This window comes from Lithobates pipiens, unplaced genomic scaffold, assembly GCF_037356315.1.
Source record: "Lithobates pipiens isolate NorthernLeopardFrog02 unplaced genomic scaffold, aLitPip1_a1.2 Scaffold_28, whole genome shotgun sequence".
NCBI classification, from domain to species: domain Eukaryota; kingdom Metazoa; phylum Chordata; class Amphibia; order Anura; family Ranidae; genus Lithobates; species Lithobates pipiens.
This window is the reverse complement of record NW_027507789.1, coordinates 221,894,820-222,038,998: the sequence shown is the minus strand read 5'-3', so window position 1 is coordinate 222,038,998 and position 144,179 is coordinate 221,894,820. Positions and strand designations below refer to the sequence as shown.

Genomic DNA, 144,179 nt, shown 5'->3' with positions numbered 1-144,179 from the left:
TAATAGTAATAATTATTATTTTAAAAAATATGTTTTTTTTTAAATTATTTATTTATACATATATATCATATATATATATATATATCATATATATATATATATATATATATATTATTATTATTATTAATAAAAAAAACATATTTTTTAAAATAACAATAATTATCATTATTACTAATGTTATTATTTATAAAAATAATAAATATTATTATTTTTTATTTATATATAATTTATATTATTAAATATAATATGTATTATTTGAACCCATTAAATATTATTATATAATATATATATATAAAATCTCACAAAAGTCAGTACACCCCTCACATATTTGTAAATCTTTTCTTCTATCTTTTCATGTGACAACACTGAAGAAATGACACTTGTCTACAATGTAAAGTAGTGAGTGTACAGCTTGTATAACAGTGTAAATTTCCTGTCCCCTCAAAATAACTCAACACACAGCCATTAATGTCTAAACCGCTGGCAACAAAAGTCAGTACACCCCCTAAGTGAAAATGTCCAAATTGGTGCCAAAGTGTCGATATTTTGTGTGGCCGCCATTATTTTCCAGCACTGCCTTCACCCTCTTGGGCATGGAGGTCAGCAGAGCTTCACAGGTCACCACTGGAGTCCTCTTCCCCTCCCCCATGATGACATCACAGAGCTGGTGGATGTTGGAGACCTTGCGCTCCTCCACCTTCCATTTTGAGGATCCCCCACAGATGATCAATAGGGTTTAGGTCTGGAGACATGCTTGGCCAGTCCATCACCTTTACCCTCAGCTTCTTTAGCAAGGCAGTGGTGGTGTTGGAGGTGTGTTTGGGGTGGTTATCATGTTGGAATACTGCCCTGCGGTCCAGTCTCTGAAGGGAGGGGATCATGCTCTGCTTCAGTATGTCACAGTACATGTTGGCATTTATGGTCCCCTCAATGATCTGTAGCCCCCCAGTGGCGGCAGCACTCATGCAGCCCCAGACCATGACACCCCCACCACCATGCCTGACTGTAGACAAGACACACTTGTCTTTGTCCTCCTCACCTGGTTGCCCCCACACACGCTTGTCACCATCTGACACCAAATACGCTTCTCTTGGTCTCATCAGACCACAGGACGTGGTTCCCGTAATCCATCTCCTTAGTCTGCTTGTCTTCAGCAAACTGTTTGTGGTCTTTCTTGTGCATCATCTGTAGAAGAGGCTTCCTTCTGGGATGACAGCCATGCAGACCAATTTGATGCAGTGTGCAGCGTATGGTCTGAGCACTGACAGGCTGACCCCCCCACCCCTACAACCTCTGCAGCAATGCTGGCAGCACTCATACGTCTATTTCCCAAATACAACCTCTGGATATGACGCTGATCACGCGACCTCAACTTCTTTGGTGGACCATGGTGAGGCCTGTTCTGAGTGGAACCCGTCCTGTTATACCGCTGTATGGTCTTGGCCACCGTGCTGCAGATCAGTTTCAGGGACTTGGCAATCTTCTTATATCCTAGGCCATCATTATGTAGAGCAACAATTCTTATCTTCAGATCCTCAGAGAGTTCTTTGCCATGAGGTGCCATGTTGAACTTCCAGTGACCAGTATGAGAGAGTGAGAGCGATAACACCAAATTTAACACACCTGCTCCCCATTCACACCTGAGACCTTGTAACACTAACTAGTCACATGACACCGGGGGAGGGAAAATGGCTAATTGGGCCCAATTTGGACATTTTCACTTAGGGTGTACTGACTTTTGTGAGATATTGCACATACATTTATTCTTTTAGTGAGAACGGGTCCTCGAGTGAATCCGATCCCTAAGGCCCAATTTACACCTCAGCATTTTGGAAGCTCCAAAATGTTGGAGGAGATAAAATCAATGATTCTCTATGGAGACGGTTCACATCTCCATTCCAAGTCGCCTGAAGCTCAAAACATTTCTGGAGAGTTTTTTGTAGAACAAATCGGGCAGATTTGAGGGTTTTGGGCACGGCAGGAGGTAAAAATTGTTCTAGAAGGGGGAAGTGTACTATGGTGGGGGGATATGTGTTGAGAGGGTAATATGGGGGGGGGGATTTGTACTACAATGGAGGATTTGGGGGGTTTGTGCTAGAAAAGGTAATCCAGTGGGGGGATTTGTATTAGGGGGGGCTTTTTTGGGGGAGGGGGATTTGTGCTACAATGGGGAATTTGCAGTGTGTGTGTGTGTGGGGGGGGGATTTGTGCTTGGAGGGGAAATTTGAGGAGTAGAGGATTTGTGCTAGGAAGGGGGGTTTGTTTTGGGATGGGGATTTGTGCTAGGAAGGGGGAGTTTGTTTTGGGGTGGGGATTTGTGCTAGGAAGGGGGAGTTTGTTTTGGGGTGGGGATTTGTGCTAGGAAGGGGGAGTTTGTTTTGGGGTGGGGATTTGTGCTAGTAGGAGCGATTGGGGGTATTTGTGCTAAGAAGGGAAAGATTTTGTAGGAGACTTTTGCTAGAATGGGGGAGTTGGGTGGGGGGAATTTGTGCTCAGAGGGGAAATTTGAGGGGCAGAGGATTTGTGCTAGGAAGGGGGAATTTGTTTTGGCACGAGGATTCGTGCTAGTTGGGGGGGGGATTTGTGCTCAGAGGGGAAATGGGAAATTTTAGGGTTAGAGGATTTGTGCTAGGAAGACGGAATTTGTTTTAGGGTGGGGATTTGTGCTAGGAAATTACTTTTTTTGGGGGGGGGGGATCTGTGCTTGGAGGGAAAGTTTGAGTGGTAGAGGATTTGTGCTAGGAAGGGGGAATTTGTTTTCGGATGGGGATTAGTGCTAGGAAGGAAGTAGGGATGATTGGGGGGCATTTTTGCTAAGAGGGGAAATTTCTAGAGGGGGGATTTTTGCTACAATGGGGGATTTGGAGTGAGGGGTGAGGATTTGTGCTTTGAGTGGAAATTTGAGGGGTAGAAGATTTATGCTAAGAAGGGGGAATTTGTTTTGGGATGGGGATTTGTGCTAGTAGGGGTGATTGGGGGGCATCTGTGCTAAGAGGGGGAATTTTTGGTGGGGGATTTTTGCTACAATCTGGGATTTGGAGTGGGGGGGAGGGATTGTGCTCGGAGGGGAAATTTGAGGGGTAGAAGTTTTGTGTTAGGAATTAGGATTTGTTTTAAGATGGGCAATTTTTTTGGTGGGGGGGGGGGGGGTTTGCTAGTAGAGATGATTACTACAATGGGGGATTTGGAGTGGGGGGGGGATTTGAGATTGGAGGGGAAGAGAATTTGAGAATTTGTGCTAGGAAGGGGGAATTTGCTTTGGAATGGGGATTTGTGCTAGTAGGGGGATTTTATTTTTTGGGGGGGGGCGGTTGTGCTACAATGGGGGATTTGAAGTGGGGGGGGGATTTGTGCTTGGAGGGGAAATTTGAGTGGTAGAGGATTTGTGTTAGTAAGGGAATTATTTTTTCTTTGAGGGGAGGGGGTGAATTTGTGACTAGTAGGGACGATTGGGGGCATTTGTGCCAAGAGGGGACATTTTTTTTGTGGGGCCCCGTCTGATCCTTTCTAATGTAAAAGATCATATTTTACCCCTTCCTGTCCAGGTGGACCCCCCACTGTGTTCTGACCTCACTATATGCAGAGCAGCCAACCCTTCCTTCCGCAGACTGCCACTAGGGGGCGCCCAGAGGTGGGAGATGTCCATTGTGTTGCCCCCCATCTCCCTTGATGTGCTCCTGCATTGTATGTAAAATGGAAGCAGCTGCAAAGAGGCTGTAGGAGATCAGCAGCACTGAAAAAAAAAAAAAAAAAAAAGAGAGAGAAGCAGCTGCAAAGAGGCTGCAGGAGATCAGCAGCACTGACAAAAAAAAAAAAAGACGCATTCGCTGCGATGCTGAAAAAAAAAGAGGATCGGACTCCATCTTCTGCAATTGTGTGATGTCATTCATCCCTATTACCTCCGAGACTTAAAGGGAACCCGTTACAATGACTGAGAGGCGGCATGCCAGTCTCTTTCTGGGTTATGTCCCCCAGACATGTGCAATTCGCTTCGTTCCGAATTCGTTTTTTTTTTGCGGAAATGCGGCAAATTAGTTTTATCGTAAATATTTTAATTAACGAAAACCCGTTTAGCGAGTAATTCAGAAAATGCGAAAATCGTGAAATTCAGACGTTCGAAAATTCAAAAGTCGAAAACTCTAAAGTCCAAAAAAAAGAAAATAAAAGAACAAAAATGCGAAAATTTAACAGAATTAAAATCCAAACATTAGAAAACCCAAAAATCCGGCCATTCAAAATTTCAGAAGTTCGAGGATCTAAAATTCGAAAATCAGAAAAAGCGATTTTTTTTAGAAAATGTGAAAATCCGGAAATTCTGACGTTTGAAAATTCAAAAATTGAAAATTCAAAAATCTGAAAAAAAAGAACAAAAATCCAAAAATTCAACAGAATGAAAATCCGAAAAATTAGAAAACCCCAAAAATCCGGAAATTCGGGCATTCAAAAATTCGAAAATCTAAAATTCGGAAATTCAAAGATTCGGTAACTCGAAAAATCTGAAAATTAAAAAATCCGAAAAAAAAAAAGAACAAAATTCCAAAAATTCAACAGAATGAAAATCCGAAAATTTGAAAACCCGAAAAATCCAGAAATTCGGGCATTCAAAAATTCGGAAATTCTAAAATCTAAAATTTGGAAATTCGAAGATTCGGGAACTCGAAAATCCGAAAATTAAAAATTCCAAAAAAAGAACAAAAATTTAACAGAATAAAAATCCGAAAAATCCGGAAAAATTCGGCCATTCAAAAATTCGGAAATTCTAAAATCTAAAATTTGGAAATTCGAAGATTTGGTAACTCGAAAATCTGAAAATGTAAAAATCCCCAAAAAAGAACAAAAATCCGAAAAGGATAAAACCCAAAAATTCTAAAATAACTAATAATAACTATTACTAGCTATTAAATTATAGGTTTGGAATTTCCTTTCAAATTTGGCTGTTAGTGAACGTAACGAATACGAATTTATCCAACGTTACAAATTATCCAAAATAAGGAATGCCGCATTTAAATGAATGGAACGGAACAAATGAATAATAATAAATAATAATAATAAAAACGTTTTAATAATTATTATTTAATATTATTAACTTGTTAGGTTTAGATACGTTCCATTAATTTAGATACATTATTTCGAATAATTCATATTCATTATATTCATTAACAGCCAAATTTGAAAGGAAATTCCAATATTTATAATTGAATAGTTATTATTAGCTAGTTAGTTATTATTTTGGATTTTCCAATTTTTGGAATTTAGTTTTTATTTTCCGATTTGTGTTCTAATTTTTCTTTCTTATTTTTGGATTCTTAATTTTCCGAAATTTTCGGATTTGGATTTTTTTTTTTCAAAATAACAAATGACACGAAAAACAAAATAAAAAAAAAACGAATGAAGCAAAAACTAACAAATTTTTTTGGCAGTGCACGTGTCTAATGCCCCCCTCCGAGTCAGCATCCATCGCGGGTTTACCACACAGGTCTGTTACATAGTTAATTTGGTTTTAAAAAAAAAAGGACACAAGTCCATCCAGTTGAACCAACAAATTGCCCGGTGACAGGTCCTCTTGCTGTCTGGCATGGTTGGGATTCTGCTGTACACAGAGACTCTCTTCTGATTGGACGGAGGATGACGGATCGCAATCTATCTATCAGGATCTTTTAAAGGTGATCTGTATTATTGAAAAATGATTTGATAAATGTTATAGAGATCACGATGGAGGAATAATGTTACCAGGTGTTTGTCCTATCCAACTCGGAAGACCCGGCCTTTTCCATTTTTTTATGTCACGCGGTATTGGCGCAGCAATTTTATGGGGAAAAAAATACACTTTAATGAATTTAAAATAAATTCACAAAATATAACACTTTTTTTTTTTTTTTTTTGGTAAAACATAAAAGATGATGTCACGGCGAGTAAATAGATACCAAACATGTCACACATTCCTCAGGATGGAGGAATAATGTTACAATGTGTTTTTTTATAACACCTGAAGAAGAACCGGCCTTTTCCGACACTTTTTTTTTTAAAGTAAAAATCTGTATTTTTTGCTAGAAAATTACTTAGAAACCCCCCAAATTTTTCTTTTTTTTTTTTTAAATAATAATAAAAATAAATATTTTATTTATAAAATGATTTAGCCCTAGTTCTATATATACTGTTATATACTTAAAATTCATGAACATTATTTTTTTCCCGAAAAATCACTACTTTACATTGTAGCCAAGAGTCATTTCTTCAGTGTTGTCACATGAAAAGAGAGAAGAAAAGATTTACACAAATGTGAGGGGTGTACTCACTTTTGTGAGATACTGTGTATATATATATATATATATATATATATGTATATATATATATATATATGTATATATATATATATATATATATATATATATATATATATATATGTATAAAAATATATATATATATATATATATATATATATATATATATAAATATAGATTTATATATATATATATATATATATATATATATATAGATATATATAGATATATATAGATATCTATACATTTTATTTTTTTTAGCAGAGACCCTAGAGAATAAAACGGCGGTTGCTGCAATTTTTTGGGGGGGAAAAAAATTAATTTTCATGAATTTTAATGCAAAAAGACACAATATATACTCCAAGTTTTTGGTAAAATGTGAAAGATGATGTTACGCCAAGTAAATAGATACCTAACATTAAAAATTGCGCACGCTCGTGGAATGGCGTTAAACTACAGTACTTAAAAATCTCCATAGGCGACGCTTTAAATTTTTTATTTTTTTGACAGGTTACCAGTTTTAGAGTTACAGAGGAGATCTAGCGCTAGAATTATTGCTCTCGCTCAGACATTCTGACATGTGTGATGTGAGCATCGTGTACATATGTGGGTGTGACTTATGAAAGCGTTCGCTTCTGCGCGCAAACACGGAGGGATGAGGCGCTTTAAAGTTTTGTTTTTTTTCCTATATATTTTTTTTTTTTACGCTGTCCCTTTAATTTTTATTTTTTTTTTTATATATTTTTTATTGGAATTTTTAGCAAATACAATCCAATAATGCTTGATCACTTTTATTCCTATTACAAGGAATATAAACATCCCTTGTAATAAAAATAAGGGATGACAGGTCCTCTTTATGGAGAGATCTCCATAAAGACTCCAAATCTCTCCTTTACCTTTAAAAGCAAAAGATCAAAAAAAAAAAAAAAAATTTGATCTTTTGCTTAAAAAAATAAATAAAACTTGTTTGCTTCCACCCTAACCTGGAAGTGACGTCATGGCGTCGTTTCGGTCCTCCTAGGTCAGGGATATGCCAATTAGCGGACCTCCAGCTGTTGCAAAACTACAAGTCCCATCATGCCTCTGCCTCTGGGTGTCATGCTTGTGGTGTTTCGTCACATATGGCGACCCATCATATTTGGCTACCCGCTGGACTGCGCATGCGCGACGACGCCATATGCGTGCGCTCCACCTCTGAGTCCCAGGTTCAAGCCCCACCATCCAAGTGGACATAGATTTAGAGTATAATTATGCCAAGTGGGGCCGTGCGTGAAGCGTAGCGAGCCAGCGAGGGGGCCCTATGTTGGAACGCATATGGTGGCGTCGCGCATGCGCACTCCAGCGGGTAGCAAAATGTGACGGGTAGCCGAATGTGACGTGACAGTGGCTGTCAGAGTCTTGCTATGCCTCATGGGACTTGTAGTTCTGCAACAGCTGGAGGTCCGCTAAATTCATATCCTAGATCAGTGATGGCGAACCTTGGCACCCCCAGATGTTTTGGAACTGAGTGCATGAGCATCATGGGAAATGTAGTTCCAAAACATCTGGGGGTGCCAAGGTTCGCCATCACTGTCCTAGATCATAGAGGTGGCGAGAGACGATCCGGTCTCTGGTAAGCTCTCTGACCAGCCGGCGCGAAACCGTTTCGGGCCGTTTCTTGGGTTCGCCGGTAAGAACGGTAAAACCCCAGAAACACCGTTGAGCGTTGGGGGGCAGGAAGGAGGGGGGGTGGGGGTGGCAGGAGTGGAACAGGAGTGGCTGCCTTCGGAAAGCAATCCAGCAGCTAATTAGCCGCTCTGGCCCCTCCCACCAGTCATGATCTGCCTGCATTGCGTAGACAAGCGCAGGGAACCAGCGATGGTGTCACTGCGTCTACAATAAAGCATGTCATGAAAATGGAAAAAAAAAAAAAAAAGGTGTCGTTAGCATGTTGATGAAGAGGAGGGGGGGAGGGGGAGGGGAAAATATGAGCCAAAATAAGCGACCTCTTTTGGCGGACGCAGGCTCCTGCGTCGTCCCGCCGAGTGTCACCAGCAGCTGGGACATCTTCTCATGCCGGAGAATTTAATGGGCCCGCTCCGCGCCCTTATATGGAGTGCTGCCGGGGCAGCCCATGTAAACAGAATAAAATTAAGAAAAGCCCCCCTCCCCCCCCCTCTTCCCCGTCCCGCCAATTCATCACGGGGTTGTCAAAACTCCTGCTGAGTGTGTATGTTATGGAGAGGAGCAGAGCGCCCCCCGCAGACCTAGGTCCCAGCCGCGGCACGACCTTCGAACCTGAGCCAGGTGAAAATCGCTGGATTTTTTATATTTTTTTTTTTAAAGCGAGACGCCAATGACCTGCCGGAACCAACGCGACCGTCGCCCACACCGAAACGCCCTCGCGGGATTACCGGTTGAGAGTTACACGGGAAATCCGCCGCAAGAATGATCGTTTTCGCTTTGACTTTCACCACGACATCTCACAAGTGTCGTGAAATCACCGCGGGGCTCGCGTACGCGTTCGTATATTTATTTCATCCATTTTTTTTTTACTGATCTTTAATTATTTTATTTTTTTTTTAAATAACTTTATTGCTATCACAAGGGATGAACAACACCCTCATGTAACAGCATCTTGTTGCTGCCGAAATGCGTTAAACGCTTTGTTTTGTTCATGAAACCCCCCCCCCCCCCCCCCATATGGATAGTGCAGTATAGTAGGAAGTATGTTAGGACTCCAGAACACCCCTATGTTATGAAAGGAGGTGGAGGTGTTTATAGTCGCCCCAGGACACGAAGAGTATTGGGGCTACAGAACACCCCGCTTTATAGAGAAGTGGAGAGGTGGAGGAGTTTGTAGTCCTGTCCTACTGTGACAACACTACTACTGTTCCATAGATACAGTACAGTGAGTGTTGTCACCCTAGGACGCAAAGTGTATTGGGACTACAGAGCACCCCCTATGTTATAGAGAAGTGGAGGTATTTGTAGTCACCATAGGTCTCGGACATGAAGTGTACTGGGACTACAGAACACTCCCCTATGTTATAGAGAAGCGGAGGTGTTTGTAGTCGCCAAAGGTCTAGGACATGAAGTGTACTGGGACTACAGAACACCCCCTATGTTATAAAGAAGCGGAGGTGCTTGTAGTCACCATAGGTCTAGGACATGAAGTGTACTGGGACTACAGAACACCCCCCATGTTATAGAGAAGCGGAGGTGCTTGTAGTTGCCCTAGGTCTAGGACATGAATTGTATTTGGACTACAGAACACCCCCTATGTTATAGAGAAGCGGAGGTGCTTGTAGTTGCCCTAGGTCTAGGACATGAAGTGTATTGGTACTACAGAACACCCCTATGTTATAGAGAAGCGGAGGTTTTTGCAGTCCTTTCTGAACATGACAACGCTGTTCCTCCATAGGACTACAGAAAATCTCCTCTGGTTATGAATAAGAGGAGGGGGAGGTGTTTGTAGTCCTGTCCTTGTGTGACAACACTACTGCTCCATAGCTAAAGAACAGAGAGTGTTATCACTATAAGACAAGAAGTGTATTGGGACTACAGAACCCCCCCTATGTTATAGAAAAGTGGAGGTGTTTGTAGTCGCCCTAGGTCTAGGATGCAAAGTGTATTGGGACTACAGAATACCCCCTATGTCATAGAGAAGTGGAGGTGTTTGTAGTCGCCCTAGGTCTAGGACATGAAGTGCACTGGGACTACAGAACACCCCCCATGTTATAGAGAAGTGGGTGTTTATAGTCCTGTCCTAAGATGATCACCCTGCTCCTCCACAGGACTACAGAATATCTCCCCCCGGATATAAGAGGAGGAGGGAGGTGTTTGTAGTCCTGTCCTAACATGACAATGCTGCTCCTCCATAGATACAGTACAGTGAGTGTTGTCACCCTAGGACGCAAAGGGTATTGGGACTACAGCGCACCCCCCTATGTTATAAAGAAGTGGAGTTGTATTCAGTCCTGTCCTACTGTGACAACACTACTGCTCCATAGATAAAGTACAGTGAGTGTTGTCACCCTAGGACAGGAAGTGTATTGGGACTACAGAACAACCCCTACATTAGAAGTAGAGGGGTGGAGGTGCTTGTAGTCCTGTCTTAACATGAAAACCCTGCTGCTCCACAGGACTACATAATATCTCCCAGAGGGGGGAGGGGAGGGGGAGGTGTCTGTAGTCCTCTGCCAGGGTGACAACGCTGCTCCTCCATACAGCCAGTGTTGTCACCCTGGGGACAGGAAGTGTGTCGCTGGAGGGATCACCGGGAGAACATAAAAGATAAATCTCCAGATTCCCGGGCCGGGGGGCTGTACAGTGCACTGATGTGTCCCCCCCCCCACCTCACACCCCATCCCCCGCAGAGGTCTTCTTATCAGAGAGGATGAGATCTCTCCGCCAAGACAAATAACACACATCTGGGATCTTATCTGAGAGCGGCCATTCCTATATTTGGTGATAGCAGAGCGCCCCCTCCCCCCTTATCACCCCTCCCCCCCCCCCCACAGCCAGGATGTAGCCGGGACACAACGCTCCTTACTGGACGTCCGGAGCCCTGCATTGGCCGGTGTTCTGACCCAAAGCAAAGCCCTATCAGGTTCTTAATGCTGCCGGTGTCCCCAAATATAGAGAAATTCCCCCTGTCTATTGTCACCGGGGGGGGGGAATCCAAAATGAGTTGTCACCAGAACAGGAAGAGAGGGGAAATCTTCCAATGGGGGACGGCCAGGGAGTCCCTCACTTTGGGGAGATTTTCTCTCACTTCCTGTTGTGTCTGTAGGACAGGAAGTGAAGAGAAATCCCCCTCCTCCAATGAGACACAGTAAAGTAAAAAAAACAAATCCTGAGGGGTTTTTCCTGATCAGTGGGGAAAAAAAGTCTTTAGATCGACACCGGACACTTTATTAGGTCCCCCTCGCTAGTCCCGGGTTGGACCCCCTTTGGCCTTCATTCTTGGTGGCAGAGATACAACAAGGTGTTGGAAACGTTCCTCGGAGATTTTGCTCCATAGTGACATGATAGCATCGCGCAGTTGCTGCAGATTTGTCGGCTGCACATCCATGATGCCGAATCTCCCGTTCCACCACATCCCAAAGGTTCTATATTGGATGAGATGTGGTGAGTGTGGAGGCCATTGGAGGACAGGGACCTCATTGTCCAGTGGTGAGATGATTGGAGCTTTGTGACATGGGGCATTATCCTGCTGGAAGGAGCCATCAGAAGATGGGGGACACTGTAGTCATAAAGGGATGGACATGGTCAGCAACAATACTCAGGTAGGCCGTGATGTATAAACCATGATCAATGGGTACTGAGGGGCCCAAAGTGTGCCAAGAAAATACCCCCCCCCCCACACCATTACACCCCCCACCACCAGCCTGAACCGGTGATACCCCATCCCCCACACCATTACACCCCCACCACCAGCCTGAACCGGTGATATCCCATCCCCCACATCATTACACCCCCCACCACCAGCCTGAACCGGGGATATCCCATCCCCCACACCATTACACCCCCACCACCAGCCTGAACCGGTGATATCCCATCCCCCACATCATTACACCCCCACCACCAGCCTGAACCGGTGATATCCCATCCCCCACATCATTACACCCCCCACCACCAGCCTGAACCGGGGATATCCCATCCCCCACACCATTACACCCCCCACCACCAGCCTGAACCGGTTATATCCCATCCCCCACACCATTACACCCCCCACCACCAGCCTGAACCGGTTATATCCCATCCCCCACACCATTACACCCCCCACCACCAGCCTGAACCGGTGATATCCCATCCCCCACATCATTACACCCCCCACCACCAGCCTGAACCGGGGATATCCCATCCCCCACACCATTACACCCCCCACCACCAGCCTGAACCGGTTATATCCCATCCCCCACATCATTACACCCCCCACCACCAGCCTGAACCGGTTATATCCCATCCCCCACACCATTACACCCCCCACCACCAGCCTGAACCGGTTATATCCCATCCCCCACATCATTACACCCCCCACCACCAGCCTGAACCGGTGATACCCCATCCCCCACACCATTACACCCCCCACCACCAGCCTGAACCGGTGACAAAAGGCACGATGGATCCATGTACCAAATTCTGACCCCACCATCTAAATGTCGCAGCTGAAATCCAGACTCATCAGACCAGATAACGTTTTTCCAATCTTCTATTGTACAATGTTGGTGATCCTGTGCCAATTGTAGCCTCAGCTTCCTGTTCTTAGCTGACAGGAGTGGCACCCAGTGTGGTCTTCTGCTGCTGTAGCCCATCTGCCTCAAGGTTGGACGTCTTGTGCGTTCAGAGATGGTATTCTGCACACCTTGGGGTGTAACGAGTGGTTATTTGAGTTACTGTTGCCTTTCTATCGCCTGGAACCAGTCCGCCCATTCTCCTCTGACCTCAACCAGGCATTTTCCTCCACACAACCGCCGCTCACTGGATATTTTCTCTTTTTTTCCCCCACCATTCTCTGTAAACCCCGAGAGATGGTTGTGTGTGAAAATCCCAGAAACACTCAGACCAGCCCGTCTGCCACCAACAACCACACCACGTTTAAAGTCGCTTCAATCCCCTTCCTTCCCCCATTCTGATGCTCAGTTTGAACTTCAGCAAGTCATCTTCACCACGTCTAGATGCCTAAATGCATGTATTCGCTGCCGTGTGATTGGCTAAAGAGTAATTTGTGTTACCAGGCAATTGAACAGGTGTACCTAATAAAGTGGCCGGTGAGTATATATATATATATATATATATATATATATCTATATGTCTTGGGGGAACGTATCCATTCCTGCAACGCACTTTTCATGTTTTTTATAACCGCGGCAAATATTGAGACAAGTTACGTTTTTTTGGAGCATTTTGGTGCATCGAAGGCCCATTGATTTCAAAATGGGTTAATATAAACGCACAACATAACCCACGTCATGGGGCCCTGAGGGAGAACTGTCTTCTCCTTCCATTATGTGTTTTCCATTAAAATCCATGGAATCATAACGCATGCATGAAGATGGTGCAGAAAGACGCATATCACGTGTTATAACTCATCAATTTCAAATGAAATCCTACTAGTATATGGGCAACTTTGTGGTAACCCCAGCCCCACCCCGCTTTTTTTTTTTTATATAGAAAAGGAAACTGCATGTTGTTTTTTTTTGCCCTTTATTGCTCCAATTATTATAAGAGCAACACTGCCACCTAGTGCCCAGGTTCATGTACCGCAGATAAACATATTGCAGCAACAGCACTGCCCCACAGTGGCCAGATCCACACATTACAGGCTGGCTTGGAGCTGCTGCCACAAACCTAACCCACCCCCCTCAATTATTATTTTTTTAACCTGGCACAGGTACATATAGAGACCCTCACAATCTAAAATAAACCCCCATAAGGTGGTGGAGAGGTGGGACCCAACACACAGCAATATCGTTGGCTGGGGGCGCCGAGACATCCAACAGCCTGAAATGCCTCCATTTTTTTCATTGCCGTTTATATATTTTTATATTGCCATACCTATTGGAGTAGATGTAATCCCTAAAGTGAGCAGTATATTTTAAAACAGTGGGGGGGTTTGTCATGTTTGTGTTTGCCCCGGGCTCTAGATGACCTTGTCCTGGCACCGATCGGATGCCAGGGTGACTGGTAGTGATTGCGTTCACCGGGGGGCTCATTCACACCGGCAGCCGCGGTATACAGCATGTGCTGGTGTGCCCTTAGAAAAGAGCGGCGCCCATGTGTTGTGATGAGTACCAGGTGGGGGGCTTCTTCCAAGGCAGGGGAGGAAGGAACCTAAGGGCCACAGACCTTCCTCTTGGACTTCAGGGTAAGCCTGAAGAACCAAACCCTATGCATCCAGTGAGTGAAGAAAAAGTAGCCAGGTAACAAAAAATTGCCCCGGTCTTGGCTAAAAAAACATGAGGTGGGGTGCCAAAAGAAAAACCGTAACACCAAAGTGAATAAAAAAAAAGTGAATACACACACACTAGGGTGTCATATGGTCCCCTCTCGAAGAAGGACCCTTGAGCAAGGCTCCTGATAGGGGCAAAGACACTCTGGTCTACCTAACCAAAAGGCCTGGTGGACCCCCCCCCCCCATGATCAGCTGAGGCCGACCACCGAGTACCAGGTGAGAAGCTCTTCTGAAGAAAGAAAGACCCCCAAGGCAGGGAAGGAAGGAACCCAAGGGCCACAGACCTTCCTCTTAGACTTCAGGGTAAGCCTGAAGAACCAAACCAAACCCCATGCATCCGTTGAGTGAAAAAATAAAGTGACCAAATGCAGTGGCCAGGTAACAAAAAAATTGCCCCGGTCTTGGCTAAAAAAAAACAATGAGGTGGGGTGCCAAAAGAAAAACCGTAAGACGAAAGTGAATAGAAAAAAAAAAAAGTGAATACACACACACTAGGGCAGTGATGGCGAACCTTGGCACCCCAGATGTTTTGGAACTACATTTCCCATGATGCTCATCTACACTGCAGAGTGCATGAGCTTCATGGGAAATGTAGTTCCAAAACATCTGGGGTGCCAAGGTTCGCCATCACTGCACTAGGGTGTCATATGGTCCCCTCTCGAAGAAGAAGGCCCCTTGAGCAAGGCTCCTGATAGGGGCAAAGACACTCTGGTCCACCTAACCAAAAGGCCTGGTGGACCGCCCCACCCCCCCATGATCAGCTGAGGCCGACCACTGAGTACCAGATGAGAGGCTTTTCTGAAGAAAGACCCCCAAGGCAGGGGAGGAAAGAACCCAAGGACCACAACCTTCCTCCTAGACTTCAGGGTAAGCCTGAAGAACCAAACCAAACCCCATGCATCCACTGAGTGAAAAAATAAAGTGCCCAAATGCAGTGGCCAGGTAGCAAAAAAATTGCCCCGGTCTTGGCTAAAAAAAAAACATGAGGTGGGGTACCAAAAGGAAAACCGTAACACCAAAGTGAATAAAAAAAATAAGTGAATACACACACACTAGGGTGTCATATGGTCCCCTCTCTCGAAGAAGAAGGCCCCTTGAACAAGGCTCCTGATAGGGGCAAAGACACTCTGGTGCACCTAACCAAAAGGCCTGGTTGACTGCCCCACTCCCCCCATGATCAGCTGAGGCCGACCACCGAGTACCAGATGAGAGGCTCTTCTGAAGAAAGACCCCCAAGGCAGGGGAGGAAGGAACCCAAGGGCCACAGACCTTTTAGACTTCAGGGTAAGCCTGAAGAACCAAACCCTATTGTCACGTACCTTACAGCGGAGTCTGACTGCTGGGGGTGGCCTCTTGCATGGTTCCGGTCTCAACAACCCTGGAAGTGGGGACAGGGAGTGTTGAGGCAGCGAAAGGGTGAAGGTGCAAGCGGACTGAAGATTGAGACTTGAAGACACTGGATCCTCATGGAGGAAGAGGTGTTTCTGAGACGGGGTTTCAGAGGTGGTAACGGGTACATGAGACGTAGGAATGAGAGGATGATTCGGGACTTTAGGCAACATCCACGTGAGACGAATTTGACTGATTCTCTCAGATCTCCGTTCCCTTAGGCGACTATTTGAATAAATACTTGGATCAGATCCTCCAAAGAACTGGGAACTCCGACACGGGCCAACTCATCTTTTAGAGCCTCGGAAAGTCCAATGCGGAACTGGTAACGGAGGGCGGCGTCGTTCCACTGAGTATCAGAACTCCACCGCCTGACGTCCGTTACGTAGTCCTCTACGGGTCTACGACCCTGCTGGAGAGCATGGAGGCTGGCCTCTACAGTTGTGGCACGCTGAGGGTCATCATACAACTTGGCCATTTCATTAAAAAAAAAAGAGTCCATAGTATCTAACAGAGGACTGGCCTGTTCCAATAAACGGTGAGCCCAGGTTTGGGGTTCCCCCCTGAAGTAATGAAACGATGAATCCCCCTGGAAGTGGGGACAGGGAGTGATGAGGCAGCGAAAAGGGTGCAGGTGCCTGCGGATTGAAGATGGAGACTTGAAGACACTGGATCCTCGCGGAGGAAGAGGTGTAGACTGGTCACCGGAGGTATTCAATGGAAGCCAAGCAGGTATGAGGAAAACACTGCACGTCAGGAACAAGCAAGGTTGGCCAATGGCTGGCAACGAGGTACAGGAACGGAAGGCAGGTACGTAGTCAAGGAAGAGCAGAGGTCTGGTAATGTGCTGGCAGTGAGGTACAGAATCAGGAAGCAAGCCGAAGTAGAAAGTCCAAGCCGAGGTCAGTAATAATCCAGGAAGTAGTAGTAGCTGGGTAATCAGGAACAAGGTCTCAGGTACAAACAACGATCAGGTATCTCAGGGACAAGCTGAAGACGATCCAGCACTGGTATCAGGTTAGGACCCTGTTTATATATGGTGACATGTGCCAGGATTGGTGGACATGGTCGTGCGTGCGCGAGTACGCACATACGTTCGGTTTGGCGCGAGTGCGTCCACGTGTTCGTATTGTCGCGTGCGTGCGTCCGTCCATTCGTTCCGGAACTTGTTCGGCTCTGACGGGGACACCGCGCATGGCCCTTGGAACGAAAATAAGCTGCTGCTGCTACACGGGGCGGACATTCACACGGTGAGTTCCCTGACACCTATGCATCCAGTGAGTGAAAAAAAAATTAAATTATGTGCCCATGTGCAATAGCCAGCTAACAAAAATTGCCCCGGTCTTGGCTAAAAAACATAGCCCATGAGGTGGAGTGCCAAAAAAAAAAAAAAAAGTAACACCAAAGTGAATAAAAAAAAGTAAATACACACACTAGTGTGTGTCATATGGTCCCCTCTCTTGAAGAAGGGCCCTTGAGCAAGGCTCCTGATCGGAGTAAAGACACTGGTCCACCTAACCAAAAGGTCTGGTGGACCCCCCCCCCCCCCCCCCCCCCCCCCCACCATATTCAGCTGAAGCCGGCCACCGAGTACCAGGTGAGAGCTTCTTCTGAAGAGAAACCCCCCAAGGCAGGGGAGGAAGGAACCTAAGGACCCACAGACCTTCCTCTTATTACGCGTGCACTCGATCGGAATTTTGGACGGAAAAAAGCTCTGATGGTTTTCCCGACGGAGTTTCCGATGGGATTTCGCTCAAGCTGTCTTGCATACACGCGGTCACACCAAATTTCCGAACCGTCAAGAACGCGGTGACGTTACAACACGTATGACGGGACTAGAAAAAGGAAGTTCAATACCTAGTAGCCAATAGCTTCCGTCTCGTAGTTGAATCTGAGCATGCGTAAGTTTTTGTGCGTCGGAAATTGCGTACACACGATCGGAATTTCAGATAGAAATAGAAATAGAAAGTTTTTCCGTCGGGAAAATTGAGAACATGCTCTCACATTTTTTTTCTGGCGGGAATTTCGGCCAGCTAAATTCCGATGTAGCCTACACAAGGTCGCATTTTCCGATAAAAAGCTCCCATTGTTTTTTTGCTGGCCGAAATTCTGATTGTGTGTATGCGGCATAAGACTTCAGGGTAAGCCTGAAGAACCAGACCCTAGGCATCCAATGAGTGAAAAAAATGAAATAAGCTGCCCATGTGCAGTGGCCAGGTAACAAAAATTGCCCCAATCTTGGTCAAAAAACAGCCCATGAGGTGGGGAGCCAAACAAAACGTAACACTAAAAAATGTGAATACACACGTACTACGGTATGTCATATGGTCCCCTCCCGAAGAGGAAGGACTCTTCTCTGAGCCCCCTGCAGTGCAAAGCTCCTGATAGGGGCAAAGACATTCTGGTCCACCTAACCAAAAGGTCTTGTGGACCCCCCCCCCCCCCCCCCCATGATCAGCTGAAGCCAACCACTGAGTACCAGGTGAGAGGCTCTTCTGAAGAGAGACCCCCAAGGCAGGGGAGGAAGGAACCTAAGGGCCACAGACCTTCCTCTTAAACTTCACGGTAAGTCTGAAGAACCAAACCCTATGCATCCACTGGGTGAAAAAAATAAAGTGCCCATGTGCAGTGGCCAGGTAACAAAAAATCGCCCTGGTCTTGGCCAAAAAACGTAGTCCATGAGGTGGGGTGCTCAAAAAAAACAACACCAGACTGAATAAAAAAAAATGTGAATACACACGTACTACGGTATGTCATATGGTCCCCTCCCGAAGAGGAAGGACCCTTCTCTGAGCCCCCTGCAGTGCAAAGCTCCTGATAGGGGCAAATACATTCTGGTCCACCTAACCAAAAGGTCTTGTGGACACCCCCCCCCCCCCCCCCCTCCTCATGATCACCTGAAACCGAGTACCAGGTGAGAGGCTCTTCTGATAGGGGCAAATACACTCTGGTTCATCTAACCAAAAGGCCTTGTGGACCCCCCCTCCTCATGATCACCTGAAACCAAGTACCAATTGAGAGGCTCTTCTGAAGAGAGACCCCCAAGGCAGGGGAAGAAGGAACCTAAGGGCCACAGACCTTCCTCTTAGACTTCACGATAAGTCTGAAGAACCAAACCCTATGCATCCACTGGGTGAAAAAATAAAGTGCCCATGTGCAGTGGCCAGGTAACAAAAAATTGCCCTGGTCTTGGCCAAAAAACATAGTCCATGAGGTGGGGTGCCCAAAAAAACAACACCAGACTGAATAAAAAAAAAGTGAATACACATATACTAGGGTGTGTCATATGGTCCCCTCTCGAGGAGGAAGGACTCGTCTTTGAGCCCCCTGTGGTGCAAGGCTCCTGATGGGGGCAAAGACACTCTTACATGAAACCGAGTACCAGGTGAGAGGCTCTTCTGAAGAGAGACCCCCAAGGCAGGGGAGGAAGGAACCCAAGGGCCACAGACCCTCCTCTTAGACTTCACGGTAAGTCTGAAGAACCAAACCCCATGCACCCACTGAGTGAAAAAATAAAGTGCCCATGTGCAGTGGCCAGGTAACAAAAAATTGCCCTGGTCTTGGCCAAAAAACGTAGTCCATGAAGTGGGGTGCTCAAAAAAAACAACACCAGACTGAATAAAAAAAAATGTGAATACACACATACTACGGTATGTCATATGGTCCCCTCCCGAAGAGGAAGGACCCTTCTCTGAGCCCCCTGCAGTGCAAAGCTCCTGATAGGGGCAAATACATTCTGGTCCACCTAACCAAAAGGTCTTGTGGACCCCCCCCCCCCCTCATGATCACCTGAAACCGAGTACCAGGTGAGAGGCTCTTCTGATAGGGGCAAAGACACTCTGGTTCATCTAACCAAAAGGCCTTGTGGACCCCCCCTCCTCATGATCACCTGAAACCAAGTACCAATTGAGAGGCTCTTCTGAAGAGAGACCCCCAAGGCAGGGGAAGAAGGAACCTAAGGGCCACAGACCTTCCTCTTAGACTTCACGGTAAGTCTGAAGAACCAAACCCTATGCATCCACTGAGTGAAAAAATAAAGTGCCCATGTGCAGTGGCCAGGTAACAAAAAATTGCCCTGGTCTTGGCCAAAAAACATAGTCCATGAGGTTGGGTGCCCAAAAAAACAACACCAGACTGAATTAAAAAAAAGTGAATACACATATACTAGGGTGTGTCATATGGTCCCCTCTTGAAGGGGAAGGACCCTTCTTTGAGCCCCCCGCGGTGCAAGGCTCCTGATGGGGGCAAAGACACTCTTACATGAAACCGAGAACCAGGTGAGAGGCTCTTCTGAAGAGAGACCCCCAAGGCAGGGGAGGAAGGAACCCAAGGGCCACAGACCCTCCTCTTAGACTTCACGGTAAGTCTGAAGAACCAAACCCCATGCACCCACTGAGTGAAAAAATAAAGTGCCCATGTGCAGTGGCCAGATAACAAAAAATTGCCCTGGTCTTGGCCAAAAAACATAGTCCATGAGGTGGGGTGCCACAAAAACACCAATAAAAAAAAGTGAATACACATATACTAGGGTGTGTCATATGGTCCCCTCTCGAAGAGGAAGGACCCTTCTTTGAGCCCCCTGCGACACAAAGCTCCTGACAGGACACTCTGGTCTACCGAGCCAAAAGGCTGGGTTGACCCGACCCCACCCCACTTCTCGGGCAGGCAATATTGTGGCCTAGTTCCCTAGTAGTGGGGTCCCAAACCTACAGGGATACTCAGAGCACCCTCGGGTCGCCACCCCCAGGGGGGGGGCGCTTAACACCACAGCTCCCAGTCAAGATCAGATAGCGCCACTCAGATCGGGAGACACTGGGCCCCTCAGCATCCTCCACAGCAGTGAAATAGTCCTGTTCCCCCCATCTTACAAAGTCAGCCCTTAATTTGGTTTCTTTACCTCGAGGAAGATCCCTCAGGATCCCCACCATACCAGCATGGATACTATATAGGCAGCCAATCCTCTGCAGAGCGCCCCCCGATGGACACTGATTCTAAAAGATACCAAACGTGATGTAAAGCTAAAGGGTCTTGCAGTGGAGTGCTGTGAATTTAACCTTTAGGACTCAATGGAAATGATCTTGGCTATGTGATGGGACTACATCGGCAAAGGCTGCCAAGCCCAAGACACACGGTGTGAATGAGAGCTTTCATTTTTGTTATATTCTCCATAGGTAATAAATTAAGTATTTGTACTCACCATCAAATCCTTCGCTTGGAGATTATTGAGCCCCTCTGGGTTTGTGATCATGCTCTTGGTACTTCTAGAAAATGGAGGCATGCTGGAAGTAGTAGGGGCTATTCTGGCCTGGCCTACATTTTTTTTCTCAGTGTCCATTCTTCCTGTAGGCGGCAATATAACCCAAAAAGGTGAAAGACTTCCTCTGTACCTCCATCCTAACGGAAGTGCTGATTGCCCCTTTAAACGAGCTGCTAGCAGGTTTCAAGGGGGGCTGAAGCCTGCGAGCAGCTGGTCGAAAGTGGCAATCAGCCCTTCCATTAGGATCCGCGTTCAACATTAACAAACTCAAACTGAATGGAACGTTAAAAAGCTTCAGCAAAGCTTGCTGAAAGCTCTGCGAATGCTTTGTCAAAGCTTGCTGTTCACAAGCTGAAGCCCGTGTGAAACAGGCCTTAGAGCAGGGGTGGGCAGCCTGGGGGCCCTCCAGCTGTTGCAGAGCTACAAGTCCCATCATGCCTCTGGGAGTCATTGTAACTGCGAGCCTTGCAATGCCTCATGGGAAATGTAGTTCCACAACAGCTGGATGGCCCCGGGTTGCCCCCCCCCCCTGCGTTAAAAGGATCTAAGTCCTTCCCACTTTACTGAAAAACGGGATGATGTCCATACAGGACAGACATCCCATCATTGACTGTCTCAACAGGTAGGGAGGCAAAATCTGCCCCATGGGGGGACACTGATGGCAAATAAAAGCCTTGGTGCCTGTTCACTGTAGTGCAGGGGCCTCCAAACTTTTCACTTCGAGGGCCACATTGTACATTTTACACATATTCACCGGACGAAAAAAAAAACAGTTATTTATAAACTAATATGCAGCAGAATTTGATAGGCTGCCGGCAGTAGAGCCGGATGGTGCACCTGTATCCTCCGCCTGCATCTAAATGCCGTATCCTCATACACGGGGGGCTGAACATCTCATGTGCATAGGACATGTTACCGTCACAACCACCCCCCCCAGTACTGCACATTTGGTCCCCAAAGACCCCTCACCGCACATCTGTGTCCCTTTCAGTTTCCTCCCTGTATATTTCTATCCCCATCAGACTCCCCCAATGCACATTTGTGTCTTCCTCAGAGGACCCCCCCCCAAATATGTGCCCCCATCAGAGCCCCCCACATATTTGTGTCCCGGTTAGAGACTCCCGCATATTTCTGTTCTCCTTACAAACCCCCCCAAGCATATTTGTGTCATCAGAGCCCCCCCACATATTTGTGTCCCCATCAGAGCCCCCCCAATGTACATTTGTGTCCTTATCAGAGCCCCCCTGCATATTTGTGTTCGCCTTAGAACCCCCCAAAGCACATTTGTGTCCTTATCAGAGACCCCCCCACATATTTGTATCTTCATCAGAGACCCCCCCCCCCCACATATTTGTGTCTTCATCAGAGACCCCCCCACACACATTTGTGTCTTCATCAGAGACTCCCCCCCACATTTGTCTTCATCAGAGACCCCCCCACACATATTTGTGTCTTCGTCAGAGACTCCCCACCCCACATATTTGTCTTCATCAGAGACCCCCCCACATATTTGTGTCTTCATCAGAGACCCCCCCCTCACATATTTGCGTCTTTATCAGAGACCTCCCCCCCACATATTTGTGTCTTCATCAGAGACCCCCCCACATATTTGTGTCTTCATCAGAGACTCCCCCCACATTTGTCTTCATCAGAGACCCCCCACTCATATTTGTGTCTTTATCAGAGACCCCCCCACATATTTGTGTCTTTATCAGAGACCCCCCCACATATTTGTGTCTTTATCAGAGACCCCCCCACATATTTGTTTCTTCATCAGAGACCCCCCCACACATATTTGTGTCTTCATCAAAGACCCCCCCACATATTTGTGTCTTTATCAGAGACCCCCCCACATATTTGTGTCTTTATCAGAGACCCCCCCACATATTTGTTTCTTTATCAGAGACCCCCCCACACATATTTGTGTCTTCATCAGAGACCCCCCCCACACATATTTGTGTCTTCATCAGAGACCCCCCCACATATTTGTTTCTTCATCAGAGACCCCCCCACACATATTTGTGTCTTCATCAGAGACCCCCCCCCCCACATATTTCTTTCTTCATCTGAGACCTCCCCCACACATATTTGTGTCTTCATCAGAGACCCCCTCCCCCCACACATATTTGTTTGTGTCCTCAACAGACCCCCCCCCCCCCCCCCCACTGCACATTTGTGTCTTCATCAGAGACTCCTGCATATTTGTCCCCTCCCCCCCTTTACACACACATTTTGTCCCCATCAGAGCCCCCAATACCGCCCCCCCCTCGAACAGCACCAGCAGTCACAGTAGTGTCCCACATCTCCCAGCTCCCGCCGGGCATGTGGTATGAAAACTTACAGGGGTAAAGGACACGGATACTAACAGCAGGGGGGCAGAGGTCCTAGCAATCAACAACTTAGTGAGGTGCCGGGTTAGCGGGCTTTGTCGGGTTGTGGGATCTGCACTATATGCAGCCCGGGTGAGTATAGTGCCAGGGGCGAGTGAGTATGCCACCAGGGGCACATATACTGCCAGGGGTAAGTATGCTGCCAGGGGTGAATACGCAGCCAGGGACACGTACACTGCCAGGGGTGAGTATGCCGCCAGGGGCACATATACTGCCAGAGGCGAGTGAGTACGCCGCCAGGGGCACGTATACTGCCAGGGGCGAGTGAGTACACCGCCAGGGGCTTGTACGCAACGCAGGTCCTTCTACCCAACACTGAGCAGAAACCGACGCTGCAGTAAGTCTGAGGACTCCAGCCGCAGGACGTGGCCCGCGGGCCGTACTTTTGGGGACCCCTGCTCTAGTGGTTAAAAGGGGGTGATAAAACCCTGTTGTTAAATGGAGCTTTTACTGCCCCCCCAAGTGCTACCCCCTTTGGCTGCAGAGGCAGGGGCTGGAGGTGTACGCATATAGCAGTCACAATACTTTGCTTCGCTGCCAAAATGATACCCCGTCAAATGAATGGGACTGCACGCACCCTGCGCAACGCAAGCATGGTGGAGTGCGTTAGTGGGTACAACGCCTCCTCACCATCTGCCAAATGTTCTCTGAAAGCAATCCAAAAGTAGATCACTCTTCAGAGACCAACCCTAGTGTAAACAAGCCCTACAATGGATAGGTCTGCAACACTGCGATCGCGGATAGGTGGATCGCCCCGAATCTGGACAGGAGCAATGGTGGCATTTACTGGAACAGATCCCCTGTATTTTCCTCCTGCAGCAACTGAAAGCCAGCGTCTCCTCCTCTCCCTCCTGCCAGCATTCAGTGGCTGCAAGGGGAAAATATGGAATTGGTTCCAGTAAATGCCACCCCCGCCGCCCCTCCTGTGTAGGTTTCCCTTCCTTCTCTAGTGCCCGGGCCCCCTGTGCGGTCCCCCGCCCCCCACAGCACTTCCGGCTTCTCCTCCTCTCCCTCCTGCCGGAATTCAATGGCTGCAAGGGGAAAATATGGGATTGGCTCCAGTAAATGCCACCCTCGCTGTCTCTCCTGTGTAAGTTCCCCTTTCTTCTCTACTGCCCGGGCCCCCTCCACCCACAGCGCTTCCGGCTTCTCCTCCTCTCCCTCCTGCCTGGAATTCAGTGGCTGCAAGGGAAAAATATGGGATTGGCTCCAGTAAATGCCACCCTCGCTGCCTCTCCTGTGTAGTTTCCCCTTCCATCTATGCTGCCCGGGCCCCCTATGTACTTCCTCTCCTCTCCCCTCGGATACTGCTGTGGGGGATGTTTCAGGATAGAGAGCAGGGGAAAGGGCTGGTCATATATGTAATTTACCAGTCCCTTTCTTTTCTGAATGAACACGATCGGTGCCAATCATTCTTTTTAATCTGTGCTGCAGAGATGGAGACTGAGGACTGTGTTCTCCTGCTCTTTTCTCTCAAAAGTGAGACATCCAGGGTCTGTTTAGACCCCTGATATTACGCCAAACCCCCACCCCCAAAAGGGCTGCTAAAAAATTTTTTTTAAATAATATAAAATTGAAAAAAAAATAAAAATTTAACAAAAATAAAATAAAAAAAAATCGAATTAAAAAATAAAATAAACCCCGTTCTCTGCCATACTTTTTCTATATTTTTTACAGCAACATTTGTTTTATTATAGTTTTCTTTTTTTTCATTTCACCGAACCCCTTTGATCTCTGTCATGTTGTTCAGGTAGATTTCCAGCTCTCAAAGGTTGCCTACTGCTGCTCTACAAGATACAGATCTGTTTATACCCCTGATATTCCACCAAAGTTATTTAAAAATAACTAAAAGTGCAAAAAAAAAAAAAAAAAAATTTAAATAAAATTGAAACTCTGCCTTACTGACTGGTGCTGTGCTGTCCACTTGTAACATATAATAATTTTATATTTTTACAGCGACATTTGGTTTTCTTATTGTAAAAAATAAAAAACTACTGACCCCCTCTACTGCCATACCGCCCTCTGCTCTACTGACTGGCACTGTCCACTTTTAAACATATAATTCTATATATTTTTTACAGCAACATTTGTTTTTTTTAATATTTTTCTACGTTTTTTTGTTTTGTTTAATCAAAAAGAGAACCGAACCACTTTGATCTCCGTCATGTTGTTCTGGTGGATTTCCAGCTCTCAAAAGATTGCCTAACCCTGCTTGCTCTACAAGATACAGATCTGTTTAGACCCCTGATATTCCACCAAAGTGCCCCAAAAGGGCTGTTAAAAATAAAAATAAATAAAAAAAGTTAAAATAAAATAAAAAAAATTGTCAAAATAACAACATATAAAAAAAAAAAAACTTAAAACATATGATACAATGCATTCGGAAAGTATTCACAGCGCTTTACTTTTTCCACATTTTACGTTACAGCCTTATTCCAAAAGGGATTAAATTCATTATTTTCCACAAAATTCTACAATCTCCCCCCCCCCCCCCCCCATAATGACGCAAAAGAAGTTTGCTTGAAAAATGTATTAAAAAATAATATAAATAAATACAAAGGGTAGGGAAAAAGGCAGAGTTTTATTTACATAAAAAGGAAGCTCAACAATATAGGTAGGGGGTTAGGATATTGTTCACAAAGAAAAATATGGGATAAAAGGATAACACGAGTCTTTTTTTCCTATTGGGGGGCGGGGGGGGGGATTTGGTGGACGAAAAGGTGGGAGACAGTGGAATCTCTCTAACACGTTGGAGTATATTATGAGATAGATCCGTGTTTGTGTTTGATTATTATGAATGTTTTGTGTATGCTTATAAATATATGGTTTTGAAATGAAAGTATATGGAATGTTTTTATGTGTATAATAACTTAAAAATAATTGAACACAAAAAAAAAAAAAAAAATCTCATGTACATAAGTATCACAGGCTCCTCCCATGTACATAAGTATCACAGGCTCCTCCCATGTACATAAGTATCACAGGCTCCTCCCATGTACATAAGTATCACAGGCTCCTCCCATGACACTCAGAATTGATCTCAGGTTCCTCCTGTTTCCAGTGATCATCCTTGAGATGTTTCTACAACCTAATTGGAGGTCACCTGTGGTAAATTCTGTTGATTGGACGTGATTTGGAATGGCACACACCTGTCTATAGAAGGTCCCACAGTTATCAGTGCATGTCAGAGCACAAACCAAGCCATGATGTCCAAGGAATTGTCTGTAGACCTCTAGGACAGGATTGTATGGAGGCACAGATCGGGGGAAGGGTACAGAAACATTTATGCAGCATTGAAGGTCCCAATGAGCACAGTGGCCTCCATTATCTGTAAATGGAAGAAGTTTGGGACCACCAGGAATCTTCCTAGAGTGGGTCACCCGGCCAAACTGAAGGCCCTTAGTCAGGGAGGTGACCAAGAACCCGATGGTCACTCTGACAGAGCTCCAGCCTTTCTCTGTGGATAGAGGAGAACCTTCCAGAAGAACAACCATCTCAGCAGCTCAGGCCTGTATGGTAGAGTGGCCAGACGGAAGTCACTCCTCAGTAAAAGGCACATGACAGCCGCCTGGAGTTTGCCAAAAGACACCTGAAGGGCTCTCAGATCACGAGAAACAAAATTCTCTGATCTGATGAAACAAAGATTGAACTCTTTTGGCCTGAATGGAAAGCGTCATGTCTGGAGGAAACCAGGCACCGCTCATCACCTGGCCAATACCATCCCTACAGTGAAGCATGGTGGTGGAAGCATCATTCTGTGGGGATGTTTTTCAGTGCCAGGAACTGGGAGACTAGTCAGGATTGAGGAAAAGTTGAATGCAGCAATGTACAGAGACATCCTTGATGAAAACCTGCCCCAGAACGCTCTGGACCTCAGACCGGTGCGAAGGTTCTTCTTCCAAAAGGACAACCAAACTAAGCACACAGCCAAGATAACAAAAAGGAGTGGCTACGGGACAACTCTGTGAATGTCCTCGAGTGGTCCAGCCAGAGCCCAGATGAACATCTCTGGAGAGATCTGAAGATGGCTGTGCACCGACACTCCCCATCCAACCTGATGGAGCTTGAGAGGTCCTACAAAGAGGAATGGGAGAAACTGCCCAAAAATAGGAGTGCCGAGCTTGTAGCATCATACATCATACTCATCATACATCATACTCATCATACATCATACATCATACTCATCTTACATAGCATACTCACCAAGACTGGAGGCTGTAATTGGTGCCAAAGGAGCTTCACCAAAGTATTGAGCAAAGGCTGTGATACTTCTGTACATGGGAGGAGTCTGTGATTACTTGCACCCCTTTCACACTGGGGCATTTTTCATGCGCTTTAGCGTTAAAAAAAAAAGCGCCTGTAAAGCGCTTGAAAGAAGCCTCATCTGCAATCCCAATGTGAAAGCCCGAGTGCTTTAAGAGCCCTTTCACACTGCCAGCGCCCGAAGAAACCGCTCGTAAAGTGCCACCTAAACTAGCGGTGCTTTACCAGCGTTTTTTTGAGCGCTTGTGGGGCGCTTTTAACCCCTGCCAGTGGCCAAATAAAGGGTTAAAAGCGCCCACAAAGCGCCGCTGGCAAAAGCGCTTTGCAGGCGCTTCCCATTGATTTCAATGGGAAGGGGCACTTTAGGAGTGGTGTATTCACCGCTCCAAAAGTGCTACAAAGAAGCTGCTTGCAGGTCTTTTTCTGACGCCCCGCCAGCGCAGCGCCTCAGTGTGAAAGCACTCGGGCTTTCACATTGGGATTGTAGATGAGGCTTCTTTCAAGCGTTTTTTTTTTTTTTTTTTAACGCTAAAGCGCCTGCAAAACGCCCCAGTGTGAATGGGGCCTTATGTACACGGGAGGAGCCTGCGATTACTTATTGTACATGGGGAGGAGCCTGCGATTACTTATTGTACATGGGCGGAGCCTGCGATTACTTATTGTACATGGGATTTTTTTATTTTTAATAAATTTGCAAAATAATTAATTTAACCCATTTTGGAATAAGGCTGTAACATAAGAAAATGTGGAAAAAGTGAAGCGCTGTGAATACTTTCCGGATGAACTGTAATTCTGTATTTTTACAGCGACATTTGTTTTATTATATTTTTCTAAGTTTGGCTTGTTAGTTAAAAAAAAAAAAAAAAAAAAAAAAAAGCAAAAACTTTAAGACGACAAAACAAAAAAACAAAACCAAAAAGGAAGAAGAGGCACCAAACCCCTTTGACCTCTCAGGTAGATCTCTCATAGGTTGCCCACCCCCTGCTATACAAGACACAGATATAATCCAACAGCAAGGTGTGTCCAGGGGATGGCGCTAGAGACTTCTATATCTCCCACCAAGTACAAACCAGCTACAGTGCGGCGACTGCCTGCCCTACAGAGCGAACATACTTACTGTAAATGGAGGAAAAGGGTGGAAGAAAATAAAACAAAGGCAGATACTAAACAAGTGTCTTTATTATAGGAAAAAAAAAAAAAAACTCATTTGATTGCGTCTCTCAGAAAAACGGCACAACAGATTTGGTGTCTTTGATCCGCGGAGGCGGATGCGAGCGACCTTCTTGCCGATAGGGCCTTCTACGTGACTGTGGGTTGTCACCACATCTATGACCGTTTACCTTCAAGAAATAAAATTTTCCTCCCACCCCCCCTCCCCCCAACTGCAGCCCAGAGCGGCCAAAATTGGTCAAAGCCAACCCCCTCCCTAAGGCTGCCGGCAAGCAGGGCCTTCCAGTGTTTGGTCACCAAGAGACTGAACCTGCCGGTGTTTGAGGCTCTCAGAGAGGATACATTGATAATAAAAAATCGCAGAACATCAGAACAGAACATCAAATATAAAAAAAAAAATATAACAAATATATAAACAATAATGAACATTCAGTACTAACTCTGGGCACCACCCTTAGGAAAGATTAAGAGCGCTTTCCACCGCCGGGCTGTGGTTTGTAAATGGATGAGCGCAGACTGGTGGGGTGGGGTTGATGGGGCATAGTCCCAACACCAGCGCCGGTGTTTTCCTGCCCCACCCATGTTGGCAGGAGGGTAGGGGGGGGGGTCTATTAACCAGGCAAACTACAATCCGGTCCTTAAAATGGAAGTAAACCCTTCCAAACAACTTTGACCTACAGGTAAGCCTAGATTAAGGCTTACCTGTAGGTCCAAGTAATATCTCCTAAACCTATATGGTTTAGGAGATATTTGCCCGAAAATGGGCACCGCTGTCTACGGCGCATGCGCCGTAGACAGCGGCGCGCAGGCGCACTAAATGCGGCAAGTCCAAGAATGGATTTGCCAAATTTGTCTACTCCCGTGCGCATGCGCGGGAGTGACGTCATCGCGGCTCCGGCGAATGGCAGCGTCGGAGCTCCGAGACGCGACTCCCGTGCGCATGCGCGGGAGTGACGTCATCGCGGCTTCTCCGCTGTCATTCGTCGGAGCTGCGAGAGACGCCACAACCAAGATGGATGCGGCGGACTACAGGTGACAGCGGCGACTTCGCTGGCTCCTGTGTCAGGTAAGTGACACATAATGAGCTACTATGCGATGCATAGTAGTCCATTATGCTTTACCTTTGCAGGGAAAAAAAGAGGAAGTAAACCCATCAGGGTTTACTTCCTCTTTAAAGTGGTTGTAAAGCTCTAGAAAACAGAAACAAAGCACATCCCCATATAGTGTGTACTTGACTCAATCCAAAGCACCTAATGCCTGGCTGCTCCCTCTGCTAATCCTTTAACCCGACACCAGGGAACCCCAACCCCCTCCTCCAGCACCCAGCAGGTGACTGATGGGCTCAACTGTGCACGTTTCCCTAGAGACTGTGTTCCCTCCACTCAGGTCTCAGATTACACTCAGCCCTCTGAGACATCAGACCACCCCCGCCTTTTAAAAGCTGTTAAAATTCTGGACTTTGAATGGCTGTAGAGGAGACTGCAGCAGATAAAACAGGTACAACTTATGAAGGAGGATTTGCATCATTTCTGGGCATCACCTGAGGACAGTCACTGGGGATATGTAAGGAGATCACTTAACAGGTGGCGAGGTCTCATATCCAAAATGATATTACTAAAGGAGGCGTCGTCCCTAATAATGTAACACAACCAAAGAATTTATAGAGGCCTCTAAAAAGTATAAAGATTAAAAACAAAACAACAAAAAAGTAACCAAATTTTTATTACAAAATCATATTAAAAACAGGAGTTTACATAAAACTATGCGCTAAAAACAACGCATCTGTAATATAAGAGATCATTTCATTATCAACCTATCAGCCCATCCATCTCCACTGTAACATCAATACGGTCAAGGCTACAGGATCAACGCGTTTTACGGTAAATCTCGCTTCTTCAGGACCTCATAGACTCCAATTATAACCGTATGCAATATCAAAATATATCATATCACGTAATATCACGGGCAGATATAATTGGGGTTTATAAGGTTTTGAAAGAGAGCGGGATTTACCGTGAAACGCATTGACCATATCGACATTACAATTGAGATGGACGGGCCAATTAGGTTGATAATGAAATCATAACTGGTTATATTACAAGAGCCTTATCATCATTACACCATCAACCTATCAGCCCATCCATCTCAATTGTACTGTCGATCTGGTCAATGTGACAGGGTCAACATGTTTTGTGGGAAATCTCACTTCTTCAGGATCTTATAGACCCCAATTCTATCCGCATGTGATATGATATATTTTGATATCACATACGGATATAATTAGGGTCTGTAAGGTCCTGAAGAGGCCTGGATTTCCCATGAAACACGTTGACCCTGTCACATTGACCAGATCGACAGTACAATTGAGATGGATGGGCTGATAGGTTGATGATGAAATGATAACCTCTTATATTACAAATGCATTATCATCATTTCATTATCAGCTCATCCATCTCAACTGTAACATCAATATTGTCAATGTGACAGAGTCAACGTGTTTCGTGAGGAATCCTGCCTCTTCAGGACCTCATAGACCCCAATTATATCCGTATGTGATTTTTAAAATATATCATATCACATATCATGGGCAGATATAATTGGGGTCTATGAGGTCTCGAAAGAGCAGGATTTCCCATAAAACGCATTCACCCCCGTCACATTGACATTGAGATGGATGGGCTGATAGGTTGATGATGAAATGATGATAATGCATTTGTAAGATAAGAGGTTATAATTTCATCATCAACCTATCAGCCCATCCATCTCAATTGTAATGTCGATATGGTCAATGCGACAGGGTCAACGTGTTTCGTGGGAAATCCCGCTTCATCAGGAACTTACAGACCCCAATTATATCCGTATGTGATATCAAACTATATCATATCATGGGCAGATATAATTGGGGTCTATAAGGTCTTGAAAAAGGTGGGATTTCACGCAAAATGCATTGACCCCATCGGTCATTACAATTGGGATGGATGGGCTGATCAGCTGATGATGAAATAAGGAACTCTTATGGTACAAATGCATTATTTTGAATGCATAGTTGTATGTAAAATCCTGTATTTAATACGATTTTGTAATAAAAATTTGGTTAAATTTTTTTTAAAGTCTATGTACTTTTGGAGGCACACGTAAAAGTATGTATGTAAAATTGTGTTTTTAACCTCTTAGTGCTGGCGCCTCCCAGTCCTTTAAGAGATTTATGATGCTGGTATGTGGGGCGTGGCTTATGATCACGTGACTGCTGTGATTGGCTGTCATGTGGTCTGAAAACTTCCAGTTTTTTGGCTAGGCAACAGTAACTGTGCTGGGAGTGCATAGTGCACGCGCCCTCTCAGCACAGGTGTATAGGCAGCAATTTATAAAGGACCAGGCGCCTAGAGGCCGCATATATGTGTACGGCAGGCGCCAAAGCATTTTGTAATAAAAACTTGGTGTGCGTTTCCCTAGAGCAGTGGTCTGTTTTTTTTTCCCCCTCCACTCAGGTCCCAGATTACACTCACATCAGATCCCCATCCCCTGCCTTTGGAAGCTAAGGATTGCTAAGTATAAACTCTGTACAGCAGATAAAACGGGTACAATTTATGTAGGAGAATTGTTTTCCTCTCTGTGTATCACCTGAGGACACAATCACCGCACCGGGGATAGGCAAAGGTTTACAACCACTTTAGAACGGTTTGAAGAAAGCCTAAATTTTACAGGAACACAGTAGAAGTAAAAATTTCGGGTTCAGGTTATTTCAGAGAGAAGACGTTGAGGCCCATTCATAGAATGCAGGCAGTGGCGTCCTGGGTTTCATTTTAATAGCGCTCTGCTGGCTTTGGAGTCCCAAAAACTAGCAAAGCGCTAAGCACCTTTGTGACGTACATCACTGTCTTTTTTTTTTCCCCCTAAGAAAGCAATATGGCGGCATGTAGGCAATACGGCGGCCTTAGAACTCTCCCCCTTTTAGTTTCTAATCTCTCCAAAGGATGGCGTTCAGAACCCGGGTCTTTAAATAACGCGATGGTGGATTTTGTATTATTTCTTACTCCGCGGCTTCAGCTCCTCCGCGGCGTTCCGCAGGAAGATGTAGTTCTTCTTTTGCGGGTTGTAGAACTCGTGACCCTGGAAAAGGAGAGGAAAACGGTTTGCTCGTTAGAGGTTAGCAATCATTTTCTAAATGTTACGTGTTAGCCACCCTGTGGGGCGGGGCTTCACACCCACTTCCAGGCATAGACTCCCACGGGAGTCTATGCCTCTTCCTGTCCCTGCGCGCTGTCTGCTGGGACACACACGGGTCTCAGAGACAGCGCGGACAATTGCTATTGCGCTGCGCGACTCGCGCATGCGCAGTAGGGAACCGGGAAGTGAAGCCGCAGCGCTTCACTTCCTGATTCCCTCACCTAGAATGGTGGCGGCAGCAGCCGAGAGATCGATCGGCCTCGGCATCGCTGGACCCCGGGACAGGTGAGTGTCCATTTATTAAAAGTCAGCAGCTGCAGTATTTGTAGCTGCTGGCTTTTAATATTTTTTTCCACAGTGAAATCCCTCTTTAACCACTTAAGGACCGGGCCTATTCTTCGAACATGCTGTTTACAAGTTAAAATCATTTTTTTGGCTAGAAAATTACTAAGAACCTCAAACACTAATATACACATTATGTATGTGTGTATGTGTATGTGTATGTGTATATATATATATATATATATATATATATATATATATATATATATATATATATATATATAATTTTTTTTTATATATTATTAATAAAAAAATTATAAATATCTCTCTCTATATATATCTATATATATTTATTTTTTTTATTCCCCCCAGACACCCTAGGGAATAAATTGGTCGTTGCAATACTTTGCCACAAACTATTTGCGCAGCGGTCTTACAAATGCAATTTTTTGGGGGGGAAAAAAATAAAATAAAAAACTTTTTTTTTTTTTTTTTTTATGGGAAAAAAGTGTAAGAAAAAAAAAAAAAGAAAAATAAAGCAGTAAGCCCAATTTTTTTACATTGTGGAAAATAATGTTACTTGAGTAAATTGATAACCAACATGTCACGCTTCAAAATTGCACACGCTCGTGGAATGGCGACAGACTTTGACACTTAAAAATCTCCAAAATTTCTACAGGTTACCAGTTTTGAGTTACAGAGGAGGTCTAGTGTTAGAATTATTGCTCTCACTCTAATGATCACTGATACCTTACATGTGTGCTTTAAACACCGTTTTCATATGCGAGGGAAACTCACGTATGTGTTCTCTTCTGCGCGCGAGCACGGAGGGACAGGGCACTTTAAATTATTTTTATTTTTTTCTTCATTTTTTATTTTATTTTACACTGTCCCTTAAAAAAAAAAAAAAAAAAAAAAAAAGAAGAAGATTGGATCACTTTTATTCCTATTAGAAGGAATGTAAACATCCCTTATAATAGGGGAAAAAAAAAAAAAAATAAAAAAAATAAAAAAAAAAGCATGACAGGACCTCTTTAATGACGTTAATTAAGACTGAGCCTTTTTTTTTTTTTTTAGATGTGTTGTTTACAAGTTAAAAACGTGTTTTTTTTGCTAGAAAATTACTTAGAACCCCCAAACATTATAATTTTTTTTTTAAATATCCTAGAGAATAAAATGGCGGTCGTTGCAATACTTTGTCACACCGTATTTGCGCAGCAGTCTTGCACTTTAAAAAAAAATACACTTTTTGAATAAAAAATAAATAAAACCCAGTTAAGATAGTCTCTCTCCCCCCCCCCCTTTTTTTTTATATTGTGAAAGATGTTAAAATTGTGTTACTTTTATTCCTATTACAAGGAATGCAAGCATGACAGGACCTCTCAAATAGGATATCATATTTGCACTAAAATTCAATACAAAAAAATAAATAATAATAACCTTGGCATTTAACAAAAAATAAAAAAAAAGGCCCTTTAAGAGCTATGGGCAGAAGTGAAATTTTGACGTCGCTTCCGCCCTGCAGTGTCATGTAGACGGGTGGGGGCCATCTTCTCCTCAGTCGTCGCCATGCACAGCCACAGGGAAGGATCCGATCGCCTCCGCCCACGGCTCCGGTAAGCGGCGGAGGGCACCGGATCACAGCACTGATTAAAGTGATCTTGTGGCGAATCTGAGCCAATGACAGCTGATCACGTGACGTAAACAGAAGATCACGAAACATTTTTGTTTTTTTTTCCGGTCGGCTTCTGTCAGAGGGACATCGGTCCCTTACACCGAGCGCCGCGGCTGCCTCATCTGTGCCCAGCAGTGCCACGCTCAATGCTGCCTATGCGTGTCACCTACCAGTGCTACCCATCAGTAATCATTAGTGCCCTTCAGTGCCACCCATTATTGTAAACCATCAGTGCCGCCTCATCAGTGATTAGTGCCCTTCAGTGCCGCCTCAATTAAGGAGAAAAATTTGCAGTTTTCAAAATTTTATAACAAAACTATGAAACTTTTTTTTTTTTTTTTTTTCGGTCTTTTTTTCTTTTAAGCAAAAAATAAAAACCCCGGCAGTGATTAAATACCATCAAAAAAAAAGGTCTATTTGCATGAAAAAAAAAAAGAGATACAATGAGGTCATGAAAGTACAGTGTTTTATGACCGCACAGTTGTCAAATGTGTGACCGCGCTGAAAGTTGAAAATTGGCCTGGGCGGGAAGGGGGGTGAAAGTGTCCGAAAAGACGGTAAACATGGGCACTTATTTTTTATCATTTTGCATATCTATACCTACAAGAAAAGGGGCCGGCCTGAAGTCCATCTAGCAAGACTTTCTGACTACAGTTCCATTTAAAAATCATTGTGCTCACCTTGGACCAATCATAGCTCGCCGCGTAGGCAAAGATGTTCCCGTTGTGGTTGAAGCAGCAAGCGGAGATGGGCTGGTCCAGCTGTTCCGACGTCTTCAGTTTGGTCCGGGCGTCTTTGTCCCAGAAACTGAACCGGCCATCGGAGCCGACGGTGGCCAGCGTGCCGTGTACCGGATGGAAGGCGATGGCGTTTACCTGGGCGGGGGGGGGGGGGGGGAGGGAGGAGGAAACATTTAATTACAAACAAATCTGTAAAGTTCTATTCACACCACCAGGACGGTGGGGGGAGGGGGTACATGAGGACAACAGACTGAAAGCTGGATCTGTAGAAAGCTTTGCATACGTACGGCATAAATGTCCTGGGGGGCAGCCGTGTTTGTCCCGTTGGACCGGTGGCATTTAAATGTAAAGTTGTCTTTGGCTCTGGAATACAAACTCTGGGTTATTTTATTTATTTATTTTTTATCTAGGCAACACGCCACCATAAAGTAATGCTATACTTGACACTCTTTGCCAATCCATTAAACAAACAAAAAAAAAAAATACTACATTTTATGTTTGAACAATTATTGTGTATTATGATTTTTTTTTGAGAGAAATAACAAAATTAACAAACTATTTCCAGTGTGTACAGTGCCCGATAATCAAATTCTCCTGAGGAAGCCACTAAATATGGCAAAACATGTAGAGATCGGATCAGTCTGCACCTGTTAATGTACTGTAATTATCAGATATTCATTTTTTTGGATGTTTGTTTTTAAAGCTTTTTCAATAAAATTTATATTTTTCTATTAATTCTTGTTCTAAATGCGCACCCTTAAAATCCCCAAAAACTCCCTCGTCGATCTTTTAATTCTACACAGTAACCCACACATTAACAATGCAGAGCAAAACATGCATTACAAAAAAATAAAAAATAAAAGGTATAAAGTGTCTGTTCAACTGAGCTTACAATCTATTAGGAAAAAAAGAAAAGAAAGCAACAACAAGCATATAAACATCGTGAATGCAGGGTGAGTCTCAGATTTTATATAATATATATATATATATATATATATATATATATATATATATATATATATATATATATATATTTTTTTTTTTTTAGAGATAGAGATAGATAGATAGATATATATCTATCTATCTATATCTATATCTCTATATATATTTTTTTTTTCTCTATATCTCGTATATTGATTGGTTTCTGCAAAAGTTCTAGCGTCTACAAAATAGGGTATAGTTTGGCTTTTTTTTTTTTTTTTTTTGAGGGACTGCGACATTGCAGACATATCGGACACTTTTTAGGGACCATTGACATTTTATACAGCGATCGGTGCTATAAAAATGATTACTATATAAATGACACTGGCAGGGAAAGGGTTAAACACTAGGGAGCGATCAAAGTGTTAAATGTGTTCCCTGGGAGGTTTTTCTAACTGGGGGGGGGGGGGGTCTGACTGGAGGAGAAGGCGAGAGATCGCTGTTCCTAATCACTAGGAACATCTGACAGAACGGGGATCTGTCTGCGTACATTGAGAGATTCCCATTCTGGTTCTTTCCCGCGATGGTGGGTGGTCCGACGGACATCCTGGCCGTTGGCCACGCTTATCGGGTCCCCTGTTGCGTGATACTAGTAATGGCGGCGATCGATGACTTGTAGCGGGACTGCGATATTGCGGGAGACACTCTCGGAACCAGTGACACTAATACAGTGATCAGTGTTAAAAATATGCACTGTCACTGTACTAACAACACTGGGTGGGAAAGAGGTTAACAGGGGGCGATCAAAGGGGGTTAACTGTGTGCCTAGCCAGTGTTTTTTGTGTATTGTATTTGCTGCTTTTACGAAGGCAAGAGATGGAATCTAGTCTCTGCTTAGCAGGAACACCAAGAGTGTGTGTGTGTGTGTGTATTATACACACACACACACACATATATGTAACGGTCGGAAAGCGCTTAAGAAATCTTGGATATTACAGCCAGTGAATAGGAAGGGTGAAGGAAGACAGTAGGTAGACATGAATTATCCACAATGCAGAACATATAACGACAGAGATAACTCACGGATTCGGGGGGTTGATGTAATGGATGGCAACTCGACCTTCGATGCTTCCCAGAGCAAAACCGGTTGGCTTGTTCTGTTTATCTTTAAATATGGCAACACATCGGTGCTGGAATGTTAATAAGATATATTATTTAGAGGTCTAAAGAGCTTTGAGCACAAATCCTATCCACTTGCTGTCTGCATGCACTCCCTGCAGCGTCAGCAGCACAGCACTGCTGAGGACCGTCTTCCAGATAGTGACACCGGTGGACCATGCCTGCACAATGTGTGTCAGCACTGCCGCTTTTAGTCTCCACCAGGGGGCGCATGTGACAGGGTGACAACGCAGGAGCATGAATGGCAGACAAGTGGAGTTGTCACCTTATAAAAACGAGAAGTGCCTAGACGGAGACCATCATGGCAGGATCACCAGGTACTATTTTATTAAATGCTACAGATGTATAAAAGAATAACTTTCGATGATATTTTAGTATTGGGCTTACATCTAAATTGAAGGTCACGGCTTATAAAGCACTTTCATTTCCACAACATAGGCTAGACAAGCAATATACAGTATAACACCAAGACCCCTTTCACACTGGGGCCGCGGCAAAGCGCAGCTGGATTTAGCAGCGATTTAGCTCTGTGTAATGGGCACTTTCAGCCACTAGCGGGGCGCTTTTAACCCCAAAAAGAGGGTTAAAAACTCCCATTTTGTGGCACTTTGGAAGCGTTGCCCATTCATTGCAATGGGCAGGGTGTTTTGGGAGCGCTAAAGACAGCGCTCCCAACCCGCCCCAAAGATGCTGCTTACTGGACTTTTCCTGACATCGCGCAAGTGCACTGCCCGAATGTGAAAAGTCACACTTGAATGGATGGGAGGCCCTTTTCAGGCACTTAGAGGTGATTTTCAGCACTAAAGCGCCTGGAAACCGCCCCAGCGTGAAAGTGGTATTTATAAATATTGGTAGGTAGCAGTTCACAGAACACAGTCCAATCCATACAATGACCGTGACATTACCTGATGCTTTAACGGGGATTCAATCCTTCGAAATTCAGAGGGCTGATTCTCCAACTGGTATACTATTAATCCTCTCTCGGCTGTCGCTACCGCGGCCATGGGATACACCTGAGTGGAGGAGGAAAAAAACAGACGTTCTTTAATCAGTAATGGTGAAAGCGCGCCTGTTCTAGAATGGGCAAGGTTGGGATAGAGGTGAAAGCAGAGAAGTTTAGATGTTGACAAGTGTGGTGGCGAGTGTGAGAGGGGAATGGGGGTCAGGTGTTGTGAGAGGGGGGGAATGGGGGTCAGGTGTGGTGGCGAGAGAGAGGGGGGGGGATGGGGGTCAGGTGTGGTGGCGAGAGAGAGGGGGGGGATGGGGGTCAGGTGTGGTGGCGAGAGAGAGGGGGGGATGGGGGTCAGGTGTGGTGGCGAGAGAGGGGGGGGGATGGGGGTCAGGTGTGGTGGCGAGAGAGGGGGGGGGATGGGGGTCAGGTGTGGTGGCGAGAGCGAGAGGGGAATGGGGGTCAGGTGTGGTGGCGAGAGCGAGAGGGGAATGGGGGTCAGGTGTGGTGGCGAGAGCGAGAGGGGAATGGGAGTCAGGTGTGGTGGCAAGAGCGAGAGGGGAATGGGGGTCAGGTGTGGTGGCGAGAGGGGAATGGGGGTCAGGTGTGGTGGCGAGAGGGGAATGGGGGTCAGGTGTGGTGGCGAGAGGGGAATGGGGGTCAGGTGTGGTGGCGAGAGGGGAATGGGGGTCAGGTGTGGTGGCGAGAGGGGAATGGGGGTCAGGTGTGGTGGCGAGAGGGGAATGGGGGTCAGGTGTGGTGGCGAGAGGGGAATGGGGGTCAGGTGTGGTGGCGAGAGGGGAATGGGGGTCAGGTGTGGTGGCGAGAGGGGAATGGGGGTCAGGTGTGGTGGCGAGAGGGGAATGGGGGTCAGGTGTGGTGGCGAGAGGGGAATGGGGGTCAGGTGTGGTGGCGAGAGGGGAATGGGGGTCAGGTGTGGTGGCGAGAGGGGAATGGGGGTCAGGTGTGGTGGCGAGAGGGGAATGGGGGTCAGGTGTGGTGGCGAGAGGGGAATGGGGGTCAGGTGTGGTGGCGAGAGGGGAATGGGGGTCAGGTGTGGTGGCGAGAGCGAGAGGGGAATGGGGGTCAGGTGTGGTGGCGAGAGGGGAATGGGGGTCAGGTGTGGTGGCGAGAGGGGAATGGGGGTCAGGTGTGGTGGCGAGAGGGGAATGGGGGTCAGGTGTGGTGGCGAGAGGGGAATGGGGGTCAGGTGTGGTGGCGAGAGGGGAATGGGGGTCAGGTGTGGTGGCGAGAGGGGAATGGGGGTCAGGTGTGGTGGTGAGAGTGAGAGGGGAATGGGGGTCAGGTGTGGTGGTGAGAGTGAGAGGGGAATGGGGGTCAGGTGTGGTGGTGAGAGTGAGAGGGGAATGGGGGTCAGGTGTGGTGGCGAGAGGGGAATCGGGGTCAGGTGTGGTGGTGAGAGTGAGAGGCGAGTCAGGTGCCATGATGGGGGAGCTGGTAAATCACCAGGACTCTGGGACCAGCAAGGGCTTCTCAAATTTACCAGCTAGCAGTGTGTGGGGCTGACAGAAGCTGGGGCCCCGTACACATCCCAGGCCTAGGGTTCCAGGGTCCTCCCCAAGAGCAGAACCGGTGTGTGGCTTTACGTCACCACTAACAGACGCACTTTGGCGGACATGACAGCTTCAGGTTTAACCTTACAGTTATCACACACGACTTACCACATCCGCACAGTAACCACGTTCCGGAAGCTGAAGTGTCATTAAAGGATTTGGGGAGCGCGTGTCCCAAAACTATAAAAGAAAAGCACAAAAGTGCAGCAAGATCAGCAGTAATCACAGGTGACGCAACAATTCGGGGCGGAGCACAACTGCATACAAAAGGAACTGAAAATTCCCAATAAAACAAGACGCAATTGTTTTGACCTTCTTATGGCAAGAAAATATCCAGCCGTTTAAAATTATCTGCGGTTCTACGAGGGGTCTTCAAAAAGTTTCCGAATATATATAAAACTTTTTTTTTTTTTTTTTTTTAAATAATGAAGAAGAAGAAAGAAGAAAACTTTTTGAAGACCCCTCGTGCATTACCACCAGAATAGTCTCATATGTTTGCTGAGAACACTGGAAAACGTTGAGAATCATGGGAAATGTAATTCCAAAACATCTGGGATGCCCCAAGGTTCCACCATCACTGGCCCTAGGCTCTCAAAATACTGTCTTCAGGGGCTCCAAGGGCCACACACAAAGTGACAAAAATTACCCTTGGACCCCAGGTTGAGCATAAGGGATTTGGACACTGTGGTATGGCACTTACCTTTAGAGTTTTGTCCCAGCTACTCGTCATTATACAACTATAGTTTGGCGCTTTGATCCAGTGTACAGTTTTTATTGGCGCTTCATGCTGGAAAAAATAAATAAAAATAAAAATCAGATCTATAATATATCGTCTCACATTTACGCTACATGGTCACTTCTGTACAGGCCCCTCGCTGTGTGAATACCAACTTGCTGTGAGATAAAAGGCCACAAGCGCGCACTCACAGAAGAAAGGAGCGCCAAAGCAAACCACAAACCAGCTTATTACCTGTGCAATCTGTATGGACTGGTTGCTGTTCAGGTCCCACATTTTGGCAGTTTTGTCACAAGACGCCGTGAATACTTTGCTGCCGTCCTGCAGGCAAAAGAAAACGGAAGAGAGAATGAATGCCAAGATTGCCCAACTAGACAGGACCTCTATGCTTGCCTTTAACTACGTGCCATCCCGGGCCAATTCTGACATTTCTCTCCTACATGTAAAATTCATAATTGTTTTATTAGAAAATTACATAGAACCCCCAAACATAATATATGTTTTTTTTAAGCAAAGACCCTAGAGAATACAATGGCGGTTGTTGCAACTTTTTATCTTGCACGGTATTTGCGCTGCAATTTTTCGAACGCGCTTTTTTCAGATGCTTTTTTCATGCTTAAAAAAAAAAAAAAAAAAAAGTAAAGTTAGCCCAATTTTTTGGCATAATGTGATAGATGAAAATACGCCGAGTAAATAGATACCCAACATGTCACGCTTCAAAACTGCATGCGCTCGTGGAATGGCGCCAAACTTTGGTATTTAAAAATCCCCACAGGCGACGCTTTCAAGTTTTTTTACTGGTTACATGTTTTGTGTTACAGAGGAGGGTCTAGGGCTAGAAATTCATTCTCTGTAAACATCCCTTGTAATAGGAATATGGCACGATTGGACCTATTTACAGTGATATGGGGGGGGGGGGGGTCAGTAAGACCCCACATCTCACCTCTAGGCTGGGAAGCCTAAAATCGAAAAAAATAAATAAAACGATCCTGGCTTCCCAGCCAAGGTGGCGCCGTTATTTTGAATGCAGGGGCCGGGCATGACGTCACAACATTGCGCCTGGCCTTCGAAACGATCATAGAGACTCCGGGGACCATCTGGTCCGTCGAAAATCTCTATGGTATCATCCGGGGGCCGGCGGATCCTGTGACCAACTCACCGTAGGAAGCGGTGAGTCGGTAGAAGCACTGGAGGGCGGGGGGGTTGGGGTGTCCCTTTCCGCCGGCAGAATGATCAAGCGGCGGAAAAGTCGCTATGATCGTCCTTGTGCAGGGAATTGCCGGCTGAAAATGCCGATATCTGAATGATATCAACCCGGCGCGAAGCGGTTAACTACGTGCCACCCGGGCCAATTCTGACACTTCTCTCCTACATGTAAAAAATCAACGTTTTGTGCTAGAAAATTACTTCGAAAATTACATCCTTGTCTGAGCTGAAAGTTTAGAGGGACGGCCAGGTCTTGGTAGATTTGCAGTGGTCTGATACTCCTTCCATTTCAAAATGATCGCTTGCACAGTGCTCCTTGGGATGTTTAAAGCTTGGGAAATCTTTTTGTATCCAAATCCGGCTTTAAACTTCTCCACAACAGTATTACGGACCTGCCTGGTGTGTTCCTTGGTCTTCATGATGCTCTCCGCGCTTTCAACAGAACCCTGAGACTATCACAGAGCAGGTGCATTTATACAGAGACTTGATTACACACAGGTGGATTCTATTTATCACCATCAGTCATTTAGGACAACATTGGATCATTCAGAGATCCTCGCTGAACTTCTGGAGTGAGTTTGCTGCACTGAAAGTAAAGGGGGCCGAATAATTTTGCACGCACCACTTTTCAGTTTTTTATTCGTTAAAAAAAAAAAGTTTCAAAAATCCAATAGATTTCGTTCCACTTCACAATTGTGTCCCACTTGTTGGTGATTCTTCACAAAAAATAATTTTTTTTATACCTTTATGTTTGAAGCCTGAAAAGTTTGTATGTATATATATATATATATATATATATATATATATATACACATATACATACATACATATATATATATATATATATATATGTGTGTGTGTGTGTGTGTGTGTGTGTGTGTATGTAAATATATATATATATATATATATATATATATATATATATATATATATACATACATACATACATACACACACATATCATATATGTAACTTTTGTGCAAACCAAATCAATATACGATTATTGGGATTTTTAAACAAAAATATATAGCAGAATACATATTGGCCTAAACTGATGAAGAAATTTGATATTTTACTTTTTTTTTTATTGGATGTTTTATAGCAGAAGGTAAATGTTTTTTTTTTTCCTCAATTGTCGGCCTTTTTTGTTTGTTTATAGTGCCAAAAAAAAATAAAATAAACGCAGACGTGATCTCCCATTGGAAATGCAAGTTTGATACTCAATATAATTGTTGACGTTTATACGCCTTTGTCAAACCTGTTAGCCACTACGAACCAATTTTTTTTGTTTCCTCAACAAATGTATGATAATATTGTAAACCTTATGGCCCCCGTATACACGATCTGAAAATCGGACGGAAAATATCGCGTTTGCCGCGATCGTACGATAATCGGATGGTTAGTACAGAGCTTTCGAGAGCCGATCGTGACAATTTATTCGATGTTATTCGATCGGACAAGCACGAAATTTTTCCTCTTACGACACCAGATCGTACGATTTTCCATTTAGTCTGTACAGTTGTTGTCTGAAAATACAATACAAATTACAACACGTGACATCACTTACAATTTTTTTTTTCTTCTTCTGTCGTACGAGAATTTTTGTGACTTTAGTAACCTATTCAATTTCTACTTGTGACTATTAAGTGAAAAAAGTCGTACGATCTCTTGTACGATATTCTGATCGCGTGTACGGGCCATAAGACCCCCATACACACTATTAGATTTTCTGCAGATTCTTTTTTGCCTTCAGAGTTACCAAAACTAGGGATGCACTGATACCATTTTTTAATTTTTTTTTTTTTTTTACAATGAGTACCGATACTTATTTTTTACTTTTAAGTACTCACCGATACCAATTACAGATCCCTACCGCGACAGTTAACTTCAGCTGTCAGCAATGGTAAAAGCATTGAAAAGTTATTTACAAATGAAATAAAAAGATTTTTTTTTTTTTTTTTGATTTTGCACTTTTTCAATGTGAAATGTGTATGTTAAAGCGGAAGGTCCACTTTAGGGTGGACCTCCGCTTTAACCACTTGCTGACCGGGCCATAGCTGAAAGACGGCTACAGCGCGGCCGTGTTTTTCTTGGTGGGCGTCCTCCCAGAATCTTGCTCTCACGCTGCCCTGGACCGCAAACATCCGTGGCCGCTGGGTCTTATCACGGATCGCGGCGAACAGCCGCTGGTAGCGGACATTTACCATGTGATCGCTCCGTCAAATGACGGAGCGTTCACTTGTAAACAAACCAGCGTCATGTCATCGGTACAGTGCAAGGGAAGAGGCAGAGAGATGGCAGCAGCGCTGTGGGCTGGATGTGTAGTGCCCACAGCGCTGCTCTGTGCCAATACTCTCCCCATACTGTGCAATACTCTGCCGTAAATTTTAATAGAAACAATTTTTTTTTTTTTTTTTTACCGAATTTTCAGTCTTTTTTGATTTATAGCGCAAAAAATAAAAACCCAGGAGGTGATTAAATACCACCAAAAGAAAGCTCTATTTGTGTGAAAATGTCATATGGGTACAGTGTTGCATGACTGAGTAATTGTCAAAGTGTGAGAGCACCGAAAACTGAAAATTGGTCGGGTTAGGAAGGGGGTTTAAGTGCCCAGTGGTCAAGTGGTTAATATATATGTGTAAAAATATTCACTAACGAAGCAAAAAAAAATAAAAAAGTTTTCATTGTTTATAAAATAGACGTGAAAAAAAAAAAAAAAAAAAAAAAAAAGCAGGAAAATAATAATGAAATGGAGGAGAATAGGTAGTTAATTAAGGCTGATTAGAGTAAATTAAGGGTTAGTAAGGGGTTAAACAGAGGAACATTTGTTCATCCCTTTGATCTGCAGATGAAGAAACAGAAAGATTCAAAAAGAATTCTTTTTATTTTAGTGTTTCAGTGGCTGAGCAATGTTGTTAATAAACATTGCCGCCGACTTTTTTTTTTTTTTTTTTTTGACAGCTCCAATTACCGGACTTCTTTAACACTGGGGAGACCCCACTGACAGCTCAAAGAGCGGAGCCTGAAAGTATCGGTTTCAGGTAGCGGTGCATTTGCATGAGTACCGATACTTGTGCAAATACACGGTATCGGCACCAATACCGATACTAGCATTGGTGCAACCCTAACCAAAACCCATGTAGTGCAAGGGCCTGCCTGATTGCATACAAATTGAAACTCTCATGCCCTGTATACACGATCGGACATTCCGGCGACAAAATCCGTCAGATTAACCACCCCCCCCCCGACGGATTTTGGCCCAAACTTGTCTTGCCTACACACGGTCACACAAAGTTTTCGGGAAATCCGATCGTTCAGAACGAGGTGACGTAAAACACATACGGACGGAACTATAAAAAGGGCGGTAGCCAATAGCTTTTGTCTCGTCATTTATTCTGAGCATGCGCGGCACTTTTGTCCGTCGGAATTATGTACACACGATCGGAATTTAAATGATCGGATTTTGTGTGTCGGAAATTCAGACGGAAAAAGGCGGATGGAGCCCACACACGATCGGATTTTTCCGACAACACGATCCGATCGCATATTTTCCCGTCGGAAAGTCCGACCGCGTGTACAGGGCATTAGGGTTTGACCTCATATTATGTGGTTTTGGTAAATCTGAAGGAAAAGATCTGCAGAAAATCTAAATCGTGTGAATGGGGCTTTATACTGTTATCCAATAAAATCTTTAACAAATAAAAAAATGCAGAGGTGATCAAATACCTACAAAAGAAAGCTCTATTTGTGGGGGGGGGGGGGGGGGGAGATCAATGACAGCATCTCACGGCAATTGTCAGTTAAAATAGCGCAGTGCCATATCGGAAAAAATGGCCTGGTCATTAAGGGTGGGGGGGGGATAAATCTTTCAGGGGGTGAAGTGGTTAAGGGCGATACATACGTCACTCCAGCAGACGTCCAGCACGGGTCCCGTGTGCATCTGTTGGGCCTTCGGAATAGTCTGCCCATTGTCCTGCACCTCCCAACATCGTACCTGAGAGAGACAACATGTCCAGGTGTAAGGAGGAGGAAGAAATGTAAAACAACAAAAAATAAACATAAATGAATAACCAACATGAGCAACTCGTCCGTGCCGCAGAAATGACAGTTAGAACCCGACCAGTTATTGATGACAGTTTTGTTTTGAAGAGAGCAGAGGAAAGGTTGAAGCCCCCCCCCCCCATATGGTTGTTGTCGCCATCTGTGTCCACATTGGCTCGTTGTTTTTCCTTCCTATCTAGACAGGAAGTGTATGGAATTCTCTCCAAGAGGGGTGCAACGGGTTGTCACCGATCCGTTATCCGAACAGGTCAACCCTGTTCGGATCGGCACACCACGCCGATCGCATGGTTTAGGAAAGGCTGCGGCCTAGCGCCGGCCATCTTGGTGCACCCTTGTCGCCATCTTGCTACACCCCACAATCCTGCACAGTAAAGATAGTGGGAAGGGGGCGGACATCTTGTTACACCCACCGGAGTTTTAGATTTCAGTTATTTTCAACACACAACGGAGCTTATATGCTTAAATACAGTATTTGTAAATCCAAAGGACTGTTTAGATTTTACATTTTAAAAGCAGCAGCAAACCTGCTGACCTTACATGGCTGCGAATAGTTAAAGAGGAAGTAAACCCTGATGGGTGTTACTTCCTCTTCCATTCCCTGCAAAGGTAAAGCATAATGGACTACTATGCATCGCATCGCATCACATAGTAGTCCATTATGTGTCACTTACCTGACACAGGAGCCAGCGATATCACCGCTGTCCCCTGTAGTTCCGAGCGTCCATCTTCTTGGTGGGTCTCGCTGCTCCGGATCTGTGATTCGCCAGAGCAGCGATGACGTCACTCCCGCGCATGCGCACGGGAGCCGACACTCACGGCATATCGCCACGATCTGCAGCCTGCCCAGTGCACCTGCGCGCCTCTGTCCACGGCACATGCGCCGTAGACAGCAGTGGCTGTCTTTTTGTAAATATCTCCTAAACCGTATAGGTTTAGGAGATATTTCTTGGACCTACAGGTAAGCCTTAATCTAGGCTTACCTGTAGGTCAAAGTGGTTTACAACCACTTTAACTATAGGGCTGCAACTAACGATTATTTTCATAATCGATTAGTTGGCCGATTATTGTTGAGAGGGAGAGGGGGGAGGGAGAGAGAGAGAGTATATCAAGCCCCGCCCCCCATGCAATAGCATTAGGCAGGTGACAGGTCCTGTTTATGGAGTCCCCCCCTCAATGTCTCCCCTCCAGCTAATCAAGCACAGATTGTGCTACATATAAAAACACACACAGGACTTTATTACTTACGTCGTTTGCCCAGGAGCCGGCGATGAGGAAGTTCCCCGGCATGGGCGGCGGGCTGAAGGATAGGCATGATATGCTGTCGTCCGGCGGAGAGCTGACCTCTATATCCTGAGAGAGACAACACAGACAATGATTGGAGACGGGTCCAGGAATCCCAGGCCCACCAAACACCATCACCATCACAGGGGGGAGGAGCTTACCTTCATAGGGTTGTGGTTATCGGCGGCGGTGTTGCCAAACATGCTGGTCCCTCCAGTGCCAAAACCACCTGTGGAGCCAAATAAACTCATCTTGGACCTGCCAAAAGTCAGAAACACGGGGTGACACCATGCTGAGCGAGGAAAGGGCTCTACTGCCCGAGTGCGCTGGGCTCTACAGAATGAATGCAACGCACTGCAGAGCAAACGGGGGAGGGAATCTTCCAATGGGTTCACCTGTTACAGTGACAACTGTCTACATGGGGTATTATTACCTCTTCCTGGAATATGACTGGAACAGGAAGTGAGGGGAAATCTGCCCAAGGGGACACAAAACACCCACCAATATATACAAATCTGTCAGGGGTGGCAAGATTTCCGTACACCAAGAAAGATTTCATGGAGGGCTCAATGGCGGGGTGAGATAGGGAGCCAGCGGATACTCTTACAGGCCCCTCCCTCTCTAGCCATTCCCTCATATCACCACTCCGTATACCTCTCCGGCCCCTCCCTCCTATCACCATACCTCTCCGGCCCCTCCCTCCTATCACCAATCCCTATACCTCTCCCTCCTATCACCGGTCCCCATATATCTCGGCTCCTTCCTACTATCAACGGTCCCTATACCTCTCAGTCCCTCCCTCCTATCACAAATCCCTATATTTCTCCGGCCCCTCCCTCCTATCACAGATCCCTATACCTCTCCAGCCCCTCCCTCCTATCACCAATCCCTATACCTCTCCCTCCTAGCACCGGTCCCCATACCTCTCCGGCCCCTCCCTCCTATCACAGATCCCTATACCTCTCCAGCCCCTCCCTCCTATCACCAATCCCTACACCTCTCCCTCCTATCACCGGTCCCCATATATCTCGGGTCCTCCCTACCATCAACAGTCCCCCCTCCTATCACCGATCCCTATACCTCTCAGCCCCTCCCTCCTATCACCGGTCCCTATACCTCTCAGCCCCTCCCTCCCATCACCGGTCCCTATACCTCTCAGCCCCTCCCTCCCATCACCGGTCCCTATACCTCTCCGGCCCCTCCCTCCTATCACCAATCCCTATACCTCTCCCTCCTATCACCGGACTCTATACCTCTCTGGCCCCTCCCTCCTATCAGCGGTCCCTATACCTCTCCAGCCTCTCCCTCCTATCACCGGTCCCTATACCTCTCCAGCCTCTCCCTCCTATCACCGATCCCTATACCCCTCCGGGCCCCTCCCATTACCATTCCCTATACCCCTCCCATTACCGTTCCCTATACCCCTCCGGCCTCTCCCTCCTATCACCGATCCCTATACCCCTCCCATTACCATTCCCTATACCCCTCCGGGCCCTCTCATTACCGTTCCCTATACCTCTCCGGCCTCTCCCTCCTATCACCGATCCCTATACCCCTCCGGCCCCTCCTATCACCGATCCCTATACCTCTCCGGCCTCTCCCTCCTATCACTGATCCCTATACCCCTCCGGCCCCTCCTATTACTGATCCCTATACCTCTCCCTCCTATCACTGATCCTTATATCCCTCCGGCCCCTCCTATCACTGATCCCTATACCTCTCCGGCCCCTCCCATTACTGTTCCCTATACCTCTCTGGCCCCTCCCATTACTGTTCCCTATACCTCTCTGGCCCCTCCCATTAACGCTCCCTATACCTCTCCAGCCCCTCCCATCTATCACCGATCCCCTGTGGCCACTCCTATCAATGATCCCCATACGTCTCCGGCTCTTCCCCCCATCACCAATCCCTATACGTCTCCGACCCCTCCCGCTGTAGCCCCTCCCCCCATAGCCCCCTCCCTCCCATCACCACTCCCCCCTGTGGCCCCTATATTTTATCACTGGTCCCTTTTTTTCTGGGGCCCCTCCATGACCACCTAGCTGTATCCCCTGTACAGAGTGGGGGAGATGTGTGCTGAGTGTCCCATGTGAGGAGGAGGGGGGAGATGAGCTCAGGACTCCGGTGCTGTCAGCTGCTCACCCCCGAGACATGCTTCTTCTCCGCTCACCAGAGACCACACCCCCCCCGCACTCATCCCGGACTATCTATCCTCCCATCCCCCCACACTCACCGGATTTCTCCCGCCCGAATCCTCCAGGAGAACCCACACCGGCGCCAATCACCCGACGCACGACACGTGACGTCACCTCTGCGCCGCTCTGACACTCACACACAGCGACACCTGGCGCCGCAGCGCAGAACTTACACACAGCGACACCTGCTGGTGAGGAGCGGTGACAGCCAAAGGGCTCATGCTGAAGGAAAAAGTGAATATTTCACTGAGTGTCAACCTACCGATTACATCCCTATGGGCCCCCACCACATCCATGTTCCTGGATTTATATACCCCTCATAATGGGCACAGCGGGTGTACAGACACGGGAACTCAGCACAGGGATGGTGAGAACCCCTCATAATGGGCACAGCGGGTGTACAGACCCGGGAACTCAGCACAGGGATGGCGGGAACCCCTCATAATGGGCACAGCAGTTGTACAGACCCGGGAACTCAGCGCAGGGATGGCCGACCCGGGAACTCAGCACAGGGATGGCGAGAACCCATCATAATGGGCAGGGCGGGTGTTCAGACCCAGGAACTCAGCACAGGGATGATGGGAACCCCTCATAATGGGCACAGCGGGTGTACAGACCAGGGAACTCAGCACAGGGATGGCGGGAACCCCTCATAATGGGCACAGCGGGTGTACAGACCCGGAAACTCAGCACAGGGATGGCGGGAACCCCTCATAATGGGCACAGCGGGTGTACAGACCCGGAAACTCAGCACAGGGATTGCGGGAACCCCTCATAATGGGCACAGAGGGTGTACAGACCAGGGAACTCAGCACAGGGATGGCGGGAGCCCATCATAATGGGCAGGGCGGGTGTTCAGACCCAGGAACTCAGCACAGGGATGGTGGGAACCCCTCATAATGGGCACAGCGGGTGTACAGACCCGGGAACTCAGCACAGGGATGGCGGGAACCCCTCATAATGGGCACAGCGGGTGTACAGACCAGGGAACTCAGCACAGGGATGGCGGGAACCCCTCATAATGGGCACAGCGGGTGTACAGACCCGGAAACTCAGCACAGGGATGGCGGGAACCCCTCATAATGGGCACAGCGGGTGTACAGACCCGGAAACTCAGCACAGGGATTGCGGGAACCCCTCATAATGGGCACAGAGGGTGTACAGACCAGGGAACTCAGCACAGGGATGGCAGGAGCCCATCATAATGGGCAGGGCGGGTGTTCAGACCCAGGAACTCAGCACAGGGATGGTGGGAACCCCTCATAATGGGCACAGCGGGTGTACAGAACAGGGAACTTAGCACAGGGATGGCGGGAACCCCTCATAATGGGCACAGCGGGTGTACAGACCCGGAAACTCAGCACAGGGATTGCGGGAACCCCTCATAATGGGCACAGAGGGTGTACAGACCAGGGAACTCAGCACAGGGATGGCGGGAGCCCATCATAATTGGCACAGCAGGTGTACAGACCCGGGAACTCAGCACAGGGATGGTGGGAACCCCTCATAATGGGCACAGCGGGTGTACAGACAAGGGAACTCAGCACAGGGATGGCGGGAGCCCCTCATAATGGGCACAGCGGGTGTACAGACCCAGGAACTCAGCACAGGGATGGCGGGAGCCCCTCATAATGGCCACAGCAGGTGTACAGACCCGGGAACTCAGCACAGGGATGGTGGGAGCCCCTCATAATGGGCACAGCGGGTGTACAGACCCGGGAACTCAGCACAGGGATGGTGGGAACCCCTCATAATGGGCACAGCGGGTGTACAGACCAGGGAACTCAGCACAGGGATGGCGGGAGCCCCTCATAATGGGCACAGCGGGTGTACAGACCAGGGAACTCAGCACAGGGATGGCGGGAGCCCCTCATAATGGGCACAGCGGGTGTACAAACCTGGGAACTCAGCACAGGGATCTTACCATAGAGTCCCTGAGAGATCACATCCAACAAACAGTGAGATCTTAGCTTTGGGCAGACTGTCTCTATAAACACAGATTATATATCTGATGTCTTCTATAAATAAATGTTATTTCGATTCATTTTGTTTAAATAATTTTATTCTTCAAGAAGAAGTAGCCGGAATGAACACATTAGAAGAACAAACAGCATTTAATGTAAAGGATACATTTTATGTTGATGGTATGAGGCCCATTCCTCCCACTTATCACTACATCTTCTACTGCTGCAAAACGGTAGTTGTTAGAGGATGTGCACACGGGGGATGCAGGGGACACGGGGGTGGGTTGCGACACGTACCTCCATGGCAAGTAAGTATTTATCTCTAAGAGACTATCTAAGAACTCGAACACAAAGAACACTTTATAACAAGCCAAGTGTGTCAGACATCTGCAGGAGTCTCCTCAGATCCAGCCTCCGTATTGCAGCTTGTTGGGTAGGTAGACCCTGGTTAGGTAGGTGGGTGACAGGGACGTCAAGGCCTGAATTTCAGCTTTCATTTTCCTCGAAGACATGATTTCCAACTGGGAAGAGCAGAGGAGGGGCATCAGAAAAAAAAAAAAAATAGCGAACATACATGACAAGCAGAAAGAAATCAGAAACAATGTGACCCTTTACACAAAACTTCCCTTATAGTACTCCTTATCAGATCAGAAACTGTGGTGATCAGGACCCTCATACCTCCCGTTCTCTATTAGATGAGGGCTGTGGTGATCAGGACCCTCATACCTCCCGTTCTCTATTAGATGAGGGCTGTGGTGATCAGGACCCTCATACCTCCTGTTCTCTATTAGATGAAGGCTGTGATGATCAGGACCCTCATACCTCCCGTTCTCTATTAGATGAGGGCTGTGATGATCAGGACCCTCATACCTCCTGTTCTCTATTAGATGAGGGCTGTGATGATCAGGACCCTCATACCTCCTGTTCTCTATTAGATGAAGGCTGTGATGATCAGGACCCTCATACCTCCCGTTCTCTATTAGATGAGGGCTGTGATGATCAGGACCCTCATACCTCCCCTTCTCTATTAGATGAGGGCTGTGATGATCAGGACCCTCATACCCCCTGTTTTCTATTAGATGAGGGCTGTGATGATCAGGACCCTCATACCTCCTGTTCTCTATTAGATGAAGGCTGTGATGATCAGGACCCTCATACCTCCCGTTCTCTATTAGATGAGGGCTGTGATGATCAGGACCCTCATACCTCCCGTTCTCTATTAGATGAGGGCTGTGATGATCAGGACCCTCATACCTCCCCTTCTCTATTAGATGAGGGCTGTGATGATCAGGACCCTCATACCTCCTGTTCTCTATTATATGAGGGCTGTGGTGATCAGGACCCTCATACCTCCCATTCTCTATTAGATGAGGGATGTGATGATCAGGACCCTCATACCTCCTGTTCTCTATTAGATGAGGGCTGTGATGATCAGGACCCTCATACCTCCCGTTCTCTATTAGATGAGGGCTGTGATGATCAGGACCCTCATACCTCCTGTTCTCTATTAGATGAGGGCTGTGATGATCAGGACCCTCATACCTCCTGTTCTCTATTATATGAGGGCTGTGGTGATCAGGACCCTCATACCTCCCATTCTCTATTAGATGAGGGCTGTGATGATCAGGACCCTCATACCTCCCATTCTCTATTAGATGAGGGATGTGATGATCAGGACCCTCATACCTCCCGTTCTCTATTAGATGAGGGCTGTGATGATCAGGACCCTCATACCTCCCGTTCTCTATTAGATGAGGGCTGTGATGATCAGGACCCTCATACTTCCCGTTCTCTATTAGATGAAGGCTGTGATGATCAGGACCCTCATACCTCCCGTTCTCTATTAGATGAGGGCTGTGATGATCAGGACCCTCGTACCTCCCGTTCTCTATTAGATGAGGGCTGTGATGATCAGGACCCTCATACCTCCCATTCTCTATTAGATGAGGGCTGTGATGATCAGGACCCCCATACCCCCCGTTCTCTATTAGATGAGGGCTGTGATGATCAGGACCCCCATACCTCCTGTTCTCTATTAGATGAGGGTTGTGATGATCAGGTCTTTTCTTGCTGTCAGTGCCTCCTAGGCCTATCACTACCAGTGCTCATTAGTGCAGCTCGCCAGTGCCACCTATCAGTGCAGCTCATCAGTGCCACCTATCAGTGCAGCTCATCAGTGCCAGTGTCACCTATCAGTGCAGCTCATCAGTGTCAGTGTCACCTCTTAGTGCCCATCAGTGCAGCTCATCAGTTGCGCCTAGCAGTGCCCATAAATGCCGCAAATCAGTGCCCATCAGTGCTGCCTATCAGTGTAGCTCATCACTGCCACTTCAAATGTTCTGGCAGGGGAGCAGTTTCAGTGCTTACCATATGCACCTCTGAATGGGCAGGACCCTCATACCCTCTGTGCCCTAATTCATGTAGGCTGTATTAAAAAAGTAACAGTACAGCGCAAATATATGATATAAATAATTAAATAATTCAACAACACAAAGTGCATAAAACACAAAAGTCCATAGGTGAGAGAAAAAACATGCAGTAATCAGGAAGAGTCCGCTTGTGCAGTGTGTCTTCAATCAATATAGCAAGTGACGATGTGATCCCTTCACCATTGAGCAAGTTGGACTCTCACCTCAAATAATGGACCCCTGATATATCAGACAGGTCAGAAAACGCATGTTCCCATCAAGGGTAGATCATAAAATTTCAGCAGACAAAACGGGAGTACTCCAAGACAAAATCCTTCTCCATGTCATCAGATCAATATGATTCCATGCATAAACATAAAGAACAAACAAAATCTAGTGCTCTCCGTTGGTACGAGTTTATTAAAAAGCAAATAGAGAAAAAAAAATTACACTCACATTTGGAAGCACTGATCTCCAGTGCCGAGTGCTGAGCATAAAAGCGAGTATAGCCCAAAATCCATGCGCGGATCAGTGTGTTAGCTTGCGGATGACGTCACGGCTCAGGTCACGTGGTCCGTACGCGTTGCGTCCCAAAAGTAGGCGGGACTTCATCAGCGGTGACGGCGTGACGTCGGACAGCCGCTTTTAAGCCAATATACTGATATTGAACCAATGAGGAACAGAGTTATGCGCAAGACAAGTACCCGGGGACACACGCATCAAGCGTGACCCCGGAAGACAGATCTACGCACAGTAATGTTATGAGAGAGAGGAAATATATTTAAAAACACAGTGTGAGGGGAAAACAAAGGGCAAGCGCAAATTATGCCTACCAAATGGCAATGTACACCACTCCTCCAGTTATCCCCACATGAAGCATACAAAGAACCTAAGAAAACTATATTAAATTGCCAAAAAAAGTAATGCAATATTTTAGCACTGAAGTGGGGACACATATGTGTATCTCTCCTCATATAACAAATACGAAAAATATGAAAAACATAAAAAATATATATATATATTTTATATATTTTTTATATATTTTATAATATTTATTATTTATTATATATTTTTTATATTATATATTTTTTATATTTTTTATTTAATATATATTTTTTATATTTTTTATATTTTATATATTTTTTATATTTTTCATATTTTTCGTATTTGTTATATTTTTTATATTTATATATTTATGATTATTATTATCTTTTATTTTTATGTTATTGCCCATGCACAGATCAGTGTAGCTTGCTGATGGTATCAGCGGCTATGTGGTTTTATATTTTATGTTTTTTATTGCCAGCAGCGCTGCACGGGTGAGGAGAGATACACATATGTGTCCCCACTTCAGTGCTAAAATATTGCATTACTTTTTTTGGCAATTTAATATAGTTTTCTTAGGTTCTTTGTATGCTTCATGTGGGGATAACTGGAGGAGTGGTGTACATTGCCATTTGGTAGGCATAATTTGCGCTTGCCCTTTGTTTTCCCCTCACACTGTGTTTTTAAATATATGTCCTATCTCTCATAACATTACTGTGCGTAGATCTGTCTTCCGGGGTCACGCTTGATGCGTGTGTCCCCGGGTACTTGTCTTGCGCATAACTCTGTTCCTCATTGGTTCAATATCAGTGTATTGGCTTAAAAGCGGCTGTCCGACGTCACGCCGTCACCGCTGATGAAGTCCCGCCTACTTTTGGGACGCAACGCGTACGGACCACGTGACCTGAGCCGTGACGTCATCCGCAAGCTAACACACTGATCCGCGCATGGATTTTGGGCTATACTCGCTTTTATGCTCAGCACTCGGCACTGGAGATCAGTGCTTCCAAATGTGAGTGTAATTTTTTTTCTCTATTTGCTTTTTAATAAACTCGAACCAACGGAGAGCACTAGATTTTGTTTGTTCTTTATGTTTATGCATGGAATCATATTGATCTGATGACATGGAGAAGGATTTTGTCTTGGAGTACTCCCGTTTTGTCTGCTGAAATTTTATGATCTACCCTTGATGGGAACATGCGTTTTCTGACCTGTCTGATATATCAGGGGTCCATTATTTGAGGTGAGAGTCCAACTTGCTCAATGGTGAAGGGATCACATCGTCACTTGCTATATTGATTGAAGACACACTGCACATGCGGACTCTTCCTGATTACTGCATCTTTTTTCTCTCACCTATGGACTTTTGTGTTTTATGCACTTTGTGTTGTTGAATTATTTAATTATTTATATCATATATTTGCGCTGTACTGTTACTTTTTTACTTTGTAATGTGGGATTTGGTATTTTGACCTATAGTATTCTAGCTGCATTTTTCACTTTTTCACTTATCTTATTGTGTTTAGCGCTGGTTGATTTTTCGTTTTATATGTAGGCTGTATTGACCAGGACTATCATACCACCAGTCCCCGATTAGATATAGGCTGTATAGGCCAGGACCCTCATACCTCCTGTTCCTGATTAGATGTAGGTTGTAATGAGTAGGATCCTCATACCCCGTTTTTTATTAGACTATAGGCTGTAATGTGTAGGACCTCCATACCCACTGTTCACCGTTTGATAAAAGCTGTTGGGTAGATAGACCCTAGTTCTGTAGGTGGGTGACAGAGAGGTCCAAATTAGATTGTAAGCTCATATTTTTTGTTCCCTGATCTGCTTTATCTTAATTATAATGTATCCACATTCACAGTACACCCTACAGTACAGAGCTCCGGACTAACAATGATAAATGGTGTTGGATACGGGGGGGGGGATTACACATTTTGCTCCCATCATCCTGCATGTTGACAGACCTCTCTCTTCCACAGCGGCTGGCTGGAAACATAAGGCCTCTTTCTCAAACTGTGCAGTTTTTTCTGGTCCTCCTCCGATAATGGGATCAAGGCTTGTTCGGGGATGTATAACCTGAAACAGACAGCGGAGGTATTAAAATACTGTAATTATCGGCCGCAGGATGTCAGGTAATGCAAACCACTGAAAAAAAAATCCTGCAATGACTTCACTAATCAGATGTGATATGTTCTGCCAGAGTCTAATAAGAAGCAGATTCTTCATCGGAGCGCAGCAGCTTGCTCCTCTTAGGGTCAGCAAGAACCTGCATTTCAAGGGGACGTGTCACTTCTACAAAAGGTAGGTGGGCAGACATGTTAGTGTGAGATCCAAGGCATTGCTACCTCTTCTGTGGAGATTTGGTGCCGCCACTACTGTGCTGCTCACTGCTCTCCTTGCTGGAGGTTCTGAGAGGAAGCAAAGCCCTGCCTCTACCAAGATGGCCGTCCGCACCCGTACCAACTCTGGCTTGCAACTGGACTACGTTTTTTCCTGGTCTTTCTGTTCTTGACCTGCTCATCCATTAGTCAGTTCCTGTTGATCATCTGCTTGCTGCCCATCCAGTCCTTGATGATCATTTGCTTGTTGCCCAGCCCATCTTTGCTGATCATCTACCTGCTGCCCAGCCTGTCTTTGCTGCCCAGCCTGTCTTTGCTGCCCAGCCAGTCCCTGCTGATCATCTGCCTGCTGCCCAGTCAGTCTAAGCTGATCCTCCACCCACTGCCCAGCCAGTCCCTGCAGATCATCTGCCTGTTGCCCAGCCAGTTCCTGCTGATCAACTGACTGCTGCCCAGCCAATTCCTGCTGATCATCTGCCTGCTGCCTAGCCAGTTCTTGTTGATAATCTTCCTGCTGCCCAGGCAGTCCCTGCTGATCATCTGTCTGCTGCCCAGCCCATCCCTGTTGATCCTCTGCCTGCTGCCTAACCAGTGTTTGCTGATCCTCTGCCCTGCCCAGCCAGTCTCTCTTGATCATCTGCCCACTGCTCAGCCAGTCCTTGCTGATTATCTGCCTACTTCTCAGCCAGTCCTTCCTGATCATCTTCCTGCTGCCCATCCAGTCTCTGTTGACTTTATGCCCACTGCCCAGCCTGACTCTACCCATCTACCATACCAGCTTCTGGCAAGGACTACTAGGCACTGATGCCAGTCTGTGCCCTTTCACCACCTGTTCATTTTACCAGGGGCCCTGAGTCGAAGATCTTAGCCCCCGTAGACACACGGTCGGACATTCCGGCAACCAAATCCGTCGGATAAATTCCGACGGATTTAGTCTGGAAGTGGTCCGGAAGTGGTGTTGCATACACACGGTCGGACTAAGTTGTTGGAAGTTCCGGTTGGCAAAAACGCGGTGACGTAAGCCACGTACAGTGTGACTAGAAAAGGGAAGTTCAGCACCGCGTTCGGCTCCTTCTGCAGATCTCGTGTTTATCGCGTGTTAGTAGAAGTTTGGTGAGAGACGATTCGCGCTTTTCAGATTTGTGCTTCAGATCGTTACTGCTCTTCAGTTTGTGTTTGTCGGTGTGTATCTGATAATCAGTGTGTGCAGTCAGTAAGCATTTGTTTCTCATTGTGGACTATATCTTGGTATAGTACACTTTGATTTGCATTGCTTATTGTCTGCTCGTTTCTGCTTTTCAGGTTGTTCTTTCAGGCATTGCTGTTTATCGGTGCTTTCTGTTGTCCGTTCTGACCAGCCGACCGTTTTAAGCCATGTTTCGTGTACGTACTCGTCGTAGAGTTTGTGCTGTGCAGGGGCTTGGTGTTGGGCTTTTAGCTTTGACACAAGCCCGGTCCATGAACAGGGCGAGGAGGAGTTTGTGGACCAAGAATTGGTTGCGCCAGCGTGACCAGTTCTCGCACATGCCTTTGCTCCGTGAGATCCGGGAGAATAATCCTGATTATTTCAGGAATTATCTCCGGATGACGGACCCCGTTTTTCACCGTCTGCTGGCTTTGCTGTCCACTTATATCACCAGGCAGGATACCTGCATGCGGCAAGCCATCACTCCGGAGCAGAGGCTCATCGCCAAGTTGCGCTACTTGGCGACAGGGAGAGGCCTTCAGGACCTCAAGTTCTCTACAGGCATCTCCCTCCAGGCTCTGGGGATCATTATTCCAGAGACCTGTTCTGCCCACATTCAGGTCCTGCAGAAGGACTATATGAAGGTAAGTTTTCTCCTTTAACATCACATTCTATGTATTTAATGATTGCTAATGTCTTGGATTTCTTTACTCATTCCCTAATTACCATGATTTCAATATGCTCTAATTGATATGCTGGGCCCCTTTGTCCTCATGCATGCTGGAAGCTTTTCAAGTTCCTTTTTTGTCCTTCATGCATATTTGCCTTCATTAACTTCCCCAGCATGCTCTTCTGGGCCCATAAACCTATAGTCTAGTCACTTAGCAATGTATTTTGTCAGCTCCATAGTATTGCTTTCCCCTAAACACCCCCTAAAATGTGTACAAATGTTATGTGTATGCTTAAATTCATGCAGAGTGCCATTTTTTTTTTTGCTGCTAGGTCAGCTGATAGCAATCCTCTATCTGCTGACTTTTCCAACCCCAATACACACTATGCCTACCTTTTTTATGGTCAGATTTATAGACAAATTCACCAAAGCATGTAGTGCAAGGGCCTGCCTCAATACTTTCAAATGCTACAGTTTCAAGTTTTTTTCTCCTATTATTATCTTGATAGGTAATAGCAGAATGTCAAAATGTGCTTCCATTTGTTCCTTTTTTTTTTTGTATTATGACACTTCTTACCTGTCCGGTGTACTGCCAATAGTGTAAGTAAGGAGGGGCTGGCCAAAGTATCACACATTATTTCTGCATTCAGCTCTCAATGAAGTGGAGAGGGTTACCTGTCCAAAACACCCCCCCTCATTTTTTTGCAAGGGCCCATCAGATGGGGGGGAAGGGGGGGTGATGACTCTGATAAGGGGACCTTATACTTTAGGCTTTAAATACTCATTTCCCAAAATGTTATACTGATATTGTCCCAAAATGTTTGTGTCTAATATGCTTGCAATGTTGATGTGCAAAATTACAATTTATTTGTCTTGTTTCACTCCACAGTTTCCTTCAACGCCACAGGAATGGCAGACTGTGGCCTCCCACTTTGCCAGCCGTTGGGACTTTCCCAATTGTGGAGGTGTAATTGATGGAAAACACGTCCGCATCGTCCCACCCCCCAACTCGGGTGTCCTACTATTATAATTACAAGGGGTTTAATAGTATCGTGATGTTGGTGGTAGTGTCAGCGACCTATGACTTCCTGTATGTGGAGGTGGGGCAAAATGGCCGGATGTCAGATGGTGGAGTGTTCGCACGGACGGAATTCTACTGGCGTCTCCAGAGTGGCAGTCTGGGCTTGCCACCCCCAGAGGAGAATGTAGAAGGTCTCCTGTTTGTTTTCGTCGCGGATGAGGCGTTTGCTCTGGCAAACCACCTGATGCGGCCTTTCCCGATGAGGACCCTCACCCCGGATCAGAGGATCTTTAATTTCCGGCTGGCCAGAGCCAGAAGAGTCATGGAGAACACTTTCGGAATACTGGCCAGCCGGTTCCGCCTATTTTTGACACCAATCCACATGGCGCAATATAAACTAAATCGCATAGTGCTTGCCTACTGTGTTCTGCACAATTTCTTGAAAAAACATTCCTCAAACTATGTGGTCTTAGTTGGCCCAGATGCAGACTTGCTGGAAAATGACAATCTCACGGTCCTTGAAGCTGCTCGTCCTGGCTTGCCCCCCCAAAGCGCCCGCGAGGTCAGAAACCAATACATGGAGTACTTTGTGGGTAGGGGGGCCATTGATATGCCAGACAATGTCTGAGAGGCATTTTTTTAATACATTTTTCTTTGAAACTACAATAATCTTTGTTTTCATTTACTGCTTGGCTTTGTTTTAGGTGTCTCCTAGGTATTTTTGTTGTTTTTTTGGGCCTTTTTCTACAACAGTGCAAACCCAAGTTCAGAGCGAGATGAGGTGACAGTCTCTTCTTCAGATAATCTTATTATGTTGTGGGTCTGCTACACACACACACCTTGTTTTTGTTGATAATGTATGTAGTGCATTACTGACAAAAATATTGCTAATTTTCAGCACCATTGCAGAAATATGTGGGGTCATGAAAATGGCGTGATTGGGGAAATTTAAACATCACTGTGGTTGTTATTTACTAAAGGCACATCCACTATGCACTACAAGTGCACTGCAAAAGTGCACCTGAAACTGCACTTGGAGTGCAAAGTGGATTTGCTTTTAGTAAATAACACCCATTGCCACAGAAACCAACAACTTTACTACAAATACTGCTTTTGCGCATTGAAAAAGGAAGCCACACATTGTTGATAATTTCACTTTTTAATCAAAGCACAATTACATGTGTGTTTAGAAAAGGGTTTTACAACAAACCAACATATTTGGTGTATAGAAAACATTATTTTCGGTAACATTTTTAGAACTTGGTGTTTTTGTGTAAACAGGTATGTATCAAAGCATAACATACAGTACACAGGAACTTACAAAGTTCAACTTTGAATAGTGAAGACAATATCAGACATGAGTATGTACAAACTGTGCTTATATTGCCTTCATCAGATGGGGTGACACCCCTGGAAAAGCCAAATTTGGAAAATGCACACACTGAGAATACAAAAGTGGCCATTTTCCTCCTGATCCCATGCCTAATGTCAACATCTGCTATCTCCCATCATGGGGGATCAATGTACATGTTTTGGGGGTGCAACCCCTTCATCTCAGCCACTTTCCACAAAACACGTACATTGATCCCCCATGATGGGAGATAGTACATGTTGACACACTGTGTACATCTTCCAAATTTGGCTTTTTGAAAAATAGAAAAGTTTTTTCATAAAAACAAAAAAATATGCTAGCTAGTTTGGGGTGTTTCAGACTCTCCCCAAAACATCAATGATGTTCTTCATTTTCTGTTGAACATCATTGATGTTTTTCTGTATATTTTCTAAATCACAAATTCACAACAAATTCACAACTTTAGTCATGATCTTGGCCTTTCTGATATTTGGGTTAGGGTAAGGTCCATACTTCCCATTATAGTCGTTCCTCTTCAATATGTCCACCATCTCCAACATCTCTCCAAAAGACATATTTGAGGCCTTAAATGTTGTCCTCCAGGATCGAAACGTTTCAGGCTCCGGGCTTTCCTCGCCCTCCTCCTCGTTAGTGGAACTCTGATTGCGCACCTGCGTTCTCTCCGCCATGTGCTCTCCCCACTGCGCCGAAAGAGAAGGGGCGGGAAATAGTCTAGAAAGAACGTCAGGGGCGGGCGGATTTTCACGCATGCGCACTGTAGATAAAACGGCACGCGAGTGTGTCGTACGTACGATCTGTGAGTAGAGGAAGGAGGAACTGAAACACTGATCGTTCAAACGAAGGTACAGTTTTAACTTGGTACATCACTAGCCTATACTGCTTCTAGATTGAGGCCTATATTGGCACAAGATTATAGAGAGTTTAGCCTGACATTATTAGGTTTTGTTTTGTGTTGTGTCTTGCAGACAAGATGGATCCCTTCAAGGAACTCCCTTTTCTCAAGCTAATCATTGATATGCTCAGGGAGCTGCGCTCCCACAAATAAGTGAATATATGGATATCCGAATAATAAAAAGGAATATATCCTTGGATAATAGATCAAACAGTGTAAAACCAGTGATCAAAAAACCAATAAAGTGCTGATGTGCATAATATATCTCTATGAAAGAAATTATATAAATTTAGCTCATAAAGGTGTGTGCAGTACTCATATAGACATTATCTCCTCTTTTTTGCCTCATATATAGCGAAGGAGCCCATATATACATATATGCTCAGGGAGCTGCCCTGCCTGTGGCAGATGAACAACCCCCTTTCCAAGGACCGAATAAAGAGGAAGGCAGCGCTGGAGAAAGTGCTTGGTTTGGGGAAGATCATGCTCCCCACGGCAGACATGACCTATGTGATGGCCAAAATTGGTGCCCTGAGGAGTACATATCTCAGGGAGCACAAGAAGTTCCAGGATTCCCTGAGATCAGGAGATCCAGATGCCATTTATGTCCCCAGGATGTTGTACTACGAGAGGCTTCATTTTCTGGCAGACCAGGGGGAACCCAGGCCACTACTCTACCGTCTTCCTTCAAGGCTTCCTTCACCCCCAGCTGAGACTTCCAACGTGCAACCTGGGCCTTCCAGGCAGCAACATGTGGAGGGGCCCAGCTTGAGACAGGTATAGCATTGTTGAACATATTTCTTGTCGTACATTTAATGATGTTAATTAGATGTTATTATTGATCAGTAAGTTGTGATTTAACAAAGTGGTTTACATATCAATAGACAGTAGTGACCAAAAATGATTGGGACAAGAATGAAAAATGCTGGTCTCAGAATGATAGTCTGTTCTATTTGGTAACATTCAATTTGCAACAGTCATGAGCACAAAATTGTGTGATTGATGACCAAAAAACTAAAACTATGTCCCATTTTCATATACAGGAAGACCTCAGCCGGGAGGAGGCTGTGGCAAGTGGCAGCCGGGAGATCCACCATCGCCCTCCTCTTCCTGTCATAACTATAGGAGCCGAGCCACAGACTGGAAGGAAGCCTGGAGAGAAGTGCCCAAGATAGACCAGAGAGTAATGGCCTGGGTTCAGTCTGGTCTGACAGAAGATGCAGCCTCTTGTAGAACCACAGCCTGGGGACATAGATGGCATCTGCTCTTCCTGATCTCTTGGACTTCTGGACCAGACTGCTCTCCCTGAGATATGTACTCCTCAGGCCACCAATTTTGCATTTTCAAATTAGTTCCTGTCTGCCCTGGGGGCCAAAGGCTTCGCCAAATTGACCAGTTTCTCCAGCGTTGCCTTCCTGTTTATTTGTTTGACACCTAAATAAAGGGTTTTTTTGTGTTGAAGAAATACTTGCGTATGTGTTTTACTTCAAAAAGGAGAGTTATTTGTGAGCAGGCAGGTACATTTCAAAAATACAAAGTCAAATGAATAACAAGGGGCACCAACACCAAACAACCTCCTGTAGATTAAAAAAGAAAAAAATATTATCTCAGCGGGCAAGCACAAATATATGCTTAAGTGGGAAAAGGCACTGGGTGAGGAGATACCCGTGAACCAGTGGAGGGTCATCTGGATTCAGGCATCCAAGTCTTCGATATGCACGCTCTATAAAGAAAATATTTATAAAATACTCTACTTCTGGTACATGACCCCTGATGTAATCCACGCCATCCATCCGGCAAGCTCTGATCGCTGCTGGAGATGCCTGGGAGACAGGGGAACATTGTATCACATATACTGGGAATGTCCACTGATAGTACCCTACTGGGAGTCAGTATGTCAACTCCTGACTCACCTCTTAGAGAGGGACGTCCCCCTCACCCCTAAATTTTTCCTGCTAGGGCTGTCGCCCCTGAAAATCCTGGCCCCACAGGGGAAACTGGTCAGGCACATTCTCACGGCAGCTCGCTGCCTAGTGGCACTGAACTGGAAGCGCCGGACCCCTCCACTGGAGGGAGCACTATATGCTAGGGTTAAGGAGGTAGAGACAATGGAGAAGATGACAGCGAGGATGCAGGACCACCTGGACGCACACAACCTGATTTGGGAACTGTGGCACCGCCGAGAGGATCCTAGTAATCCAAACCCAGGTATTGGCTGATGTTGGTTGAGCCTTCCATCTCCCCCTCTCCCTCTCTCCCCCCCTCTTTTTTCTTTTCCCCCTTTTTTTTTCTCTCTCTCCCTCTTTCTCCTACTTTCTTCTTTCATCTATCTCTGTCCATGGGTATCCTCTTGGGACCCATGCGACCGCTTATTATGCCGGCAGGATGATACGTTTGACTGTGATTGCATAGGTTGTATATATATCCTGCGCTGGACAATCTTGCGAAGTGTATACTGGCACATGGTCTGTGGATAGATAGTGACACAGTACTTGAAAAATTAGATGTTACATGTTTTTCCCGATTGAAAGTTTTATATTGTTGATCGAAAGCACTTCAACTGTATGTCGAATATCTTTCAATAAAACGTTATTGATAAAAAATAAATAAATAAATAAATTAAAAAGATAATAATGGTGTTGTGCTAAGTCGACACACAAAACACACCAAAAAAAATGCAAAGATGAGCAAACTGTCAAAAAAGGAGATGCTGATTAAAAAAAAACAACCACAAAAAAAAAAAAAAAAAGATTGGATAGATGTGACGATTTAAAATATTGTATTGCTGAAATTAGTAAAAAGAATAAAGAAATACGTTCGGGAGAAGTGTGTGTGAATATGAGCATCAAAACAACTTAATTCTTGTAGCATTGTAAAGAAAAAGAGAATGCGCTGCATGAAATTTTTTTTAACATTGCAGCTTGACGAATGTGCTATATCGATTACGAGCGGTAGTTTTACCTGAGCGAGCGCTTCCGTCTCAGAATTTTATTGTGAGCATGCGTGGCACCTTGTCCGTCGGACTAGGCCACACACGATCAGAACTGACGCGATCGGATCATGTTGTCGGAAATTTTTTATAGCCCAGCTGTAAAACTTGGTCCGTCGGATATTCAGACAGAAACAGTCTGATGGAGCCCACACACGGTCGGATTATTATCGACAACACGGTCCTATCGGGCATTGTCCATCGGAATATCCGACCGTGTGTACAAGGGGTTAGAGAGGCCAACCTCATCACTTCTGGTTCCTCCATCAGGTACATGACATACAGCTTCCAGAGTTCAGGTCCTCTTTAAAGGCCCACAGAAGATGTATGATTAGCCCCTTATGAGTTTTATTACGCTTCTTCTACCTGGCTTGGGCAATGTGAAAATTAAAACTTGTTCACCGGAATGGGGACTTTCCCTTTTTTATGGGATGTAGAGAACATATCATCAACCATCACAGAAGGTCTAACAACACGTTAGAAAAACACTCTCAATAAGCCGTATCCAATATCATGAATGCCGTGTACACACGACCGGTTTTCCCGTCGGAATAAACTCTGAAGGTTTTTCCGACGGAGTTCCGCTGAAACTTTCTTGCGTACGCATGATCACACCAAAGTCCGACAGTCAAGAACGCGGTGATGTACAACACGTACAACGGGACTAGATAAAGGAAGTTCAATAGCCATGAGCCTTTAGCCTCCGTCTCGTATTTGCTTCAGAGCATGCGTCGTTTTTGGACCGTCGGAATAGCATACAGACCAGCAGTTTGAACATGTTCTCTTTCTAGGTCCGTCAGAATTTTCAACGTAAAAAGTCAGATGGGGTATACACATGATCGGAATATACAATGAATTCTCCCGTTGGATATTCTGCTTGTGTGTACTCGGCATAAAACTTTTTGATGACGCCAAGCTGACCAATTATTAGAAACCATAATCCTTTTTGGTCAACTTTACTACTAATGCCGCGTACACACGAGCGGATTGTATGGCGTACTTAGTCCGTCATACAATCTGACGGACAATCCGGCGTACTTTCCACTGAACGGACTTGACCACACACGGATACACAAACAGTCCGTCGAAAGCTTGCGCGATGACGTGTACAGCACGTACGACGGGACTAGAAATAGGAAGTCCAATACACAGCAAAGCACCCTTCCGCCGTGTAAATCCTTTCTGGGCATGCGCCATTCTTAGTCCGTCGAACTAGCATACTGACGACCGTATTGTCCACTGAAACCAAAGTACGACGGACAGATTTTTGGAAAATCCGAAATTCTTAGTACTCCGGACTGCACGCTGAAAAAGTCAGCTGAAGCCCACACACGAGCGGATTGTCCGTTGAAATGTGTTTCAACGGACTAAGTACGTCAAACAGTTCGACCGTGTGTACGCGGCATAAGATAATCTGTATATAGTGGAAGCCTAGGCTGGCTAGACCTGGCAATTTTCGATTCCATTTTTTTTTTTTTTGATATCAAAAGGAAATCGAAGACACAAAATGTTAGTTTTAATTGACCACTAAGGCCGCGTACACACGCGGGGACTGTTCGCTCAACTTTGTCAGCTGAACAGTGTTTCGGCGGACAGTCCGCTCGTGTGTGGGCTTTCAGCGGACAGTTTCAGCGGACAGTCTGCTGAACAAAGTTTTTCGGAAATTCCGAAAAACTGTCCGCTGAAACTCTGTTTCAGCGAACAGTCCCCTCGTGTGTAGGCTTGTTCGTCAAACTAAGTTCCGCGCATGCTCAGAAAGGATTTACACGCCGAAGTTTGCAGTGCAGTGTATAGGACGTCGTATTTTTCGTCCCGTCGTACGTGCCGTTCACGTCATCGCGCACGGTTTCAGCGGACTGTTCGTTCGTCGTGTGTGGGCAAGTCCGTCCATGCTAATTTTGAGCGGACTGTCCGCTGAAACTGTTTGACGGACAAAGTTGAGCGAACAGTCCCCGCGTGTGTACGCGGCCTAAGAGATGGGATGGAAAGTTCCACGGTCCAGCACTGTGGATAAATCTGATCAGCATCTAGTTTTTCTCATTTTTCAATTCGTTTTTTTCCGTGTCTGAGATGTCACTTTATTGTCCAGTTCCAATGTTACAATCGATGGATTCTGGTGGTCGATCGAACTCCTGGGTGCTAGTGGATCAAAAGTGGTTATAAATGACTGAGAACCTCTTTGCACAATAGTTTCTGGGTTTCCCTCACCTCTCTATGTCGGAAGGCAGCAAGCCGAGCCAAGCTACAGATGGGACGGTTAAATTACGAGCCTCGAAGGACATGGACTGTAAGATAATGAGCATTGAGTGTTAGTGGTGGTGGCAACAACACCTGTTCTCTCAACCCAAGTCTAAAGAGAAGAACCTGTCTCCAGCCATTACCCCCTACTAAATCAATCTTAATGTGCAGCCTGTCCTTACTTCTATCAGTGTCTCCCATAACTCTGCTAGACTGAGAAATCCCCATCTTGAATTGTACCTGAACTCTTTATGTACCCTATCAGTGTATGAAGCATCCAGGCAGCAATGGTGAATTACAAGCAACGTTCCTTTTTTTCTTTAACCACTTTCAGCCCCGGACCATTTTGCTGGCTTAAGACCAGACCACTTTTTGCGATTCGGCACTGCGTCGCTTTAACTGACAATTGCGCGGTCGTGGCTCCCAAACAAAATTGACGTCCTTTTTTTCCCCACAAATAGAGATTTCTTTTGGTGGTATTTGATCACCCCTGCGGTTTTTATTTTTTGCGCTATAAACACAAATAGAGCGACAATTTTGCAAAAAACGCATTATTTTTTACTTTTTGTTATAATAAATATCCCCCAAAAATATTTTTTTCCCTCAGTTTAGGGCCGATACGTATTCTTCTACATATTTTTGGTAAAAATAAAATCACAATAAGCGATTATTGATTGGTTTGCGCAAAAGTTATAGCATTTACAAAATAGGGGATAGTTTTATGGCATTTTTATTAATAATTTTTTTTTTTACTAGTAATGGCGGCGATTAGCGATTTTTATTATGACTGCGACATTATGGCGGACACATCGGACATTTTTGACACATTTTTGGGACCAATGTCATTTACACAGCGATCAGTGCTATACAAATGCAGTGATTCCTGTGTAAATGACACTGGCAGTGAAGGGGTAACCAGTGGGTGGCAGTGTAGGGGTTAAGTGTTCCTAGGGGTGTGTTACTAACTGTGGGGGGGTTGGGCTTTCTTTTAGTGAACACTGATCTCTGCTGCAATCACATGGAGCAGAGATCAGCGTCACTTGTTGCTAGGCAGAACGGGGAGATGCTGTTTACAATGGCATCTCTTAGTTCAGCCACCCCGTGAGACGATCGTGGGTATGCCTGCAGCGATCAAGTCCGCGGGACCCACGACCGGACTCACCGGGGTCCCGACCGGCAGAGCGCCATTTAAAATTGGACGTACCTGTACGCCAATATGCCTGCCCGTGCCATTCTGCCGATGTACATTGGCATGCGCCGGTCGGGAAGTGGTTAACTAATTTAGCTATAACAATCATCGAACAAGCTTCCTTACAATGTTGGTAGTGTACCCCAGTTTTGCTATAAAGAACTTCTAAACCCAATCACTAAAATCTCATAAGGCTTTAAAATGTTACCACAAATTTGAAATGTGGACCTTATCATTTCTGGTGATCCTGCTATAAAGGACCTTGTTTAGGCACTTCCTGTTATGGGGTGACAACACCCTGTCCCTATCACCCAATTTTTCTCCTGTGTTGTCACATAGGCATCCGATGGAGACTAGAAGTGGCCATCTCAACACAAGTTATGCAGGCATGGTCCACTGTTGTCTGTCAGAGCTGGCTTAGCCCTTCCTTCTCAGAGCTGGCCACTCAGCTGTCGGCTAATTGCCAGCTTCTATCTCTCTGCACAGTTACTCAGCTGTTGATGATATCCTGCTCATCAGTCCTGCCTACTTAGGCCCCTTTCACACATGCGGACAGTATGTCCGTATTTCATCCATCCGTTTGCGGATAAAATACGGACATACATGCATCCCTATAGGATAGCGGGTGTCTGCGGAATATCCGCAGACACCCGATATCGTCCACCTCCGCTATTGTCCGATTATGCAGACGGAGGAAAATCCTATTTTTCTATCCGTCTGCAGAGCGGATCGGATGAATACGTGTACGTGTTCATCCGATCCCCCATAGAGGAGAGCGGAGAGCTGACAGGGCGGTCCCGGCACAGTGTGCCGGGACCGCCCTGTTATCCGCCAACTCAGCGGGGACAACGGAGCAATCCCTGCTGAGCAAACGGATCATCACGGGGCGGATCATTACTGATCCGTCCCGTGTGAAAGGGGCCTTAAGCCATCCAGCCCAGTGGATCGCTGCCTTCACCTTGGTCAACATCACAGAAACTATCTCCTGCGATCCTGTTCAAAGACTGGCTTTGCTGACATCCCTTCTGGCTCCAGATCCTGCTTGCTGTCCCACTACGTTGATCCCTGACAAGTATATAAGTAGTGTTATGTCACAACTGAGTATAAAAGAGAAGAGGGGCGCCTCTAAGTGTAGCAATATGGTTACATTTAATTAAGGTACAACATTTAGCAACATATTGCTACACTTAGAGGCGCCCTCTCTTCTCTTTATTTTACTCTGGAGCTCCTGCTGGATTTTGCTTCTAATCCCCTTGTGGAGGCTGCCATTTGTGGATGGACATTTTATGGTTACACAACCTGGTCAAATTGCTATAATCTTTTTATATGGACTATAAACTGAAGGACCTATGAATAAATGGCTGTGGAACGAATCATTTGAGTTTCCATTATTTCTTATGGGGAAATTCGCTTTGATATACAAGTGCTTTGCATTACAAGCATGTTTCCAGAACGAATTATGCTTGTAATCCAAGGTTTTACTGTAAAACTTAATTTGGGTACAATGTTGCATGACCACGCAATTACCAGTTAACCACTTAAGGACCGACCACCGCATATATACCGCAGGGCAGCCCTATTTGCGTGAAACGACTTACCTGTACGTTGTTCCGTGCATGAGATACTTTGACTGCACAGCGAGTGGGGGAGCCGATGCGCGGGTCCGGCGGCCACGATGTCTGCCGTCCACCCACGATCACTCCTTAGAGTGGCAGAACAGGGATCTGCCAATGTAAAAAAAGCAGATCCCCATTCTGACAGGGGAGCACAGTGTGATCGTCTGTTCCTAGTGATCAGGAAAATGCAATCTCTCTTGTACTCCCAGTCAGTCCCCTCCCCCCAAAGTTAGAAACACCTCCCTAGGTGATCGCCCCCTAGTGTTAACCCCTTCCTTGCCAGTATCATCTATACAGTGATCAGTGGATATTTTTAGCTCTAATCACTGTATAAATGTCACTGATCCTAAAAAGTGTCAGTTTTGACCGCCGCAATGTCGCAGTCCCACTAAAAAAACCCTGATCACTGCCATTACAAGTAAAAAATAAAATAATAATAATAAAAATACCATAAATGTATCCCCTATTTTGTAGACGCTATACATTTTGTGCAAACCATTCGATATATGCTTATTGTGATTTTTTTTTTTTTTTACCACAAATACGTAGAAGAATACATATTGGCCTCAACTAATGAATATATTTTTTTTAGATATTTTTTTTTTTTTCAAAATTGTCAATCTGTCTATAGACAGATTGCGAATTTTGAAAAAAAAAATATATTTTTTTACTTTCTGCTATAATAAATATCCCAATATATTCATTAGTTGGGGCCAATATGTATTCTTCTACGTATTTTTGGTAAAAAAAAAATATATATATATATATATAGGATATTTATTATAGCAGAAAGTAAAATAAATAAATAAATAAATATATATATATATATATATATATATGTGTGTGTATATATATATATATATATATATATATATATATATATATTTTTTTTTTTTTTTTTTTTTTTTTTCCAAAATTGTCAATCTGTCGCTCTTTTTTTGTTTATAGCGCAAAAAAATTTTAATCGCAGGGGTGATCAAAAGAAAGCTCTATATGTGAGAAGGAAAAAAAAGAAAAAGAGTACATCGTCCCACGACTGCGCAATTGTCAGTTAAAGTGACACAGTGCCGTAACGCAAAAAAAAATGGCACAGTCATTAAGGGGGCAAATCCTTCCGATCCTTAAGTGATTAAAGCAGCGCAGTGCTGAATAACAAAAAAAAATAAAAATGCACTGGTTATGAAGGGGGTAAAAACCTTCCGGAGGTCAAATGGTTAAGAGTACTCACCACAGATCCATACTTGTAGATGCACATTATCTCTATCCCTGGTAAAAAACACAAAACAGTCACATTATATAGAATATACTGGTAAGACGGTCACAGTAAGGTACGTGACTATAAAAGTTATTTTTTTGTCCTGTTGCTAAAACACAATGGGGTCAGTTCACTAAGCAGCTTGAGTTTTATTTTATTTTTGTTATTTTTTTTGCTGCTTTACCTCCTCATCAAATCATTCCATTCACATACATAATTGAGTATGACCCCGACCCCGGTCACTGCAGGACTCACCAGCTAAGTCTATGGTGGGCTACGTAGCGGTCTGACAACTCCCAGAAGAGCCAAATCCTGAAAAGACTGATTGCAGTAGAGGATCGAAGGGTAGGAAGGAGACGAGGGCCACTGAATGGGTGAGCGTGCGCGCGCGTGCCCGCCGGCGGCCTGCTCCCGCTGTGATTGGCATAGCTCCCAACTGTCCCTGATTCAGAGCAATGTCCCTCCGTCCCTCTTTCCCCCTCATTTGTCCCTCATTTTGGTCTGATCTATATAGTTGTATATAAAATGCACTTTTTATCTTTCAAAAAAGTGTTTCCCAGAGCTAAACCTTTCATCCGATTTCTAAATTGCTGCATTTGTAAATTTTAAAAGCCAATATAAAAGGAATAGTAGTGGTAAAAAAAAAAGTCCTTGTGGATTTATTTAACATTTTTTTTTTTTGGTTTACTCTCCTTTAAGGGGGTGTGGCAGGGGGCGGGTCCTATGCCTACATACATTTGCTAGTAGGTGACCCTCATTCCCATCTTAAAATATTGGGAGGTATATGATTAAACAAAGCGGGAGCCAATCAGTCGATCGTGGAAAAGAAGTAAAATGCGCGGTCTGCCCTGTGTAGGTGGATTGCCACTCTTGTCAGTATCTTGTCAGCAAATTAGCGGGAACATCTCTGCTTTCCCATAGTACAAGCACCTTCCCCCACGGTGAGTAAGCACATTTTAGGCACACAGTTAACCCCTTGATCGCCCCCTAATGTTAACCCCTTCCCAGCCAGTGTCATTAGTACAGTGACAGTGCACATTTTTAGCACGGATCACTGTATTAGTATCACTTGTCCCCAAAAAAGTGTCAGTATCTGACCCGCTATAAGTCGCTAATCGCCGCTAATACTAGTAAAACAAAATTTAAATTCTATAAATATAGCTCATGGTTTGTAGATGCTATAAGGTTTGCACAAACCAATCAATACACGCTTATTGGGATTTTTTTTAACCAAAAATATGTAGCAAAGTACATATTAGCCTAAATTGACGAAGAAATTTTTTTTTTTATATATTAGTTTTTTTATTGGATATGTAGCAGAAAGCAATATATATATATATATATATATATATATATATATATATATATATATATATATTTATATTTATTTCGCGCTTTCAACAAAAAATGCAGGACAATTAAAAAAAATATATATATATATATTTTTTGTTTTCTGTTATAAAACATATCCATTAAAAACATTTAGAAAAAAATAATTTCTTCATCAATTTAGTCACCTCTGCATTTTTATAATTGAGCAAAAAAAAAAAAAACTAAAATGCAGAGGTGACTAAATTGATGAAGAAATTATTTTTTTCTAAATGTTTTTAATGGATATGTTTTATAACAGAAAACAAAAAATATTGTTTTTTTTTTTTTTTAATTGTCAGGCATTTTTTGTTGAAAGCACAAAAAATAAATAAATAAAACACAGAGGAAGAAAGCTCTATTTGTCGGGAAGAAAATTACATAAATTTAATTTGGGCACAGTGCCGCACGACAAAAGTAACGCAGTGCCATATCGCAAAAAATTGCCCGGTAACGAAGGCGGTAAAACTTCTGGAGGTCAAGTGGAAAAACTCCCTGTTGTGTTCCAACCTCCATCATTGTTCCAGTGAACTGCTGGAAAGAAAAACCTGTGTAAGCTAAAAGCTGATCCAGTCAGAGGTTAAACAGGGCTCAGGATTCTCTCCCTGCCCCCCGCCCCCCCCCCCCCCCCCCTCAATTTGACAGCTCTTCAGCCAATCAGCAAGTGCTAACTATATCACATAACAACACTAACAACTCGTAGCTGAAAAAGTAACCCCACTTTTGATGAGAAAAAACACTCGCACATGCACGGTGACGTCACAGGGTCAGCCCTACGTATGTTTCGTCAAAAATGATGGCATCAGGGAGGCATCGGATCCCTTTGCACATGATTTCCTATTGGGAGTATCTCACCAAAAATGAATTTTTTGTTGCAGGGGATGCCCAAAATCTGACTTGTATCTTAGTGTAGACTTCTGGGAAAATCAGTAAGCCAATCCCACAAGCAGGAAATTACATTTCTTGGGGGGGGGGGGAGCACTGTATACCATCTGTGTATGGAACGCCTCCTGGTGGCCATATTGCATTTTACAGAAATCGACAGCAATGCAGACTGCAAAGGAAAAGTAATTTATAATAACATTCATTCACAATATGACTTGTAATTGTATACGCTATGTTATTATTTTTTTTATTTGCAATTTTTTTCCCATGAAAGTAGAGTTACCCCTTAAGCTGCAATGAGGACTTTGAAATAGTAAAGTGCACGGCTACGTCTATATTTGCCAATTCTGCTCCTTCCTTATCCTATAGTGTTTGCTTTGGTCTAATCAACGTTCACCGACACATCACACCACCACTCCAGATTGCAGTACCATGTGGGTCGCCATCCACCAGAGTGAAAATCGGAATCTGAAAAGTGTCCCACAGCTTGCGGACGAAGAGCCTGGTGTTCAGATCCGGAACTCCTTTACCCTGGCAACAAGACATACAGGACGTTACGAAATCAGATCCTGAGGTCCGTCCAGGGGTAAAAAAACGCAGGGGTAAAAAAGTCACATCTTACCGTGATGAGGATGCAGGGGCCACAATTCCCGCAAAAATCATCATCGAGGAGCCGCTGGAGAGTGGCGTCTTTTTCAATAATGAGGACGAAGCGGGCGTGGGTTCTCATGTCTCCGGGGTGAAGGAGGTACAACAACTGGACAACGCATATTAAAACTGACATTTTCTCTACTTCATATCGGACAGTGAGGCCAACACGTTTCAGGTGTTATACAGAGGGGAAAATAATGATTGACAAAGGAATGAAGGAAGGGTCTATCATAGGTGTATTTTAAGTGATAGAGACAGAATATCAACCAAAAAATTGGTAAAAAAACACACAATACAAGTGTTATACTGTAAATGGAGTTTCAGTTCAGTGAGTAAAATAAGTATTTGATCCCCAAACAAAACATGACTTGGTACTTGGAGGAGAAACCCTTGTTGGTAAGCACAGAGGTCAGACGTTTCTTGTGGTTGGTGACCAGGTTTGGTCCACTCTTCTTTAGAGATCTTCTCTAAATCCTTAAGGTTTCTTGGCTGTCACTTGGCAACTCGAAGTTTCAGCTCCCTATATAAATTTTCTATAGGATTAAGGTCTAGAGACAGACTAGGGCACTCCATGACCTTAATGCGCTTCTTCCTGAGCCACTCATTTGTTGCCTTGGTGGTATGATTTGGGTCACTGTCATGCTGGAAGACCCGTCCACGCCCCATCTTCAGTGTTCTGGCTCTGAAGGGAAGAAGGTTCTCATCCAAGATTTTACATTACATGGCCCCGTCCATTGGCGCCTCAATGCGGCAAAGTTGGCCTGTACCTTTAGCAGAGAAACAGCCCCAAAGCATCATGTTCCCACCTCCGTGCTTGACTGTAGGGATGGTGTTCTTAGGGTCATAGTCAGTATTTTTCTTCCTCCAAACATGGTGAATCCCCCCCTTAAGAAGGCATGTGTACAGGCCCATCTGAAGTTGCCAATGAACATCTAAAGCAGGCTTTCTCAACCTTTTAACCCTAGGAACCCCAAAAATAATTTTCAGGTCTCGAGGAACCCTTGCTAAAACCAATTCATCGGGGGTCAATAGAACAATGCCCCTTATACTGGTGGTCAATAGGAAGAATGTTCCCCTTAAAATGGTGCTTAACCACTTTCAGACCGGACCAATTTGCTGGTCAAAGACCAGACCACTTTTTGCGATTCGGCACTGCGTCGCTTTAACTGACAATTGCGCGGTCGTGCGACGTGGCTCCCAAACAAAATTGACGTCCTTTTTTTCCCACAAATAGAGCTTTCTTTTGGTGGTATTTGATCACCCCTGCGGTTTTTATTTTTTGCGCTATAAACAAAAATAGAGCGACAATTTTGAAAAAAAAACGCATTATTTTTTACTTTTTGTTATAATATATATCCCCCAAAAATATATAAAAAAACATTTTTTTCCCTCAGTTAAGGCCGATACGTATTCTTCTACATATTTTTGGTAAAAAAAATCGCAATAAGCGATTATTGATTGGTTTGCGCAAAAGTTATAGCGTTTACAAAATAGGGATAGTTTTATAGCATTTTTATTAATAATTTTTTTATTATTTTTTTTTTACTAGTAATGGCGGCGATCAACGATTTTTATTGTGACTGCAACATTGTGGGGGACCCATCGGACATTTTTGACACCATTGTCATTTATACAGTAATCACTGCTATATAAATGCAGTGATTCCTGTGTAAATGACACTGGCAGTGAAGGGGTTAACCAGTGGGTGGCAGTGTAGGGGTTAAGTGTTCCTAGGGGTGTGTTACTAACTGTGGGGGGGTTGGGCTTTCTTTTAGTGAACACTGATCTCTGCTGCAATCACATGGAGCAGAGATCAGCGTCACTTGTTGCTAGGCAGAACGGGGAGATGCTGTTTACAATGGCATCTCTTAGTTCAGCCACCCCGTGAGATGATCGCGGGTATGCCTGCAGCGATCAAGTCCGCGGGACCCACGACCGGACTCACGGGGGTCCCGACCGGCAGGGCGCCATTTAAAATTGGACGTACCTGTACGCCAATATGCCTGCCCGTGCCATTCTGCCGATGTACATTGGCATGCGCCGGTCGGGAAGTGGTTAACTAATTTAGCTATAACAATCATCGAACAAGCTTCCTTACAATGTTGGTAGTGTACCCCAGTTTTGCTATAAAGAACTTCTAAACCCAATCACTAAAATCTCATAAGGCTTTAAAATGTTACCACAAATTTGAAATGTGGACCTTATCATTTCTGGTGATCCTGCTATAAAGGACCTTGTTTAGGCACTTCCTGTTATGGGGTGACAACACCCTGTCCCTATCACCCAATTTTTCTCCTGTGTTGTCACATGGGCATCCGATGGAGACTACAAGTGGCCATCTCAACACAAGTTATACAGGCATGGTCCACTGTTGTCTGTCAGAGCTGGCTTAGCCCTTCCTTCTCAGAGCTGGCCACTCAGCTTTCGGCTAATTGCCAGCTTCTATCTCTCTGCACAGTTACTCAGCTGTTGATGATATCCTGCTCGTCAGTCCTGCCTACTTAGGCCCCTTTCACACATGCGGACATTATGTCCGTATTTCATCCATCCGTTTGCGGATAAAATACGGACATACATGCATCCCTATAGGATAGCGAGTGTCTGCGGAATATCCGCAGACACCCGATATCGTCCGCCTCCGCTATTGTCCGATTATGCAGACGGAGGAAAATCCTATTTTTCTATCCGTCTGCAGAGTGGATCGGATGAACACGGACAGAGATAGGAGCACGGGGTGAAAACCAAAATATAGAAAAAATATTGAAGATGGTGCACAGATCCACAGAAAATAGTAAGACGATAGAAACAAATTATAAAATTTTAGTAAGATGGTATAGGACCCCAGATATAATGGCATAGTACCAGGAGGGACAATCTGGGAAATGTTGGAGGAATTGTGGACAAACGGGAAGTTTGGCCCATATATGGTGGGACTGTCTCAAGATTAACCTCCCTGGCGGTATGATTCAGTCTGGAATAAGGTGCTGAAAGCGGTACAATTATTTTGCATGGAAATCTGGCTTTTATTTTGTAGTCCTGTAATTCTTAGGAATAACGCTCTGAAATCTCTTCAAACCAGAGTCTAGCGGACATCCCGGGTATGATAAAGTTTATAATATAATAAAGAATAATAAAAATTATTCAATAATGTAATCAAATCCAAAAAAAATGAAAAAGGGACATGTTTTGGTTGCTATGGACAATCTCCAAATTCCAGGCAGTAAAAAACAGTATTTATAATATAAAAGTGCATGCAGGGCATTGCACAAACCACTAGGGACAAAGGGGGTGTGTATTTTTTACTACAGCACTGTAATCTGTAAGATTACAGTGCTGTGTGTGTTTTGTGTCTTTTTACATTTTTGAATTTGCCGCCGTTCTCCGCTCCCGTGCGTCGTAACGTCGCAGGGAATGGAGCTCGGCGGCATTCGGCACTGTGAATCGAGCGCAGGACGGCTCGATCACACAGCGCGGCGGACATCGCTGGATCCAGGGGACAAGGTAAGTAACGTTACCTGTGTCCTCCCCTGCATCGAGCGGTGCAAGCCCGAGTCTGGCTCGGGGTTACCGCTATTGTAATTAAAATTCCAACCCGAGCCAGACTCGGGATTACCGCTAAGGAGGTTAAAGAGTATTGGAGAGAAATAATAAGATATATAGAAGTAATAGCTGAAATACAGTTACCTGAGAACCCATGGGTATGCCTATTCCATGCAGTAGATACCCCAATTAAGGAGTATAGGAATTCCCTTACAAGCTCATTAATAAACGTGGCAAAAAGTCTGATTCCGAAAAAATGGAAAGAAATAGAAGCACCCAAAGTAAAGGAATGGTTAGGAAAAGTTGAGGAAATGTACAGCATTGAAGGGCTGGGAATGGAGGAAGAAAGAGAAAGAAAGAGATTCCATGTGAAATGGAAATACTGGAAAATCTTTAGACAATCTATGATCTTTAACGAGGTAATGGGTCGGTAGGGGTGGGGAGAGGGGTGGGAGGGAGATATTTTAGAAGAACTCGAGAAGTAAAGAAAGAAAACCAGGATAATGTGAAAAATTGAAAGACATGAATGTATATTGGTCCTATGTTTTTTTTTTTTAATACTTGATTATGTTTTGTACGCAACTTAAATGAAAAATTTAAATAAAGAATAATAAAAAAAAAAAAAGTGTTCCTAGGGGTGTGTTACTAACTGTGGGGGGGTTGGGCTTTCATTTAGTGAACACTGATCTCTGCTCCAATCACATGGAGCAGAGATCAGCGTCACTAGTTGCTAGGCAGAATGGAAAAATGTTGTTTACAACGGCACTTCTCCATTCGGCCGCTCCGTGAGACGATCGCGGGGATGCCCGCGGCGATCGAGTCCGCAGGTCCCGCGACCGGACTCACGGGGGTCCCGACCAGCGCGGGAGCGCGCCGCCGGTGGCGCGCTCCCGATTGCAGGGCAGCAAATTTAAAGGGACGTACATGTACGCCCATTTGCCTGCCCGTGCCATTCTGTCGACGTACATCGTCGTGCGCTGGTTGGCAAGTGGTTAAAGACAGCTAAAAATATATTTTGTGTAATGCTGCTGGCTTTGCTAAGTGATGCTGAACCTTGAAAGTCTGTAGGTACCATCAAAAAGGTGGTTTATTAGCCACAGCTCAAGGAACCCCTAGAAACCTCTGGAGGAACCCCAGAGTTCCATGAAACCCTGGTTGAGAAAGGTTGATCTAAAGCAGGGATATGCAATTAGCGGACCTCCAGCTGTTGCAGAACTTCAAGTCCCATGAGGCATAGCAAGACTCTGACAGCCACAAGCATGACACCCAGAGGCAGAGGCATGATGGGACTTGTAGTTTTGCAACAGCTGGAGGTCCGCTAATTGCAGATCAATGATCTAAAGGATTCAGAGAAGGATTGGGAGAAAGTTCTGTTGTCAGATAAGACCAAGATCGAGCTCTTTGGCATTACCTCGACTCGCCGTATTTGGAGGAAGAAAAATGCTGACTATGACCCGAAGAACACCATCCCTACAGTCAAGCACGGAGGTGGAAACATTATGCTTTGGGGCTGTTTCTCTGCCAAAGGTAGCGGCCGACTTTGCCGCATTGAGGGGCCAATGGATGGGGCCATGTATGGTAAAATCTTAGATGAGAACCTTCTTCCCTCAGCCAGAACACTGAAGATGGGTCATGGACGGGTCTTCCAGCATGACAATGACCCAAAACATACCGCCAAGGCAACAAAGGAGTGGCTCAAGAAGAAGCACATTAAGGTCATGGAGTGGCCCAGCAAGTCTTCAGACCTTAATCCTACAGAAAATTTATGGAGGGAGCTGAAACTTCGAGTTGCCAAGCGACAGCCAAGAATACCCTAAGGATCTAGAGAAGATCTGTAAAGAAAAGTGGACCAAAATCCCTCCTGAGATGTGCAAACCTGATCACCACCTACAAGAAACGTCTGACCTCTGTGCTCGCCAACAAGGGTTTCTCCACCAACTACTAAGTCATGTTTTGCTTGGGGATCAAATACTTATTTCACTCACTGAACTGCAACTTATTTATAACATTTGTATCTTGTGTTTTTTCTGGATTTTTGGTTGATATTCTGTCTCTATCATATAAAATACACCTATGGTAACCATTATAGACCCTTCATTTCTTTGTAAGTGGGCAAACTTACACAATCTGCAGAGGATCAAATCATTATTTTCCCCCATTCTATGTACAAATAATAGAAGGTATGGTGCAAGAGTGTAGCGTGAACTAGATAGAATGCAATGAATTCAGTAAACAATGTCATGTGATTAAAAATTGAATTTCCGGGGTTACCTCTTGCTGGCCTCAGGACACTTGGTGCACCACTTCTAGGAGACTGAAGTGTCTCTAGGAGTACCAGATAATGACAGTTATATGTAACCTGCTTCATCAGGGCTTCACATTTCAAATGGGAATACCCAGACCACAGAGGACCCTTAAAGTGGTTGTAAACCCTCACATATACCCAGTAAAGTGACTGGCCACAGGTGATACACAGAGATGAAACAAATCTTCCTACATAAGTTGTACCCGTTTATCTAGAGCGATATTTCCCTTACATCCATTCAAAGTGCAGAATTTACACGTGATCTCTCAGCTCTGGAAAGCAGGCGGAGAGCTGAAGTTACATCAGTGAGGAGAGCTCTGAATGCTGATTGGAGGGAAGAGACACGCCACTCTTCACACGACACACAGGAATAGAGCTGAGGCTGTCAACCACAGGCTGTGCCCTCCCCTGTCCCCATTTTTTCTTTTGGTGTCAGGAAAACTTGTCAGAAGAGATACACAATAATAGCAGAGGAAGGAGGCAAGCAGACAGAAATGACACTTATGCCGCGTACACACGATCTGACTTTCCGGCACACTAGGTCGAACGGTCTTCCCAACGGACTTCCGACGGACTTTCTGAACGAACGGGCTTGGCCACACACAATCACACCAAAGTCCGATGGATTCACCCGTGATGACGTACGACTGGACTAGACTGGACTAGAAAAAGGAAGTTCATAGCCAGTAGCCAATAGCTGCCCTAGCGTCGGTTTTCGTCCGTCGGACCAGCATACAGACGAACGGATTTTTCGTCCGGACTCAAGTCCATCAGAAAGATCTGAAACATGTTCTAAATCTAAAGTCTGTCTGATTTTTCAACAGCAAAGGTCCGATGAAGCCCCCACACACGATCTAATTGTCCAACAGATTCGTTCCATCGGACCTTTGCTGTTGAAAAAGTCCGGCCGTGTGTACATGGCATTAGTGCTCTGGACTGAGACAAGTTTCATGTCTGAGGTTTACAACCACTTTAAGATAGGCTTAAGCAGACAGATAGACATAGCAGCTGGTTTACGGGGGGAGGGGGGGGGGGGGTGGTTGGGGGTTCCTTGTAACTCCCGGAAATTCTTGGCTTTTTAAAATTTATTGTTTCCTTCTACAGAGTTTTACATTTTCTTGAAGCTGTGAATCTACAGTATCTCACAAAAGTAAGTACACCCCTCACATTTGTGTAAATCTTTTCTTCTGTCTTTTCATGTGACAACACTGAAGAAATGACACTTGTCTACAATGTAAAGTAGTGAGTGTACAGCTTGTATAACAGTGTAAATTTCCTGCCCCCTCAAAATAACTCAACACACAGCCATTAATGTCTAAACCGCTGGCAACAAAAGTCAGTACACCCCTAAGTGAAAATGTCCACATTGGGCCCAAAGTGTCAATATTTTGTGTGGCCACCATTATTTTCCAGCACTGCCTTCACCCTCTTGGGCATGGAGGTCACCAGAGCTTCACAGGTTGCCACTGGAGTCCTCTTCCCCTCCCCCATGATGACATCACGGAGCTGGTGGATGTTGGAGACCTTGCGCTCCTCCACCTTCCATTTGAGGATGTCCCACAGATGATCAATAGGGTTTAGGTCTGGAGACATGCTTGGCCAGTCCATCACCTTTACCCTCAGCTTCTTTAGCAAGGCAGTGGTGGTGTTGGAGGTGTGTTTGGGGTGGTTATCATGTTGGAATACTGCCCTGCGGCCCAGTCTCTGAAGGGAGGGGATCATGCTCTGCTTCAGTATGTCACAGTACATGTTGGCATTCATGGTCCCCTCAATGATCTGTAGCCCCCCAGTGCCGGCAGCACTCATGCAGCCCCAGACCATGACACCCCCACCACCATGCCTGACTGTAGACAAGACACACTTGTCTTTGTCCTCCTCACCTGGTTGCCCCCACACACGCTTGTCACCATCTGACACCGAATACGTTTATCTTGGTCTCATCAGACCACAGGACATGGTTCCAGTAATCCATCTCCTTAGTCTGCTTGTCTTCAGCAAACTGTTTGTGGTCTTTCTTGTGCATCATCTTTAGAAGAGGCTTCCTTCTGGGATGACAGCCACGCAGACCAATTTGATGCAGTGTGCGGCGTATGGATTGAGCACTGACAGGCTGACCCCCCCCACCACCCCTACAACCTCTGCAGCAATGCTGGCAGCACTCATACGTCTATTTCCCAAAGACAACCTCTGGATATGACGCTGAGCACGTGACCTCAACTTCTTTGGTGGACCATGGCGAGGCCTGTTCTGAGGGGAACCTGTCCTGTTATACCGCTGTATGGTCTTGGCCACCGTGCTGCAGCTCAGTTTCAGGGTCTTGACAATCTTCTTATAGCCTAGGCCAGTGATGGGCAACCTTTTTGGCGTGGTGTGTCAAAAATCGGCAAAAAATCGAGCATAACTCGCGTGGTGTGTCACTTCGACAAAAAAACATAATTTTTGCGCAATTTATAGTTTAAACTACAAAAATGTATAATTGCAATATATAATTGTATTTAATAAACCAAAAACAAATTATTTAACATACCTGCTTAGTAACTTCTTTGTTCATCAGTCAATTTCGTATGTTGCCCTTGATATTATTGAACTTGTTTGGGGTGCCGTGAACCAGGGCTGTGGAGTCGGCTGCTTCCAGCTCCACGTCCTCATCAACATGCCGCTCCAGCCCGCCCCTGCTATGAATATTCCTAGTGACGCAAGGGCGATGATTATGAATATTCATAGCGGGGACGGGCCGGAGCGGCATGTTGATGAGGACGTGGAGCTGGAAGCAGCAGACTCCACAGCCCTGCCGTGAACTGAGATAAGTGAGGGGGAGGGCGAATTCTTTAACTAACCTGCCTATTAGTGACTTTTTTGTTGCTGAATTTCATTGGCTAAATCTTCAATTGAAGGTTGGTATTTTGTACACTTCAGGCCCAAGAAAGCGCTACTAACCTCATCTGTCAATCTGTTTCTTTTGTTGGTTTTGATATTATTTAATGCTGAGAATAAGGTCTCACAAAAGTACGTAGAAGGAAAAATTGTGAGTAAAGCTGTTGCTATATTTGTCAGGGTGCTAAAAGTGTCTGGTAGTCTGTTCCAGGCACTCCAAATTTCCTGTTCGTAGTGGCACTCATCTTTATTCTCCAAGCGGCCCCTTTCCAGATTCTCAAGCTTTGACCTCAAGTCAACAAACACCTGAGCCCAGATGCTGTCTTGAAATTCTGCAAGCTGCATCTCCAAATCATCTATTTGCATCCATTGGAAACCATTTAATTCCAAACTATTGTAGACTACTACATCAGGATACTTAATTATTTTCATGGTCTGTTCTAGGCTTCTAAATTGACTAAATCTATCAGTAAACTGGTCAAGTAACGAGTCTAAAACATGCTGGTACTTCATATGCAAGAGTTCCACTTCATTTCGTACAGCTGCACTGGCCTTCTCAAAATGCTTTTGTACTCGAGGAAAATACTTATACGTTTTAGTTTCTACATCTCGCTTGAAAATTTTTACTTTACTTTCAAAAGCTTTTATGTATCCAAACATAACATCAATACTTTTGCCAAAACCTTGTAACTTTAAGTTCAGTTCATTAACATGAACAGAGAGATCTGTAAAAAACATCAGGGTGTTGACCCACTTATCATCATTGAGCTGAGGAAAGTTTCCCAGATCCTTCTCTTCAAGAAATACCTTAATTTCTTCAAAGCACTCCACAAAGCGCTCAAGAACCTTGCCTCGGCTCAACCATCTTACATTATTGTACATCAGCAGTCCACTGTAGGTGGAATCAACCTCCTGTAAAAGTGCTGAAAATTCTCGCTTGTGAAGGGGGCGAGCAGCTATTAAATTAACTATTTTTGTTAGAACTGACATTAAGTCATTTAAGTCAGTGAATCCTGCCTTGGCACATAAAGCCTCCTGATGGATAATACAATGAAAAGGCACAATCGCATGTCCAATAGCTTCTGTAAACAATTTCACAAATCCAACGTTTTTCCCCACCATGTTTGGGGCACCATCTGTCGCCACTGACACAACTTTAGATATATCAATGCTTAGGTCGCAGAATGTTTGCATAACAACCTTACATATTTCGCTTCCTGATGTACTTGTTGGCACTGATACTAACTTTATCAACTCTTCTCTCATTGTGTGACCATCAGAATATCGACCAATAATGGCCAACTGAGCATGCGATGTGACATCAGTAGTTTCATCAAGAGAGATGGAAAAATATTTACAATTCCTTATGTCTCTCTTTAATTGCTGTTGTACGTTTGTGTTCAGTCTCATTATTCGGTCTTTTATGATATTTCTACTGAGTGGTAACTCAGATATTCTCCTAATAATTGCATCTTTATTCTGCATATCGTGAAATAGAACTGGCGCACATCTTAGGAGAGTTTCTTTAATAAATTCTCCCTCATTAAGCGCTTTTGCATGCTGAGCTATGGAGTGAGCAATGCTCAAACTTGCAGAGTTTAAATTTGTAGAGCCTTTTATAAACTTAAGGATGGAGTTAGATTGGCTCTTATAAAGGTGTAGCTTCCTGGAAATGTATTCCCTCCTATCATCCTCACTTTTTTCCAAGAGCTGGGAATGATTAGTTTCAAAATGTCTATTTATATTCCACGTTCTGCTAACTACCGTTTCAGTACATAGAACGCAAAATGATCTGCCATTTTTTTCTATAATGCCATACATCTCGCTCCATGTCTCTTGAAAGGGTCGGCCACTGCTACTACCACTCCCTTTACTTAACCTTTGTTTTTTATTTTTTGGGTGCTCCATCAGTGGGCCAGTGACAGCAGATAGAATTATAGATAGCCAATTAGGGGTTAACTAGCCTAACAAGCTAACACAACCTCCCCCTCACTTATCTCAGTTATTGTGGGCAAGTCCATGGCACCCCAATAGTTGCTGCTAATGACGCTCACAGTTCCCGTTGGCACTCCGCTGTTCCCTGCTGTGGTGCGGTCGTAACTGACAGTCCCAGGAGTAGACTCTCTGTGCTGGCCTGACTGGAGAGAGGCGCGCACTGTTCCCGCGCTCCTCTCCTGCGGGTCCTCCCTCGCCGCGCTAATGACGTGTGTGCGCACGGCACGCACGCCTTACCAGCAGCCCCTGCGCTCAGAAAGGGGCGGCGGCGATACAGTAAGTGAGTGTGGGCGGGGGAGATCACACGTCCCGCCCCCCCCGCGTTCCTCCAGCACAGATTCTTTCATCCTCGGCGGCCGTGCAGGAGCCGAGGATGAATCGCATGAAATCCTGTGCGTGTCACCCCAAATGGCTACGCGTGTCAGCACTGACACGCGTGTCATAGGTTCGCCATCACTGGCCTAGGCCATCATTATATAGAGCAACAATTCTTTATTCAGATCCTCAGAGAGCTCTTTGCCATGAGGTGGCATGTTGAACTTCCAGTGACCAGTATGAGTTAGTGAGAACACTAACGAGTCACATGACACCGGGGAGGAAAAATGGCTAATTGGGCCCAATTTGGACATTTTCCCTTAGGGGTTTGCTCACTTTTGTTGCCAGCGGTTTAGACAATAATGGCTGTGTGTTGAGTTATTTTGAGGGGACAGGAAATTTACACTGTTATACAAGCTGTACACTCACTACTTTACATTGTAGACAAGTGTCATTTCTTCAGTGTTGTCACATGAAAAGATAGAAGAAATTATTTACAAAAATGTGAGGGGTGTATTCACTTTTGTGAGATGTATGTGAAAAGCCGAGGTGGCTGGTGTCTTTTTCCGCACAACTTTGTTTGGTTTGGGGTCTCCTCGGCTTCTGGGTGTTTTAATTTCACTCCTGGTTTATCCGCAGCACTTAAAGGATACCCAGGATTCCGTCCACATTAGATGGAATGAGAACACCCTAAAAAAAAAGAAAATTGGTTTTATGATCTGGTTTATAAGAACTCCCCCCCGTTCATAAATACTCCACTCAGGCACTGTTTTTGTTTTATTACAAGCAGAATTGTCATGAGGACTGCCCACCTGCAATGTACCACACACGGGCGACCCGCACAGGCAAAGCGTTATACCCGTACGGTACACCGCTGCCTGCTTCCAGGTTTAGGGCCCTCCCCCACCGACATCGGCTGTGATTGTACACAGCGGGAATCTGTCAGCAAATCCCGGGCCAATGATTCATGCCTGGGACCTACTGATCAGCTGTGTGCAATCACAGCCCAGAGCTCTGTGCTGATAATCAACACAGAGCTCTATACAGAGGGAACGATCTCTCTGTTTCCTATCCCTGCAAAACAAGTATAGGAAACAAAGAGACATTTAGTAAAAATCAGCACACATTACACATTATCATGCACATTTAAAGAGGAAGTAAACCCTGATGGGTTTACTTCCTCTTTCATTCCCTGCAAAGGTAAAGCATAATGGACTACTATGCATCGCATAGTAGCCTATTATGTGTCACTTACCTGACACAGGAGCCAGCGAAGTCACCGCTGTCCCCTGTAGTCCGGTGCATCCATCTTCTCGGTGGGGTCTCGCAGCTCGGCCGCTGTCATTCAGCGAAGCCGCAATGACGTCACTCCCGCGCATGCGCACGGGAGCCGACACGCGCGACATCGCGCGGCATCTTCGTCATTGACGATGCCGCGCTCAGTGCGCCTGCGCACCGCTGTCTACGGCGCATGCGCCGTAGACAGCGGTGCCTGTCTTCGGACAAATATCTCCTAAACCGTATAGGTTTAGGAGATATTTCTTGGACCTACAGGTAAGCCTTAATCTAGGCTTACCTGTAGGTCAAAGTGGTTTGTAAGGGTTTACAACCACTTTAAAGGAGAAGTACAGGGAAAGCTATTTTGGCTGTGGATCAGTTCGTTCTGCACTCCTGTGACCGCCAAGTTTGGCTGTTTTGAATACTGTCATCTTTTAAGATCTGTCCTCTTTAAGGCTACAGCCGGAGCGTGCCCGCAGGTCCCGGGAACGCGACTGTGATCGGGAGCAGTGATCGCTGTCATGTTCTAGGCAGCCCCTCCCCCCACAGTTAAAATCACTCCCTAGGACACACTTAACCCCTTCATCGCCCCTTAGTGGTTAACCCCATTCCCTGCCAGTGTCATTTACACAGTAATCAGTGCATTTTTATAGCACTGATCGCTGTATAAATGGCGATGGTCCCAAAATAGCGTCAAAAGTGTCCGATGTGTCCGCCATAATATCACAGTCACGATAAAAAATGCAGATTGCCGCCTTTACTAATAAAAAATAATAATAATAAAAATGCCATAAATCTATCCCCTAATTTGTAGACACTATATCTTTTGCGCAAACCAATCAATATACACTTATTACGAAAATATGTAGAAGAATATATATCAACCTAAACTGAGGAAAAAAACATTGTTTTTTATATATTTTTGGGGGGTATTTATTTATAGCAAAAAGTAAAAAAATATTGCTCCTTTTTCAAAATTGTCTCTTTTTATTTGTTTATAGCGCAAAAAATAAAAACCGCAGAAGTGATCAAATACCACGAAAAGAAAGCTCCATTTGTGGGAAAAAAAGGACGTCAATTTTGTTTGGGTGCAGCGTGGCACGACAGCGCAATTGTCAGTTAAAGCGGCGCAGTGCTGTATCGCAACAAATGGCCCGGTCATTCAGCAGCCAAATCTTCCTGGGGCTGAAGTGGTTAAGAAAACTAAACATTATTCAGTTAGGCCCTTTTCACACTTGTGCAACCTGAAAGTCAAGCAACTTTGCAGCGATTTTTGCCGCGACTTGAAGCAATGCCTGTGCAAGCTTGAGGTCTATGGACCTCAAGTCGCATCAAAGTAGTGCAGGGACTACTTTGAAGTCGCTGCGACTGAAAGACGCACAGATATAAACGATACTCATTGGAAATCATGGGGTAAGACTTGTCCTGTGACTTTGCAGTCCCAAGTCGCAGGACAAGTTGCATACGTGTGAAAGGGGCCTCAGGGTTTACATATACAGCATGGCTGGGAGACAGTCATGGGGTACCAAGGATTTCAGCTGTGTAATCTGTACTGTACATACCGAGGAAGTAGAGTTGCAGATCACCCTTGTCCCGTCTTCTTCTGTGAACACCAGATCCCCAGCTACGCAGCCTTTGGAGGTAGATAGCTGAAAAGAAAGAAAAAAAACGCACAGATTGGGGCATATCTATAAAGCTTGACGTTCTGTTATTCAACAAACATTTACTGCATGCGAGCATGAAAAAGCAGTTCCTGCACTACTTTTGGCGATTTTTAATGCGACTTGCATAGAGATCTGTGTATGAAGCCACACAGATGTCTTCCAAGTCACGCTGGCATACAGCTTTGAAATTTGCGTGATTTCTGATGAAGTCGCATGATTTCAAACCCGCAAGTCAATGTGAACGAGGGCTTAGCCTGGTGCACACTATACAGTCAGGTCCATAAATATTGGGACATCAACACAATTCTAAACTTTTTGGCTCTGTACACCACCACAATGGATTTGAAATGAAACGAACAAGATGTGCTTCAACTGCAGAGTTTCAGCTTTAATTTGAGGGTATTTACATCCAAATCAGGTGAACGGTGTAGGAATTACAACAGTTTGTATATGCGCCTCCCACTTTTTAACCGGTTCCCGACCGGCGCACGCCGATATACGGCGGCAGAATGGCACGGGCAGGCATATTGGTGTACAGGTACGTCCAATCTTTAATGCTGCCCTGCCGCCGGCGGCACGCTCGCGTGCTGGTCGGGACCCCCGTGAGTCCGGTCGTGGGTCCCGCGGACTCGATCGCCGCGGGCATACCCGCGATCGTCTCACGGGGCGGCTGAATGGAGAAATGCCGTTGTAAACAGCATTTCCCCATTCTGCCTAGCAACTAGTGATGCTGATCTCTGCTCCATGTGATTGGAGCAGAGATCAGTGTTCACTAAATTAAAGCCCAGCCCCCCACAGTTAGTAACACACCCCTAGGAACACTTAACCCCTACACTGCCACCCACTGGTTAACCCCTTCACTGCCAGTGTCATTTACACAGGAATCACTGCATTTATATAGCAGTGATTGCTGTATAAATGACAATGGTCCCAAAAATGTGTAAAAAATGTCCAATGTGTCCGCCACAATGTCACAGTCACAATAAAAATCGCTGATCGCCACCATTACTAGTAAAAAAAAAAATATTAATAAAAATGCCATAAAACTATCCCCTATTTTGTAAACGCTATATACCATTTGCGCAAACCAATCAATAATCGCTTATTGTGATTTTTTTTACCAAAAATATCTAGAAGAATACGTATCGGCCTAAACTGAGGGAAAAAAATGTTTTTTTTATATATTTTTGGGGGATATTTATTATAACAAAAAGTAAAAAATAATGCGTTTTTTTACAAAATTGTCGCTCTATTTTTGTTTATAGCGCAAAAAATAAAAACCGCAAAGGAAAGAAAGCTCTATTTGTGGGAAAAAAAGGACGTCAATTTTGTTTAGGAGCCACGTCGCACGACCGCGCAATTGTCAGTTAAAGCGACGCAGTGCCGAATCGCAAAAAGTGGTCTGGTCTTTGACCAGCAAAATGGTCCGGGGCTGAAGTGGTTAAGGGACCAAAAGTAATGGGACAATTGGCTGCTCAGCTGTTCCATGGCCAGGTGTGTGTTATTCCCTCATTATCACATTTACAAGGAGCAGAAAAAAAGGTCCAGAGTTAATTTCAAGTGTGCTATTTGCATTTGGAATCTGCTGCTGTCAACTCTCAATGTGAGACCCAAAGAGCTGTCTCTATCAGTGAAGCAAGCCATCATTAGGCTAAAAAAAAAAAAAAAAAAACCCATCAGAGAGATAGCAAAAACATTAGGTGTGGCCAAATCAACTGTTTGGAACATCTTTAAAAGGAAAGAATACATTGGTGAGCTCAGCAACACCAAAAGTCCCGGAAGACCACGGAAAACAACTGTGGTGGATGACCGAAGAATTCTTTCCCCGGTGAAGAAAACACCCTTCGTAACAGTTGGCCAGATCCAGAAGACTCTCCAGGAGGTAGATGTATGTGTGTCACCTGATTTGGATGTAAATATCCTCAAATTAAAGTCGAAAGTCTGCAGTTAAAGCACATCTTGTTCGTTTCATTTCAAATACATTGTGGTGGTGTATAGAGCCAAAAAGATTAGAATGGTGTCGATGTCCCAATATTTATGGACCTGAAGGTAAGTTCTTTTTCCGTTCAACCCAGCAGGCTGAACGGAAAAAAAAAAAGAAGTGAAATATTGCTGTACTAACACAAGTGATCTCCCCCACTGTGCTATTGTGTTCTGACAGGGGGACCGTCACTGATCAGCATTCACAGCCATTGGCTGCGAGCGCAGTTCGGATGCCGGTCGAATCCTGGTTTTCCAACATGCTCGTGGACAGAAGCCGGTCGAGACATCGCCGCTTTCTACTGTACCGACTGGTTTTCAGTCGATATTTGGCCCGTGTGCCACAGGGGCCTTGTTTACACTTGTGCTTGCGGGGCTGTAAAAACGTGTGGCTGAGCCTCAATTTTTACACCCTCCAATGCGGATGCAGGTACAGCGCACTAGTGCCAGAGTGTCCTCTGAAGAACGAGCCAAACGCAGATCACTCTTATGCTAGTGTAAACTAGATGGCACTGCTTTATAAATAAACCCAGGGCTTTTTTTTCCCAGTGGGAACGTAGGTAAACGCAGGTCCAGCATTGAATGTATGTAATGGCAAGGGGCCCTGGAGGGTCTATTGTTGCTGGCTGCAGGGGAATCTATTGTTGGTGGGGGGAGGGGGATGGTTGCCACCTCATCCCTGTAAACCCAAACACATATTAATTACACAGGTTCCGTGGCTGATTAGGGTGATAATTAACCGACCTGCCGCATAAAATGATGGCGGCTGGTCGACACGACGTACAGCTATCACGGTCCGTGGGATCAGGATAGCAGGCATCGCGTCCGCTGCACTGAGGGGGTGCCGATGCTCGTGGCCGTCGGTCGCGATGACCGCTGGCCACGAGCGATCGCGAACACGAGGGACAAAACACGGAAGTGTGTGTGTGTGTGTGTGTGTGTGTAAACACACAAATCCTTGTTCTGTTCTGAGAGGAGTGACAGATCATGTGTTCCTATTAGCTAGGAACCACGATCTCTCTCCTCCTCTAGTCAGTCCCCTCCCCCTTCAGTAGAATCAGCTCCCTGGGAACACAATTAACTCCTTGATTGCCCCATAGTGTTAACCCTTTCCCTGCTAGTGACATTTATACAGTAATCAGTGCATTTTTATAGCACTGATCACTGTATAAATGCCAACAGTCCCAAAATAGTGTCAAAATTGTCTGATGCGTCCACTATAATGTCGCAGTCATGATAAAAATCGCAGATCGCTGCCATTACTAGTAAAAAAAAAAAAAAAAATAATAATAATAACAAAATGCTATAAATCTATCCTCTAGTTTGTAGACGCTATAACTTTTGTGCAAACCAATCAATATACGATTATTGCAATTTTTCTTACCAAAAATATGTAGAAGAATATATATCGGCCTAAACTGAGAAAAAATATTCGCTTTAATAAAAAAAAAAAATTGGGATATTTATTATAGCAAAAAGTACAAAATATTGTATTTTTTTAATTTAAATTGTCGCTCTTTTTTAGTTTTTTTTTGTTTATAGCGCAAAAATTAAAAACCGCCGAGGCGATCAATTACCACCAAAAGAAAGCGCTATTTGTGGGAAAAAAAAGGACGTCAATTTTGTTTGGGTGCAACGTCGCACGACCGCGCAATTGTCCGTTAAAGCGACGCACTACCGAATCACAAAAAAAATGGCCCGGTCATTCAGCAGCCAAATCTTCCGGGGCTGAAGTGGATAAACCCACTTGGTGCCTAAGGCCACATAAACACTATTCGATTTTCTGCAGATTTTTGTCTTCAGATTTACCAAAACCATGTAGTGGAAGGGCCGGCCTGATTGCATACAAAAGGAAACTCTCTTAAGGTTTGACCTCATATTATATGGTTTTGGTAAATCTAAAGACAAAAATCTGCAAAAAGTCTGAATTTTAAATTATTATTAGCCTCAGAACCTGTGTAATTCATATGTGTTCGGGTTTGAAGGGATCAGGTGGCAACCCTGGGGGAGGATCTTTAGTTGCTGGGGCGGTATATTGTTGCTGGGGAGGTATATTGTTGCTGGTGGGGAAACTATTGTAATGGGGAGAAAGGCAATTGTTGCTGGGAGGGATCCAGGGGTCAAGTCCTGTGGGAACTCACAGGAACGGAGTTCCTGTACTTTTTCCACAACAGGAACTCAGTTCCCATTAGCAGCCATGTCCTGCAAGACTTTGTTTGGTAAGCTGAGCACAATACCTGGCAAAGTTTAATGCCAGGAGGGAAGTTTATGTGTAAATAGCTTAGGTTGGAATAGCAGCGAGTGTGTGTTGGAGCCCTGCAGAGTTTGCAGCCCCCCCAAGCTAACATACATCTCCTAAGCAGGAACACATCACTATATCCCCAAGCATTCTGTCCAGATAATGTGTAGTTAATTTATGACCTTTCCGTTTAACCCTGTGTTATCCAAACTCTGTTCAATGAAAAGTGTAAACTCACCACATAAACACTCTATGTACAAAATAAAATTCCCCAATAAAGATCAGAACATGATGTTCACATTTGCATGGAAGCACAATTGAATGAATGCTGATTATTCTGAGAATTACCGTATTTACGTTTATTGATAATTTTTTTATGTACTAACAGTTACGCTTCATACACACAATACGAAAATTGTATGAAAAATACCACTTTTGAACCGTTTGTGCATATGAGCGTATCATTTTCTTTTTTTTTTTGGTGGGGGGAGTGGATCTTGCGTGGGAGTTCCCACACTTTTTCCCCCAGGACTTGACCCCTGGAGGGATCTACTGTTGAGGGAGGGGGGTCTATTGTTGCTGGCTTCTTGAGGGTCTTGATGGCTGCTGGGAGATCTATTGGTGCTAGTGGGGGGGCCAATGTTGCTGGGGTGTATTTATTGGTGCTGGAGGGGGGAGGGAGTCTATTACTGCTGGCTGCTGGGAGATCTATTGTTGCTATCAGCAATCCAAGCTATTGTGTTCTAACAGTGGGACTGCCACCCCCCACCAGAACAGACCAGTCATCTCTCGCAGACATTGGCCGCCAGCGCTGATTGGATGTCGATCTTTCGGAGAGGCTGGTGTACAGACGGGCCAAATGTTATCCGGGTTCTGTTGAACCGGGCCGATGTCCAGCCCTTATTTGGCCGATGTGTACCAGGCTTTAGAAATATGTTATATCTGAGTGACTGCTCTGATTCATTGGACATCAGCTCTGTTCCTTGAAGTGCCGTATTGAAGAAACGGTTCTGTTTAAAGTGACCGAGAAATAATACCACAACATACAATATGTAAGCTCCTTCTGGGAATCTTCAGCATGCAGGAAATATCCGTGATAATACTGTCCACTGTCCTCTGGCTTCCATAGAGCTGAACATTATCATAGAAGATGTCCCTAAAGAATAAGTAACATGAAAATGATAGTTTATTCTGCGCACTGTAGTTTTACTGCTACATATACCATACGTGGTTCTGCATTCCTAGGTAGGGAGCGCGCCCGCCTGTGCGGTCAGTGGCTTCAGCATATGCCAATCAGTGGGTTCCCAGCCAATGGTCTATGGCGCCAGGACCTGCTGATTGTCGGTGCGAGTGACAGACAGGGAGAGAGCTTTCTGTATGTAAACAACACAAAGCTCTTTTCTGACAGCGGCGATGTGCAGGTTTTTGTTTCCCTGCTAAGAAGGGAATAAAAACCGGCACATCCCTTAGTAAAATCAGCACACATTATTACACACAGTACACATAGTCAGTCACACATTTAACCCTTTGATTTCCCCCAGATGTTAACCCCTTCCTGGCCAGTGTCATTAGTATAGCGATAGTGTATATAGCATTATCACTGATCGCTGTACTAGTGTCAGTGGTGATGTCAGTGGCAGTTAGCCAGTTCCCACAAAGTGTCAGTTAGTGTCCCGCTATAAGTCACTGATCACCGCCATTACTAGTATCAATCATTATTTTTTTTTACCAAAGACATGTAGCAGAATATATTTTGGCCTAAATTTATGAGGAATTTTGAATTTTTTTTTTTTTGGATATGTTTTATAACATAAAGTAAAAAATATTGTGGTGATCAAATATCACCAAAAGAAATCTCTTATTGTGCATAAAAAAATAAAAAAAAATGATATAGATTTTGTTTGTGTATAGAATTGCGTGCACCAGTTAAAGTAGCGCAGTGCTGAATATGCCCAGCCTCAAGCCAAGAGCTGCTGGCACTTATTGCGTGGCCCTTGGGCCCCTGCAGATAGTAATCTATGTGTCCCTTTGTCCTATTATAGTAGTCATTTTTACCAGGCTCTTGTAATGTGTCTCTAGTCTATGACTGCCTCCTGCAGCATGTTTACAGTCTCCAATAACGCCTGTAGCATGTTCACAGTCTCCAATAACCTATGTAACATGTTTAATGTCCTCAATAGCCCCTGTAGCATGCTTACACTTTCCAATAACCTCTGTAGCATGCTTATAGTCTCCAATAACCCCTGTAGCATGTTTACGGTCTAAAATAAGTCCTGTAGCATGCTCACAGTCTCCACTAACCCATGTAACATACTCACAGTCTCCACTAACCCATGTAACATACTCACAGTCTCCACTAACCCATGTAACATACTCACAGTCTCCAGTAACCCATGTAACATGCTCACAGTCTCCACTAACCCATGTAACATGCTCACAGTCTCCACTAACCCATGTAACATGCTCACAGTCTCCACTAACCCATGTAACATGCTCACAGTCTCCACTAACCCATGTAACATACTCACAGTCTCCACTAACCCATGTAACATGCTCAGTCTCCATTAACCCCAGTAGTATGTTTACAGTCTCCAAGAAACACCCTGTAGCATGTTTACAGTCTCCAATAACCCCTGTAGCTTGTTTACAGTGTCCGATAACCCCTGGCATGCTTGCAGTCTCCAATAACCCCTGTAGCATGTTTACAGTTTTCGATAACCCCTGTACTATTCTCACAGTCTCGAACAACCCTTGTAGCATGTTTACGGTCTCCAATAACCCTTGTACTATGAAATAAGAAAGGGAAATAGACTTGGCGCTATACCGTTTGGTTTAGAAAAATTAATAATTAATTATAGTTTATATAAATTTTCCAGCGTGCTGGTAAGTAATAAAAAATGAAAAACTATCTGTTCATGCCCAGCAGTAATCTCTAGTGATTATTTATATATCTGCTTCTTTATAAATGCCATAAAGTGCTAACAAACCATAAATAAACATGCGATTCCTATACTTAGGTATTAAAGTGCAAGTGCCAGTGAAAAAACATGTGCGAAATTTAAGTATTAAAATGCACAGATTCAGCTACATTTAAAATAAATATATGATTGATTAACAATTTTGCATGTCATATATCAATTAGTGAACAAATCAGTGTATTGGTGACACAATTAAATACCATGTGACTAATGGCCCGTGAGAAAATAAATAATAAAAATAAAAATTAAAAATTAAAAAGGTGAGCAAACTGAAAAATTATAAAAATTAATAATAAATGGCACATAAAAGTGAAAAATTAAAAATTTTAAATTAGAAATTAGAAAAAAGAAATATATGATAAAAATTGATTTAAAAATAATAATATAATAAACGATGGAAAAAATCTTCTGTGAGTGTCTTTAAAAAAAAGGGGGGGGGGGGGGGGTGACTGCAACTGCTGCTCCCAGTGCTCAGTGACTGCTAATGTGATTGCTCTCATCAGAGGTATACCCCCATCCGGGGTGGATCAGCCTCCACAGTATAAGCCACTGTGTTGCTCTCTGGCTTTTCTCTGCTGTGGTCCTAGGGGTCCCCCGTTCCTCCGTTGGATATGGATATGGATATGCCTCTTCCTTGTTGCATATAACGTGGCACGATATACCAACGGATGAACGGGGGACCCCCAGGACCACAGCAGAGAAAAGCCAGAGAGCAACACAGTGGCTTATACTGTGGAGGCTGATCCACTCCGGATGGGGGTATACCTCTGATGAGAGCAATCACATTAGCAGTCACTGAGCACTGGGAGCAGCAGTTGCAGTCACCCCCCCCCCCCTTTTTTTAAAGACACTCACAGAAGATTTTTTCCACCGTTTATTATATTATTATTTTTAAATCAATTTTTATCATATATTTCTTTTTTCTAATTTCTAATTTTTAATTTTTAATTTTTCACTTTTATGTGTCATTTATTATTATTTTTTATAATTTTTCAGTTTGCTCACCTTTTTAATTTTAATTTTTATTATTTATTTTCTCACGGGCCATTAGTCACATGGTATTTAATTGTGTCACCAATACACTGATTTGTTCACTAATTGATATATGACATGCAAAATTGTTAATCAATCATATATTTATTTTAAATGTAGCTGAATCTGTGCATTTTAATACTTAAATTTCGCACATGTTTTTTCACTGGCACTTGCACTTTAATACCTAAGTATAGGAATCGCATGTTTATTTATGGTTTGTTAGCACTTTATGGAATTTATAAAGAAGCAGATATATAAATAATCACTAGAGATTACTGCTGGGCATGAACAGATAGTTTTTCATTTTTTATTACTTACCAGCACGCTGGAAAATTTATATAAACTATAATTAATTATTAATTTTTCTAAACCAAACGGTATAGCGCCAAGTCTATTTCCCTTTCTTATTTCATTTTACTGTTTCACCCACACTGGGTGGAAATTGAATAGAGGCCGCTCATACCAGAACTATACTAAACTGCTCCATAGCGCGACCTCACGCCCTTCTCTTGCCTTTTATTAACCCTTGTACTATGCTCACAGTCCCCTATAAACCCTGTAGCATGTTTACAGCCGCCAATAACCCCTGTAGCATGTTTACAGCCTCCAATAACCCCTGTAGCATGCTTGTAGTCTCCAATAACCCATGTAGCATGTTTACAGTCTCCAATAACCTATGTAACATGTTCAATGTCCCCAATAGCCCCTGTAGCATGCTTACATTTTCCAAAAACACGTAACATGCTCACATTCTCCAATAACCCATGTAACATGCTCACAGTCTCTAATAACCCATGTAACATGCTCACAGTCTCCATTAACCCATGTAACATGCTCACATTCTCTAATAACCCATGTAACATGCTCACAGTCTCCATTAACCCCAGTAACATGTTTACAGTCTCCAAGAAACACCCTATAGCATGTTTAAAGTATCCGATAACCCCTCTAGCATGTTTAAAGTGTCCGATAACCCCTCTAGCATGTTTAAATTGTCCGATAACCCCTGGCATGCTTGCAGTCTCCAATAACCCCTGTAGCATGTTTACAGTCTTCGATAACCCCTGTACTATGCTCACGGTCTCAAACAACCCTTATAGCATGTTTACAACCTCCAATAACCTTTGTACTATGCTCACAGTCACCAATAAGCCCTGTAGCATGTGTACAGTCTCCAATAACCGCTGTAGCATGTTTACAGCGTCCGATAACCCCTGTAGCATTCTCCCAGTCTCCAATAACCTATGTAACATGTTTAATGTCCCCAATAACCCCTGTAGCATTTTTTCAGTCTCCGATAATCCCTGGCATGCTTGCAGTCTCCAATAACCCCTGTAACATGTTTACAGTTTCCAATAACCCCTGTAGAATGTTTATTGTCTTCAATAACCCCTGTAGCATGTTTACAGTCTCCGATAACCCCTGTACTATGCTCACAGTCTCGAATAACCCTTCTAGCATGTTTACGGTCTCCAATAACCCCTGTATTATGCTCACAGTCTGGAATAACCCCTGTATCATGTTTACAGTCTCCAATAACCCCTGTAGCATGTTTACAGTGTCCCCTGACCCCTGGCATGCTTGCAGTCTCCAATATTCCCTGTAGCATGTTTACAGTTTCCAATAACCCCTGTAGCATGCTCACAGTCTCCATTAACCCATGTAGAAAGTTGACAGTCTATGGTTATCTCCCATTGCATGTGTGCAGTCTCTGATAGCTTTCTGTGGCTTTCCAATCACTGAATAATATGTTCGATCCTTTGGTGATGTCATGGGCTGCACTGATGATCCCCTAGCAAGAAAGTTCACCACCACTGCTTTAAACTAACCAGTGTGACAATGGAAGGAATTATTGCGTACAACTAGAGTGCAGTACTGCACTGCTAATACACATTCAGCATCATCCTTTCAATCTAGTTGAGCTGCTGAGGGAGTAGACTCAACAGGTCGGCCCAGACTACCCCGTGCCATGCAACTACCCAGCTTTTCCCTGTAGATTCTGAAGTGTTCCAAGGACAGCAAGATGCAACCCCTCTGCTGCCTTCTGGGTCTGCCCCTGAGCCTCTACCCCATTGGTCAAAGCTAATAAATCTGCTATTAGCAACTGTACTGATAATACACTACAAGTGATACAACTGTGCTATCCCAACACTCACCTCTTGGTGGCGTAGGTGTCGGTCTGAACCAGCTTGTAGATCACGGACAAGATTTTCATGGTAAGGGCTATGGGTCCAAAAAAGTAACAATGTTATTCATTTTATTTGGCCAATCCCATCTTTATACCATTGTGTTACCTACGTAGAACATAAGATACAGTGCCTTAAAAAAAAGTATTCACACCCCTTGACATTTTCCACATTTTGTCATGTTACAACCAAAAACGTAAAGGTATTTTATTGGGATTTTATGCGATAGACCAAACACAAAGTGACACATAATTGTGAAGTGGAAGGAAAAGGATAAATGGTTTTCAAATGTTTTTACAAATAAATAAGTGAAAAGTGTGGGGGGGCATTTGTATTCAGACCCCTTTACTCTGATACCTCTAACTATAATCTAGTGCAACAAATTGCCTTCAGAAGTCGCCTAATAATAGTAAATAGAGTCCACCTGTGTGTAATTTAATCTAAATATAAATACAGCTGTTCTGTGAAGCCCTCAGAGGTCTGTTAGAGAACCTTAGTGAACAAACAGCATCATGAAGGCCAAGGAACACACCAGACAGGTCAGGGATAAAGTTGTGGAGAAGTATAAAGCAGGGTTAGGTTATAAATAAAATCTCCCAAGCTTTGACCATCTCACGGATCTCTGTTCAATCCATCATCGGAAAATGGAAAGAGTATGGGCACAACTGCAAACCTACCAAGACATGGCCGTCCACCTAAACTGACCGGGCCGGGCAAGGAGAGCATTCATCAGAGGAGCAGCCAAGAAGTCCATGGTAACTCTGGAGGAGCTGCAGAGATCCACAGCTCAGGGGGGAGAATCTGTCCACAGGACAACTATTAGTCGTCTCTCCACAAATCTGCCCTTTATGGAAGAGTGACAAGAAGAAAGACATTGGAGAAAGAAACTCATAAGAAGGACAGCGACCCTAAACATACCGCCAGAGCTACTATGGAATGGTTTAGATCAGGGGTCTCCAATTTTTTTAAAGAAAGGGCCAGTTTACTCTCCCTCAGACTTTAGGGGGGCCGGACTGTGCCCAGTGGGAGTAAACAGTGCCCAGTCTTTGGCATTAGGGGGAGAAATAGTAGGTGTCAGACTGAGCAATAGTGCCCCATGTGTTGCCAGCGGAAGGAATAATGCCAAATCATTGGTGTCAGTGGCAGTTCTAAGAGGAGTCCTTTAATTCTCCCATTTAGAGTAGTGTATGATCCCATGGTTCAGAGAAACAGGATCTTCCATTCTATGGATAACGTAGGACCCACTAATTTGGGGTACTTTTTTGCAGTAAGTGGGCTTAGCACTATATGACCATATAACGTGACCAATACCCCCTGTCCCCCCCCCCCCCCCCCCGTATTTTTTTAATATGTTCAGGTTTTTTTACTAGCCTTGCAGGATACATGTAATTTTTGTATGTGTGCGCCGTAATATCTTTTTTTCTGTTTGTATGGTCTTATGGCTGTACCATCTCTTATGAATTTTTTAGGGTGTGCCCCCCAAATATTTGTTTGTTTATTATTGGCAGGAATAATGCCCCAAGGGCCAGAAAAGGCAGACAGGCAAAGGGACCTTTTTCCTGGCCCTTGGGGCATTATTCCTGCCACTGGGCCACAGTTTGGAGACTGGCCCAGTCACAGTCCAGACCTAAATCCCATTGAGAGTCTGTGGCAAGACTTGAAAATCGCTGTTCACAGACGCTCTCCATCCAATCTGACAGAGCTTGAGATATTTTACAAAGAAGAATGGGCAGAAATGCCCCTCTATAGATGTGAAAAGCTGGTAGAGACACCCCCAAAAAGACTGGCAACTGTAATTGCAGAGAAAGGGGGTTCTACAAAGTATTGACTCCGGGGGGTGCCATACAAATGCCCCCCTCCCCCCCACACTTTTCACTGATTTATTTGTAAAAAATGTTGAAAACCATTTATTATTTTCCTTCTACTTCACAATTATGCGCCACTTTGTGTTGGTCTAAAATCCCAATAAAATACATTTATGTTTTTGGTTATAACATGACAAAATGTGGAAAATTTCAAGGGGTATGAATACTTTTTCAAGGCACTGTGTGCATATAAAAGGAAAATAAATGTTGAGCTAAAGAGCGCTGCCCTCCTCCAGTACATTGCATTTCCTTCTAGGTGACAGACTACTACTATCTCTACTAAGTACTATTTATTTCTTTATAGAAAAATTATAACATCTTCCCACACATCAGTAACCTTTACAGTGGGGAAGATTTATTAAAAATTGAGGAGCTGTATGTGGCCACTCCCCCTCTTCCACATCCCCCAGTGGGGGGGGGGGGGGGTACCAAGCTGATCCCGAGCATGCCTCACACCACTCCTAATGGTAAATAGTAATTTTATAATTCCTTGTGCTCACTTACCTGTATAAATGAAACAAGCTATTTACATACAGACATAGTAACTAGACTTCCCACCATTCACCTCTGCACAGCACTAACCAAAACGCGAAGTGGATCTGGGGCAGTCACTCCTGATTTTTCTGGTTGTACAATCCATCACCATTTGCAACCCAACCGAATCACTGAACCTGAAAAACATTCATATCAATAGACAAGGGGAAGACAAGACAGGCGCCCCTCCCTTCTGAAATACTCTGTTCTGCTGGAGGACTCTGCTCCTTCCTCTATAACTCTCCTCTCCTGAAATACTCTGCACTGCTGGAGGACTCTGCTCCTTCCTCTATAACTCTCCTCTCCTGAAATAATCTGCTCTGCTGGAGGACTCTGCTCCTTCCTCTAACACTCTCCTCTCCTGAAATACTCTGCACTGCTGGGGGACTCTGCTTCTTTCTCTATAACTCTCCTCTCCTGAAATACTCTGCACTGCTGAATGACTCTGCTCCTTCCTCTATAACTCTCCTCTCCTGAAATACTCTGCACTGCTGAATGACTCTGCTCCTTCCTCTATAACTCTCCTCTCCTGAAATACTCTGCACTGCTGGAGGACTCTGCTTCTTCCTCTATAACTCTCCTCTCCTATAATACTCTGCACTGCTGAATGACTCTGCTCCTTCCTCTATAACTCTCCTCTCCTGAAATACTCTGCACTGCTGGAAGACTCTGCTCCTTCCTCTATAACTCTCCTCTCCTGAAATACTCTGCTCTGCTGGATGACTCTGCTCCTTCCTCTATAACTCTCCTCTCCTGAAATAATCTGCTCTGCTGGAGGACTCTGCTCCTTCCTCTAACACTCTCGTCTCCTGAAATACTCTGCTCTGCTGGAGGACTCTGCTCCTTCCTCTATAACTCTCCTCTCCTGAAATACTCTGCACTGCTGGAGGACTCTGCTCCTTCCTCTATAACTCTCCTCTCCTGAAATACTCTGCTCTGCTGGAGGACTCTGCTCCTTCCTCTATAACTCTCCTCTCCTGAAATACTCTGCACTGCTGGAGGACTCTGCTTCTTCCTCTATAACTCTCCTCTCCTGAAATACTCTGCACTGCTGAATGACTCTGCTCCTTCCCCTATAACTCTCCTCTCCTGAAATACTCTGCACTGCTGGAGGACTCTGCTTCTTCCTCTATAACTCTCCTCTCCTGAAATACTCTGCTCTGCTGGAGGACTCTGCTCCTTCCTCTATAACTCTCCTCTCCTGAAATACTCTGCTCTGCTGGGGGACTCTGCTCCTTCCTCTATAACTCTCCTCTCCTAAAATATTCTGCTCTGCTGGAGGACTCTGCTCCTTCCTCTATAACTCTCCTCTCCTGAAATACTCTGCTCTGCTGGGGGACTCTGCTCCTTCCTCTATAACTCTCCTCTCCTGAAATACTCTGCTCTGCTGGGGGACTCTGCTCCTTCCTCTATAACTCTCCTCTCCTGAAATACTCTGCACAGCTGGAGGACTCTGCTCCTTCCTCTATAACTCTCCTCTCCTGAAATACTCTGCTCTGCTGGAGGAGGACTCTGCTCCTTCCTCTATAACTCTCCTCTCCTGAAATACTCTGCACTGCTGGGGGACTCTGCTCCTTCCTTTATATCTCTCTTCTTCTATAATACTCTGCACTGCTGGAGGACTCTGCTCCTTCCTCTATAACTCTCCTCTCCTGAAATACTCTGCACTTCTGGAGGACTCTGCTCCTTCCTCTATGGCTCTCCTCTCCTGAAATACTCTGCACTGCTGGAGGACTCTGCTCCTTCCTTTATATCTCTCTTCTTCTATAATACTCTGCACTGCTGGAGGACTCTGCTCCTTCCTCTATAACTCTCCTCTCCTGAAATACTCTGCACTGCTGGAGGACTCTGCTCCTTCCTCTATGGCTCTCCTCTCCTGAAATACTCTGCACTGCTGGGGGACTCTGCTCCTTCCTTTATATCTCTCTTCTTCTATAATACTCTGCACTGCTGGAGGACTCTGCTCCTTCCTCTATAACTCTCCTCTCCTAAAATACTCTGCACTGCTGGGGGACTCTGCTCCTTCCTCTATAACTCTCCTCTCCTGAAATACTCTGCACTGCTGGAGGACTCTGCTCCTTCCTCTATAACTCTCATCACCTATAATACTCTGCACTGCTGGAGGACTCTGTTCCTTCCTCTATATCTCTCCTCTCCTATAGTACTCTGCATTGCTGGAGGACTCTGCTCCTTCCTCTATAACTCTTCTCTCCTGAAATACTCTGCACTGCTGGAGGACTCTGCTCCTTCCTCTATAACTCTCCTCTCCTGAAATACTCTGCTCTGCTGGAGGACTCTGCTCCTTCCTCTATAACTATCCTCTCCTGAAATACTCTGCACTGCTGAAGGACTCTGCTCCTTCCTCTATAACTCTCCTCTCCTGAAATACTCTGCTGGAGGACTCTGCTCCTTCCTCTATAACTATCCTCTTCCTGAAATACTCTGCTCTGCTGGAGGACCCTGCTCCTTCCTCCAGAACACTCCTCTCCTGAAATACTCTGCTCTGCTGGAGGACTCCGCTCCTTCCTCTATCTAACTCTCCTCTCCTATGCGGGCCTGTCCTCTTGAATCGGCAGATCACTACCCTCCACCAGGCCAGCATGCTCCTTTCCTGTAGTAGCGCTGGTTGGGTCCAGCAGAAATACAGCTTACTCTATGTTGGTCCACGATGATCTGTTTTCCATAGTGAGTACAGGGGCTTCATTCCTGGACAGGCTCTCCAACACCCCCTGGACAATCCTCTCTATGGCTCCTATTACCTGAGGACTGAGAGACACAAATTGGTATATATTTATATACTGTACTATGCAAAAGTTTTAGGCAGATGTGAAAACAAATGCAGTAAATGAAGATTCAGACATAGAAGTGTTAATAATGTATTATTATCAATGAACAAAATGTAAAGTAAATGAGCAGTAAATGAGCCTTCTTCTAGGTAGACTTGCACACAGTCGTTGAAGGAACTCGGCAGGTAGGTTGTTCCAAACATCTTGGAGGGCTAAGCACAGATCTTCTGCAGATGTCAGCTGCCTCCAGTCCTTCTGTCTCTTCATGTCATACCAGAGAGACTCCATGAAGGTGAGATCAGGGCTCTGTGGGGGCCACACCATCACTTCCAGGACTCCTTGTTCTTCTTTACACTGAAGATCGCTCTCCTGACCAAATCTCCAACTGTATTTGCAGAAATGCTGCCCCAAACTTGCAGGGAACCAAATATTTCACATTTTGACTCATCAGTTCAGAGCACCTGCTGCCATTTTTCTGCACCCCAATCACTGTTTTCTTGCATAGTTTGGTGGCTTAGCCTCGTTTCCATGCCGAAAGCATGGATTTTTGGCCGCAACTCTTCCATGAAGACCACTTCTGACCAGACTTTTCCCGACAGTAGATGGGGGTACCTTGGTCCCACTGGTTTCCTCCAGTTCTGTGCTGATGGCACTGCTGGACATTTTCCGATGTGGAAAGGAAGTAAGCATGATGTGTCTTTCATCTGCTGCATTAGGTTCCCTTGGCCAACCACTGCATCTATGCTCCTCAATGTTACCCGACCACTGCATCTACGCTCCTCAACGTTACCCGACCACTGCATCTACGCTCCTCAACGTTACCCGACCACTGCGTCTGTGCTCCTCCACGTTACCAGGCTACTGTGTCTACGCTCCTCAATGTTACACGACCACTGCATCTACGCTCCGCAAAGTTACTCGACCACTGCGTCTATGCTCCTCAACGTTACACGACCACTGCGTCTACGCTCCTCAATGTTACCCGACCACTGCGTCTGTGCTCCTCCACGTTACCTGGCCACTGTGTCTACGCTCCTCAATGTTACCCAATCACTGCGTCTATGGTCCTTAACATTATCCGACCACTGTGTCTACACTCCTCAACGTTACCCGACCACTGCATCTACGCTCCTCAACGTTACCCGACCACTGCGTCTGTGCTCCTCCACGTTACCTGGCCAATGTGTCTACGCTCCTCAATGTTACCCAACCACTGTGTCTATGGTCCTTAACATTATCCTACCACTGTGTCTACACTCCTCAACGTTACCCGACCACTGCATCTGCGCTCCTCAGCGTTACCCGACCACTGCGTCTGCACTCCTCAGCATTACCCAACCACTGCGTCTGCGCTCCTCAGCTTTACCCAACCACTGCGTCTGCACTCCTCAGCATTACCCAACCACTGCGTCTACAGTCCTCAACATTATCCGACCACTGTGTCTACACTCCTCAACGTTACCCGACCACTGCGTCTATGGTCCTCAACATTATCCGACCACTGTATCTACACTCCTCAACGTTACCCGACCACTGCCTTTGCGCTCCTCAACGTTACCCGACCACTGCGTCTGCACTCCTCAGCATTACCCAACCACTGCGTCTGCGCTCCTCAGCATTACCCAACCACTGCATCTACGCTCCTCAGCATTACCCAACCACTGCGTCTGCGCTCCTCAGCATTACCCAACCACTGCGTCTGCGCTCCTCAGCTTTACCCAACCACTGCGTCTGCACTCCTCAGCATTACCCAACCACTGTGTCTACAGTCCTCAACATTATCCGACCACTGTGTCTACACTCCTCAACGTTACCCGACCACTGCGTCTATGGTCCTCAACATTATCCGACCACTGTATCTACACTCCTCAACGTTACCCGACCACTGCCTTTGCGCTCCTCAACGTTACCCGACCACTGCGTCTGCGCTCCTCAACATTACCCGACCACTGCGTCTGCGCTCCTCAGCGTTACCCAACCACTGCGTCTACAGTCCTCAACATTATCCGACCACTGTGTCTACACTCCTCAACGTTACCCGACCACTGCGTTTGCGCTCCTCAGCGTTACCCGACCACTGCGTCTGCGCTTCTCAACATTACCCGACCACTGCGTCTGCGCTCCTCAATGTTACCCGACCACTGCGTCTGCACTCCTCGTTACCCGACCACTGCGTTTGCGCTCCTCAACGTTACCCGACCACTGTGTCTGCGCTCCTCAACGTTACCCGACCACTGCATCTGTGCTCCTCAACGTTACCAAACCACTGTGTCTACGCTCCTCAATGTTACCCGACCACTGTGTCTACGCTCCTCAATGTTACCCGAACACTGCATCTACGCTCCGCAAAGTTACTCGACCACTGCGTCTATGCTCCTCAACGTTACCCGACCACTGCGTCTGCGCTCCTTAATATTACCCGCCCACTGAGTCTGCACTCCTCAACGTTACCCGACCACTGCATCTACGCTCCTCAACATTACCTGACCACTGCATCTACGCTCCTCAACATTACCCGACCACTGCATCTACGCTCCTCAACATTACCCGACCACTGCATCTACGCTCTTCAACATTATCTGACCACTGTGTCTATGCTCCTCAACATTACCCGAAAACTGCCTCTAGGCTCCTCAACGTTACCCGACTACTGTGTCTATGCTCCCCAACGTTACCCGACCACTGCCTCTACGCTAATCAATGTTTCGCAACCACTGCATTTACGCACCTCAATGTTCCCCAACCACTGCATCTACGCACCTCAATGTTCCCCAACCACTGCATCTACGCTCCTCAATGTTACATGACCACTGCATCTACGCTCCTCAACATTATCGACCACTGTGTCTATGCTCCTCAACATTACCCGAAAACTGCCTCTAGGCTCCTCAACGTTACCCGACTACTGTGTCTATGCTCCTCAACGTTACCCGACCACTGCCTCTACGCTAATCAATGTTTCGCAACCACTGCATTTACGCACCTCAACATTATCGACCACTGTGTCTATGCTCCTCAACATTACCCGAAAACTGCCTCTAGGCTCCTCAACGTTACCCGACTACTGTGTCTATGCTCCTCAACGTTACCCGACCACTGCCTCTACGCTAATCAATGTTTCGCAACCACTGCATCTACGCTCCTCAACATTATCGACCACTGTGTCTATGCTCCTCAACATTACCCGAAAACTGCCTCTAGGCTCCTCAGCGTTACCCGACTATTGTGTCTACGCTCCTCAACATTACTCAACCACTGCATCTACGCTCCTCAACGTTACCCAACCACCGCATCGATGCTAATCAACGTTTCCCAACCACTGCGTCTACGCACCTCAATGTTACCCAACCACTGCGTCTACACTAATCAACGTTTCCCAACCACTTGGTCTACGCTCCTCAACATTCCCCGACCACTGCGTCTATGCTAAACAATGTTCCCTGACCACTGCGTCTACGCTCCTCAACCACTATATCTATGCTCATCGACGACTGCGTCTAAGCTCCTCAAGCAATGCATTTATGCTCCTCAAACTATAGCTCTGACATTTACCGCAGTGCTGTACAGAGAACACTGAGCCAGTCACATCAGTCACTGTACCACAGGAGCTTACACTCTAATGTCCCTCCACCGTCACACACTATTATTATAATTATACATTTATATAGCTCTGACATATACTGCAGTCCAGTACAGAGAACACTGAGTCAGTCACATCAGCTTATATGCCACAGGAGCTTACACTCTTTCTCTCACCTGGTAATGGGCTCCACAGCAATAGTTGCCATTTCAGAGACCCCACTCTCGACTTTCAGCGCAGCCTGAAAGAGGGACATCCTGTGATGGTCCACACAGTCGAAGAAGTCTGGACTCCGAAGAAAAGCCATGTGCTGACCTGTCATAGAACAAGAAGACTGCAGACAATAAAAAAGAGAAACTGAACCATGTATGGACTGGTTTAGTTAAATAGTTAATCTGGTTAAAAAAAGACAAGTCCATCCAGTTCAACCAACAGAGGAAAAAGAAAAAACACACATTAAAATAGTCCTAAAATCTTTAGTCTTACAAATTCTACCTGCAACTGGACAAAAAGAGCACTTTTGGGCAGAGCGGTCCTTGAACGTGTCTACTTGTGAATGAACAGCAGGGGGAGCTCTCAGCCAGTATTAAAAAGCAGCCATTGCCCAGAATCACAGCCTCTGTCCACACTAATTACATGGGTTCCTTAAAGCGGGAGTCCGCCGTTTTTTTTTTTTTTTTTAAAGCCAGCAGCTACAAATACTGCAGCTGCTGACTTTTAAAATAATGACACTTACCTGCCCAGCGCGCCCGCGATGTCGGCACCCGAAGCCGATCTCTTCATCGTCTCTCGGGTGCTGCCGCTGCCATCTTGGGTATGGGAATCAGGAAGTGGAGCCTTGCGGCTTCATTTCCCGGTTCCCTACTGCGAATGCGCAAGTCGCGCTGCGCAATAAGAATGGTCCCCGCTGTCTCTGGGATCCGTGTGTTTCCCAGCAGACAGCGGGGGACCTTCGGAAAGGGGCGTAGATTCTGCGGAAAGGGGCGTAGCTTCTGCAGATATCTATGCCAGAAGTGGGTGCAGATACCTGTACTGTACAGGTACCTGCACCCCCCTCCCCCCTGAAAGGTGCCAATTGTGGCGCCGGAGGGGGGGAGGGTTCCAATGAGCGGAAGCTCCACTTTAGGGTGGACCTCCGCTTTATTGCGCAGCGCGACTCTCGCATGCGCAGTAGGGAAGGTCTGCTGCTTCCGTTTTTATGATGCCAATTTGCATATATACTCCAGAATGTTATGAAGAGCGATCAGATGAATTGCAATTAATTAACAAGTCCCTCTTTGCCATGAAAATGAACTTATTCCCATTAAAAAAAAAAAAAACATTTCCACTGCATTTGTGAAGAAGGCTTCAGGGCACCCAAGAAAGTCCAGCAAGCGCCAGGACCGTCTCCTACAGTTGATTCAGCTGCGGGATCGGTGGCACCACCAGTGCAGAGCTTGCTTGGGAATGACAGCAGGCAGGTGTGAGGACATTGGCACGCACAGTGAGGAGAAGACTTTTGGAGGATGTCCTGGTGTTAAGAAGGGCAGCAAAGAAGCTACTCTCCCGGAAAAACATCAGGGACAGACTGATATTCTGCAGAAGGTCCAGGGATTGGACTGTTGAGGACTGGAGGGAACGTAATTTTTCTCTGATGAATCCCCTTTCACATTGTTTGGGGCATCCGGGAAAAACCTTGTCCGGAGAAGAAAAGGTGAACACTACCATCTGTACTTTGTCATGCCAACAGTAAAGCATCCTGGGACCATTCATGTGTGAGGTGGCTTCTCAGCCAAGGGAGTGCTGGGCTCAATCACAACTTTGCCTAAGAACACGGCTATGAATAAAGAACGGTACAAAAACATCCTCCAAGAGCAACTTCTCCCAACCATCCAAGAACAGTTTGGTGAGGAACAATGCCCTTCCCAGCATGATGGAGCACCTTGCCATAAGGCAAAAGTCACAACTAAGTGGCTTGGGGTACAAAACTTCGAAATTTTGGGTCCATGGCCAGGAAACTCTCCAGACCTTAATCCAATAAAGAACTTGTGGTCAATCCTCAAGAGGCGGGTGAACAAAAAACCCCCCACAAATTCGATAAACTCCAAGCATTGATTATGGAGGAATGGGGGGGGGGGCATCAGACAGGATGTGGTTTAGAAGTTGATGGACAGAATGCCAGGGGAGAATTGCAGAGGTCTTGAAAAAGAAGGGTCAACACTGCAAATATTGACTCTTTGCATAAACTTCATGTCGTTGTCAATGAAATCCTTTGGCACTTATGTAATGCTTGTAATTATACTTCAGTATCCCATAGTAACACCTGACAATAAGATCTAAGAACACTACAGCAGCAGACTTTGTGAAAATTCATATTTGTGTCATTCTCAAAACCTTGGGCCACAGCTGTACAGTATAGAGTGCTGTGTTATGGCAGCGGTACGGGACTTATCTTCCTGGTCCTGAAACAAAATCGAGTTGGGATGAGCGCTGCTGGTTAGCTGCACGTATAGGAGGCCCCTCCCCTCTTCACTGAACACAGTTTAACACACGACGAAAAAGACCTGCAAATGGAGCTGCCGCCAACCCTCCGCCCAGCGGCCTGCTGCCGACAACAGGCAAAGCGAAGGCATTCTACTGGGGACACCTGATGTAAGGAGGGACTCCGCTGGGGCAACTGATGTAGGGAGGGACTCCGCTGGGGGCACCTTATGTAAGGTGGGACTCCGCTGGGGGCACCTGATGTAAGGTGGGACTCCGCTGGGGGCACCTGATGTAAGGTGGGACTCTGCTGGGGGCACCTGATGTAAGGTGGGACTCCGCTTGGGGCACCTTATGTAAGGTAGGACTCCACTGGGGGCATCTCATGTAAGAAGGGACTCTACTGGGGACACCTGATGTAAGATGGGACTCTGCTGGGGGCACCTGATGTAAGGTGGGACTCCGCTTGGGGAACCTTATGTAAGGTAGGACTCCACTGGGGGCATCTCATGTAAGTAGGGACTCTACTGGGGACACCTGATGTAAGATGGGACTCTGCTGGGGACACCTGACGTAAGGAGGGACTCCGCTGGGGACACATGATGTAAGGAGGAACTCCGCTAGGGACCCTGATGTAAAGTGGGACTCTGCCGGGGGCACCTGATGTAAGGTGGGACTCTGCCGGGGCACCTGATGTATGGTGGGACTCTGCCGGGGGCACCTGATGTAAGGTGGGACTCTGCCGGGGGCACCTGATGTAAGGTGGGACTCTGCCGGGGGCACCTGATGTAAGGTGGGACTCTGCCGGGGGCACCTGCTGTAAGGTGGGACTCTGCCGGGGGCACCTGATGTAAGGTGGGACTCCGCTGGGGACACCCAATGTAAAGAGGGGCTCCGTTGGGGACACCGGATGTAAGGAGGGGCTCCGCTGGGGACAACTGATGTAAGGAGGGGCTCCGCTGGGGCAACTGATGTAAGGTGGGACTCCGCTGGGGGCACCTGATGTAAGGTGGGACTCCGCTGGGGGCACCTGATGTAAGGTGGGACTCCGCTGGGGGCACCTGATGTAAGGTGGGACTCCGCTGGGGGCACCTGATGTAAGGTGGGACTCCGCTGGGGGCACCTGATGTAAGGTGGGACTCTGCTGGGGGCACCTGATGTAAGGTGGGACTCCGCTTGGGGCACCTTATGTAAGGTAGGACTCCACTGGGGGCATCTCATGTAAGTAGGGACTCTACTGGGGACACCTGATGTAAGATGGGACTCTGCTGGGGACACCAGATGTAAGGAGGGACTCCGGTGGGGACACATGATGTAAGGAGGAACTCCGCTAGGGACCCTGATGTAAAGTGGGACTCTGCCGGGGGCACCTGATGTAAGGTGGGGCTCTGCCGGGGCACCTGATGTATGGTGGGACTCTGCCGGGGGCACCTGATGTAAGGTGGGACTCTGCCGGGGGCACCTGATGTAAGGTGGGACTCTGCCGGGGGCACCTGCTGTAAGGTGGGACTCTGCCGGGGGCACCTGATGTAAGGTGGGACTCCGCTGGGGACACCCGATGTAAAGAGGGGCTCCGCTGGGGACAACTGATGTAAGGAGGGGCTCCGCTGGGGACCCTGGTGTAAAGTGGGACTCTGCCGGGGGCACCTGATGTAAGGTGGGACTCTGCCGGGGCACCTGATGTAAGGTGGGACTCTGCCGGGGCACCTGATGTATGGTGGGACTCTGCCGGGGGCACCTGATGTAAGGTGGGACTCCGCTGGGGACACCCGATGTAAAGAGGGGCTCCGTTGGGGACAACTGATGTAAGGAGGGGCTCCGCTGGGGACCCTGGTGTAAAGTGGGACTCTGCCGGGGGCACCTGATGTAAGGTGGGACTCCGCTGGGGACACTTGATGTAAGGAAGAGCTCTGCTGGGGACACTTGATGTAAGGAGGAGCTCCGCTGGAGACACCTGATGTAAGGAGGGACTCTACTGGGCACACCCGATGTAAGGTGGGACTCCGCTGGGGACACCCGATGTAAGGAGGGATTCCGCTGGGGACATCTGATGTAAGGAGGGACTCCGGTGGGGATACCTGTTGTAAGAAGGGACTCCGCTGGGGACACCTGATGGTATCTGGTGGCAGGCAACGTAGCAAGTGACATGCTCAGGGCTCCGGCTGATTCTGCAGAATGGTGAGTTGAACTATTTTATTTTATATCACAATGTAACAATAGAATTCATGTGCTTCAATCATCCTGACGCAATAATCATGGTGCCGGGATGATTGAAGCGCTAACACCAGGTGTTTGGAATATCTTTATCTGCTGATTGTTAAATTTTGTAAAAAACATATATTGCTATTGTGGTGTAGGTTCTGGGCCTGCTGTCCCTCCATCCCCTAATCACCCTGTGTGGTGCATTTTCAATGTTTACACCCCTGAGATTTCACCAAATAAAATAAAAAATCTCTTCTTTGTTCTCCTAAAAAAACTGTAAAAAAATAATTTAAATAATATTGTAACTGCCCCTTGAATCTCAATATGCCTTGAGTATTTCTTTCAGATCCGTGCAGTCATCCAGTGTGAGACTTCCTTTAATAAAGACCGCTCACTGCTGCTCTCTCTCCTTGTGCAGGGTGACAGGTCTTGTCTCCGCCCCCCTCCTGTACTAAAGACTGCTCGCTGCTGCCCTCTCTCTTTGTGCAGGGTGACTGTTCTTGTCTCTACCCCCCTCCTGTAATAAAGACTGATCACTGCTGCTCTCTCTCCTTGTGCAGGGTGACTGTTCTTGTCTCTACCCCCCTCCTGTAATAAAGACTGATCACTGCTGCTCTCTCTCCTTGTGCAGGGTGACTGGTCTTGTCTCCGCCCCCCTCCTGTAATAAAGACTGATCACTACTGCTCTCTCTCCTTGTGCAGGGTGACTGGTCTTGTCTCTGCCCCCCTCCTGTAATAAAGACTGATCACTGCTGCTCTCTCTCCTTGTGCAGGGTGACTGGTCTTGTCTCCGCCTCCCTCCTGTAATAAAGATTGCTCATTGCTGCTCTCTCCTTTTGTGCAGGGTGACCAGTCTTGTCTCTGCCCCCCCCCCCCCCTCCCGTAATAAAGACCGATCACTGCTGCTCTCTCTCCTTGTGCAGGGTGACTGGTCTTGTCTCCACCCCCCCTCCTGTAGTTTTTTTGTAGTGGGTGGGGCCTGCTGGGCCCCTCCCACAGCTCTGCTCTCTGCACACGCTATGTACAGCACAGCGATGATGTCACTGCTACATCTGGGTTCGAAAGGCGTTTTGTGCCACGCAAAGTGGATTCATATCCTTTTGCGGCTGTTGAGGAATAGATTTCAATGAGCGTTTTTTGTGCCCGGAGGAGTTCAGCTTTGAACCATTAACACGCATTCAGTAGATAAGATCATTTCCAGTGATTTGATGGCTTTCACATGTATATTAAGGAAAAAAATGTAAGCGATTAAACATGCTTTTTTTTTTTTTTTTACGAAAGGAAACTGGCTGTTTGCATCTACCCAGCAGTTTCCTCCTCACTTTAAGGAGAGGAAGCAATAAGTTATGAATCGAAAAAAAAAAAAAAAATCTCTCTTTATTCACAGCGGGTAATAAATTGTGGAATTAGCTGCCTGAAATGGTATTCGCGGATGTGCCAGAACCCATTTTAGCATCGAAGGGCCCCGTCACAGAAAGGTTTGGTTTGGCCAAGCGTGGCGTGAAATCTCTTCCGAGAGCTTTTTTCGGCCCGCCTGAACCACCTTCTAATCCTACCTGCGGCTGAGCGGAGAGAGAGAGAGAGAGGAATGAACAGACGCTGCGCTCTACTGATTAACCCCCATTGAATGTCTATCTGACAAGTCGGATTCCATTCGTATTACAGGGATGTCTGGGCTTTTAAAGGCCATAACGGAAATTACCAGACTCTTGTGGATAATGGCAAGTGTAAATTGGAGCTACCGAGAGACCCTTCTGTAATATAAATACCGGCAAAGGCGGTTGTCCGCTTTACAGCGCTGTGAGATGAGAAACCCAAGTCAAACAAAATCTCTTTTTGTTTATTTTCAACTATTTATACCTAGAGGTTTAATGGCAATAAAAATAAATCATTCCTTATCCCTGCCTTACAGTTTATGCGATCGATTATGCCGCGTACACACGACCGGACTTTTTCGACGGACTAGGTCCAACGGTCTTCCCGAAGGACTTTCGGCAGAGTTCCGACGGACGTTCCGAATGAACGGACTTGGACACACACAATCACACCAAAGTCTGACGGATTTGAACGTGATGATGAACGACCGGACTAGAATAAGGTCATAGCCAGTAGCCAATAGCTACCCTAGCGTCAGTTTTTGTCCATCGGACTAGCATACAGACGAACGGATTTCTCCATAGGAACTGGGTCCGACGGAGTTCCGGCCGAAAAAATTTGAAACATGTTCTATTTCTAAAGTCCGTCAGATTTTTGGAAAGCAAAGGTCCGATGGAGCCCACACAAGATCGAATTGTCCGACGGATTCGTTCCGTCTGACCTTTGTTGTCGAAAAGTCCGGTCGCGTGTATGTGGCATAACAAGGACTGAGAATGTTTTAAAATGTAGGGAAACCTAAAATTGATTTTTCAGTAGGTTAGCCATCGTGCATAGTTTTCTTTTTCAAATATAATGTTTTATTAAACACCCAAAAAAAAGGGGGCGAAGCCCCAACAGTACAACAGAGACGTGAACATTTCTGTGATCGTAAAGATCATATACAGTGCACAAGATGATTTAAAAAAGGTTACGTTTTCAGTTACAGGACAGTAAACAACATCAGAACAGACACTCATCGCTTAAGAGCACTTTCACACCACACCGCCCATAGCGTCAGCGGTAAAACGCCGCTATTTTTACAGCGTTATTAGAGCGTTTTTACAGCGTTTTTGGGGCGCTAGCGTTAAAATTACCGCAACGCTGTGGGCGTTTTTACAGCGTTTTACAAGCGTTGGGCGTCAAAGAGCCACCTCACCTCCCTACATCACTTCCTGTTTACTTCCTGGGATCTTGTGAGGTGACAGAGGATACAGAAAGAAGATGGAGTTCATGGAGCTGTTCTTGATGTTTGTGCTACTGTATTGGGAAAATATCCACCAACAGAGGCAGCAACGTCGGTATTGGGTTCATCCCATCCTACAAACACACAGCTCTATCGGGCAATTTGTGTTGCTATATGAGCACCTAAGAGTGCACCCAGACAAATTCCGAAACTATACTCGAATGAGCATTGGAACGTAAATATCTATATCCTAATCCCGCTCCCACTGCTCCCAAATCTCCAACCATAATCCCACTCCCACTGGTCCCAAATCCCAAATCTAGAACCATAATCCCGCTCCCACTGGTCCCAAAACCCAAATCTAGAACCATAATCCCACTCCCACTGGTCCCAAAACCCAAATCTAGAACCATAATCCCACTCCCACTGGTCCCAGAACCCTAATCTCCAACCCTAATCCCACTCCCACTGGTCCCAAATCCCTGGTCTCTTTCAACCTCCATCTTCTCTTAGCTCCTATCCACCTCTACAAACAGGATTTCCTGATTTACCAGCATCCTACGCTTCAGTGAGATCATGTTACCTCCCCACAGCTAGTCCTGTTGCTGTGGATGCTATCTTTTTGTTTGCATGTTTATCTTTTGTTTGTGAGATCATGTAAAAACAAGCAGTTTATATAAAGTAAATGCAGTGTCTTGTTTTACTTCAAATCTACATTTTTCTACGATTTCTTTGGCACTTTGATGGCTTGGAAATCATTGTGACCTTTCCACAATTTCAGTCCTGTTGTTGTAGATGCTCTCTTTCTACTTGCATGTTTACTTTTTTTGAGATCATGTGACTTTTTCTACAGCTCAGGGCGGATTATAGGCGTTTTTAGGGCGTTTTTACAGCGCTTTCAATTCATTCCAATGGAGAGGAGCGTTTTTGAAGCGCTTTTTTTAACGCCCAAAAGCTGCTCCAAAGATGCTGCTTGCAGGACTTTTCTCAACGCTCAGCCAGCGCAACGCCTTGGTGTGAAAGGGTCCATTGAGATGCATGGAGAGCGTTTTATGAGCGTTTTAATAGCGTTATTTTTAAAACGCTGCAAAAACGCCCTGGTGTGAAAGGGGTCTAAGTGTTGTTTGTTCATTAATATTAAATTCCAAGTGAACGTCAGGAGATGAAGGGTTCCCCCTTAGTTCTTTTTCACTTTTTATATTCACCCAAACACTGAAGATGTCCGGGTTACATCGGGGTAAGGGAAGGGGCTCAGCAAGGGGGAAAGGAAGGTGGGGAGGTGTGAAAGAAGGGTAGAGCAGAAGACATGGCGGCGGTAGAGAGTGTAGTCAGTAACTTGATGGGAGTCTATGGCCCCAGGAGGTGCTGCCCTTCATCTGAAAAAATGAAGGTGTTCCATATATTCCACGTTTCCGTGAAAGTGTCACCTCTGTGTTGGGCTGTATAGATTAGGTCCTCCATCTTTTTTATTTCTTCTACTTTCCTCAGCCAAAGAGCAGCTGTGGGTGGGGATTGTTGTTTCCAAAAAAGGGGTATGCGTGTCTTAGCCGCAATGAGCAGGTGTCTAATGAGTAATTTCTTGTATGCTTTGGCCGAGATCTTTGAATGGTGTAGGAGGAAGAACGCCGCTTCCTCCGGGATGACATATTCTGTGAATTTTTGTGTGATGCGGCGAACCTCTCCCCAGAAGTTTCGTAATCCGGGACAGGACCAGAAGATATGAAATAGTGAACACTTCTCTTCTCCACAGCGCCAGCAGCGTTCCGAAGAGGGGGGAAAGCATTTGTGTAGCCTAGAGGGTGTTAGATACCACCTTGTTATTAGCTTGAAATTCATCTCTTGTGTTTTAGTGCACAGAGAGGATTTAAGTGCAAAATTGATGATACGTTTTGTGCCGTAGAGAAATTGAGGTTCAGGTCCGCTTCCCAACTAGATATGCAGTGTAGTTGTGGTTGTTCTGGAGGCGTGGAGTTGGAAGGGTCCCGTTGCTTTGGTGAGGTCTAGAATCAAAGGCCATTTCACTCTAGAAACAAATTTGGTGGCATGGTCACAACTGGAGTCTCTCAATGTAGAGTACTCTAACGGGTGTAAACCAGGTGAAAAGCATGGGTGTCCAAGTATCGGGAGTAAAGGTGAATTTCTGGTCGTGAGGGATAAGTGAAACGCAGTACGTGGTGTCTATTAACGGATGTGATTTCAGCTGAGAGGGTAAACTTTTGTAGCACCATAGTGTACCCTTCAAAGGTATGTGGGTTTGGGATTGTTCAAGTTGCACCCAAAGCTTGGTCTGCGCATTGCGTCTCCAATCTAGTATGCGGCCTAGGTGGGTGGCTAAATAGTATTGTCTGAAATCCAGTAGGGCCAGACCTCCGTATTGTTTGGGAAGCGTCATTTGTGTTCTACTGAGCCAAGGTTTCTTGTGGGCCCAGACAAAACCGGTAAAGAGGTCATGGACCTGCTTAAAAAGGAGAATGGGATCTGTATGGGGAGGGCCTGAATGAGGTAGAGAAATCTGGGTAAGATGCACATTTTTATCAGATTACATCTGCCAAACCAGGAGTGGAGTCCCGTGTGCCACTTATCTAGGAAAGTGCGTGTCTTGGAGAGCAGAGGGGGGAATTTAAGATTGTAAGTGCGTGATGAGTAGGGATGAGCCGAACACCCCCCGGTTCGGTTCGCACCAGAACTTGCGAACGACCCCCGCGTTCGGTACGAACGTTAGAACCCCATTGAAGTCTATGGGACTCGAACGTTCGAATTGGAAAGTGCTCATTTTAACGGCTAATATGCAAGATAGTGTCCTAAAAAGGGTTTGGCGACCTGCCTCCTGCCTCAGGGGACATGGGTCACTGCAAAAAAAAGTTTTAAAAACTACCGTTTTGGCGGGAGCACTGATTTTAATGACGATTAAAGTGAAAAAAAAAAGTGAAATATTCCTTTAAATATGGTGCCTGCGGGGTGTCTGTAGTATGCCTGTGAAGTGCCACGTGTTTCCCGTGTTTAGAACAGTCCCTGCACAAAATGACATTAAACGGAAATAACACCATTTAAAACTGCTTGCGGTTTTAATGTTATATCTGGTTCCTGCAATATGGTTGAAAATCATTGAGAAACATGGCATGGGTAGCCCTCCCTGCCCATTACCAGCCTATTTGGGTCTTGTACGCATATTAAGGGGAACCCCGTACCCATATTAAAAAAAGGAAATGCGTGTGGCCCCCAGGCCCTATATACTCAGAACAGCAGTATACAGGCGGTGCAAACAAGACAGGGACTGTGTAGGTTTGTTGTGTTAAGTTGAATCTGTTTGTCATTTTCAACCGGTACATTTTTAAAGTGTAGCTCCAGTCAAAAAAACTATCTTTAAGCTTTTTGGAAAACATAGGGAAGGGTTATCACCCCTGTATAATTTGTTTTGTCGTCCATCTTTTTTCATCTCACTTGCTGCTGTCTCCTTGCGTTTGCAAGTAGGAGATGTTTGTAAGTTGGATGTTTGAAAGTAGGGGCCTGCCCTATATTATAGCGGTATGTACTTGGTACAGAGCACGCAGACAGCGCGCACTATCTCCTAACACTACTGACTGCAAGCTCTATTATTAACCACTTGTTAGCCCAATGTTTGCATAAAGTGAAAGATGAAGTTATGCTGAGTAAATAGATATCAAACATGTCACTCTTCAAAATTGCACATGCCCGTGGAATGGCGCCAAACGTCGCTACTTAAAAAATCCCCATAGGCGACGCTTTAAATATTTTTTTACTGGTTACATGTTTTGAGTTGCAGAGGAGGTCTAGGACTAGAATTATTGCTCTCGCTCTAACATTCTCGGCGATACCTCACATGTGTGGCACATGCGAGCACATGGGGACATGGGCGCTTTAATTTTTATTTTATTTTTTTATTGTTCATTTTACTTTATTTATTTTAGTTTGACATTTTTTTTCCCAAAAATATATTTTTGATCACTTTTATTCCTATTACAAGAAATGTAAACATCCCTTGTAATAGGGATATGGGGTGACAGGTCCTCTTTACAGTGAAATCTGGGGGGTCAATATGACCCCACATCTCACCTCTAGGCTGGGAAGCCTGAAATAAAAAATAAAAAAAAGATTCTGGCTTTGATCGTACTGGCGAGTTGGTAGAAGCACCGGAGGGCGGTGAGGGGTGGGGGGCGTCTATGGCTGGGTATTTCAGGGTATCACCGAGTATGGCTGGGTATCTCTGAGTATGGCTGGGTATGGCAATTTATGGCAGGGTATTACAGAGTATTGGCGGGGTATTGGCGGGGTACTACAGAGTAATAGCAGGGTACTGCACTGCAGAGTAATGGCAGGGTACTGCACTGCAGAGTAATGGCGGGGTACTGCACTGCAGAGTAATGGCGGGGTACTGCACTGCAGAGTAATGGCGGGGTACTGCAGAGTAATGGCGGGGTACTGCACTGCAGAGTAATGGCAGGGTACTGCACTGCAGAGTAATGGCGGGGTACTGCACTGCAGAGTAATGGCGGGGTACTGCACTGCAGAGTAATGGCGGGATACTACAGAGTAATGGCAGGGTACTGCACTGCAGAGTAATGGCAGGGTACTGCACTGCAGAGTAATGGCGGGGTACTGCACTGCAGAGTAATGGCGGGGTACTGCACTGCAGAGTAATGGCGGGGTACTACAGAGTAATGGCAGGGTACTGCACTGCAGAGTAATGGCAGGGTACTGCACTGCAGAGTAATGGCGGGGTACTGCACTGCAGAGTAATGGCGGGGTACTGCAGAGTAATGGCGGGGTACTGCAGAGTAATGGCAGGGTACTGCAGAGTATGCACTGGTATTGCAGAGTATTGGCAGGGAATTGAGGGGTTAAATTCGGTGAGCAGCGATGTGGGCACTGCAGATGCAGCCCACATCGCTGCTGACACCGATCTCTTTCCCCTCCGCTGTACCGATCGGTACAGAAAGGGGAGGGAGGAACAGGCGTCATAACATGACGCCGGTTTGTTTCCAAGTGATCACTCCGTCATTTGACGGAGCAATCACGTGGTAAACGGCCGCTATGAGCGGCCGTTTACCGTGATGCGCCGGGTCCTATGGACCCGGCGGTCACGGATGCTCTCGAGTGCGCACACCTCGGGGCACGCGAGAGCAGAATTCTGGGAGGCCGTTAATTAACGGCCTCTCTGAGTTAAACAACCGCCCTGAAGCCGTTAATCGGCAATGGGCAGTTGTTAAGTGGTTAAAGCTAGATCACTAGCTATATAGGTGAGGTGAATATAGTGGTGTATACTGCAGTCAGGGCACAGACAACAACCACTACACAGCAGCAAGATAGGAAATCAGCCAAAAACGATTGGTGTGTACTGTGTTGAAGGTACACAGAACACCCACTGCTTCAGATGCAAAGTAACACACTACAGGAGGCCGCCTTAAAGGCGGCCTTATATAGTGTGGGGCGTGCACTACACAGCCTGAGCTATGATTGGCCACAGGCAGGATGCCTGTGGCCAATCATGGCTCTCCTCGCTGCCGGCGCTGCGATTGGCCAAGCATGCGGGGTCACAGTGCATGCTTGGCCAATCATCGGGCAGCAATGCACTGCGCCAACGCAGTGCATTGTGGTCCGCGCGCGCGTCACTCGAATTTTGACGCGAACGGCCAAAACGTTCGGAATTCGCCGAACGGCCGAACGGCCAATGTTCGAGTCGAACGTACGTTCGACTCGAACACGAAGCTCATCCCTAGTGATGAGTCAGGTGGGATATGTGTTCCAAGGTATTTTAAGGCCGTGTTTGTCCATTTGAATCGAAAGCTGGTTTGAATGGAGACCAGGGTTTGGCGAGGGACCGCTACGCCCATCGCCTCCAATTTGGAGAAGTTCATTTTCAAATGTGAGATTGCCCCGTTTCTATCAAATTCTTTGAGCAAGTTGGGTAAGGAAATCATGGGGTTTGTCAGGGAGAATAGGAGGTCATCTGCGTATGCCGATATTTTACATTTGGTGTCTCCTACTGGGATTCCTTTTATGTTTGGGTTTAACCTGATTGTGTTAAGGAACGGTTCTAGGGAGATAGCAAATAGAAGAGGGGACAAGGGGCATCCCTGTCTCATCCCATTCCCTATAGGAAACGGTGCCGAGAGTACGCCATCCCACCTATTCAGTCAAGCATCCTTCTACCTAGGCAAATGTGGCGAAGAACTGAGAACATGAAGTTCCAATTCACGTGGTCAAAAGCCTTTTTGGCATCAGTGCTCACAAAGACACAGGGCACTCCATAGGTGTTTGCGACGTGTACCAGATTTAGCATCTCTACGGTGTTGTCCCCAGCTTCCCTAGTAGGGATGAAGCCGACCTGGTCGAAGTGTAACAGGGTTTGGAGGTGTTGTGCTAGACGAGTGGCCAGTATCTTTGAGAATAATTTCAAATCTATATTTAATAGGGAGATGGGCCTGTAGCTTCCGCATAAACTCGGGTCCTTCCCCTCCTAGTGAATTAAGGAGATGTGGGCCCTCAGAGTGTCTCTAGGGAAGTTGGTCTCTGATCCCACTGCGTTAAAGAAATTCACTAACCGTGGGCCCAGTATCGGGAGGAAAGTGTTATAATATTGGATGGTGTAGCCATCTGGGCCCGGGGCTTTACCCGGCTTCATGGAGTTCACTGCCGTTTGCAGCACTTCCAAGGTAATTGGTTCCTCTAGCTCTCCCCGAACCTCTGCCGATAGGGATGAAAGTTGGGAGGATGTAATATAGTCCTTTATTTCCGCTTGGGTGGCCTGGCTGCCCAGTAGGTTGTACAACGCGGAGCAAAAGTTGCATATTTTTCTTAAGCATATAGCTTTTTGTGAATTCATTGCAAAGTTTCCTACTTTTTAAGACTGACAATGCTCAATGTCAGGACCTGGATCACCTGCTGGTGGCACTTTGCTTCCCAGAGTGTGAGGCTGTAGTTCCGGTATCCACCAGCGGGTGTCTGGTATTTAGTCCCTCCTCTACTGTTATGTTTCGCTTCAGCGTTTTGCTTTGCTGTTAGATACTGCTTTCCACCTATCCTGAGTCTACATCCTGATCTTGCTCCTGCCCGGCATCCTGAACTCCACTGCCTCTCTTCTTTGGATGAGCAGCGCTCAGCCTGACTAAATTTTGTTTCAGGAACAGGAAGGTAAGTCCCTGTACTGCTGGCATATCTGTCAGGGCTGGGCTCAGCCCTTCCTTCTGTGAGCTGGCCACTCAGCTGTCAGCTAATTGCCAGCTCTCATCTCTCTCCACAGTGACTCAGCTGTTGATGATATCCTGTTCGTCAGTCCTGCTTACTTAAGGGCCGGTTCACACAGCGAGCCGCGGCGAGGCGTCTCCGACTTACCTCGCCGTGACCTGCGGGGAGCTCAGCGGTGACTTGCAGAGGACTTCTGTATAGAAGTCAATGCAAGTCGCCCCCGAAGTCGCCCCGAAGTAGTACAGGAACCTTTTTTCTGAGTCGGAGCGACTCGAGTCGCTCCTCTCAGAACGGTTCCATAGTACAGAACGGGGGCGACTTGCGGGAGCGAGGCGAGGCGAGCCGTGTCGCCTCGCCTCGCCTCGCTGTGTGAACCGGCCCTAACCTGTCCAGTCCAAAGGAGCTCTGCCTTCACCTTGGTCAACATCACAGTGATGATCTCCTGCGTTCCTGTTTAAAGACTTGCTTTGCTGACATCCCTTCTGGCTCCATATCCTGCTTGCTGTTTCTCTACGTTGATCCCTGACTTCTGGCATGGCTGACTATCCGTTTCGGTTACTGAACTTTGGCTATGTTTGCTCTTTTTACTTTTATTATTAAACAAGTGTGATTTAACTGTACTTCTGTCTCGGCCCGATTTCATGGTTTCTTATCACAGTGCTGTATACTGTATGTAGATGGTGCTATAAACAGTCTATACGGCACTGACAATGAGTGTCTCTCAGCAGATTCCACTAATCAGTCTCCATCTGATGCTGGCTGCTGGGAGGGTATTTAGTCCCTCCTCTCCTACTGTATTACGTTTCGCTTCAGTGTTTTGCTCTGTTGTCAGATACTGCTTGCCCCTTATCCTGAGTCTAGATCCTGATCTTGCTCCTGCCCAGCATTCTGACCCCCGCTGCCTCTTTTCTGCTCCCAATGTACCTGATCCCAGTCCCGGTTCCCCCTTACCATCTGTTCCCTACATCTCCAGTTTTCCTTGTTTATCCACTTAAAGCAGAGTTCCATCCTATTTTTGAAATTTGGCCCCCGGCCTTGCTGATCACAATTGCATTAATGTTAGGAATGTTTTTTCTTTTTTTTTTAAAGTATATTACATGTAGGGTTAATAAAGATCTCTACTTCCGTCGTACCTCGCCAGGGCGATGTCATATCCTTCCGCCCATTGCTTTCTGGGATATAAGTGTCATCAATCCCCGGAGTCAATGGGCAAATTAACTGACAAGTTGCCATAACAACGGGGCAGGAAGTTCCTTCCTTGTCGCCATTGCTATGGCAACCTGCAATACGAGTGTGCCGCGCTTTGAACACACTGCGCAGGTGCAAGATCAGGAGGTGCATGCTGGGAAGCTGGGAAGCGTGCATGCTGGGAAGAAACTCCGAGTAGGCTTCAGATGCCCACACTGAAGATGGGAGCTTGCGTGTTACAGAGGGTGCAGTGAGTACATTGGGTAATCATATACAGCAAATGCCAGGTTGCATTAAATAAGCTGCGACTATCACTGGGGTGCTTTTGTGGGAGAAAAAAAAAAACTGATTGCGGACGGGTGGCCCATGCAGGCAAAGCAGCGTACTGGTACAGTGGTGTGAAAAAGTGTTTGCCCCCTTCCTCATTTCCTGTTCCTTTGCATGTTTGTCACACTTAAGTGTTTCGGAACATCAAACCAATTTAAACAATAGTCAAGGACAACACAAGTAAACACAAAATGCAATTTGTAAATGAAGGTGTTTATTATTAAAGGTGAAAAAAAATCCAAACCATCATGGCCCTGTGTGAAAAAGTGATTGCCCCCCTTGTTAAAACATACTATAACTGTGGTTGTCCACACCTGAGTTCAATTTCTCTAGCCACACCCAGGCCTGATTATTGCCACACCTGTTCACAATCAAGGCATCACTTAAATAGGAGCTGCTTGACACAGTAAGGTCCACCAGAAGATCCTTAAAAGCTACACATCATGCCGAGACCCAAAGAAATTCAGGAACAATTGAGAAAGAAAGTAATTGAGATCTATCAGTCTGGAAAGGGTTATAAAGCCATTTCCAAAGCTTTGGGAATCCAGCGAACCACAGTGAGAGCCATTATCCACAAATGGCGAAGACATGGAACAGTGGTGAACCTTCCCAGGAGTGGCCGGCCGCCCAAAATTACCCCAAGAGCGCAGCAACGACTCATCCAAGAGGTCACAAAAGACCCCACAACAACGTCCAAGGAACTGCAGGCCTCACTTGCCTCAGTTAAGGTCAGCGTTCATGCCTCCACCATCAGGAAAAGACTGGGCAAAAATGGCCTGCATGGCAGAGTTCCAAGGAGAAAACCACTGCTGAGCAAAAAGAACATCAAAGCTCGTCTCAATTTCTCCACAACACATCTTGATGATCCCCAAGACTTTTGGGACAACATTCTGTGGACCGATGAGACAAAAGTGGAACTCTTTGGAAGGTGTGTGTCCAAGTATATCTGGCGTAGAAGGAACACTGCATTTCATAAAAAGAACATTATACCAACAGTAAAATATGGTGGTGGTAGTGTGATGGTCTGGGGCTGTTTTGCTGCTTCAGGACCTGGAAGACTTGCCGTGATAAAAGGAACTATGAATTCTGCTGTCTACCAAGAGATCCTGAAGGAGAATGTCCGACCATCTGTTTGTGTACTCAAGCTGAAACGAACTTGGGTTCTGCAGCAGGACAATGATCCTAAACACACCAGCAAGTCCACCACCGAATGGCTGAAGAAAAACAAAATGAAGACTTTGGAGTGGCCTAGCCAAAGTCCTGACCTGAATCCTATTGAGATGTTGTGGTATGACCTTAAAAAGGCCGTTCATGCTCGAAAACCCTCTAATGTAACTGAATTAGGACAATTCTGCAAAGATGAGTGGGCCAAAATTCCTCCAGGACGCTGTAAAAGCCTCATTGCACGTTATCGCAAACGCTTGGTTGCAGTTGTTGCTGCTAAGGGTGGCCCAACCAGTTATTAGGTTTAGGGGGCAATCACTTTTTCACACAGGGCCATGATGGTTTGGATTTTTTTTCACCTTTAATAATAAACACCTTCATTTACAAATTGCATTTTGTGTTTACTTGTGTTGTCCTTGACTATTGTTTAAATTGGTTTGATGTTCCGAAACACTTAAGTGTGACAAACATGCAAAGGAACAGGAAATGAGGAAGGGGGCAAACACTTTTTCACACCACTGTACATTGTTGCCTGTTGCCATATTTAGAGCACGCGTGTCCCATCACCAACACCCGCTGTGATTGCACACAGTGGGAGTCTGTCAGCAGGTCTCGGCCAATGATTCATGGCCAGGACCTGCTGATCAGCTATGTCCTATCACAGCCCAGAGCCCTGTGTTGATACTCAACACAGGGCTATGTACAGAAGGAATGACCTCTCTATTTCTTATCCCTGGAAAGCAGGGATAAGAAACAAAGAGATTTTTAGTAAAAAGCAGCACACATTACACACACGATCGGAATATCCGATGAAATGGTTCTGTCTGACTTTTTCTGCCTGAAAGTCCGACCATGCGTATAAACGGCATCAGACCCCCTTCCCAGCCAGTGTCATTAGTACAGAGACGGTGCATATTTTTAGCACTGATCATTGTATTAGTGTCACTTTTGATGTCAGAGTCAGTTAGTGTTCTCCCCAGCCAGCGTCAGCTAGTGTCAGATTGCTTGCCACACTATCACAGTCCCACTACAAGTCGCTGATCGCCGCCATTACTGGTATAAAAAAAATAATAATAATTCCAGTATCTGTACCAGACGCTATAACATTTATGCAAACCAACTTAATAATAATTTTTTTTTTACCAGAGACAGCAGAATACATGTTAGCCAAAATTTATGAAGAAATTCAATTTTTTTCAAAATTTTATTGTATATATTTTATAGCAGAAGGTGAAAAATATTGTTTTGTTTTCTAAAATTTTGGTCTTTTTTTTGTTTATATAATAAAAAATATGTGTCATTAGTACAGTGTACAGCATTATCAATGATCACTGCATTAGTTTCACTGGAGATGTCAGTGACAGTTAGTTAGTTACCCCCCCCCCAGTGTCAGATCGCCCGCCGCGCTATCGCCCATTATAAGTCGCTGATCACTAATATACAAATTCCAATATACGGTATATCCCATAGTTTGTAGACGCTATAACTTTCACACAAACCAATCAATATGCGCTCATTGGGATTTTTTACCAAAGACATGTAGCAGAGTACATTTTGGCCAAAATTTATGAAGAAATTTGATTTCTTTTATTTTTTTATTGGATATGTTTGGAAGCAGAAAGTAAAAAATATTGTTTTTTCAGAATTTTCGGGTCTTTTTTCCTTTTTTGAAAAAATAAAATAAAACACCCAGTGGTGATCAAATACCACCAAAAGAAAGCTATATTTGTGTGAAAAAATTATAGAAATTTAATTTGTGTACAGTGTTGCATGACTGAGCAATTACCAGGGGTTGGGCGACCCTCCCTATCTATGCTCCCGGCCCCTTTCAGGACGCCGGGTGTATGAATTCCGATGGTGTGGGGTGTTTTTTGAAGCACCTGATTAGAGCCAGAGGCTCTAATAGGCTTCGAAATGGGATGGGCTCGGGGCGCAGAGCATTGCGTCTGGAGCACCACCCAGTTGTGTTGTAACGGTGAAATTAATATTTGTTGTTGCAACACTGATCCTCCTCCCGGCCAATCGGGAAGCGGGTCGCCCGATTGGCTGAAAGGACTGGCGATCCTATTGGACGCCTAGGAGGAGGGGAGGAGACGCACAGCGAAAGCGAGGAGGAGAAGACGCAGGAGCCTGATGTCCGCCGATGCCCAATCCATGGCGCTGCTCGATGTGCCCGCTTCCTAGATGGGGTAAGTGCCGGTGGGCAGACAGCAAAGGTGTTTGTTTGCCGCGCCCCCCCCCCCACACAAAAAGACACCAGCTGCCACTGTTACCAGTTAAAGTAGCACAGTGCTAAATAGAAAAAAAAAATGGCCTGGTAATGAAGGGGGTAAAACCTTTCGGAGCTCGGGTGATTAAGCGTGTTCCCCGTCTTTGTACATATTGCATACCTCCCAAAATTTTGAGATAGGAATGAGGGACACCTACTAGCAAACGTATGTAGGAATAGGACACGCCCCCCTGCCACACCCTCTTAAAAGAGAATTAACCAAAACAAAAGGTTAATTAAATCCACAAGAGATTTTTTTTTAACCACTACTATTCCTTTTATATTGGCTTTTGGAATTTACAAATGCAGCAATTTGGAAATCAGGTGAAAGGTTTAGCACTGGGAAACACTTTTTGATATATAAAAAAGTGCATTTTATATACAACTAGACCAAAATGAGGGACAAATGAGAGGGAAACAAGGGACAGAGGGACAGTCCCCTGAAATCAGGGACAGTTGGGAGCTATGCAAAATGAGCAGAATTCAAGCTAATGGGGTGCGCAGTACCCTATTTGGCCAGAGGTGCGGGGGTGCCGGTGACACTCAGAACGGTTCGGACCCATTCACCTGTAAAAAAAAGTAAAAAAAAAACACAACACACAAGGGTTAAAATAGTTTATTGCACAGCTCCGGGGGTCTTCTTCCGTCTTCGGGGGTCTTCTCGCCGGACTCCTCCGCTATCTTCTGCTAGCTCTTTTACTAGCAGAGGAGCCCGGCTTTCTTCTTCGCCGCCGCCGCCCTCTTCTTCCGACTTCGGGGGTCTTGTCCCCCTCTTCGGTTCTTCTTGCCGGGCCACCGCACCTTCTTCTAGCTCTTTTACAAGCGTTCTTCTGTCGCCGCTGTCTTCTGGCCTTCTGTTCTTCTGGAGATGTTGCCTCATCGCTGTCTCCGGTCACAATGATAGGGACGCGGCGTGCGGCGACTTATATAGGGACATCCCGGATGATGTCCCCGCCCATTATGATGTCACAGTCCCAGAGGATGCGTAGGGATTTTTCGGCGTAGGGATTCCCCTTTAAGTCCATACCAGGTGACGGGCCAGTGACGCCTCCTTCGCTGGCCCCGGCTACCTGGAGATGCACTCAAAATGAGCGGACTTTTCTCCGGGCGGGAAAAGTCCGCTCATTTCGAAATGCGAGTCTGGCGGACATATTGGAGTACAAAAATACTTTCTTAGTCCGGCGGACTTTTTTTACCCAACACACGGGCGGATTGTCCGGCGGACTTGAGTTCGCCGGACTTTTCCACCAGATTGTTTGATCGTGTGTATGAGACATTAGTGTCAAAGTCAATGTTGAAGAACTTGCTAACTTTGACTGGATCCAGAGAATAGCCATTCGCAACTGGGTGTTCACTCAGGTTGGACAGTCCCTCTCTCACAAGGCCTAGCAGCCAACAAGGGGCTTACTTAGGAACAAGTCTCTGCCCCAGACGTTGTTGTAGAACATACAAGATATGTCTCTGCCACAGACGTTGTTGTAGAACATACAAGATATGTCTCTGCCACAGACGTTGTTGTAGAACATACAAGATATGTCTCTGCCACAGACGTTGTTGTAGAACACGTAGGAAAACTAAATTTGTAGAACACTCGTGTGATACCTGGATCTTTCAGCCAACTTGGCTTGACCGGATTCTCTTGGGTACTCCAGCCCTTCCAGGCTCTTACTAAGAAGCCAACCCGTACGTGGTCTTCTTCTGAAGACTCCTCCACTGGAATGCTATGAAGTTAATGGGTCTCTCCCGAATCGGAGACAGCACCCAACCACCTCAGAATCCTCCTTTAGTTTCCTTGCCTCGGGCTAGCCAGCCTCGAGACAACAAGATCAGGTGGATCCGCACCCCAGGCCATAGCCTTCCTGGGGGCTGGTCAGGAGGACCAGGACCATGAAGTTAGTACATCCTTCTGGACCGGAACCCCGAACCACGTGACGTCTGCATCTTAAATACCCTCTCCCAGAAAGCACAGCAAGAGCGCCACTCCCACTGGGCGGGCTCAGAGAGAGAGTAACTTAAGCAACCCAACCAGACCATAGTTCCACGTCTGCCAGAAAAGACAGTGGCCCCTGTGGCCAAGCTGAACATCTCATAGTCCAGTCAGACTGATGCTGAAGTCCAAATTTAGACAATTGTACCCAAACCAAACTGTAGTACAGGTGTAACCTTAAATTTGAAAAACACATAGCGCGTGCTCTTCAGGAGCCAGTGCTACACAACTATATGGATTGGACCAAAATTAGGGACAAATGAGGGACATTTGCTCCAAATCAGGGACAGTCCCTCGAAATCAGGGACAGTTGGTAGCTATGCTTATTGTGGGTGCTGTGAAATCAGAGTAAGCGATTTCTGTTCAGAAGAGGAACCTGTACAACTATGGAAGCCCGAAGAGGAGGCTAGAGGTCAGATCGAAGACGAGTTCTATTGATAATAATAATGGGCAGCATTAAAATATAAAAGTATAATTAAAGGTTCAAGCCAACCACAAAAACTAAGGGAAGATCCCCTTTACGTAAGCCAGAGACAGTAAAAAAAAAAGCCAAGGAACAGGAGCCAGCTGTGTCACCCTTTCCTCTCCCTCTGATCAGGCCCAACCACAGAAACCCGAGTTTTCAGAAACCAGTGGCCCCTTTATTTATTTATTTTTTAAACAACTTGCGGTGAATAAATTCACCGTTTTTGGACTTCCCCACACAGCGCTCACAGGCCTTGACCTTTTATTTTCTAATTGCCCTTTTTTCTTTTTTTGTTTCGGAAAGCAGAGCAGCGACTCTCCACAAACTCTGGGTAACGTAATCCGCCATGAACGCACACGGGGTCATTACCGATTCGACACGCACGTTATAGACGATGAAGACTTCCTTTATGGTGATACGTGTTTCACTTTCCGCTGCTTCTGTAATGCAAGTCTGTGGGCGACCTAGAAATAAGACGATGAAATCACAGAAGACTGTAGGTCTGACTCAACGCTAACAAGAAGGGTATTATTATAAAAAAAAAAAAAAAAATACGTCATCGCTTGGATTCCGGGCCGATCAGATCTGATTTTGTAAATACGCCGTGAAAAAAAAAAAAACCCAGCTGAACTTTTCAGTTTTAAATCAGCAAAGTACATTTCAGGTGCGACTTAACAAAAGGTGGGCAAAAGCTTAACCACTTAAGGGCCCGGAAAGGATTTGCCCCCTTAAGGACTGGGCCCCTTTTTTGCGATAAATGCACTGCGTCGCTTTAACTGACAATTGCGCGGTCGTGCGACGCTGTACCCAAACAAAATTTACGTCCTTTTTTCCCCCACAAATAGAGCTTTTTTTTGGTGGTATTTGATCACCTCTGCGGTTTTTTTTTTTGCGCTATAAAAAGAGCGACAATTTTGAAGGAGGAGAGAGATCGCTGTTCCTGATCACTAGGGACAGCAGATCTCTCTCTCCTCCCGTCAGACTGTTTACATTGACAGATTCCCATTTTGGCTCCCTTTCCTGTGATCGCTGGTGGCCGGAGCACATCGGCCATGCGCATTGGGTCGCCCCCCCCCCCCCCGCCGTGCAGTGGGCACCGCCTGCTATGGCTCTTAAAAGGGGGCAGACGTACACCTATGGCGATTTGCGGGTACGAGCTGACTTGCCGCAGTATAATGACGGCGGCTGGACGGCAACTGATTAAATCAGCTAAGCACATTCCAGGTGCAATAAAACAAAAGGTGTGCAAAGCTTAAAAAATCAGACACAGGTTGAGAAAAAAGCCCCTCCCTTGCCAGCAAGCTGCAGAAAAGGACCCTTGCTCTCAGTGTGGAAGCAGTGGTCTCTCTTCATCCTTTCCTGACCTGCTAGGCTACGTGCTTGGATAAGGGTCTGGTATAGTATTTTTTTTGGGGGGGGAACCCCACACAGTTTAAAAAAATATATATATGGCGTGGGGTTCCCTCTTTCAAGATCATCAGCACAAGTCGCATACCACAAGTCTGATCAGAGTTAAGATAATGACCTGACTTGGATGCGACTTGCATTCAAATCAATTACAAAAGTAAGTTGGTTATTGTTGGGCATATAAATGTGTCACATCCAATGTTACAAAAAATGAAACAAAACCCCCTGGTGGCGGACTTTTAAGGCACACAAAACAAATTATTATTATAAAAGTTATCTTACTATGAATATGAAAAATTATTTAATGAAGTATGAAAATACAAAACATATACAAAGCATATAAAAACGCATGTACTGTATATACAGTACCTTATATTTGCATATTTATGCTATTTTTCTATTTTCATCATAGAATACTAACTTTCTTGCTATAAACTACACCCCTGAAGAAGGAGAATTGTATACCCACTCTGAAACGCGTTAGGTGCAAGAAATACTAGTTTATTACTTGTTATTTCCTTTTGGATGACAACACTGTAAAATGCGTTTTTATATGCTTTATACATGTTTTGTATTTTCATACTTCAATAAATAATTATTCATAGTAAGATAACTTTTATATTAATAAAAAAAAAATTTGTGCCTTAAAAGTCCGCCACCAGGGGGTTTTGTTTCAATTTTTACATTCAAATCAATGGGCTTAAAGAGGAAGTAAAGCCTCGGGGGGGGGGGGGGGGGGGCAAAAAAAAATACACCCTGCAAGGCAAAGGCATAATTAGCTAGTATGCATAGCATACTAGCTCATTATAAATAACTTACCTGAGATCGAAAGCCTCCGACATCTATCCCGGACTTCTGGGTATCGTGACTGGCCGGGAGCCGCGATGACATCACTACCGCGCATGCGCGCTGGTGCCGCCACTAACGGCATGATCACCGTAAAGCCCCATACACACTATCAGTTTTTCTGCTGAGTTTTTCCTTCAGATTTACCAAAACCATATAATACGAGGTCAAACCTTAGGAGTTTCAATGTGTATGTAATCATGCCGGCCCTCGCACTACATGGTTTTGGTAAACCTGAAGGAAAAACTCAGCAGAAAAACTGATAGTGTGTATGGGGCTTAAGGCCGGGTTCACACCGCTGCGATGCGGGAACGCCGCGAATCCGCGGCGTTTTCCCGCATCGCACACCTCCCGCCGGCAGTTCACACTGCCCTATGCGGACGGCTGGGAGTGTCAATGATATGTTAATGACACCCCCAGATCCGTCCGCATATCGCAGTGCGATCTGCCGACTCGCACAGGAATCGGATCGCATGGTGTGAACCCCCATGCGATCCGATTCTGTTGCGGACCAAAAAAAGGGTCCCGTGCGAGTTTGCTGCGGGACCGATGCGAATTCAGCCATACTATCTGTATGGCTGAACTCGCATCGCTACGGAGATCGGATGTGATTTGCGGTGCGAATCACATCCGGATCTCCCCCCGCAGCAGTGTGAACCCAGCCTTAGAAGCGGCATGCTCAGTGCGCCTGCGCCTGATGTCCACGGTGCATGCGCCGCGGATATCGCTGCGGCTGTTTCTGCAAATATCTCCTAAACCTTTTAGGCTTGGGAAATATTTCTTGCACCTACAGGTAAGCCTTAATCTAGGCTTACCTGTAGATTAAAGTGGTTGTAAAGGGTTTACAACCACACCACTTTAAAGTGGAGTTCCACCCAAAAAAAAAGTTATTATTTTTTAAAAAAATTTTTTACTCACCTCTTTAATGCCTGTTGCTAGGGGGTCCCTCGTAATCTGCCTCCTTCGGCGCCTGGGCTCCTAACGTCACTTCCTTCGGCGCAGGAAGGGAGATCAGCCCCCCCCCCCCTCTTGTCAATTATCTGAGACAAAAGTGACATTAGGAGCCCAGGCGCCTAAGGAGGCATGCGCAGTGGGTGCCCGGCTGTGAAGCCACAGCCGGGCGCCCACAGTTACAATGCCGGCGCCGCCGAACGGAGGGGAGGAGGTGGGGAGGAGGTGAGCGGGGCTTCGATCCCCCCCACATCGCCGGACCCTGGGACAGGTAAGCGTCTGATTATTAAAAGTCAGCAGCCGCAGTATTTGTAGGTGTTGACTTTTAATTTTTTTTTTTTAAGTGGAACTCCGCTTTAAATCGTGCCCGAGTAGTGAAAGGAGCATTTTCAAAGTCGGGCCAGTTAAGACGCCTCTCATAGGGAACCAGTGATTTGGAAATGTCATGCGACTTGCGCCCTCGAGGTCGCAGCGTATGTTAGACCAGTGTGAACCGGCCCACAAGAGGCTTCTTTTTTTTTTTCCGGCGCTCTCCTTTATTCGGGGGGGGGGGAGGGGGGGTTTCATCCTGATAACAGGGGTCCGGAATTGCAGGAGGCAGCAACATAAAAGCGGCCACAATCAGCGGGCCATATTGAAGCGGTTCTAGGGTCTGCTTTGGGGGGGGGTTGCCCCTGCAGATCGTAGCGCCCCGTGGTATCTCCCATCTGAGGCTACGTTGGGTAAATGAGAGGAGGACACAGCTGGTTTGTGTTTGAGGCTGGATGGTAACATGTAATAAACTGGTAATAGGAGCTGAAATGAAAATGCTGTCATCTGTTGTTTCGAGTTTTTTTTTTTTCTTTCTTCTCTCTAACTGGAAAGTCAAGTGCTTGGCTGCCAGACAAGAATGATCAAAAGCTTTGCTCTCTGCTAACGAAAAATGACTGAAAAAACTTTTTTTTTTTCTTGTTCTGGGCACAGATTACAAAGCTGTGCGTGTAACCCCTTGTCAGAGGACTGGAACAAAACTATCCCCGACAATGTGGACATCTTCATGTGAGGTGAGGACTCCTCCTGTGTTATCTGTGGTTATTAATGGGGGACCGGGGGGGGGGGGGGGACAGGCAGCAGAAGAAGAGCGCCCTCCATTGGCATCCAAGCAATGACACAGCGGGATCAACGATCAGACTCTCATCTCCAGAATCCCTCTTCATTTCTAAGTCTAATCATCTCTTCTCATGGCTGCCAACTAGGCCAAAGAATGTTAAGTATGACCTCCAGTCTCCCCTTCAGCCCTGCACAGTTGTACCGGCTCCTCTCCTGGACTGAAACGGCTTCCTCTGATTTCACCGCACACTGTGAGCTCCTCACCATGTGCATTAGAAGCCGCAGCAAGTCAGATAGAGCCCCGCCCTCATTTCCTGGCTGGAGGACATCCAGCATCAACTAGCCCAGTGGTCTCCAAACTGCGGCACGTTGTCTGGGTGTGACCCTTTACATCAGGAATATGTAATTAGTGGACCTCCAGGTGTTGTAGAACTACAAGTCCCATGAGGCATAGCAAGACTCTGAGAGCCACAAGCATGACACCCAGAGGCCGAGGCATGATGGGACTTGTGGTTTTGCAACAGCTGGAGGTCCGCTAATTGCATATCCCTGCTTTACATGCTTTGGCCCTTGAGACACTATTCCTCACACTGACACCAATGAGGGGACACCATTCCTCACACTGACACCAATGATGGGGCACTATTCCTCACACTGACACCAATGATGGGGCACTATTCCTCACACTGACACCAATGATGGGGCACTATTCCTCACACTGACACCAATGAGGGGACACCATTCCTCCCACTGACACCAATGAGGGGACACCATTCCTCCCACTGACACCAATGAGGGGACACTATTCCTCCCACTGACACCAATGATGGGGCACTATTCTTCCCACTGACACCAATGATGAGACACTATTCCTCACACTGCCACCAATGATGGGGCACTATTCCTCACACTGACACCAATGATGGGGCACTATTCCTCCCACTGACACCAATGATGAGGCACTATTCCTCCCACTAATACCAATGATGGGGCACTATTCTTCCCACTGACACCAATGATGGGGCACTATTCCTCCCACTGATACCAATGATGGGGCACTATTCCTCACACTGACACCAATGAGGGGACACCATTCCTCCCACTGACACCAATGAGGGGACACCATTCCTCCCACTGACACCAATGAGGGGACACTATTCCTCCCACTGACACCAATGATGGGGCACTATTCTTCCCACTGACACCAATGATGAGACACTATTCCTCACACTGCCACCAATGATGGGGCACTATTCCTCACACTGACACCAATGATGGGGCACTATTCCTCCCACTGACACCAATGATGAGGCACTATTCCTCCCACTAATACCAATGATGGGGCACTATTCTTCCCACTGACACCAATGATGGGGCACTATTCCTCCCACTAATACCAATGATGGGGCACTATTCTTCCCACTGACACCAATGATTGGGCACTATTCCTCCCACTGACACCAATGATGGGGCACTATTCTTCCCACTGACACCAATGATGGGGCACTATTCCTCCCACTGACACCAATGATGGGGCACTATTCCTCCCACTGACACCAATGATGGGGCACTATTCCTCCCACTGACACCAATGATGGGGCACTATTCCTCCCACTGACACCAATGATGGGGCACTATTCCTCCCACTGACACCAATGATGGGGCACTATTCCTCCCACTAATACCAATGATGGGGCACTATTCTTCCCACTGACACCAATGATGGGGCACTATTCCTCCCACTGACACCAATGATGGGGCACTATTCCTCCCACTGACACCAATGATGGGGCACTATTCCTCCCACTGACACCAATGATGGGGCACTATTCCTCCCACTGACACCAATGATGGGGCACTATTCCTCCCACTAATACCAATGATGGGGCACTATTCTTCCCACTGACAACAATGAGGAGGCACCATTCCTCCCACTGACACCAATGATGGGGCACCATTCCTCCCACTGACACCAATGATGGGGCACTATTCTTCCCACTGACACCAATGATGGGGCACTATTCTTCCCACTGACACCAATGATGGGGCACTATTCTTCCCACTGACACCAATGATGGGGCACTATTCCTCCCACTGACAGCAATGATGGGGCACCATTCCTCCCACTGATACTTATGGAGCACTATTCCTCCCACTGACTCCAATGATGAGGCACTATTCCTCCTACTGAAAGCAATGATGGGGCACTATTCTTCCCACTGACACCAGTGATGGGGCACTATTCCTTCCACTGACATCAATGATGGGGCACTATTCCGCCCACTGATACCAATGATAGGGCACCATTCTTCCCACTGATACCACAATGATGGGGCACTATTCCTTCCACTGACAGCAATTATGGGGCACTATTGCTACCACTGACACCAATGATGGGGCCCTATGCCTCCCACTGACACCAATGATGGGGTACTACTCCTCCAAAATATGTGATGCCAATCTGTGCCCAACAGTGATGCCAGTCATTGCTGCCTTTGAGTGCCCATCAGTGCCTGCACATCAGTGCTGCCTATCTGAGCCACCTATCATTGCCCATAATTGCCGCCTATCAATGCCTATCAGTGCCACTTATCAATGCCCATGAGTGCCGCCTATCAGTGCTGCATATTAGTGCCACCTATCAGTGTCCACTCATCAGTGCCCATCAGTGCAGCCCCATCAGCACACATCAGTGAAGGAGAAAAATTACTTATTTACAGAATTTTCTGTCAGAAGATAAACCTTCTTCTTTTTTATTTATTTTTTCAGAAAAATTTCTACATTTATTTTAGCAAAAAAAAAACAAAAAAAAAACCCAATGGTGATTTAATACCCCCAAAAGAAAGCTCTATTTGTAGGGAATAAAAAGATTTAAAAAAAAAAACAAAACAGTGAAAGCTGAAAATTGGCCTGGGCAGGAATGGGGTAAAAGTGCCCAATAGGCAAGCAGTTAAAGGGACAAATATATAAAAGGCACATGTATTACAGAGATGTAACAAACATTTTTTTTTATATATTTTCCCCAAAGATCTATAGCGGTAGACCAGAAGACATTGGCTGACAAGGAAAAAAAAAAGGATAGAAAAGTGATCTCAAATGTTTTCAGGGTCTTTCTAATTGACCCCGCTCAAATCCTATTTGCGAGTCCAACGCGAGGAACGCTTAATGCTGACAAACGCTAACTGCTCCGGGCAACGAGTCTCATGGGGAAAGCTCTGAAGTGTTTATAAAGCACAACTATGTTCCATTAATGTCTTAGCGCTACGGCTATCGCTAGTTAACCGGGGCCCTCAGCTCCCTCTTAAAGAGGTATAAAGTGTGTGTCCATTATCCACACAAAGATAATAAGTCATTAATAGCCATAATTAAAGTCGATTAGCAAGACCAGGCAAAAAGTAAAAAAGAAAAAAAGAAAAGACAATCTCGTGAGCCTGGGCTTCTGCCTGAACTCCGTTCCAAAGCACTGGTTGCATGTTGTCATCGTTTTTTTGGGGGAATATAAAAATGTGAAGTTCAAAATATAAAGCAGATGAGTATAAAGTAAATTTCGAAAAGAGAATGATGGAAAAAAGAAGAGAAATTTTTGGCTCGAGTGTTCACAAAACAGAGGTCCAAGTAGAAAAGGGATCTTGTCAGGAAGGCAAGTCATGTTACATAGTTATACATAGTAGGTGAGGTTGAAAAAAAGACACAAGTCCATCAAGTCCAACCTATGTGAGCTTGCTTGTTGACATGGACATGCTGAGCAGGTGTATGTGCAATACACACCTAATCCTAATCTTGGCACCAGACGGCCTATGTAAGCCAGGAAGTTGCTGGATGGTCTTCAGCTGTGACTTAAACCCTGAACCTGTCCCTGAGATCTGCTTTCCCTTTTTCTGACCCGGCCTGCCCATAGACTTGCTTCTCTGCTCAGCCTTCCTGCTCCTGACCTTTAGATACTTCCGGACCACTTCTTGTCTCTGCTGCTTCTATGGTTTGACCTCGACTTACCTCCTGACCATGACTCTGCTTGTTTCTTAAAGAGATAGTAAACCCTGATTGGTTTCACTTTCTTCGTTTGCCCCTGCAAAGTAAAAGCATAATGTGCTAGTATACATCGCATACTAGCACATTATGTGACACTTACCAGCAAACGTTGCAGGCCACATCCATGTTCGCCCTCTTCCTGACCTGGGTTGCTGACTCTCTGGTCATGATAGTCAAGTCATTTAACAGAAGAATGACTTCTGAGTGTGAGGTTAGGCTCGCCTAGTACAGCCATTCTCAGCCTAGGGTTCCTTTATAGGTTTGTAGGGGTTCCTTGAGCTGTGGCTGACTGGCCTCCTACCTGATGGTTCCTGCATAGTTCCACAGGTTGGTAGGGATTCCTTGAGCTGTGGCTGATTGTCCTCCCATCTGATGGTTCCTGCATAGTTCCACAGGTTGGAAGGGATTCCTTGAGCTGTGGCTGATTGTCCTCCCATCTGATGGTTCCTGCATAGTTCCACAGGTTAGAAGGGATTCCTTGAGCTGTGGCTGATTGTCCTCCCATCTGATGGTTCCTGCATAGTTCCACAGGTTGGAAGGGATTCCTTGAGCTGTGGCTGATTGATTCCCCCATCTGATGGTTCCTGAATAGTTCCACAGGTTGGAAGGGATTCCTTGAGCTGTGGCTGATTGATCTCCCATCTGATGGTTCCTGCATAGTTCCACAGGTTGGAAGGGATTCCTTGAGCTGTGGCTGATTGATCTCCCATCTGATGGTTCCTGCATAGTTCCACAGGTTGGTAGGGATTCCTTGAGCTGTGGCTGATTGTCCTCCCATCTGATGGTTCCTGCATAGTTCCACAGGTTGGAAGGGATTCCTTGAGCTGTGGCTGATTGTCCTCCCATTTGATGGTTCCTGCATAGTTCCACAGGTTGGAAGGGATTCCTTGAGCTGTGGCTGATTGTCCTCCCATCTGATGGTTCCTGCATAGTTCCACAGGTTGGAAGGGATTCCTTGAGCTGTGGCTGATTGTCCTCCCATCTGATGGTTCCTGCATAGTTCCACAGGTTGGAAGGGATTCCTTGAGCTGTGGCTGATTGATCTCCCATCTGATGGTTCCTGCATAGTTCCACAGGTTGGTAGGGATTCCTTGAGCTGTGGCTGATTGATTCCCCCATCTGATGGTTCCTGCATAGTTCCACAGGTTTGTAGGGATTCCTTGAGCTGTGGCTGATTTGTCTCCCATCTGAAGGTTCCTGCATAGTTCCACAGGTTGGAAGGGATTCCTTGAGCTGTGGCTGATTGACCTCCCATCTGAAGGTTCCTGCATAGTTCCACAGGTTGGTAGGGATTCCTTGAGCTGTGGCTGATTGATCTCCCATCTGATGATGTCTGCAACATTCCAGTGCCATCCAATGCTTATGGCCTCCAATGTAAGACATATTTTTCTAACTGAATTGATTTTTAGCAGGGGTTCCCTGAGACCTGAAATTGTTTCAAGAGTTCCTCTGGGGTAATAAGGTTGAGAAAGGCTGGTCTAATACAATCTTCCTTGAAATGTATTTGTTGAGAACATCAGGTACAGTCAACGCATTTGGGGGGTAAAGGGCTCCCACTTCTTTAGGGCTTGTGCAACAGTTTGCAATACAATCTGGATGAAATAACACAAGAAATCCTGACCAGTTGTTATGATGGTCAGAAATATAGCAATGTAGAAATTGCTCCAAGGACAGATTGGCTCATTCTGCGGCCCCATTAGACTGTGGGTGATACGCAGAGGAGAAAGCAAACTGAATTCCCAACTGTGCACAAATGGCTCACCAGAACCTGGACACAAACTGACTACCCCTGTCCGAGACAATCACCTTGGGTAGCCCATCTAAGTGAAAGATCTCCAGAGCAAAAATGGAAGCCAATTCCTTAGAAGTAGGCAACTTCTTAAGTGGAATACAAAGGGATATTTTTGAGAACCGGTCAACCACCAGAAAGGATAACTGTATTACCTTGGGAGTTGGGTAACTCCACAATGAAATCCATAGACAGGTGGGTCCAGAGCCTCTCTCCATAGGGTATGGGTTGTAGGAGGCCCACTGGAAGGTGTCGTGGAGTCTTAAGCCTCATACACACTATCAGATTTTCTGCTGATTTTTGTCTTCAGATTTACCAAAACCATGTAGTAGAAGGGCCTGCCTGATTGCATACAAATTGAAATTCCTAAGGTTTGACCTCATATTTTATGGTTTTGGTAAATCTGAAGGAAAAAATCAGCAGAAAATCGGATAGTGTGTATGGGGCTTAACTCTGAGCACACACGGAACAGGCAGCTACGAAGGCGGTTACATCAGCACGTAGACTAGGCCACCAGAATTGTTGGGAAATGGCCCAAATGAGTTGATTCTTCCAAGGGTGGCCAGCAGCCTTGGGAGAATGGTAAGTCTGGAGCACGGCAGTATGGAGACTCTCTGGGACAAAGCAGCGGTCACAAGGTTTCTCAGGAGGAGCATGGACCTGAGCAGCAAGAATTTTGTCGCCCAAAGGAGAAGTAAGACTGGTGCGAACCGTAGCCAAGATACGATCAGGAGGAATCATAGGAACCGGAACTGACTCCATCTTGCAAGTGGAGGAAAATTGTCGTGACAAGGCGTCAGCCCTTACATTCTTAGTAACGGGTAAGAATGAGACAATGTAATTAAAGCTCGACAAGAAAAGAGCCCATCGCTCCCTTCTGGGAGAGAGTCGCTTAGCCTAAGACAAGAATGTAAGATTCTTGTGGTCAGTAAGAATAAGAACGGGCACAGTGGTACCTTCAAGGAGATGTCTCCATTCTTTCAGGGCTAAAATGATCGCCAACAGCTCTCTGTCACCAATCTCATAATTGCACTCAGCAGGTGACAATTTCTTGGAAAAGTAGCCACACGGATGCATAGCGCTCTCAGAGTTAGGACGTTGAGACAGTCCAGTCTCAGAAGCATCAACTTCTAGGATAAAAGGCAACGTAGGATCAGGATGTGCCAACACAGGAGCAGAAACAAAGGCAGCCTTGAGAGTCTCAAAGGCCTTAATGGACTCCGGAGACCAACTCTGTGGGTTACCATCCTTTCTGGTCATATCAGTCAGAGGCTTGACCAGAGACGAGAAGTTACGAATAAACTTCCGATAGTAGTTGGCAAAGCCCAGGAAATGCTGCAGAGGACGCAAACCCACGGGTCGAGGCCACTGTAGGACTGCCGACAGTTTCTCTGAGTCCATCGAAAAACCAGCAGTGGAAATGACATAGCCCAGGAATGTAACCTGTTCAGATGGAATTCGCACTTCTCCAGTTTACAATAGAGATTGTTCTCTCATAGTTTCTGAAGTACACGACAGACATCTGTGTGGTGGCTCTCCAGGGACGTGGAAAATATGAGGATATCGTCGAGATAAACCACCACACACAATTGCAACAAATCTTGGAGGACATCGTTAATAAATTCCTGGAAAACTGCCGGGGCGTTACAAAGACCAAAAGGCATTACCAGGTATTCATAATGGCCTGTTCTGGTATTAAACACAGTTTTCCACTCGTCGCCCTCCTTAATGCACACGAGATTGTATGCCCCTCTCAGGTCAAGCTTTGTGAAACCGTTGCTCCCTTGAGGTGGTCAAATAACTCTATAATCAATGGAATCGGGTAGGCATGCTTAATCGATTGAGACCCCTATAATCTATACAAGGTCTCAGTTCACCGCTCTTCTTTTTCACAAAGAAGAAACCAGCACCCGCAGGAGACGAGGACTTGCGGATCAAACCTCGAGAAAGTGCATCAGCAACATACTCCTCCATGGCCTTATCCTCCAAGACAAAGGGTAAACCCGGCCACGAGGAGCTATGGCATAAGGTTGAAGGTCAATTGCGCAATCATAAGGCCGGTGTGGAGGCAAACTACCGGCTTGACCGTTATCAAAGACATCGCCAAAATCATGGTACTCCTCTGGCAGGGAGGGGAGTGAATCGGTGCACAGGACCTTGGATACCTTCAGGAAGCATGTCTCACTGCATTGTGGTGACCAGGAGAGAACCTCAGCAAGGAGTCAATCAAAAGAGGGGTTGTGCCTCTGTCACCAAGGATAACCAATAACCAGCGGAAATCTGGGTGAGGAAATAACTTGGAATTGGATTATCTCATGGTGAAGAGCCCCTACGGCCATGGACAACGGGACAGTCTCATGAGTCACATGGGCAGGCTGTAAAGGCCTCCTGTCAAGAGCCTCAATGGCGACGTGAAGGCCTACTGGCAGAGGCATGATGCATATGCAGACTCGAATGTTGCCAGGGAAGCTTTTAAAGCCTTTCTACGGGGGCTGTTCATAACTGAGGTCAATGCCATTAAACATGCTACGTCTGCCCAGAGGGATCAAGCTGACCAGTTGGTTAGACGGCTGGAGGCGGAGTATATTGCTGGCTCGGGAGGGACCACTCGTGAGGCTTGGGTAGCGGCACAGGATGCTATTAACAGGATGGATGCCTCCAAAGCGAACCAAAAGAGATTTTTTAATAGGCTGGCTTTTTTTGAGGAGGGGGAGCAGACGGGCAAGCTGCTGGCGACGTTGGTGCACTCTCAGCGGTCCTCCCCATCTATTGGTGCTGTGCGCGGCAGGTCGGGCAGGTTGGCTAATACTCCTGATTTGGTGATGAGCGAGTTGGTAGGCTTCTACTCTGAACTCTATGAGTCCAAGTCGACGCGTACTGTGGCTGAAGTTCGGGAATTTCTACAGGGGATAGAGCTACCGTGTTTGGCGGATTCCCAGGTGGAGCTTCTTGAGGAGCCTATTACAATGGAGGAGATGTTGTTGGCTGCCAACTCGTTCCCTAACTCTAAAGCCCCGAGGGATGATGGCATCCCGATAGAGGTGTATAAGCAGTTTGGGGAAGTACTTTTGCCTCAACTGCTTCGTACCCTAAATTTGGCTAGGGAATCCCACTGCCTTCCAGAGTCAATGAGAAGAGCCAGCATTGTGCTGCTTCTTAAGCCAGGGAAAGATCTGTTGGATCCCGGTTCGTATAGGCCGATCTCGTTGCTACAGAATGATATCAAGATCCTTGCTAAAGTGCTGGCTCGGAGATTGAACACGGTGATCGCCTCCCTCATTCACCCGGACCAATCGGGCTTTATACCCGAGCGGTCTACGGCAATTAACCTCCGCCGCTTGTTTCTTAATATGCAGTCCCGGGCTGATAATGTGGGGGATAGGGCATTGCTGTCGCTCGACGCTCATAAGGCCTTTGATAGCATTGAATGGGGATATTTGTGGGCGACTCTCGAGAGATTCGGGTTTGGGCCTGGTTTTCTATCCTGGGTACAACTACTGTATAACTCGCCATCGGCGGTCATCAGGGAGGCGGGGAGGGTGTCAACTCCTTTTCCCTTATTTAGGGGGACCAGGCAGGGGTGCCCTCTGTCCCCTCTACTGTTTGCTCTCGCTATCGAGCCTATGGCAGTCCTGGTGAGAAGCAACCCCCTGATAACGGGTTTTAAATATGGGCAGCTGCATGAAAAACTGATGTTATATGCTGATGATGCTATGCTGTTACTAGGGGATACCTCTGGGTCCTTGGTTGAGGCTATGAGAGTGGTTCAGCACTTCGGGTCGTTCTCGGGTCTGGTGATTAATTGGACCAAATCACATCTTATGCTACTAGATGCCCCCTCCCCTCGGGATCCTACGCGGTATGATATTCCAGTCGCTGATAAATTTAAATATTTGGGGATCTGGGTCACCCCGCGACCTTGTGACTATTTATCACTGAACCTTTCCCCGTTGCTGAGTAGGATCAGAGATAAAGCGAAAGAGTGGGCTAAATTGAAGATGTCACTGGTGGGCAGAGTGAACCTTATTAAAATGATTTTTATGCCACAATTACTGTATATCCTACATAACACTCCCATGGTGATCCCGCTTAAATTGTTTAGAATTATTAACTCCTTATTTAGAGCATTTATCTGGCTTAACAAACCTCCTAGGATACGTCTGGAGCAGCTTCAGAAGCCGGGGGGGCTGGCTCTGCCCAACCCGTGGCTTTATTATCTAGCGGCTCAATTACAGCATATTGCCCGTGCCGTGGTAGATGGCCGGGCAACAGGGGAGGGGATGGGGAATCCAGC

The 144,179-nt window shown here is 45.8% G+C and overlaps 2 protein-coding genes across 3 annotated transcripts; both read right to left on the bottom strand.

Annotated features, from left to right (window-relative positions):
• Positions 1-32,133: 32,133 nt before the first annotated feature.
• On the bottom strand, positions 32,134-49,798 carry RAE1 (ribonucleic acid export 1). The gene is made up of 12 exons (XM_077460573.1): positions 49,695-49,798; positions 47,623-47,719; positions 47,426-47,530; positions 46,020-46,112; positions 41,147-41,233; positions 40,877-40,963; positions 40,285-40,356; positions 38,559-38,666; positions 37,558-37,664; positions 35,841-35,916; positions 35,494-35,688; positions 32,134-32,799 (listed from the first exon to the last, which is right to left on the bottom strand). Exons 2-12 carry the CDS (start codon positions 47,710-47,712, stop codon positions 32,713-32,715), a joined length of 1,107 nt encoding a protein of 368 aa, XP_077316699.1. The 5' UTR covers positions 47,713-47,719; positions 49,695-49,798; the 3' UTR covers positions 32,134-32,712.
• A 1,945-nt stretch (positions 49,799-51,743) lies between these two features.
• On the bottom strand, positions 51,744-107,998 carry SPO11 (SPO11 initiator of meiotic double strand breaks). Of its 2 annotated transcripts, XM_077458493.1 has the most exons (13): positions 107,864-107,998; positions 103,974-104,087; positions 101,370-101,458; positions 98,893-98,959; positions 93,771-93,879; positions 88,403-88,489; positions 86,216-86,252; positions 74,505-74,614; positions 74,314-74,413; positions 71,603-71,640; positions 67,540-67,616; positions 56,827-56,938; positions 51,744-52,141 (listed from the first exon to the last, which is right to left on the bottom strand). In XM_077458493.1, the coding sequence occupies exons 1-13, from the start codon at positions 107,992-107,994 to the stop codon at positions 52,022-52,024; spliced, it is 1,191 nt and encodes a 396-aa protein (XP_077314619.1). In that variant the 5' UTR covers positions 107,995-107,998; the 3' UTR covers positions 51,744-52,021. The 2 variants fall into 2 exon arrangements, with proteins under 2 accessions (XP_077314619.1, XP_077314620.1); XM_077458494.1 differs by lacking the exon at positions 67,540-67,616.
• Between the last annotated feature and the right edge of the window lie 36,181 nt (positions 107,999-144,179).

What these genes read in the sequence shown, in the direction of transcription:
- RAE1 (XM_077460573.1), bottom strand. Translation starts at nt 47,712, where the DNA reads ATGAGTTTATTTGGCTCCACAGGTGGTTTTGGCACTGGAGGGACCAGC. An exon ending in GTGGTTACTGTGCGGATGTG is followed by an intron (nt 38,667 to 40,284) that starts GTAAGTCGTGTG and finishes TCCTCCACTCAG; the next exon opens with GTGTATCCCATGGCCGCGGT. An exon ending in AATCCCCGTTAAAGCATCAG is followed by an intron (nt 37,665 to 38,558) that starts GTAATGTCACGG and finishes TTAACATTCCAG; the next exon opens with CACCGATGTGTTGCCATATT.
- SPO11 (XM_077458493.1), bottom strand. Translation starts at nt 107,994, where the DNA reads ATGGCTTTTCTTCGGAGTCCAGACTTCTTCGACTGTGTGGACCATCAC. An exon ending in TCTGCAACTCTACTTCCTCG is followed by an intron (nt 86,253 to 88,402) that starts GTATGTACAGTA and finishes CTTTTTTTTTAG; the next exon opens with GGTGTTCTCATTCCATCTAA. An exon ending in GCCCCTGCATCCTCATCACG is followed by an intron (nt 74,414 to 74,504) that starts GTAAGATGTGAC and finishes TCTTGTTGCCAG; the next exon opens with GGTAAAGGAGTTCCGGATCT.